Source organism: Nuphar pumila, chromosome 16 (assembly GCF_984573655.1).
Source record: "Nuphar pumila chromosome 16, dmNupPumi1.hap1.1, whole genome shotgun sequence".
NCBI lineage: Eukaryota > Viridiplantae > Streptophyta > Magnoliopsida > Nymphaeales > Nymphaeaceae > Nuphar > Nuphar pumila.
This window is the reverse complement of record NC_143264.1, coordinates 79099097-79243275: the sequence shown is the minus strand read 5'-3', so window position 1 is coordinate 79243275 and position 144179 is coordinate 79099097. Positions and strand designations below refer to the sequence as shown.

The following is a 144179-nucleotide window of genomic DNA, read 5'->3' as shown; positions in this document are numbered from 1 at the left end:
GTTTGGCTTAAACGGGTTCGTGTTGTAAACGGGTTGACCCGCCTAACCCGTTTATTAAACGGGTTGTGTTCTTGTTAGGGGTATGCCAACCCGCCAACCCGTTTGACCCATTTAATAAACGGGTTAGGCGGGCGGGTCAACCCTGTTACACGAACCCATCAACCCGCAACCTATATATATATATATATATATATATATATATATATATATATATATATATATATATATATATATATATATATATATATATATATATATATATATATATATATATATATATATAAACTTATCTAACCCTATCTCCTAAGTTTACACTTTAGTCACCCACCTAACTCCTTCCTACCCAGCCGAGAGCCCGAGACCTCTCCTCTCTACCTCGTTGCCATCACTGCACAAGCGCACACCACCACTCTCTTCTCTCCTCCCTCTTGGTTTGGCACCCAAGCAAAGCAAGCCCAACGTTTCGTCTCTCCGGCTGAAGGCACCTCATTTTTTGATAAATGGGTCATGTTTGTGTCGGGTTACCGTGTTATGTCGGGTTACCCATTTAATAAATGGGTCTTGTTCGTGTTTGCCACATTCGACCCGTTTAATAAACGGGTTGTGTTCGTGTTGAGGTATTATGACCCACCAACCCACCGACCCGACCCGACCCGCCACCCCTACAAATAATATATTTATACTATTGACATTATATATATATATATATAACATACTCCCCAAACTATACACCCCCCATCTGCCATATTAAACAAATACTACCCCTTAAAACGACAACTTCCCTTTATCATAAACAAAACAAGTACCTTATCGCAACACATCGTTATTTACCCTCTCACCGCCGCAGGAAGCACTTGATCAAGGCCCCACACTACCCATGTCACCTCTCCCTGGTTCACTTTTTGGTCGCATATAACAATCTTATGGTAAGGCATCTGCCCTTTACTTCCCATCTGAAGACTACTCTTGATTCTTAACTGCCTTCACAAACCTCCATCAACACCCCCATCTTCTTCCAACCAGTGACCAGTAAAAGGGTATCCTTGTTCTTCAAGGAAAAGCTAATAGCAGGCACCCATTTGTTAGAGAGAGATGTGGTGACTCATCCCAAGTATAGGCACATGAAAAAGATGGATAAAAATATATCTACATTTTTGCTTGCAAATCGTAATCTTGGCAAAGAAGAATAAAGGGTGCAAAAAAGAAAAGAAAAGAAAAGGCGGCTATTTGGATAACTCCATGCCCCTTTTCATCTTGGTATCTTATTTTCTCCTCCTATGTGCATTGAATTGATTTATCATGAATAAAAAAAGGGGAAAAAAAAAAACAAAGTTTGATTGTTCATAGTCTTAATCAACTTGAGGAACAAGCGATACTCTTTTGAGACCTTGAGCCCTTTTGAGACCTTTTTCACAGTAAACCAAGTGTTTACCCAGATAACACCCAAGTGCTTGAAAATCCTCATTGAATATAAATAACACAGAGAGAGAGAGACACACATGTTGTACCATGTGCCAGCCCTTCACTTTACTCCTCTCTTCCACCCCACCCCCTCCCCCCATTCAATAAACACAAGCAAGGTGGGGAAAGCAAGGATGGTGATGATGTTACTCTACCCCCTCTGCATCTTTCTATTTTATGCAGCCCCTGTTTTCTCACTCACCTCATCACCACCCAACCACAATCACCACAATGTGAGCGTCTATGACTCAGAAGCCGTCGTACGTTCTGTGCAAATGTAAGTTCCCGTCTAATCGCTGTTTTTGTTGTTTCAATACTATACCCTTTTCAGGGTTTAGGGTTTTGGTTTTTTTTCTTCTTCGTCTCTTACACCCGTTTTTTGAAAGTGTGGTACAGGAAAGTCGAAGATTTTAGGGTTTAAGGTTTTGTTTTGTTTTTGTTTTTTTTATTCTTCGTCCCTTACACCCGTCTTTGAAAGTGTGGTACAGGAAAGTCGAAGAATCAGTACAGAGGCGGCAAATGCTGAGCTCGACCGGGTCGTGTATGACGGGGAACCCGATCGACGACTGCTGGAGGTGCGACCCGAACTGGGGGAGTAACCGGCAGCGGCTGGCGGACTGCGGGATCGGGTTCGGGAAGGACGCGCTGGGCGGGAAGAACGGGCGGATCTACGTGGTGACGGACCCGTCGGACGACGACCCGGTGAACCCGGCGCCGGGGACGCTCCGGTACGGGGTCATCCAGACGGAGCCGCTATGGATCGTGTTCCAGCGGGACATGGTGATCAAGCTGAGCGAGGAGCTCATCATGAACAGCTTCAAGACGATCGACGGCCGTGGGGCGGCCGTCCACATCGCCGGAGGCCCCTGCATCACGATCCAGTACGTCTCCAACATCATCATCCATGGCGTCCACATCCACCACTGCGTCCCCGGGGGGAACGCCAACGTCCGGTCGACGCCGAACCACTACGGGTGGCGGTCGAGATCGGACGGCGACGGGGTGTCGATCTTCGCCGGAAAACACATCTGGGTCGACCACTGCTCGCTGTCAAACTGTGCCGACGGACTGATCGACGCCATCATGGGTTCGACGGCCATCACCATCTCCAACAACTACTTCTCCCACCACGACGAGGTGATGCTGCTGGGCCACAGCGACGACTACGCCCCTGACTCGTCGATGCAGGTGACCATAGCCTTCAACAGGTTCGGGGAGGCGCTGGTGCAGAGGATGCCCAGGTGCAGGCACGGTTACTTCCACATCGTCAACAACGAGTTCACGGAGTGGCAGATGTACGCCATCGGCGGCAGCGCCAACCCCACCATCAATAGCCAGGGCAACCGTTACATCGCCCCCTCTGACACTAATGCTAGAGAGGTAAGGTATTTACAAGCAGCTTCCTACTTGCTACTACCATTCTATTGATCTGTTCCTTTTTTAATCAATACGTGTGTGTTTGTGTTTGTGTTTGTGTGGTGGACAGTGGACTTCTTTCTTTTTTGTGGAGGTTGTTCCTTCATTATCTTAAAAAAGAGGGTTTTGATTGGTGAGATGATGGTCCGGAGTTTGGGGTTGAATGAATCCATAGATGGGGTGGGGGTGTTCATCTTGTTCGTTTGGAATATTTGATGGGTTTGATCCAACTCGGCTAGTGGGAAGGTTGGGTGATTGATTCAAGTGGGTCAAGTTGGGATTCAAATTTGGTTTTAATGGCTCTTCAGCTTTTTCTTTGAAAACAGTAATGATAAACTTTGAGACCCAATTCAGTTGGGTGATCAAGGCGGGTCAAGTTGTTTTTTTTTTTTTGACAGAGAAAGCTGCGGTTAGGCAGACCCCTACTCAGTTATACAACCATTTCATATCATTGGGATTCGAACTTGCAACATCCCAACACAAGGTGCCGTACACTAAAAAGTGGAGCCCAGTTGGTAGATTAGTGTAGAAAAAAACTTTTTTTATTTGATAAAAATGGTTGTTCACCATTGTGTTGTCCGCCACCGAGGGACGTAGGTTATTTGTGACCGAACATGGGGGCGTGTTTGTTTAGTCGAGCTCCTAGGGATTCAATAGTTTTTTGGGTGTAGGCTACAAACATGGGGTGGACCATCTTGTCCCAAACTTGTGAATAGTCCAAGCCTTGTAGGTAGGTGCTCAGCTTGTGGCTCGTTTGGACGCAGGTGACGAAGCGGGTGGGTACGGACGAGAGCGAGTGGGTGCGGTGGAACTGGAGGACGGAGGGGGACCAGATGGTCAACGGCGCGTTCTTCGTGCCCTCGGGCAACGGCCTCGGCGCCACCTACGAGAAGGCCTCCAGCGTCGAGCCCAAGTCGGCTGTCCTCATCGACCAGCTCACCCTGAACGCCGGCGTCATCGGCTCCACCCCCAGGTTCGGATCTCGAAATCCATACCCGGATACCCGTTTTCTTCTTTTTTTACAAAAAATCTCGATCGTACCCTTTGTCCAGTTGACTAAGTCAACCAACCATAAGAAGATCTCGAGGTCGTCGATGAGCGGTTACAGTCTCGGGATCCGTGATCACCTGCCTCTCTGCACCCTTTTTTCTCGCCCTTGTTCCTTTCCCACTTTCTCACTTGCATTTTTTGAACATATAAAAATTGAGAAATAATGATGACCGTCACGCTCCTTCCCTGTGTCTGATCGTACGGCTCAGAACAAATATTCTTTGGTGCTTGCCAGCACATGTGGGGCCCAGTGACTCTGCACCCAACGGCTACTCTTGCTCTTGCCCCCATACCACCACCCCACCGTTTGAGAAACTCTCAAACAGACGATTTTCCTTAGTTTCGGGCCTAAGAAAAAAAAGTCATGGAAACGTTTTGGTAGAAGAGGAATTCCAAGTCGTTGTGTAACGAATTCGACCTTGATGAAGGGATTCCTTACTTTGTTGCAGGGACAATGGTGTCAGCATGCTCTACCCCGGAGGGAATGGTGGTGATGTTGGTGGTGGTGGTGGGTACAGTGCAGGAGGAGGAGGAGGAGGAGGAGGGTATGAAGGGTACATGGGGATGACTTTCAGGGGCGGTGCCGTTCATTTCGACCCGTTGGATTGTTGGTGGGTGTTGATGGTTCTTATCTGCGTGAATTTATTGATCAATTGTTAAGATGATGAGATGAGAAATCGCGTTGAATGACGTTTTCTTTATACTTACGGGGGGCAAAGAGTCTCTCTCTCTCTCCTCTCTCTCATTAGGGTGAAGGGGGTGGACTGAGGTTGGATGGTTTTGTTGTATACCAAGTTCTTCACACACAAAAATATCTTGTACTGAGATGCAAAAAAATCAAGCTATATTGTTAAGGTGGCAGATTTTAGTTTATCAGATCACATGCTCTACCTGCTATGTTTATTATTCTTAAGATTTCAATATCACCTGATCCCTACTCGAACGAAAGAGGCTCTCTTTCCTAATAAACAGGGTCTTTTTCCTGTAAAAAGTGAAGCAAACGTGTGTACGAGAAATGGATTTCCAGACCCACATAATAAATACAGAAGAGTAGCTTTCCTGTCAAAATGGGTTCTTACCTCTCCTCTTGGGAAAATACTTCCCTCTAAACTGGCCCTTTCAAAGAAAAGAGGCTTCCCTTTAGTGGAATGGAACGCCCTCATTAGGTGGGTCAATATATGTAACTCTCCAACTCGGAACCTGGAGCCTATGACCTGTTGTATCGGCCTAAAAATAATAAAAAATTATTACTTGTTAATCATAACGTGACACGTGTTAAAACCATTAAAAATATTTTAAAATAATATTTAAAACTATTTTTCGTATTTTTTTATTTATTAAAAATTAACCGATTCAGGTTTACAGCGTATCGAATTTCTGCCGATACTACACGCATCGGCCGATACAAGCCTATACTGATAACATTGCCTATTGCTCTAATTAATAAAACATACAGCAACTGTGTTCATTGTTTGTTTAGTCGCTTTGGTAGATGTACTTTTCCTTGCACACAAACAAAAGCTCTAATTTTTGGCCTCCAATCAAACCGCACAAAGCATCAAACTATGGTTAACATTTCCTTTTGTAGGGGATGTCAATTGGCAATATTCACAGACCAGGATTGTCTAATCTAAAAGTTGATCAAATAATGAGAAAAGAGTGTCCCGCGTGTCCTGTTGCAGTAACTGATGAGCTTGGGATATTTTAGACAGGGCTGGAGCCAACATTTGGGCCAAAGGACATGTCAAGTAGGTCAGATCCAATGGTGTAAACTGTTCAGATTTTTTTGGATTCGGGTTGAATTCAGGTAATACCAAATATGATTAATCTGATATTGGCTAAATGGTTTCAGATTCAGATACTGATGGAGAAAAGGACCAATATATATATATATATATATATATATATATATATATATATATATATATATATATATATATATATATATATATATATATATATATATATATATATATATGGGTATGTGAAAAATAATAAGTGTTAAATGAGTTTTTCAAGGTTTTTCGTTCTGTTTTTAAATTTTGACCGTACAGATGTGATTTATGTACTTGATTTTATAGGGATCGGCTTTTGAAGTATTCAATTAGAATACATGGTTGGGTTTTTATAAAGTTTGAAAAATCAACGGTCTAAAATTTTTGTAAATTTTCAAGGCTCCAAATATCATTTTTTGCATCGAGAACACATGATCCTCGTAAACCCACCATGGTATTGGGTCGGAATCGCAAAACAACACTGGAAGGGCAGAAAAACGTATCAATTTCACACCTACCCATTTCTCTTTCTCTCTCTCTCTCTCTCTCTCTATATATATATATATATATATATATATATATATATATATATAGAGAGAGAGAGAGAGAGAGAGAGAAATGGGTAGGTGTGAAATTGATACCTGCTAAATGGGTTTTTTAGGTTTTCTTTTGTTTAATTTTTAAATTCCATCTGTAAATATGTGATCTATGTACTTGATTTTATAGGGATCATCTCTTTAAGTGTTCAATTCGAACACATGAGTGGTTTTTATAAGGTTCAAAAAATCAACGGTCTACAATCTTTGTAAAATTTCAAGGCTTCAAATATTATTTTGTCATAAAAAACACATGATCCATGTGTGGGTTCCTCATAAATCGACCATGCCCAACACATTTATGAGGGTCAGAACTGCGAAAAAACACAGGAAGAGCAGAAAAAACCCATTGAGCATGTATCATTTAGCATATTTCATTTAGCACCGGACCAGTTTTCAATATATTTCACATACCTAGATCCTGCCCTATGCCATTGGACTTAAAGATCCAGTTTGCATTAGATTCCTTTCTTGTTGTTTTAAGTTAGGCCCTCACAGTGCTCCACCCCAAATCCTAGTCACAATCTCATTACTTGGATTTTTTCAGCAGAGGAAAATCTTCTCATAAAAAAAATCTTTTTCTCAAGAAATATCAGTATTATTTAAATTTTAAAAATATATAAAAATTTCATTATATATATATATAACACTAATAATGTGATAACATCATGATTAATACATGATATCTTTCAAATAGGTAATATTTTGAAAATAGCTTATTTTTTCAGGATTATATCTGACTGTGCCCTAAATGTAATGCATTACAAGCAGAAGTCAGACCAGCTCTTCTCGATGCTCATCTTATTATTAAAGTTGGACAATGGGCTGGCATGCCCCAGCCCGGCCTGATTTTGATTAGGCCTCTCTAAATAGTGAGCTGGGACCCAGCATGGTTCAGACCAGTCCAAGGCTCCAACCACTGACCAGGCAGGCTAGGAGACGGAATGCCTCTCTTTGAAGTTTTATGCCACAATGGGAGCACTGCGTACAGTTTAATTTTAATCCTTTGAAGGTCATGCAAGTAATATATATATATATATATATATATATAGGCATGCATGCATGCAAGTAAAATATGGTTCAAGATATTTCATTCAATTTTCATCTTTTGATCCTAATTTTCACATAGTTGAGAAAAAGCTATGTTTGAAGGTTAAAAGGTAACAGGAGATGGATTTGAATGAATGACAGGCAATCTTGTTCATTTATTTGGAATTGTGATTCCCATTTCTTTCAACCTTTCGGTTCCCCTTTATCGTGGACGCTGTTTGCATATGTTTGAAGTTTGTCAACAATGCATGTGCTTTTGCCAAACTGTGGGTCACCAAATCTTTTGTGCCATAGGTTGTCCTCAATTGTCAAATGTATACACAGTTGGTTGCATTATTTCTTGCTATTGAATATCATTGCATTATTGCATGTGTTATTCTCAATGGAATTATCCTTATATTAGATGACCAAACTGCCATTGCCCACGGGCCGCGTGGCCAGCAGGGTGGTTGTGAAGGTGTTGAGTTGAAGACCTCAGATCAAACTCCGCTGGTGCACGGGTGTGTCTATAGCTTTTAGAGATGGGTCACATAAGACAGGGTTGTCGTGGGGCCCCACTCGGGTTTTTCCTTGCTTTAGCGAGGGTTCCTCATCATAAAAAAAAAGAGACCAGTAGGGGTCGAATGAAATAGCTAGATGGTTAGGTCACACTATCATAATCAAGGGGTTTGAAGTAGGGATGCGATTGGGTAGGATCCCTAGTTTGAAGCTTACCGCTTCACCCCTTCACTCCCTTCAAAGGGCTTTCTTGCTAGTGGGCTATCCTCCAGCTCAACTATCAAAAAGAAAAAAAATAATTGAAAAGAGACCAATAAAAAAGTTCTAACCATGCATAATTACCCAAAGTTTCACAATATCTAGAAAGCTCTCTCTTCAAGAGATGCACCTTTGAAAGGTGAAGTAGTATATTTCTCTTCACATTTTCAAAACTTTATGATAAGCTCGTTTGCAGAAATGAAAAGCTTGCTTCTTTTGATATGAAAATGAAAATTGTATATTATATTTATTGAAAATTAACATAAAAATAATATTTTTTTAAATATCAAATTTATGTTAAAAGAGCTGTAGTTTCTTTTCTTAATCTTTGTAAAATCTAAATGCATAATGAATATTTTTATAGAAAATTCTTAAAATATAATTAAAATAAGAACATAGGTTTTAAGTAAATTATTTTGTCATTTAAGACTCATTTCCCTTGTTTCTTTCTCGTTTCTCATTACGCTTCTTAAGCTTTTCAAACTTCACAATTTTGCCCCATAAGAAGAGTTGTAAGTTCAGCTACTTGATTGTGATTGGTCGAGATCAGTGTTATCAGGATACGGTGTGTATCGTCCTGAATCAGCCGATACGTATAGTATCGCCAGGAAATCGATATGATACTGACATGAATCAGTTGTTTTTTAATAAATGTGAAAAATTGCTTAAAATTAATTTTTAATATTTTTTTACTGGCTTTACCATTTGTCACGTTCTGATTGACATGTATTATTTTTTGGCTGATTCAGAACGATTCACCTGAGAATTGGTGTCAGCTGATTAACCTTGAATCGTTATTCAAACGATACGGGTCCGATTAGGATACCGACACCATTGGTCGAGATGTTAAAGTCCATTAGGCCTTTGGAGTAAGTACATCTCATCACCATCCTTTCCTTAATTCATTTTTTTTTGGAAGGAAAAACACTAACATACATTTTATCCAAAATACACAATTGTTTTTTTATAATTATGCATTTAGTAATGCAATCCTCAGGATAAGAATCCTATGAACTGCTATATTAATTGGACTTTTGGATTTTTCTTTTTAATCTTAACATACAGATAGTCTGAGTATTAAATCGTTCTATTACAACATATTTGTAAATCAACTTCTTCGAAATTTGTAAATATTTAAACATAAAAAGTTATAACTTTTTTTTGTAAATTCAATAATAGTGATTTTGTTTTTCGTAATCCTTTGAGGACCCCATAGAGCACCTCTATCTGCTTTATGATGGTCTACACACCTAAGGGTCGGTTGACTAGATCAATCTTGTCTGCCAGTCGGCCCACTAGGGGTGTCAACAGGTCGGGTTTGGTTCGGATTCACGTGAAACCAGACTTAGATCTGATTTTCGGGAATGGTATCGAGTCCGGACCCAGGTATAGTCGGGTCCACTATAAGACAAATCATACCCAGATCCGATAAAAACTACATGAACCAGACCCGGATCATACCTGGTAAAATAATAATTTTTACCATTTTTACATTGAAAATTTGCGGGTCTTAATGGGAACTCGGTTCAGGCCCAGGTACGGTATAAAATCTTACAAACTATACCTGGATCCATGTATTAATCAGACCTTCAGGTACGGACCTGGGTATTCTTATTTATCACCATACCCGGACCTTATAGGGTTTGGACCGGGTAAACCCAACCCGTTGACACCGTTTAGGCCCACAAATCTGCATCCAATTGGATGATGATGTAGAGCCTGGACCCGGACGAATTGTTTAAAGTACAGAGAGTCTAGGTGAGGCAATCACACTTTTCCCCATCCCTAGTATGGCAGCTTGATGATGTATGCAAGTTCCCAGTCATCTAACTTTAGTCCTAAGTCACAAGGACACGGGTTGCGGGCTCCACTCTTGAGTTTAATTTTTTTTAGGGAAATTGGAGACTAGGATATGGAATTTTTTAATAAATAAAAAATTATTTTTTGATATTTTACTATTAAAATAATGTTAAAATATTTACTGTGCATGTCAGTGTCTATATTCACATGTTCAAGCGTGTCACCAGGGACACGTTTGACATAGCTTTGGCCATGTACTGACCACAGTGAAATAAAAAACAGCTGCCTTACATTGTAAAGCAGTTGTGCCAAAGACAACTTATCTCTAAGATGATGGATTAGTGTCAAAAACAGCTGCCTTTCATACTTTTAAGTCAAAAGCAGAACAGCCATCCTCTCTTTTTCTGAAATTGAATCTCCTGTTGGAAGATGTTAAAATTTGGACGTGGAAAGATGATGGATTAGTGTCACCCATGACAGAGAAAGCTGAACATCCACTGTAAAAAGTTGGTCATATATATTTTTTCTCTATTTTTATCATGGTAATTCAACTTTTGAACAGAGAAGCTGTCTCACTAGACATGAAGAGAAAAATACAAAAAGCAAATGTATTAGAATCACAAAAGATGGCACATAACATTCAAAAGAAAGAAAAAAAGATACTCTCCGAAAAAAAAAAAAAAAGAATCACAAAAGATAGCACAAAACATTCATATATGGATGAACCATAACCACTCCCATCTGGCCCCCACTTGGTAGGTAATGGATCCAATCACCACGTCCTCAAATGGTTCTTGTCAGAACTCAAAATTTGTGCTTATATGCAGGGTTAATGTTTGCTACAATCGATTATGCCTACAGCTAACTTAACAAACACCATTTTTCTTTTATGTTAGATAGAACTTTATAGATGTGATTTACATACTTTTTTTAGTAGGAAGCAGCTTTTGAATCACCAAAAACTGACCTGTATACAAGTTTTTCTGGTGATGCTAAAATCAACAGCTGTAAATGCATAAATTTTATTCGACTCGAAAAAGCATATTTTATCATTGAAAATATATGATCCGAGGGTCAATTCCCACTAAATCAACCATGCTGAACACACCTAGGAGGTTAGATTGGGTCAAAGAACTCATGAGATCTATCTATATATATCTTAATTCTCAAACAAACTTCTGTTTGCAAAAGATGATCACATCATTACTAACAGAATTCCTATGCAAGAATTTGGCCACATAACTTGGTCACTTAAACAAGAATAAGCATCATCAACGGGTAACTGATCACTGAAATCAAGCATATGCTTCTAAAGTTTCAACAGGATTCCAATTCCAATACTAACATAAAACCAAAAATATTCAATTCCAACACTAGAACTGTAACATAGAGGACTCCAAAGGCACGTGAACTTGAAGGATTTGGCAGTTCACCACTATTAAACCTAATCGATTGAAAGAAATTTCATTAGAGAGGATTAGGGGTGGGCAACAGATCAGGACACCTATGGGCCAATTTTTTTGACACTGGGCCAACCTGAACGGGTCTAGGCACAAACCCGTGGGCCAGCCAGGCCAACTGGACCCAGGAGACTAAAGAGCGGGCTGCGGGCTGGCCTTTTGAACCTAAGGCTGGCTTGAACCCGGGCCTAGGCACGGTTGTCAAATTGACAGGCAAGGCTTGAATGGGCCCAGCCTGTTGCCCACCTCTAGTTGAGAGGATCTCCTATTCATTGCAGTTGTGAACTGTGTTGATCTGTTTTTGCCTCTGTGAACAAAATTTTTTAAAAGTTCTTTTTTTTATGCTATTTATCCAAAGAAAGCTTCTTTTCTTGAATCAGTATCCAAAGTACACAGCCAATGTGAAGCAACCTTAACAAAAAGTGAAAAGAGAGAATTACAATTCAAGAACTTTTAGTAATAAGAGAGGTAAATGTTGGGTTGATTTTGGGGAAATCATCTTTCTTTACTCCTAGATTTGTTCATGCTAAATCATTGAAAAGATAAAAAATAAATAAAGCATAATGCGGGAGCGTACCCAAAATCATCGTCGCACCGGTAAATCTTGATGGGGTTTGATCTTCCAAAACCTCTATTGATGGCCTTTTCTTATTCTGTAAACCCAACGAGAGAGGGATAGTTTCTTTTTTTATGGGGAGGAAAAAGACAACAACTATATATGGTTTTGGGGATCATAACCTATATGTAACCACCTTATTGTTTTCTTTCCAATTTAGCTCATCATAAAATCAAAAATTGATATATGAAAGCACATAAAGTATCTACACATTATTATAATCATACTTTATAAGATGTCATATGACCCAACCGTATAAGATTACTTCAAATGGGCCTTTACCTTAGATAGTTTATAATCAGTGATTAATTACATATATAGGCCTACGTAAAATATCTAACAATCTCTCACTTGAGCCACATATGTTACCATACAATCATGCATTATACAATAACTTTATGAACTCAATAGCACTATCTTACTAAATGACATCTCTAACAATTTTGTCCATTGATCATGTCAACATAGAACATAAATGATCTTCATTACATTCATCGAAAATAGACTCATCAATGATCACATATATTGGCATAACTAACAACAAGATCAAGCATGGATGTAAAGCATGAAAATTACATCTAATGTGATCACAATAAACGAGTGCCTTATAAATATGCCTATTTTCAATTGGTCATGCCTTATTTTTTAATAAGATCACAATAAACGAGTGCAGAGTGAAACTGAAACCTGAGCCTTATACTTCAGTAATAAAATAAAGCTTTATTTTATTTTAGAATATCTAAATATAAACTCTCACTAAACTAACATATCATTAAATGATATAACACCCATTTGAGCAATATGCTCATGAAAGACCTTGGGTGGTAAACCTTTGGTAAGCGGATCTGCAATCATAGAGTTTGTGCCAATATGTTTAATAGATATTTGATTATTCTGTGCTTTTTCTTTAACAACAAGAAACTTAATGTCTATATATTTTGACTTTGATGAGCTCCTATTATTATTAGAATATAGTACTACCAAATTATTGTCACAAAACAACTTTAATGGTCTTTCAATGTTATCTAAAATCTGCAGCCCAGTGACAAAATTATGCAATCATAATCCATGATTAGATGACTCATAATAGGCTATGAACTCTACCATCATAGTGGAAGATGCAATAAGTCTATGCTTAGCACTCCTCCAAGAAATAGCTCTTTCGGCAAATAGATAAACATAATCTGACATGGATCTATGACTGTCTTGGCACCCGACAATGTCAGAATCAAAATACCCAATGATCTCTAACTGATTTGACTTCCTGTATGTGAGCATGTAAAATTTTATTCTTTGTAAGTACTGTATAACCCGTTTAGCCATTTTCCAATGATTTGTTCATGGGTTACTCAGATATATGCCTAATATATCAACAATGTATGTTATATCCGAACATGTACATACTTGAGAATATATAAGACTTCCTACAGTTGATGCATAGAGAATATCTTCTATATCATTAACTTCAAACTGGTGTTTGGGACACTGAGCGAGTATAAATTTGTTTCTCTTAGCAACAAGGGTATCACTTGGTTTACAATCCTTCATGCCAAATCTGTCAAAAATCCTTTTCATATAGCTCTTTTGTGATAATACAAGAATACCATGAGAACAATCTTGATGTATTTGAATTCCTAATATAAAAGAGGTGTCACAAGGTCCTTTTATTTCAATTTTTGTTGTCAGAAATCTGTTGGTTTCATGCAATAAGCCTATATCATTATTGGCAAGTAGTATGTCATCGACATATAAAACCAAAAAAATATATTTACCCCCATTGAATTTATAGTATGTGAATTCATCAATCACGTTTTTTTCAAAACCAAATGAGAAGACAACTTGATGAAATTTATGATACCATTGACGGAAAGCTTGCTTGAGTCCATAGATGGATTTCTTTAATTTACAAACTATTTTCTTTCTATCGTCTGAGATAAAATATTTTGGTTGCACCATATATATTGTCTCATCAATGCCACCATTAAGAAATGCAGTCTTTATATCAATCTGATGTAGTTCTAAAACAAAATAAGTCATAAGTACCATCATTATTTTGAAAGAGTCTTTCATAAAAACTAGAGAGAAAGTCTATGTATAGTCAATGCCTACCCTTTGAGTAAACTCTTTTGCAACAAGACGTCCCTTATATCCTTCCATATCACATTTCAAATCGTTCTTGGTTTTAAATATCCATTTGCAACCAATGGGTTTCACACCTTCAAGTAATGGGACAAGATCTCATACGTCATTGTCTTTCATGGATTTAAACTCTTCATGCATGGTATCGATCCACTTTTGAGAATTAGAACACTGTATAGTTTGATGAAAGTTGATTGAATCATCTTCCTTTAAATTAGTTTTACTCTCATATTTTTCGAGAAAAACAATATAATCATCTGGAATTGCCCTTCTCCTCTCTCTAGTGGATTTCTTTAATGGCACTTATTCTTGAGTTTCTTGAGGTATATCTTGAGGTATCTCTTGAGGTTGTTGAGTTTGTACTTCAGGAGTAAACTCTTGATTTTAGATAGAGAGATCTTGAACATTACGTTGTTTCAAATTTGTTTGTGCAATATCAAAAATTGAAATCGGATCATTGTTAACAACTCTAGAAAGAGAAACATATTCTTCTTCAAAAGCAATGTCTTTTAGCTTATCACCTCCCACAAACTCAGCATCTTCAAATAAACAAGCATTTTTTGTCTTAAAAAAGAACTTATTCACATGGTCATAAAATTTATAACCCCTAGATCTTTCAGAATATCCAACAAAATATTAGCTAATATCATTCTTAAGTCAAGTTTCCTTTCATGTGGCCTATATGGCCTTACCTCAACTGAACATCCCAAAATATAAAAATATTTCATATTAGGCCTTTTGCCTATCCACATTTCATATGGGGTTTTGGTTACTGTTTTAATTGGTACTCTATTTAGTATATAAGATGCAGTCTTTAGAGCCTCTCACCAGAGGAATTCTAGTAAAGTAGAATGATAAATAATAGTCCTTATCATATTCTTTAAAGTCTTGTTTCATCTCTCAGCAACATCATTCATGCTAGAACTGCCTGACATGATGTACTATGAAACGATACCGCATTCCTCTAGGTATTTAACAAATATCCTTGGACGTTGTTCACCTCATCCATCATATTTATCATAGTATTCACCACCACGGTACGACTTTTATCATTTTGCCAAGTTGAGTTTCAACTTCAACCTTAAATGATTTTAACATATCAAGTGACTGAGACTTTTCATGAATCAAATATAGGTGGTCATAATATAAATAGTTGTCTATGAACATAATAAAATATTGTTGACAATTCCATGAAGTTATAGAGAATGACCCACAAATATCCGTATGAATAAGTTCTAAGATGTTGGTTCTTCTGTCGGCACATATTTTGCTTATGTCAGATCGTTTTCCTTTTATACACTCAAGACAAACCTAAAAATCAATGAAATCAAGGGAATTAAGAATTCCACTTATCACAAGCATTTCTATTCTTTGTTTAGAAATGTGACATAAGCGCTTGTGCCATAAGATAACAAAATTCTCATTGGCTAATTTTTGTTTTGTACCTCATGAACTTGAATGCAAGGTTTCATGATATGAGGCAACAATATCAAGTAAATATAGGTTATCGACCATAGATAAAGAACCAGTTCCAATGAGATTTGTATTAAGAAACAACTTAAATTGATTATTTCTAAATAAACAAGAATAACCAAATTTTGTCTAATACGAAAATAGAAACCAAATTCTGTCTAAATGACGATACAACGTATGTTTCTTTTAAATCTAAATAACAACTAGTTTTTAATAATAACCTAAAAGTCTTTATTGCCTCAACTTGAACTGATTTACCATCGCCTACATAGATGAATTTTTCAGCATCAATCAACTTTCGGCAACTTAAGAAACCCTACATAGACACATTTATGTGAGTGGTAGTATCAGAATTCATTCAAGTGTATTTGGGTATAAAAGTTAAATTAACCTCAGAACAAACCAAAGTAAGGAAGGTACCTTTATTTTCACCCCAAGCATGATATTTGGTATAATCCTTCTTCATGTGACCCTCACTCTTGTAAAAGAAACAACTGAACATTGCATCCTGATGTTTCTTTTGTTTCTTCTGCAATTGAGGGTCTACTGCATCTTCTTTACCCTTTTTATTTTTCTTATATTTTTCTTTAGAGGTAAATGCCAAGTGAAATTTTTTTGTCTTTTCTTGTTTCATCCTTTCCACTTCTTGCACACAATGAGAAATAAGCTCATTTAGAGTTTATTTATCATTTTGGTAGTTATAATTGACTTTAAATTGACTATAGTGTGCAGAAAGTGATATCAAAATTAAATGCACGAGTAAGTCCTTAGACAACTTTAACTTTAGTGCCTTTAGTTTTGAAGCAAGATGAGATATTTTCATGATGTGCTCCCTTATGTTCCATTTACCTTTATACCTCATTGAAATAAGACTTGTAAGGAGAGTGCTTGTCTCAGCCTTTTCGTTTTTAGCAAGACGTTTCTCAATTTTCTCAAGAAACTTCTTGGCATTAACCTCTTCAGACATAGCGCCCTTAAAGATTTTTAAAATTGCATGTTTCATGATTATAAGACTCATGTGATTAGATCGATCTCACTTCTCATGGATCCTTTTATCTTCAGCGAAACTCCTATCTGTGTGAGCAGGTGGTTGATCCTCTTGAAGTACAAGATCCAAATCAATACACCCAAAAACAATTATAACGTTCTCTTTTCAGTTTTTGAAGTTTATGCCATTCAAAACAGGGATTGAATTGATGTTTGTAGATATTATAGAAGTAGAAGAATTTATTGAATCAAGAACAAAATAAACCACAACAAGCACACAATCAATATACATATTCATATGTATTAACATTAATTAACATATTTAAATTATGGTAAATCTCATCGCAAGATACCCAACACAACATTGACATTTAGTCTTTAGACAAAAATGTCAACTTGTAAGTGGTATTCTTATTACAATAATCAAACATGGATAATTAATCCTATCAAACAAGTCTTTCTTTGGACCGACTCATTGTTCACATGAAAAACTTGATAATCATCCCATATTTATTACTGAATGTATATCCGAACTTGGCCAAATAGTAATCTTCCTTTGGGTCGATAACTATTCGCATGAATTTCATATATACAAACATCTTAATATTCCAAACAAGTCAATCTTAACAAGAAAGGTTACTTTGGTAACATGCTATTTCAATCAACTCATTTTAGAATATTAGACTTTTATTAGGAAGAAGAATACCAAAGTTCAAATATTATTTATAATAGCATGCATATATATATATAAAAAATAAATCCATAATCCAAATTAGGTCAAAAATATCTGAAGTTTAAGTTAACCCACTAAAATGACCAAATGGCATACCCAATGGTTTGGATCCCAATTTTTTTTTTCATTAATTTTTTTATGGTCTAAAATGCATGCTAAAGGGTCTTGGGCCGGCGGGTCGGGTCGAACCATATCTGACTAGTGGGTCGGGTCAGACCTGACCTGACCCGAGTCTGTCATCGCACAAAATGACATGGGGGGGGAGGGAGGGACCTCGCCTCGCTCCCTTGTCCGCCGCCATGTCCAAGCCGCTCGACGGTGGCTAAGGCGATCAATCAGCTTCAGTCCATCGTCGTCGGATGCCAACATGACGTTCTTTAAGGGTGACCCGACGAAGGCCTTCCTACCCTCCCTGTCATCAGTAGCAAAGGGGAAGGGTCGATCGACCCTCCTCCTCTCGAGCATTGTCGGACGGCGTGGGGAGGGTCGTTTGACCCTCCTCCACCTATGCATTTCCATACGACGTGGGGAGGGCCATTCGGCCCTCCTTCGCCTATGCACAACCGCCGAACGGAGGAGGGGGCCATTCGCCCCCCTTTTGAATCCTGTGAGAGGTCAGGGAGGACCGCCCGATCCTCCCTCTCTTCTCCTCCATGTGCATAGCTAGACGACGTCTCACAGATTGCCCATATGTCATCCAAAGGGGTATGCCACCCCTTTTCGATTGGTCGTCAGTCCCAGCAGCCCTCCAAAGACTTCGTTGGTGGGGCATGAATTCTTTATTTTTATTTTTTTATTGACAACCCCTAATGCTGGCAGTCAAAGGGAGGAAACTGAATCCGAGTGGGATTCTGGCGAGCAAAAAGAAAATATCAATGAAAAATCAAAGATTTCAACGATTCAATAAGAACAAGTGGCTCTGATACCAATTGTTGGGTTATTTTTTAGGAAAATCATCTTTCTTTACCCTTAGATATGTTCACGCTAAATCATTGAAACAATAAAAAATAAATAAAGCATAATGCAAAAGCATAATTGAATCCATCATTGCACCAGTAGATCTTGATGGGGTTTGATCTTCCAAAATCTCTATTGGTGACCTTTTCTTCTTCTCTAAACCTAATGAGAGGGATAGTTTCTTTCTTAATGGGGAGGAAAAAGAAAACAACCACTATATATGGTTTTAGAGACCATAGCCTATCAGTAACTATCCTATTGTCTTCTTTCCAATTCAACCCATCATAAAATCAGAAATTGACATATGAGGGCACATAAGGTATCTACACATTATTATAAACATATTTTATAAGATGTCATATGACCCAACCATATAAAATCACTTCAAATGGGTCTCTACCTTAGATAGTTTATAATGAGTGATTAATTACATATGTAGGCCCACATAAAATATCTAACAGTATTTTGTGGAAACTTCAATGGCTCTCTAAGAGAGAAAGAGAAAGATTCGTATAATTTATTTTTTTGAATAGTGAAGATAATTACATTAAGGCTCTGTTTGGGAGCCTTGCATTGGATGGAAACACCATTTTCATATGTTGCCAAAATATGGGATTTGACAAAATGTGGTGTTGGGGCTGCCAACTTGCAGTGTTTTGGCAATACCACTGCTCCCAAACAGCAGAAAGCATCGAGAAAGCTGTAACAAACCTTCAATTCAAAGCTTTCAAACAAAGCCTAGAAATGCAAATGAGAACAATCTCAAGCAACTTCTGCTTCTCTTTAGTTGAACATGTCAAACAAGGGAGAAATACTCATATTCACTAGCTGAACAAAGGGTATATTTCACTACCATTACATCATTCCAATGAGTGTTGGAAGTTTTTGACCCTGCAAAACACAAATAAGATGGTTGATTTCAAAGGCAATATGAAGTGTGTCTCTCAAAATTATCTTGGAAGAACTAAAAAATAGTATTGTTGCACAAAAAACAATTTTAGGTTTGTTATTGCAATCTATAATTGTGGGTAAAGTAATGCAACTGCAAAGTTTAGTGTCTGGGCCTTTGGATCTTTGAATGGAAAAGAAATTCATGCAAAAAAGTTTGAAAAGTTGTTTGCAAATTGATGTATGAACCATGTTGATAGTTGGAAAAAAAATTGAATGAGAAATATAAATATCTTAAGAGCCCCTGACTTACATATTAAGTGCAATAGATGCATCCTTTTTCGTGGTGAACCCTTTGAATGCATCTTCAATTGCTTTTACTATAGTTTCTAGAAGACAAGTCAACAACTCAATCTAACTATGCAGCAAAATGTAGATGTATATTAAAATGTTCCTCGGCAGGTTCTTGGTTGATCATGATAACCTAATACCAAACATACAATCTATCGTAAAATACATGCATATTCAATATTGTGTACAATGAATATATAAGCCAGTGAGTTTTTTCCCTAATGAAGTGGCTCGAGCTAAGCTTGAGCTAGCTCCAACTTCATGAACATCATAGTTGAAGTTTAATATGAGCTTGAGCTTGGTATAAGCTGCATTGGGACAAGCTTCAATAGCCTAGTCTCACATTTCAAGTACAACCCTGACGCTTGGTTCCTCTCAGAAGGGCAGTAGGCCCACATATTTTTGAAGGTTTTGAAGTCACAAACATCAATACAAAAGCAAAATACTTTACACTATTGATTTATTATGATAATGTGGAACCATTGAAAAGAATCCTTCTAAGACAAGTAAATGAAAGATGATACAACATCTTAGCTTTTCCAATCCCCAAGGAAGTTAAGGGAGAGTACCAGAAGTGTCTTTCCCTTGCGAACTGAGACACAAGTTTATATGACAGCAATTGGGGTAATTAAAGAAAAGGTTTCAACAATTATTGGGTAGTAGAAGCCTGAAATGACCCTAGGCATTTTGGAGTAGCTGGTGGCATGACTAGGTTCCGAACCAAACCAAATCGTAAACGAAAATGTCTATGTTATCGGGTCGACCCGTTTAATAAACGGGTCATTGTGTCGTGTAATCATGTCTTGTCAGCCCGACCCGTTTATTAAACGGGTTAACCGTGTCGGGTTACCTATTTAATAAATGGGTTGTGTTCGTGTTTGCCACATCCGACCTGTTTAATAAACGGGTTGTGTTTGTGTTGAGATATTCTGACCCACCAACCCACTAACCCGACCCGCCGACCCGACCTGATTGCCACCCCTAGGCATATGGCATCATGGAGCATGATTTAGTTACACAACTTATCCCATAAATGGCCCCAAGGGGGTTGGCCTAGTGGGGTGGGGTCTTGGCCACTAGACGGTCAAGATTTGATACCCATGTGTGTCCTCCCTCTGCACAAGTTGATGCCCAGCACAGGTGCTAGGGGCGGGGTCCTAGCCTTGGAGTTTTATGCCACCAGCACGATGACCGTAAGTATAGTAGGCTTAGCGAGAGCAACCAGGTCTTTGTGCCATGTGTGGTTTTTCTAGGTTATAAATAATTTAAAAAAACTTTTCATGAATGGGTGTGCCCAAGCCTACAAAAGCTTTGCACCTCCGGCTAAGTGGGTCGGCTTAAAACTTTCAGGTTGAAGGAATTTGAGAGCTCTTTACCCAAGCGCGTCCTTTCCCACAAGGCTTAAGCCAAATAGGAAACTATCCTCCATGGGTGAGGGAGTGCTCATAGAGTTTTACACTGCAGGCACACTCAGGTCCACACTCAACGTGACACCTCTCAGCCCCAAATGGGACTGCAAACCATAACAATGGTTTCTTCATGCTAAATTGAAATCCAAAACCAAGGTTCCAAACACCTACTAAAATTGGTACCATGTCTTAACGGTGTCCCAATTAGAGCTCATAAACGAGACAAGTTAGGATACACCAACTAGGGGTGTCAACGGGTCGGGTTTACCTGGACCCAACCCATATCAAATCCTATCGGGTCTGGGTACGGTGATAAATAAGAAGACCTGATTAAGACTCAGGTCCGGACCCAAAGGTCCAATTAATACATGCAGCCAGGTATAGTTTGTGAAATTTTATACCAGACCCGGGCCCGACCCATGTTCTGATTAAGACCTCTAGTTTTTCAATGTAAAAATAATAAAAAATATTATTTTATTGTGTATGGTCAGGGACTGGTTCATGTAGTTCTTATCGAGTCTGGATATGGTTTCACTTATGGTGGATCCGATTAAACCTGGTTCTGGACCCGATACTATATCCGAAAATCGAGGCCAGGTCTTGTTCCACCTAGGTCTGAACCAAACATGACCCGTTGACACCTTTAACACCTATTGAGGATCTTATCTATGGATGGCAGTGGACCAGGGGACAACGAAGCCCCACCTCGCCTCTCCCCGTTTGGACCGGAGATGAAGGGCATGAAACGGGGATGGAGGAGGGGATGAAGGTTAAAATCTATCCTCGTGCGGGGATGGACGTACACTTTCCTCCGCCCTACCCAGTTCCCGTCCCAATCCCTGCCTTGCCCCGCCCTGTCCCCAAACCTTCAGGGGATAACTATAGACTGAGGGGAAACGGGCCCCGCCCCGCCCCGCCTCGCCCCCATTTGGACCAAGCATGGAGGACATGAAATGGGGATGGAGGTCAAAATCCATCCTCATGCGGGGATGGAGGTTCGGATTTTGAGATGGGGCAGGGGTGGAGACCTTGTTCCCCACCCGGGCTCGGTCCACTGCCATCCCTAATCTTATCTCTACACGTAAAATTGTTTTCCTTGCCACTAAAATCACAAGATGGCAGACATAAAGTTCTGACCTTGACCCCTAACAGGATCCCTTGTGCGATGGTTCGCCGGACCTAGATACAATTATGCGCACCCATCTTGTAGAGGGATGGTCTCACCATGGTTGTGGTTATGGGTTGCCACCAAGCTACTAAATCAGGCCCCAATCTCCACCCTTAACAAAAGTCTGCTGGTGATGATGGATGCACCCACTTATCCAGATATGTCAAATAAGTTTGGAACTGCATTGTGCTCCAAAAGGGGCTTACCAATTTATCCCACTTTCTTGGATAAACACCATTTTCACATGTTACCAGAATACTATTTTCCGAAAATGTGCTTGTTTTTCTTTTAAGGCAAGCTGGGGTTAGACAAACCCACCAGTTATTATTCAATGTACCACGGAGGTTTTGAACCTGCAACGTCCCACCGCAGGGGGGACGTGCACTGACAGTTCCTACCAACCACACGGAGCCCCCGAAATTGTGCTTTCTGAGAAAATATGGTCTTGCTAAATGTGGTGTTACAAAAATATGGTATTGCTAAGATATGGTGTTACCAAAATATGGAGTTGGTGATGGAGTTGCCAAAAGCATCCTCTTGCACATGATGTTGAAATGTGGTGTTGGGATTGTAGTTTGTCCCCAACCCAGTGTTCTGTAACACTACTGTTGAAATGTGGTGTTGGGGAGATTGCAACGCAACTGCAATTAGAGGCTCTCAAACATTTTATATATATATATAACTTGGCAGAACCTTTTTTTTGTTCCTTTATATATAAATCTAGCCTCATAGATGTAATCTACATATATCATTTAGTAGGAATCAACTTTTAATAACCAAAATCCACCAGTGTACAGGTTTTTCTGAGGACGCTAAAATCAACAACCATAAATTCACCTGACTTTTTATTAACTCACAAAACATGTTTTTCATCTAGATTGTACGTACAATCTACAACAATAACAACTAGGCCTTCATCCCAAAACAATTGGGGTTGGCGATATGAACCAAAAAAGAAAATCATTCTGGGTCTTCCACATGAATCCTTCTCCTCCAATCATTTCTATCCAATGTCATGTCCTCGGTGAGGTTCAAAGCATTCATATCCTTTCTTATCATCTCCATCCAAGTCTTCTTAGGCCTACCCCGACCTCTTTTAACTAATATATTTTTCCATTTCTCCATCCTTCTAATTGGAGCATCATTAGGCCTTCGCCGAATATGTCCAAACCACCGTAAATGATTCTCTCTCATCTTATTTTCAATGGGTGCAACGCCTACCTTCTTACGTATCCCCTCGTTCCGAATCTTATCTATTGTAACAATATATGTATAATCACTAGAATATGAGAACTAGAAATATGAGCATTTCCAACACTTTTTTTTGCAAATCCAAACATGTGGATGTGCTTGTCATGATGAATTTGCTTGGAATCAACCATTGGACAGTGTATTTTCTATGAAAAAATGTCATTTTTGAATACTTGAATATTTATGAAGATTATGAGCCATTGATTTTAAAGCCTTAAAAAAATCTCTTTTATGCATCAAAATTGGATGATTCAAGAACAGGTTCTTATCAAACCAAGCATGCAGATCACATATAGCTGGATTCAAGAGAAAAGAACAAAAAAATCCATGAAAATCACTGTTCACTCATTAGTTCTCATATTTCCAGTTCTCATATTCTAGTGATTATATATATCCTTCCTAGTGCATGCTAAGAGGTAAGCATGACGTATAAAAGCGTGGGAAGCATTTGAGAAAGGAAACTACTGTAAAAGAGCAAAGAAAGAAACAAGGATTCTTTGTAAAGAAAAGTTGGAACAAAATCTAGGCCTCAAGGGCTTTTCCAAAACAAGCATGCAACCAAGCTTTGGAAAAAACCGTATTGCCACTGTAAAAAGCACAAATTTCTTAATTTTATGGTTGTGGTATGAGAATCATTCTCTCTGTCATAAGAATCGCTTTGTGCCACCTTGAATTTGATAACTTATATTGCCAGAAACAATTATCCATGATGCGTGATCAGCCAAGCGAGGGCAGTCGCTTTTACAAAGAACATAGGCCCATAAGGCCTACTAGGGTCCCCCACTGATCCATATCAAGGTGTCCTCCACTGGTAGCAGGTTTAGGGTTGCCAACGGGTTGGATCTGTATTGTGTGCAAACCCGACCTGAACCCAAATGCCAGCGTATAAAAAATGCCAACCTGAATATTATTCAGGTCAATCAGAATATCAGACTAGAGTAATATTTGGGTCAGGTTTAGGCTACGATTTTTGTCTGATATCTGATCCGACCCGGCTTGACCAGAGTATTTTATATGCATTTTTAATGAATTTAGGCTATTAAAATTCTATCTAGGTTTGGAATTTCATTTTCTTGACCCTGATGGTTTGGATAACCAAACCCATTGACAGCCCTTCAGGGATAATCCTCATCCATTGAGTTTTTCAATCAAACCTTGTTCATTATTCCAAAAGCCAAAAATACCTAAGAACTTGTAAGATGGTACCTCTTGGACGATCCAAAAGCCAATTTTCACTAAACAAAATGTGTAGATCACTGATATTTATTATAAGAAAATAATTTTCACATTCTATCTTGTTTATCTTGTTTTTCCTTTTTCTTTTTTTTCCTTTGGCAGACAAGCAACTACAAACCCTACCCGAAAGGGGTAGCGTCAGGCATTGGCTGTCAGAGAGGCAGTCAGGGTTCGACTTTTGCTGGCGCTACCCCTTCAGTAAGCCAGTGCCCAACATAGGCCCTAGGGGTGAGGATCCTATCCCTGGTGTTTTATGCCGCCAAGGTGTGGCGACCATGTCTCTAGTCAAGGGTGCGGTTTTCCCAGGCAAAATATGGAAAAAAGCAACTACAAACCTTAGTGGTTATTGGAAACTGTCTATTAGGGGTTGAAGACGTTCCCTACATATATGACACTTGTCTGGCAAGGACAGTCAGTGCACGTCACCTTGTGTTGGGACGTCGCAAGTTCGAATCCCAATGGTATAGTTGTATAACTGGTAAGGGTCTGCTTAACCCCAGCTTTCTCTGTCCAAAAAAAATATTTTTCAAAATCCTGATTTGTTTTTCAAATGAGTTCTACTTCTCTAGTAGAAATGACATCCATGGCATTTGGGAAGGGTGAATTAGAGAAGGCCAGAAATTGCTAATAGCTTTGACAAATTGCCAAGAATAAAAGACATCTTCTAGATTTTGAGTGCAAGTTTCCTTTTTCGCCTTTTTAAGTTAATTGCAGGGAAAAAGCTTTGGATAAAAAGTTCAAATGTCCCCACTCTTGATTTTTTCTCTTTAGAATAAGTGCAGAAACTTATCCAAAATGACAAGTTTTCTAGGGGAAACTTTTCCATGCTCGTTACAAAACAAGGAAAATGTGTGAGACCCACAGATTTTGGGATAACACCTCCTTTTCAAACATTTTTCCTTGCAATCAAATGTGGCCTAAATTCTTCTAAGCAGGCTAATTAAGAAAACTCCATATGGAAAAACAAGTATCACTGACCAAGGTTGTTGCAAAATTTCATTAGTGCACAATGACAATAGAAAAGGCATTCTAAAAATGCCAAAGGATACAAAAATCTCAAGTAATTAAAGCTTACATGGATATATTTATGTGAAGTGCATCATTGGGGAGCTTCTTTATCTGATCCAACTAGATATGTTTGATGCAGCATGAGAAATTTCTTCAATTTTTAGTGGCCATAATATAGTGATGATTCTCTTTTGGCATCTTAAGATAATCGTATTCACCATTTGCTCTAAGATATTCTCAACCTTCCAATTTTAGGCATTAACTCCTTTATCCTAACAAAAAAATCTTTTGTTTCCTTTAAAAAAATGATATGTTGATTTACGGTTATATTTATTTTGGATGTAGATGATCAATTAAGGGCTAGAATAAATAGCTGATATGGCTTTGACTGCTTAATTATAAGGGTTAGCAAGTAAATCTTTTGTTTTTTTTGAAAGAGAGAGAGAGTAGTTAGCATGTAAATCTCCTAAAAACAAATAGAAAGTAGTTTTGTCTTTGGTATTTTCTTTACTAAGTTAACAGTCTCAAGATTAACATACAAATTAATTTTTCACCTTATTCAAGAAAATCCAAGTTCTGATCTGAATTATTTGGATTCTGTGCAGGTTTAATTAGCTGTTGCTGCCATAAATGAGAGAATCTTGTTGTATAACTTTACATGGGAAAATCTGAATTGGTTATATGATAGTCACTATGTTCATACATTGGCAAGTTTTCGTTTGGTAAAACCAATGTTGTCAGTAACGGTATTGGCCCTGAATCGTTTGGCCAACTATTCAGGTCTCAAGTGAATCGTTCTGAATCGGCTAAAAAATATTTCATGTCAATCAGGTTAAAAACTATTAAAATAGTATTAAAATAATATTTAAAAATTAATTTTAAGTATTTTTGCATTTATTAAAAATACCCAATTCAGGTTATCAATTTTCTGTAGATACAACCGATTCATGCTGATACTGAAAACATTGGGTAAAACCCTTCAGGTGCCCTCTACCCACCAAGAAGTACACCCATCTTTGACATTGCAGCGAGGGACACCCCTCTAATGAAATTCACATTTGGTTCCTTTATGACTGCTTGTGTCAGATTTGAACTGGATTTGCAATAAAGACACAAAATTTCTATTAAAAATGTGACAATTTATCCGTCATTTGCTTAATAATATCATTGGTTAAAATAATAATTACATGGACTTTCAATTTATTTTCTGTGAGGAACTAGCTACTTGGACTTGTGTTTTTTGAAAAACTAAAATAATGTTCAAAAGAGATTCACAAATCTTCCTAGATCATACTAGAAAGTGAATCTAAGGCAAATCATATTCACTTTCTAAATCTCACTTTTTGGTTATGTGTCAACTCACTTTTTATTAAGTTTGGGTTTTATGCGAAAACAAGTTTTGTGTTTGGTTGCTTTTAAGTACTCTTCAAATGAGGAAGTGAACCACATGTGATCGAACTATGAGGATCTATGATATTATGGTCGCCTTAAGATAAAGATACCTGATATCATTTGTTTTCCCAAAGGAACTCCAAAGTATGAATGCTATAAAATCTTCAAAAGTGCAACATGCATCCCATGAATTGCGTTTGTGGAAGAACTTTTTGGTAGGACCAATGTTATCAGTATCGGTGTGTATCAGTGGCAGAATTTCTACACGCTTCAGGCCTGAATCGGCTATTTTTTAATAAATGTAAAAAATTAATTTTTAAAATTATTTTTAAAATTATTTTTAACACTGGTCACATTAAGATTGACACGTAATAATTTTTTATTATTTTTAAGCCAATACAGAAAGATTCAATTGAGTATCGGTATCGGGCAGATACAGCTGAGGTGACCCAACTATTCATGACCGATACCGATACTGACAACATTGGGTAGGACCCATTTGAGTATCAGCCAAGTAATGTGCGTACAAACCTCAACTGTTAATGCGTCGGTGTTTATATGTGTAGTGATTGGACCCAAGAAAGGTTTATCATTGTCCTTTCTCTCATAACTAAATAATTGTTGTAAAATTGCTTCAAAATAATTCAACGGATATATTTAGAATCTGTATTAAAGATATCTGTGATTTAAGTGAGTTCACCTTTTGCCATTTTGTCTTTAGTGAATTATTTAAATTATGCATCTTTTGTGTAATTAAAATGTGAGTGTTCTGTCAATTGAGTGTGATCTCACCTAGTCATGCCTTTTCGAGTGGATCAAATCATACGGATGGATCTAGCATGGTACAATTAGTTTTCCACCTAATAATTCGAATTTAAAAAAAAAAAAACTTATTTTATATTCATATATTTTTTGGCATAAACAAAACCATTGATGATTCAAAGTACGTTGGGAAGTGAATGAATCATGATAAAATTGTCTAGAGAGTTAGACTTACCTAAAGTTGCTTAAGTAATGACACATTACTCAATGAAACCAAATTTGTGATGTGCACATTGACCCCCAATGACTTATCATTTAAATAAGCGGACTAATTCTCATCATTTTTATGTAAAACCATAGTTTTATGCATCGTCAAACTCTTTAGAATTAGTTAAGTCAAGAATCTTTGTCCTATATGGAAGAATGGAAAAAAATAGCCAACCTAGAGGGCATGACATTTTAGGAGGCTTGTCAAATGCATTTTGTATCTGCCTTTGCTTATGCCCATTGGTCCAGGCTCAAAGGCTTGCCCTTGGCTTTAACCATTCTGCCTTGGTTGAAATCCATTAGGTCTTGTGGGCTAGGTTACATTCCATGAGATGTAAATTTGTATCCTTAGCACTATAAGGTTGATTATAGACCATGTCTTAGACATCGAAGCTAAGGATGGCAGTGGACCGAGGGAAAGCCGGGCCCCGCCGCACCTCGCCCAATTTGGACCGGGGATGTAGGGTATGAAACGGGGATGAAGGCGGGGACAAAGGTTAAAATCCATCCCCGTTCGGGGATGGACTTACACTTTTCCCCACCTCGCCTCATCCCCGCCACGATCCCCGCCTAGCCCCACCCCGCCCCATCCCCAGTCCTTCTGAAGAATGGCAATAGACTACGGGGAAATGGGGCCCCACCCCACCTCATCCCCGTTTGAACCGGGGATGGAGGACATGAGACGGGATTGAAGGCGGGGGTGGAGATTAAAATCCATCCCCATGCGGGGATGGAGGCGGGGATGGAGGTTCTAATCTTGAGACGGGGCGAGGGTGGAGACCCTGTCCCCCGCCACCGCCCCGGTCCATTGTAATTGCTAATCGAAGCTGAATTCGACTAACTAGGATCATGTAATAAAAATAAAACTCTAATATTAAAAATTGGAATACATGAGATTTAATTATGATCATGAGTTGAAAAATGAAAAACCAGTGTTGAAAAATTGAAATACATGATATCTAACAATTAACCAGTATTAAGAATGAAAATCCCTCATTAAAAACCTAAATACATGAGATTTAACCACAGACATGTATTAAAAAAAAAAGTCTACAATTAAAAATCAAAATACATGATCGATTCAACTATGAACATGTATTAAAATTAAAAATTTATCATTAGCTCCTTATTTCACAAACCTAACCCAAAGTAGGTCAAGACTAGTTTAGGTTTTGGTTGGCAGTAGTTAATAAGTTGAGAGAGAGATTCTCATTACAGAATATGCCTAAACAAAATGTAGAAATGTTTTTTTTGTGATGACAAGAAACCCTCACAGAAGTGAGGAAAACCCTGGGTGGAGCCTCACAACCACTCTGCCTTACGTGGCTCACCTCTGAAAGCTATGGAAACACCCATGTGCCAGCCGGATTTGATCGGGTGCCTTCATCTCAGCACACTCACAACTATCCCACTGGCCACGAAAGCGACCAAAGCATGAAACAGATACTTTTGAGTAGTGGTGCAAACAGACCTGATATACTTGGCTATCCGATCTGAATGTGACATGTTATTTGATTCGGATCGTTAAAGTAAGATCAGAATGTGCATTCAGGTCAGATTATTTTCAATATAGGATTCACCCTTTTAGGTCGGATGTAATTGATATTAATCAAAATCTGATCTGATTGCATTTCTTAAAGTAAAGAGTTTTATCTTTTTTTACTGGATACAGTATTTTCACAGATATTCCCAATTCAAATTAATTCATACCTATCTTATTTGATCCAACGTGGATCCTGACTGATATTCGATCTACAGTTTGGATTTTGGGTTCAGATCCATATCTGACATGACTAAAACCGTTTCCAATCCGTTTGCATCCCTTCTTTTGAGAACCGAATCATTGTGGTTGGTGTCCAACTGTCCATCCCTTTTCTTGGAACAGCAATTTATCCAGTCTTGGTAGTGGATCACAATATGGGTGCTCCCATGAGACTCAGGGGAGACAAAACTGACCCTCCATGTTTGTTGCCACTCACCAACATTACAGTACGTGCTTCAACCGCGGGGGGGGGGGGGGGCTCCGCCTTTGTGCTGGGACGTTGTAAGTTCGAATCCCAATGGTATCATTGTATAACTGGTAGGGACCTGCCTAACCCCAGCTTGCCTTTTGAAAAAAAAAACCTAGTGAAAAGGGCATTTTTTGGGTTTCTACTTTATTCTGTACCATGTATTCATATCATACCTTGTGCAAAAAATTGACATCAGAGGATTACAAAGTGGGTGAGTTTGAATTCTTTGTGGCCACCAACCCTAAAGAAAGTAAAAAATCACAATGAAAAAATAGAAATCTTTTATGTCATATGCAAGAATGAAAGTTATTCTTTTGAATAAATCTTGGTCTCAGCTTAAACCCAGTTGGCCATTGAACATCCCAAGTTCAGAGTTAAGTATCGATTCATCCCAAGGGCTTGGTCCTTAAATGCCTTGAACTCAAGATAGCTTGCTTTAATTATATTTCAATAAAAAATGCATTTCTACACATTAAAATATGGAAATTTAGTTTTTATTGGTTGAAAATTAAACTGTTTGCATTCTCATGTCCTATTTTCCCAAAAAAGAAAAAAATTGAACTCACGTGCTGAACTTTTTGGGTGGTACTCGTGTTTTTGTGGCATAGGTTAGGTGTATAATGAGTGAGCTGGTGGAAACATTACAAGTAGGGGTGTCAATGGGTCAGGTTTGGTTCGGACCCAAGTGGAACCAGACTTGGACCAGATTTTCGAGTATGGTATTGGGTCCGGACTCAAGTCTAATAGAGTCTACTATAAGAGAAACCATACCTGGACCCGAAAAAACTACATGAACCAAACCCAGACCATACCTGATAAAATAATATTTTTTTATCATTTTTACATTGAAAATTTGAGGGTCTTAATCGAAACTCATGTCGGGCCCAGGTCTAGTATAAATTTCATAAACCATACCCGGGTCCATGTATTAATCAGACCTTTTGGTCCAAACCCAAGTCTTAATCGGGTCTTCTTAATTGTCACCATACCCTGACCCTATAGGGTTTGAACCGGGCCAGGTTCAAGTAAACCTGACCCATTGACACCTAGGTATAAATTTCAGAAACCATACTTGGGTCCATGTATTAATCGAACCTTTGGGTCGAGACCCAGGTCTTAATCGAGTCTTATTATTTGTCATCATACCCGGACCCTATAGGGTTTGATCCGGGTCGGGTACAGGTAAACCCAACCCGTTGACACCCCTAATTACAAGAACCATCGAGGGATTTTGGTGTTCTTGTTGCTCTTAGAAAAACTGACAAGCTTAGTGTTGAATTGTTTGATAAAGTATTGACTGATGTTTTGCATGTCACCAAAGTGCTATATGGTAATAGGGACAAGTAGACTCTTGCATGAGCATTTTGTTGTTAAGATTACTATATATTGAGAAAGCACCTTGATAGAAAATGATAGCTCAAAAGATTAAAGAACAAAGCACAAATGTGCAAACTCTTTTACAATGAGAAGTGCATAATTTCATGTGGGTATGGAATCCCTTTATGCAGAAAGAAGCCAAACGCATGCCTATTGGAATCTATGGAGCTTATATCCGTTCCTTGAAATAAGCCAGCCCAGAAAATGTTGTGGAGATATTCCTAAACATGGTCCGAGCGATATACCCTGCCTACGGACCTACCAATATCAAGGTCCGACCCCACTCGTATCTGTTTTTCTCGGATGTGCATAACAAATCAGCCTCACCATGAAAAGTGTAGAATCAAGATAAGGAGAAAAGGATCCAATTACGTCCGGATACACATTCAACTTGCATGACCTATTATCATTTGTATGTTAAACGACTTTGCAACATCATTTTTTTTATATTTCTTGGCATTTTCGTCCATACGATCCTGTGGATATGATCTACATGTTTTTAGTGAGAGCCAGCTTTTGAATCACTGAAATCTGATGTGTGTAGGTTTTCCCAGTGAATCAAAATATGATAGTTGTAAAATACACCAAATTTTTTTCATCGAAAAAACATGATGCAAGTCATGATTCCGACTAAATTAACAATGCTGAAAACATCTATGAGCTTAGATTGGGTCAAAACAACTTGCATCATGAGATTTTAACTTAAATTTTACCTCCAATCGACTGCATTATATCTATATATAAAGTTGGTAGCTGCCTACCTGATTTTGAAGGTGTTTTTTCATGTTTCCCTTAAATCTGACCATGCAGATGTGTTCTACATGCTTGATTTTATAAGAATTCACCCTTGGACCATCTGATTTCGACATGCAGATACGTTTTTATAAGGTTTAAAAATCAATGGTTTAAGATTTTCATAACAATTTAAAGCTTAAAAACATGTTTTCTATTGAAAAAACATAATCCAAGTGTGGCTTCCTAACAAATCAACCATGCCGAACACATCTGCATGGTCAGATTTGTGAAAAACAACCTAAAAAGACCTATTCGCTCGTGGTATTCTGTCGGCATGGTTGGCTTTCTAGGAACTCGGCATCGGATCACTAGTTTGCATCTTAGTGACTCAGTTAAGGTTTTTCTTTTAATTTATTAAAAAAATACAAAAAACTCATATATTATGATTTTATACCATAAAAATAAAAAACCACCTAAGGTCCTCAATCAATCATAAATACTAGAGAAAATAAACTATTAAAGATCAAAGACAAACTTATGTTTGTCTTTGATGAGAAACAAGAGGTGCACAACAAAATCAACTTTTGTTTTTTAATGTAAGAGGAACTCTTCACTTCTAGCGCACGTTTGGAAGTAAAAATTACTAAGGAAAAGCGATAAAAATTCAAAGATACAAATTCAAAAATTCATAGGGTTTTTATAAATTAGAAAAAAAATGAGTTTTTTTAAAAAAGTACACTTTTTTGAGAAAGGTGGAGGAATGTTTTCTATCAAGAGAAAATGCTGAGTTAAACTCCCCACCACCCATCTCACCACCACCACCCGCCACCATTACAACCATACATCTCACCACAGCCACCACCACCCACCTCCCCAAAAACCTTTATTGTCAGGATGATTTTTCATCATCCATCACACCACCACCCACCATCTCAAAAAATGCACCCAAGTAGGGATGGCAGTGGGGCGGGGGACAAGGTCTCCACCCCCGCCCCGCCTCAAGATTTTATCCTCCACCCCCGCCTCCATCCCCGGCGGGGAATGGATTTTATCCTCCATCCCGGGTTCAAACGAGGATGAGGCGGGGCGGGGCGGGGATATTGCGGGGAAAAGTGGTTGGGGGCGGGGTTAAGTGCACGTCCATCCCTGCCTCCACCCCCGGACGGGGATGGATTTTAACCTTCGTCCCCGCCTCCATCCCCGTTTCATACCCTTCATCCCCAGTCCAAACGGGCCGGGGCCCCGCTTTCCCCCGGTCCACTGCCATCCCTACATCCAAGAAGCTCTACTAGCATCCACCTCTCGGAAACGGCACCAGTGAAGCACCACCCACCATTACCCACCTCCCGAAAAACCGCAACGAAAAAGCTCCTCTACCACCACCACCCTCCTTCCTCTCTCTCATTTTTTTTAAGATTTTCTATTTTATTTTAGTCATGCTACCCAAGCAAGTGAAAATTTTTCATTTTGAAAAAATTGTCACATCAAAACTTCTCATAGAGAAATTTTTGTTTTCTATGAGAGTTTTTCTTCTTCCAAAAACCTGCCCAAACGAAAGATGCAGAAGAATTAGCATCTAACTTGTGCTGAAATCAAGCAAAGCAAAACCTTCTTCACACATTGAAATGTCTGAGTCAAAAAATAATATAACAGATTATTGATTATTCATTGAAAAGAAAATACTGAAACACAAAAAAAACTGTGAACAAAAAGGACTCGGCCCACCCGCAATTAAACGAAAACTCATGAATTATGGCAATCAGAGTTCCCAATAACTGGTATTCCAATTTCCAATACTCACCCAACAAAATTGCCCAATTAAGTTTCAGTCAGACTGAACCTATTTAAAAAGGTTTTAGTCATTACCAGAAGAAAAATTAAAATCACAATTCACAACCAAGGTGAACAAGCAATAAGGAAAAGACGCACTTGACCATCCAACACATCTTTTCCTCATTGCTAAAAATCACCAAATCTAATAAAGATGAAATAGTTAAACCCCAACATCTATAAAACCCCTTAATTCATACAACATCAATTTTAACATAGTTCATTTCCCATGAAAATTACCAATAATTAGAAACCCATTACACCCGAAATATTTGAAACAATCTCCACTTCCAGCATTTTTACACGAGATGCCCACAATTAAAATGCTAACAGCTAACGATTTTAACAAACGAGAATCGTCAGGAAAAAACCAATAAATGAAAATGAAATTAATCAAGGGAAAACTACAATCAACATTCAACCACACAACGAAAACCCAAATCCAATAAAAGACCTGATGCAATTCAACGAAAACCCAAAACACATCATGGAAAATCTCTCCCGCATGCCAATTTTTGACAAAACAATACCAAGAACAAAAGGGGAAACTGGAGAGAGAGAGCACAGCAGCAGCGGCCAGCTGGCTGAGAGAGAGAGAGAGAGAGAGGATTACCTCCTTCACCGGTGACTGGACGCCGGAAACTCCCAATCTCCCACCGTCGTCGATGCTGGAATGGTGGCAGTGGGGGACAGACCGCAGGACGAAGGTGAGACTTGAGTCGAGACCGAGAGGGGCAGAGCCGCAGAGGGCTAGGGTTTCGATCTTCAGCGGTTCAGCCCTTGTTCCCTTTCGTTTTGGTAAAAAAAATCAAACCGTATCAAATATTCAAAGTATTAAAATCGACATCCTCACTCGACCGATTCGACTCGGTTTAGGGAATCGGCGAGTTTGCTATATTTCGACCAAATACTCCCGGTTCAATGACATATAAAATGAACTAGGCTGAGTGACTCTGACTCGGCCGAGTCACCTAAGTTTTACTGAGTAACTCGTGATTTTCGGCATATACCGAGTGACACTTTTTTTTACTCGGATATGTCCCAATCCGAGTTGATTCCGCCGAGTCTTCAGTCAACTCGGCGAGAAATCCAACCATGGCTGGATATAGGTTAGAAACTTGGTAGGCAGCTACCATTTTTCCACGTGTGTGTGTGTGTGTATATATATATATATATATATATATGATTTTATCCAACTTTAAACTAGTTGCATTAACATTAGCAATGTTCAATTGATTATAATGACCAAAGTATTATCAAAATCATGGGAATTTTTAGCTGTTTTGATACTTTTGTGAGCTTATTTTGTGGAGAAACAAAAATTCAAACCCATTTTACAAGAAGCAACAAGGTGTACTTTAATCTTTTGCATTTAAAAAACAAAAGTTACTTCTTACTTTAGGTGTATTTGAATACGTTGAATCTCTCAAGCGTGTAGTTCTAATTCATAGACCTCGGATTCTCATATTTGTGGATTAAGGATCCCTTGTTTCATTCCTGTTTGAATGAAACATGGGTTTAGTGTCTGCCCCATGTGAAATCCAATCGTAAGATTTGATATTAGCTTCATATTTCAAACTGCCCTTAGTGATAAGCATTTCACTAATCAAATTTAAACAACAATTCTACATTTGGCCCTTTGATATTAGGCCAGTTTTGAAAACGCAGATAAGCTTATAGAGTCAAACTAATGAACCAGGCTAAGTCACACACACACACACACACACACACACACACATATATATATATATATATATATATATATATATATATATATATATATATATAGAGAGAGAGAGAGAGAGAGAGAGAGAGAGAAATGCTCCGGTGCTCCGGAAGTACCTACTCCCACATACTAGAAAACACGGTTGTAGGTTATATCTTCTCAATTAAACCTTATGGATGTATTCAACATAGTTTATTTGATAGGAATCATGCTTTGGATCATGTTTTTTGGACATAAAAGTAGAAAGTCATGAAATTTTGGTACATTGTAAACCTTTGATTTTTAAAGGTCTTAAAAAACAAACAAATATGCCATAATCACATGATTCAAAACTTGTTTTCTACTAAATAATGCTTATAGATCATATCTATAGGGTTTGATCAACTAAAAACGTTCATGAAATTTGACAATCTAAAGCTTCTATTAGGTGGGAGTAGGTACTCCCAGAGCACCCTACCATTATATATATATATATATATATATATATATATATATATATATATATATATATATATATATATATATATATATATATATATATATATATATATTCATTGATTTTGGTACCTTCATAGCCATTGATTTTGGGTATATATATATCCTCAAGTGTAACTGCCCTATGCATATACAGGCCCTTTGCTAGTTGAAGGTGATTGTGTATCTGCAAAGAGCCTATCAAGTCTTTAAACTTCATCATTTTCCTGCAAAAGCAACAAGTCATCATAAAAATATCAAGATAATATTCGCATGGGCTCCTTTGAGCAATGTTGTCAGTATAGAATCGGATCTGTATCATTTGACCAACAATTCAGGTGAATCCGCCGATACCGAATTCTCAAGTGAATTGCTTTGAATCAGTCAAAAAATAATTAAAATTTATTACATGTCAATCAGAACGTGTTAAAGATATTAAAATAATATTAAAATTTTATTTTAAGCTATTTTTATATTTATTTACAAATAGCCTATTGAGGTCAGTATCGTATCAATTTTTTGGCGATACGATACATATCGGCCGATTCAGGCCGCACCGATACTGACAGCACTGCTTTTGAGCTCACCTGCTCAGTCTTAGGTGAGTACTAGGGCTTCTCCACGTTTGGTGGGATTGTCATGCCCTTGATCATGTCACTAAACCTTTAGTCTTTACCCCACAAACCATATATAGGTGCAGGCCCCAATTGGTATGAGCAACATAAGGTCATTTCCCTAATCTAATATAGTGAAAGAATGTTAGCAAAAGGGAGTAAAGAACAATCTTTGTGCTTTGTGCTTTGTTTACTTTACCATGCCATCTTGTAGAGGCCTTTTTAAAAATGATGTGGTCTCGATCCAGCACAGGCAAAATGTCTCTTAATAAAGTAACAAAGGGGATCTGCCACAAACAATCTTAAGAAAGGCCACAAGAATGCAGCTTTTATGTAGAAAGGCCACAAGACAGCTTCTTTCTTGTGTGTGAATGATGGAGTGTCGAAGCTAAAGCCCCCCGCGACGTAGCCAGAACATGGAGAATGGTTCTAGTTAATAAGTATTTTTAACCCTTCCCTAATAAATTGTGCCCGAGAGCTTGCCGAATTGACTCTGACTCAGTCAGAGTCGTTAGGGTTTCAAGATTGTTCGTATCCCAAACATCTACAAATATATATATGGGGATTCGGATTATATATAATGGGATCCGAACAACAGAAATTTGCTAAACCTCCATCTTAGATCACACTCATTTGCATCCCAAAGAGCCGTGCACCAAATGGGTCAACAAACTCATTTTTGGACCTAAACTGGGTTCAAAACCCATGAGACTCAAGAGGTAATCCAAATTTACAGTGGCACTCGGTTTACTTATCCAACTTTGGTTATGTTTCAAAAGTTTTCAGCTGCATGTTTTTCAAAAAGTCATAAAGTAAAGAAAATGGTTGTGTTTCCTACAAACAAAGATATAAATATATATTTTTATGCTATATAGAATAATACAAAAAGTAAATAACTTTTATATATATATAATGAAAACTTCATAAGTATATATGACGCTTTTTTTCTACGTTTAAATCCAAATATAAATGAACCTGATTTCATCGAGTCAATCAAGTTGACTCGCCGAGTCATGAGTTGTAACCTAATTGCCTGAGTTAGTGGGCTAGCCAACTCTGTGTGTGTGTGTGTGCGTGCGTGTTTTAAAGGTATGCATGCAGCACCACAAAAGGACGATTTCCTACAGGTTGCCATCCAGAGATCTGTGGTCAGTGTGTCGTGAACAAGGCAGCGCATGCCCACGTTCAAGGTGGTGCACGTACCACACACCCCTTCCTGTGCAATGGAGCTGCTTGGTGCCAATGTTGTCAGTATCGGTGCTTATCAGCTTCTATCAGTAGAAAATCGATATGCATCACTCGAATCGGCTATTTTTTAATATTATTTTAATGGCTTTAACATGTGTCACGTTCTGAGTAACACATAATAATTTTTAATTGTTTTTTTTGGCCGATTCAGAATCGGTATGGGCGTTTGGCCAAACGATACAGGGCCGATACCGATACTGACAACATTGCTTGGTGCTGATAGCACTTTGCTGCTAGTTGATAGAATTGAGTGGGCATTATCACCCTTGGGCCATAACTCGTGCATGCGTTCATTTATGTAGAGACAGTGCTGCTTTTTCTATTGTTTAGTCTTCAAGTGTTGGGGTCAAGTCACTGTGCCAACCAATCGATAAGAGCTTTTCTGTATTGTCTTTTATAAAAAAACAAACATAATATGCTTAAACCATACCTTGCCTAAGAAAAAAAATGAAGAAAAGCCAAAGGTAAAGTCCAAGTTCATAGGTGAGTATGGGCTCTCAAGACTTAAAAGTTAAAACAGTGTGCATATCTGGCGTTATGTGATCCTGATCTATTTCATTAGTTATATCATTTGTGCTGTTGTCACATTTCACATGTTGAAAGGTTGCCCTTAGTAGAACCTGGTTGCTCATCACGAAATACTTTACAATGACAAACTTGGTGTTCTATTTACTCTGAGTATGAGAGAGAGAGAGAGAGCTCTTGAATCATCTGAATAAGTTTTTATAGAGTTTGAACATCAATTGCCCAAAATTTTCATAAAAAATCATACATCAAAAATTTCATTTCTCATAAAAAAATCATGACCCAAATGTTGATTCATAAACAAAAGACTGCCGAAAACATCAGCATGGCCAAATGCTCAATTCACATAATTGGTATATATATAGAGAGAGAGCACAAACAGAATAATCATTTGTGATAGTTTCGAGAAATGTATTGTCATAGGTACCTATCTTAATTGGTAAATACTTGCTGATTAGTTTATTATAAATAAATGCTAGAATGCGGTGACCTTTCATTTAGGAAAAGAAAAAGGTGCAATGGAGAAAAGCAAAGAGGACCATGAAACAAGGAGGTGAGGAGAGAGAAGGAAAGAGAAGTAAAGCTGAGAATGTGGGAGACAACCAAAAATAACAGTTTGACGACTTATTTTTCACGAACACTGGTGGGTCCCCGAACCACCAACACACTGGAGATAACAGGATCTAGTCATGCCCCCCTTTGTGCAGTATATTAACATCCTTTGCTCCATTGTGCAACTCCATTCTTCTCTCTCTCTCTCTCTCTCTCTCTCTCTCTCTCTCTCTCTCTCTCTCTCTCTCTCCTAGGCAATGGCGGATAACTCAGCCATGGAGAGGAAAACATGTCTAATACCAGAGCGTGCCAAGCTGCACTTGGCCATGCTGGCCTTGCAGTTTGGTTATGCTGGTTTCCATGTTGTCTCTAGGGCAGCCCTTAACATGGGGATAAGCAAAGTTGTCTTCCCAGTGTATAGGAACATCATAGCTCTAATCTTACTTGTTCCCTTTGCCTACTTTTTAGAGAAGTAAGTCTATATATCCCTTCATTTTTGTCATATCTTGTTAATTCCTTGTCTCTTATACACTAATATTTCTTCTGCAGGAAGGATAGGCCAAAGATCACACTATCATTGCTGATCCAGTTCTTCCTCCTAGCTCTCTGCGGGTAATGAAATTGAAAAAAAAAAAAAACTTCTATAGTCTTAAATGGATAGATAGGGTTTGTTCCAAATCATTTTCTGCGAGCCTTCAGGCTAAAGTCATATTTAGTCTTAAATGGATGGATAGAGATTGTTCCAAATCATTTTCTGTAGGCCTGCAGGCTAAAGTTACATAGTTTTTGTTTTTACAAAATGAAATATTTTCTTTTTTGAAAGAAAGAAAACAGTTTTATTTAAAAAGATAATAGAATCATGGTGATGATACTTTATTACTATTTTTTGCTTGTATCATACAAAAACCTTTCATTTTTTGTCCAGGATAACTGCTAACCAAGGATTCTACCTGTTGGGACTGGAGCATACATCCCCAACATTTGCATCCGCCATTCAAAACTCTGTGCCTGCTATAACATTCCTCATGGCAGTTTTATTAAGGTATCAACCTCTCTCTTTCTTTTTTATTTTTCTTATTCTTTTTTAATTTTTTCTTGGAATTAATTTTTTGATATATTTGTAAATAGGTTGGAACAAGTTCACTTGAACAGGAACGATGGGATAGCCAAGGTCTTGGGAACTCTCTTATGTGTTGCTGGTGCATCAATCATAACACTCTACAAGGGGCCAACAATCATAAAACCATATCTGACCGACACAAGCAATGAGCTACTTTTGCTGCTAGGAAGCAGTAAAGGAAAAAACTGGACTCTGGGATGCATCTTTCTAATTGGGCACTGTCTTTCTTGGTCTGGTTGGTTGGTGCTGCAAGCACCTGTCCTAAAGAAATACCCTGCAAGGCTCTCTGTCACCTCCTACACTTGTTTCTTTGGGGTTATACAGTTTCTCATCATTGCAGCATTCATAGAGAGGGACTCCCAAGCTTGGATTATACGTTCAGGGGGGGAATTATTCACTATCTTATATGCGGTGAGAATATATATAACCTCCATATTATCACAATTTTGATACCATAGTTCCTACTTAAGGTGCCGCACTAATTTTAAAGAAAATCCATTATTGGAAAGAAAAAGTGAATACTAGCAATATTCTTAGAAGAAACTCTGTTTGAGCCCATAAAGACTAAGCCTTCCTGGGCAAGGCCGACCATGGTTTTCCACATTACCTGGGACAACCATAAATGTTTTAATAACCAGAGGCTTGTCAATGTGCGGTCAGTGATTAAATGAGGGACTCTCTCTCTCTCTCTCAAGCATAGAAAAACTCTGTTTGGTGGTGTTAACCAAGGAGTTTTGAAGACATTGGCAAGGTGATGGAGTCCAAGACAGCATCCAAACACTAAATGTCTTGTTGGGTGTCCTACTGCCAAGAAAGCGATGACCTAAATAATTAAAGCAAAGTACAACACAAGTAATTTGACCAGTTGTTGCTTGGTGTATTGCCTAAAAAGTGAAAGAGTACATGTTACAAATAGTTTGTTTTGCCAGTATGTGGTGCATTTTTCGTTAATTTACATGTGTATGTGTGTGTGTGCTGGATATGGTATTGAAGGGGTTGGTGGCTTCTGGGATAGCATTTGCTGTTCAGATTTGGTGCATAGACAGGGGTGGGCCCGTCTTCGTTGCAGTCTATCAGCCAGTGCAGACCTTAGTTGTCGCAATCATGGCTTCCCTTGCTTTGGGCGAACAGTTTTACTTGGGAGGGTACACCTCTCTCTCTCTCTCTCTCTCTCTCTCTCTCTCTCTCTCTCTCTCTCTCTCTCTCTCTCTCTCTCTCTCTCTCTCTCTCCACACAATTACTAAAGTGTTTCTTGTGGTTCCATGTAGGTTCAGACCCGGCACTGACCTTCATGTTCCATTTCTCTCGTAACCCAACAAACCACAAAGGAGTCCACACTTAATTGTTTTAATATAGCCTTTTTTCATTTTTTTTTCCCGAAAGTTTTACATAAAATGCAACACCAGGTGCAGATATCTTGGTTGAAAACACCCAAACGGGTGAGCTCCGACTAAGTTTTGGATCCTACCAGACCTGACTCAACAGACCTATCAAATCCACTAGGTCATTCTTGGTCAGAATCTAGGGATCTAACCAAGTTTAGTTTATGCAATCCTAGTTGCCTAGTCTATGTAAACCCTAATATGACCAAAGCCCGAGCTCGGTAGTCAACCAAGTGATTAGGACAACTCATAGAGTGAAGCAAGATCTCTCTCTCTCTGTCTCTCTCTCCACAACTACTAAAGTGTTTCTTGTGGTTCCATATAATGCAGAATCATCGGAGCAGTGCTTATAATAACTGGCTTGTACCTCGTTCTGTGGGGTAAAAACGAGGAAAGAAGAAGGGCGAGAGAAAGCTTGATGATAAGCACTGAGAGGAATGAGGGACAAGGTAACAGAGGGGTGGATTTGGGAGCAAAATGCACAAAGCCAGCTTCCATACGGACCTCACTCACCCAGCCACTGTTACCACCTTCCTCCAACACCGACAACGTTTAAAGCTGTGTGCAGTGGGCTATATATATATATATATATATATATATATATATATATATATATATATATATATATATGGCCACCCACCATCATCTGGAAGATGCATGATGAGTACTAGAAGATGTCAAACATGTAGCATTTATAGGTCATGGTCCTAAGCAGATGGGTTCTACTAATTTTGTTGGTTGGGGTACAAAGAAATGAGCTGCTGCCAAGTCAAGTCTATCTTATGTGACGGTGCGTCTTCATCTGTGTGTATTTTATTTCGAAATGATATTATTATATTATTATAGAAGCTGTGATGATCTTTTGCTTCATGTTTGCATCTCTCTCTCTCTCTCTCTCTCTCTCTCTCTCTCTATATATATATATATATATATATATATATATATATATATATTGGTTCTCAGCCACAATATCATACAATGGTACACGCGTGTTTGTGTGGATCTGGCCACCCAAGGGTAGGTCCATTGGAACGTATTTAACATGGTGTCCCCTTTTTAATTGAGGGCTCCCCTTGGTTTGGGATTGTTCTGCCCCTGAACACTGGATCTGCTTCCTAAAGACCACGGGTAAAACCCTAAGCTTGGAATCATTTATTAGATGTGTTTGAGTTCAGGTCCCGGTGCAGAACCATTCAACCGCAATGATTGAAACTGCACGTACTCGTCTCTCTTAATTAATGAATTCAAAAATGTGTCTGGACATGGACAAAAAAAATGCTGCGATAGATGGAAACTAGGGACTCGACACCTGGAACTATCGTTTTCATAGTTTCTTGAAGCCTCCAATCTGAATAATTACTTAAACTCCATGTCACAGTGATACGCCATTTGGAGGGCGTTTCATGGGTGACACGATAGGTCTGGCATGTATAAACAATATTTTATTATTCTTAATAATATTTTATTATTCTTAATAATATTTAAAAAATTTAGTAATACCTTCAGTAAAATGCATTTTTTATATTAAAAAGATCAAAAACAGTTTTTTATTGATTAAACATAAAAAATATCCCTTGTCATCGTGTCGAGTCAAAAGTCTGGTCGTACTGTATCTTCGTGGTGCAGCTTAAACTCCAAACATCTCCTGGGTTTGAACCCCAAGTTTCTTTGGGCAGTAAAAGGAACACCAAAATTTGTTAAAATGTGAAACTTTTGTGCAGAATTGGTGAAAAGACAATTTGCAATATGATTGCACAAATATTTGTGCATTCACCTCATCACCCTAAAAATAAGAAACACTGATGGTGCACACACCCTCATTGTTGATTTTTAGCTTTAGTGATGGTTGGAACCCTCACTAAAATATAAGAAAAGTGTGTCGCCCCTCGTTCAGTCCAAGAGACCTTACAATCCAACCTGAATCCGACCGTCGCTACAGAGCCCATTCACACAAAAAATAAAATAAAAATAAAAAATCCCATGAGTCCCTTGAAGTCGAGGATGGGTGGGGCAAAATTATTTTGCACTCCCATTTCTCTTTCTCCGCTCTCCCTCCGAAACCCTAATCTCTCTCTCTCTCTCTCTCTCTCTCTCTCTCTCTCTCTCTCTCTCTCTTGACTATGTCAGAGACCAGTTGTCTGGAGCTCGACTCCCATGCACTCATCGTACGCCAACCCATGGTCGATCTCTTACTCGGCGGCCAGCCACTTGGCGAGCTTTGGTGCAACCCTGCCAGCTCTCTGCCATCTAGGGTCATGTCATCGCAGACAAGGTCGTCGATGATGTGAGGTTCTTTCGGTAGTCGTTTCATTCGTCGTCTTCGGTGAAGCATATCAAGGCATCCCTAGCCAAGCGACAGGGGCTGGTGAAGATGGAGCAGAAGGGTCGATCCCAAAGGACGGCTGCGAGGCAAAGCAGTTGTTGGACAAGAGTTTCAACTACAACAAGAGCTTCGCGGTGAAGTAAGAGCTCGAGAAGGAGGTTAGAAGGGGACATTTCGATTACTCCTGCTCTATTAGGGCTCAAAAAGGCGAGATAAAAGGCCAACTCATCGATGTGAAGATCATCTCGAAGGCAAAGGTATGCCTCTAATTCTTGTTGTCTTAACTACGACAAATTCCAAAGAAATTGATTCATCTAATTTTTGGATCTCATTGAAGAGAGAGAGAAGTTTCTTTTATTCATGGTAGCAATCGAGTTGTTGTTGTGGTTGAAATTTTGGCAATCAGGGAGGGATTCAATCTATACGAAATCTTCTTTCGTCGTGGGAGTTTCTTTTTTCCCTAATTTCTTCGGGGTTGTGATTTTTCTCCTCTGGTAAACTTGTACTTTGAATCTTTGATCGATGACATGGTAGGGTTAGGATGGTGTTTCTCAAAATTCTTTCTCTTTTATGTTTTTTTAGGTTTTGTTGGAATATGCATGCGTCTAATATTTGGTTTTATCATTTACTCTCTATATGTGGCTAGTCAGGTCTTCCTGCATGTAACCATGCAAAAGGAGATAGTAAAGAAAACATTTTTTGATGCTATTTTTGGGGCTTACGGGAGGATATGAGTCAATAGAGGGAAAGCAGGTTTGCATCAGTGCCTATGACACAGTGTGTTTGCAAGTGTTTTTTTAGTATTCTTTTCTCTAATATTTATTATTGTTTAGTCTACAATATGGAAGAACTTTTTTTTTGTACCTAAAAAACACTTTTAAAAATTGAATAAGAACCAAAGTTCTCATACCATACTCTCTAAATTCTCAACAGTAATGAAATAGCATAAAGTAAATCAAACATAAGTTTAAGAGGATTCTTCAAACAATACATATTCATAACAACTTACAATTTAAGCCGTTCAAGTAAGCAATTAACAATTTCATGCTAAATTAAACATTTAGGGATACATAAAATCAATGCTAGACCTTTAAGGATGCATGAATCAATGCAACATACATGAATAACTTTTTAAGTAAAATTATTAGAATTGCTTTTGCATGCATGTCCCTATTTAATGTACACAAATTTAATTTTTACTTTCTTATAAAACTGTAAATACTCAAAATGGGCAAAGTTTTTGAGGTTTAAAGAAGTTCTCAATTGTAGCTTAACACACAATTTGTATTTAATTACTGAGTTTTACACTTATTCCTCGATTGATATCAAGAATTCACACCATCAATCAAAATATTAAGAATTCACACTTAATGTCAAGACATCAAGAAAATTCATATCTATTGATGTCACTTTCTTGGTATACCAATAACTATAGTTCAGCCAATAACACCACCCTAACGCAAAATGACTGAAAGTTTCCTATAACTATAACTGAGAACATGAACCACACATCGGGTTCTTAGGGACAATAAATGCACATGGTGTTTAGTATCCTTACGGTCCTCCATGATCGTCATCCAAGGTTTCCAGCCTTTTAGAGGGACATCAGAAAAGAAAATTATTATATTGTTTGGTCTCTTTTACCATCTTAATTAATTCAAAATTCTTCACACAAGAACCATTATGGAAGTCCACATGCAATAACAACTTTAGGCCCTTGCTCTACCACATCGATAGTGTAATTATTTCAAAACCATTTTTTTTTTAATAAAATCTTTGCAATACAAATTACAATTTATATTTCATGAGCAACACATGCTTATGGCCTCAAAAGGTCTATCAGTGATTCAGACATTTCACAATTAGATAGCATTGCAAGATTTTTCAATGAACATGAAACACACGTAAATAATCAAAATTTTATGTTCATAACACAATTCATGATACAATCATGATAATTTAATGAATGCATACTGAACCATGCAAAACAATCTTATCGTATTGTTAGATAAGTCAAAATAGTTAAATATCCATAGATGAATAATTGTTCACGATATATTTCTATTGCGAATTTTATTAAGGTCGTAGACACAAGTATATATATATATATATATATATATGCACTGTCAAAATTACATATAGTTATATATATATTCTCAAAATTCCATATTGATATTCATGCATGCCAGTGCTACGCAGATAACATATATATATTTCAAGAACGTAGACATATACATATTTTATACATGCAGAAAATCACAGACATGTATTGGAACACAGAAAATCAGATTCAAGCATTAAGAACGCTAAAAATACATATTTTTCACATGTAAAAATTCGCAGACATGTACAGAAAAGCATAAAATCATATTCAAGCATCAAGAACATTGAAAATACATGTATACATGCAAAAAACTGCAAACATATTTAGGTATATAGAAAATCAGATTCAAGCATCAAGAACGCTATATATATATATATATATATATATATATATATATATATATATATATATATATATATATATATATATATATATATATATATATATATATATATATATATATATTCAGCTGCATAGATGTTCCAAGAACCTAGAGATATAAATATTTTATACATATTGGATTTGTCTTTATGCAGCTTTCATTGGATTGTTGCTTTTGCAGATCATTGATGTTGTTGGTGTTCTAGCTTGATACAACTGAGTGGCTCTCATATAAGGGTGCTGGATGGAGCTAACTTCAAAGGCGAGTCTCATGTTTTCTTAATTATTTAATATTTTCTATTGATTACTTTCACATGATGATGGGTTGACTTTCTAGGAAAATATAGATATTGTGTAGTCTCTTCATTCCTAATTTTCAATTAAGTTCGATATGAATTTTCATTTTGGTTTCTGATTTTTTATGGATGGCCTATTTCAGATTCATGTCAATTTTGTTGTGAATAATGTTTTCCTGAATAAATGTTTCCAGATTTATATCTTTTAGTGTACTATTTCATGAAATTTGTGTTTGCCTTTTCTTTTAAATCTACTTCCTAGTGTGAGTTTTCTTATAATGGATGAACTTCATGAATTTGGTGCTTTGTTGATAATTTATGTATATTGGCGTTGACAACTATGCTATCTCCTAGGAATTGCTTAATAAATATGTATATATTTGATGTACTAAGTTTTCATTGTCAGCGTTTGAGTATTTAATTACCAAATGATGGTGTTCGCAACCATTTGCATGGTAAATTTTCAATTTGATGTACTAAGTTGCCAAGTAGTTTCCAATTTGAATTTTGTGATGGCAAAATGATGACAGATACATTTTCTTTTCCTCTTTCTGGATTTACCTTTGGGTCACAAAGTTTGATTTGTTAGATGACAGAACATGCTTGCATTATACTGCATATTATGGTCATTCACTCTTATTGTGATGTTTTTTAGCAGGGATATGCACCCATTTGCTTGGGTCTTGAGGACTTCTGCACTTGCAGGCTTTATCTTTGGATTCATGTAACTTCCAGTTTACTGTATGCACTCATCATGCAATTTGAGTGTCAAGCACACAGCTTTGTAAATAGAATTGTTAGATAGCTCACAAGCACGACTGGAATGGCCATGTGCTCTTGTATTTCGGATGATTAATGTGCCTTTCCTGTTTCAGCTGTATTCACTCATCCACGGGTTTTGATTCTTTTTGGCTTATTTTTTCAATAACCTATGACTTATATGGACTTAATTTTCTTAATCGTTTAGCTCTTTACAGGATGATTTGGATAACATTATTCACTTTCTAATACCCGCCCGAGAACCTATAATTCCTAAAACAGATAGACCTTTTAAGGTAAATATGTCTCATTTTATTATCCATCAATCAATATTTTTTTGATTTTCCTAATTATGATGTTTTTTGCTTTTCCATGATAGACAAGAATTGTATTTACTTTGGAAGAAGATCTGGAATGCTTTTTAAAACTTTGGCTGTGTTTGCTTTAAGAGACATTAATTTGACAAAGGTATTGCTTCTTATGTTATTCAGAAGTGTTTTGTTTTCTTTTGGACATTTATGATCAACTCTGAACCTCACTCCATCTATTCAATGTATGCTTACTAGAAAGCAGATCTCAAACAAATGTGGAAGTTAACACATGTTAATCAAATTCATTTTTCAATTTGTCAGTAAAATCTTTTTTGTCATATTCTCCTAATAATACATATATTTGACTTTAATCCATTTGGTTGCAGGAAACAAGTTCAGTGCCTTCGCAAATATCTGGGTATAAGCCTGTTCTGGAGCTTTTTCAAGTGGTTCTTCAGTGGTATTGGAGATTCTTGTGGAGCTTTTTCAAGTGATCTGCAAGCGGTAATTGAACTTTAATTGTCTGAAGATTCATGCTGGACCAATTAGAGTTTAAATGCACAAACTTATTCATATGTTGATCACACATAAACTGATTGACATGGGCAGTACGAATGTCAGAATCGGATCTACCATATTTGGCGCAAGGGAGTACCCCAAGAAACCAGTAAGCAAGTGATGTTTATGAATGTGTTTTTCGAAAAGGTCTCATCTGTACACAGGTAATGTAGCTCAAGTATGACCTTTGCCACTCAAAGAGAGAGACGCCTGATCAATTGAATTGCCAGTCTTTCTCATATATAGTGGAATCTTTGTACCAAATAGTATAGATTTATTTGTTTTTATATCCATCAACAGTAGAGACAGCTATAAATTTCATTGTTTTCTGACTGCAAATGGCAGATGCTTATTATTATTGTTTTTTTTTTTACTTTAGAAATTTTTATCCAAAAGGTAGCCGGGAAGAAGCAGCTGAGGCTTATTATATTGCAGCTATTAAATTCAGAGGTTTGAATGCTGCAACAAACTTTGACATGAGCAGATCAGAGTCATAGTGCATCTAATTTCCTCAACCACTCTGATGTTGAAACCCCTGTGACCATTGACTTCTCCTTAACATCTGGTTTCCAGTAGAACAACAATGGCTACCTCAACAACGGTATCATCTTGCAGAATTCGTCGTCGGTGCATCCAAATATGTAGATCACCACCGACCTGATTGGGGCCACAGCAGCAAGTAACTTGTACATGTATCAACAACCGTCAGGTTTGATTAGGATGAGTTTGTAAGCATTGGAATAATTCTTTTTTTGTGGTGTGCTCGTGTGGACATGGGTTCGTGTGGACATGTGTGTGTCCATGTTTGTAACATTGACTGATCAATTCATTTTCTTTTAAGATGAAAGTCATCATGGGTAAGCGTGTGTGAACATGCACCCTATTTATGCAAATATATTTAACTATCTATTTATGTAAATACAAAAATATAAATATATTTAAACATAATTATAAAATATATAAATAAAATCTATTTTTTGTTTTCTTGCAAAAAAAAAAGACTATTAGTGACGGTTGAAACCATCACTATTGTTTAAGTGTTTTTTTAAAGTAAAGACTTATAGCCACAGCCAAAGCAGTTACTGTAGGTTCCCTCTTGTGACTGAAGTAACCATCACTAGCAATTTTATTTAGTGATGGTTTGACCTATCACTAAAACATTTAGTGACAGGACATTTAGTGATGGCTCTTGGGGTTTTTTAGTGACAAACTTTGGAGCCTTTAGTAAAGCAAAAGTCTATCACTCAAGTTTATTTTGTTGTAGTGAAGGCATGTCAGTTGTGGGGCCCATGGCTTAATGGAGGGCGATCAGGTGCTTAATGCACAAATTTTGTGCCATGTGATTGCACTTGAACCGGGCTCTTAGAATTGAAGGTTGTGCCTCTCAGTCTCTATATCAAATGTCTTGTTCCTCTGCACGTAGAAAGGACGATAGTTTGATAATAAAAAAAAAATTTGAAAATAGTTTTGATGAAAAGATGGATGCACAAGCCCTGAAGGCTTCACGCATCCAGTGGGAGCCATTTGTGAATGTCACCAAGTTGGGGGGACGTCATATTTCTAAACCCACAGATGAATATCCTTTGTTGGGAGGCCAAAGCTGGGGTTACTCTTTGCCTGGCAAGGAAGACTTAGATATAAGTGCATCCTATCAGTCCTCTATTGGTTGTTGATTTTTTTTCCATGAACGATAGAGAAACCACCCTCTGGATGAGAAACCTATTTGCGCTGGCTAAGCCTGCTATACTTACAGTCATTGTCCCGACAGTGTAAACCCATGGTGCACCCCTTGCTGCCACGAACTCTGTCAAGCTTCTGCTGAGCAAAGGCTTATCCATTGCCCCTCATTAACGCAAGGGGATGATGCTCATGGGAATAAAACCCTGACCACCAGCCTAGTGGCCAAGGGCCCCTCCACGACACCAAACCCCTTGGGGTTGATATTTGATTGTTTATGGCCCAACCAAATGTATTTCGGGTGGATAGGCATCATAAAATAACATTCATTTTTATGAACAGATTGGATACAGAAAAACCAATGTCAGATTTAATTGGATCTGGGTCCAAATGCGCATTAGCAGGGAGTGCAGAGTGTGGAAGAAGCTAAACCAGGGCAGTGTGCTGCCACAGGCCTTGCAGCTATAGTGAGCACAGCTGGCTGCCCTCATGGGAAGCGGGTGATAGCTCATCATCTGCTGTTCACCCGGAGTTTCTTAATTAATCTGTACTTATCAGTCATGAACTTTGTAAGATTGATATGATTGTGAATATATAAAACTGAATTGCCTTTCATCTCCAAAAAAAGATAGTGCAACCTAACCATCCAGTTTTATCTCATTGTACCCCAACTATTGACGTAAGAGGAATGTCATGTATGCCAAGCCATAGGGAGTGAGACGCAGGTCTGTTTCCACAATGACCTACAATTGCTTTGGGCATGGGTTGGATTAGTTGTATCGGATAATTAAACATCATCTTGTTCAATGTAATACTTGATTGGGATTTAGGTCTGGATCATATAGTACCCAAAGCTTACAAAAAGAAGCCTATAAGAGATAACCCCTCCTAATATAGACAGGTCCACTGGATGTCGTTCATCCATACGATGGATGGCATCCAACCAACAGACCATACAGTTTTTTCAGAACCGTTCAGGCTCTAGATGAATGAAGAGCATGTCCAAGAAACCTTGGATTGAAAAGTAACTGAGGTTCCTTGGATGCCGTTCATTATGAAGATGAACGACAGTCAGTGACACACCAAACCCTTCAACTATAAACAGATTGGAGCTGCCCATTTTAAAATTGTGGATGTTGTTCATTTAAAAAGTGAAACGCATCCGAAATACCTTGTGGGGCCCTTTCATTTTGAGAGCTTATGAGCATCGTTCATCTTGGACATGAGGAAATCCCGAGGAACGTTGGAATCTTTTCCATCTCAAGGTCCCTTTGGACCTGACCCGCACACCCTGAATGAACAGCGTGTAGAGCATAAAGAATGGACAGTCGACCGGGGTGGTATCCCATGTGGTAAGCGGGGTCCTGTGCCAAGCTGAAGGCCCAGGTTCGACTCCCTCTGCTACATAGGGCTTAAGAGATATCTGGTAGGGGTCTGCCTAACCCCAGCTTGCCTTAAAAAAAAAATTGGACAGTCGAGATCAAATGTTTGAAAAATGGTCGTTGGAAGCCATTCATCACATGGATGGACGACAACCGATGACCTGACCCATGCTCGAACTGCACTTTCCATCAAATGTAAGAAAATGATGAAAAGTGCTTTCCTACCTTTTTTTTTTTGTAAAAATTGTATTGCGGATTCCATATCTCGTGGAATGGTACCACTCGACAAAAATTCCTGTTCCACGATTCCAAAACCAAACAAGAAATTAACTTGCAACCATCCATTAACGTACAATCTTTCTCTCTTTTGAACGTTCACTATTGAATGGTTGAAGTTTGTACTGTAAGTGCTCGTGATAGTTGACAGCAATGATTTTCGCTTTCAAGAAAATAAAAAAATAATAACACTAATAATTAAAAGAAAGAAAAGAACACCCTTCGATATTATACGTACGACCATGTTGGCAGGCCATATTTTCTTAAGAAAAGTACATGAGCAACATGCGATTCATAATAAAGCGTGCCAAGACTAACAGGATAAACTCATTCACATCATTAGATCTCAATGAAATCTTCACATCTTAATTGCAAGGAATTTAATGATATATATACAGAGAGAGAGAAATAAGAATTTCTATTACCTTTGGTTGCCTATTTAGATAACAGCAAAAGCCTGTTGCTCTCATCAAGTTTACTGTCCTTAGTCCGACATGTCCCTGGTCATGCTGTTTTCTTTCGGAAAGCTTGGCTTTGAGTACATGGGAGATTACGAGGAGCAATGTACTGGTTGCATGATGATCAAATCTGCACATTTCGATGCATACTTTTCCAGTTTTTACAGTAAACTTGACCGAGTAGAACGTTGCTTTGACTGCAAGAATCCAAGAAATGAAACCAGAGATAGAGAGAGTGAAAAAAAAATACAATGACAAGGATCTTTTTAATCACTTAAAAATTTTATTTTTAGTATTAAAGCCCTTTCTCCTTCGTGGGAAGGAAACAAATAAACTTTTAGGTAGGGGTGGCAATCGGGTAGGGTTGGTGGGTTGGCGGGTCAGAATACCTCAACACCAACATGACCCGTTTATTAAACGAGTTGACCCGTCCGCCTAACCCGTTTATTAAACGGGTAACCCGACATGACACAGTGACTCATTTACTAAACGGGTTGACCCGATAACATAGACATAGATAAGTTAATATATATATATATATATATATATATATATATATATATATATATATATATATATATATATATAAACGGGTTGCGGGTTGACGGGTTCGTGTAAACGGGTTGACCCGTCCGCCTAACCCGTTTATTAAACGGGTCAAACGGGTTGGCGGGTTGGCATACCCCTAACACGAACACGACCCGTTTAATAAACGGGTTAGGCGGGTTGACCCATTTATGACACGAACCCATTTAAGCTAAACCCTAACCTGGCTAAGAAGTGGGTTGGCGGGTCAGGTCAGATTTTGCCACCCCTACCTTTAGGCCTCATTTGTTTCATGCAACTTTCATAGAAAAGTGATGAACTGGCAATCTTAATGCATAGGGGTGGGGGGGGGGCAAAAGTGGGTTGTAGCCCAGTCAAAAAAAAAATAAAAGCCTAGCCCTGACTGCAACAAATAGTTTGATTTGTTCATATGAAATAGCTTTTTATTAATAATTGTAGCCATTTTTTATTTTTGGGGCGCTGCCCCCAACCTCAGACTATCGCACCAACTTTTTTTTAAAATTGCTACTATAGGGGTGGTATGTGCACTTATTTGTATGAATTTAGCCACCAATTTTAGATCTAGTAATATAAAACACATACAGATCCATAATGCGACCTATTCATTAAAATTTAGAGGATAAATAAAAGTAAAAAACCAAATAAATTGTATCTTATTGCAACAAATGTATAAAATCAAATAAAGACTTTATTAAAGTTGTTCAAAAAATAAAAACTAGTGGATTCTCCGTGCAAAACACTTGATGTGTGAGTACTTCATACCCTGTCTTTTAGCTGGTTTTATTGCAAGACATTTACAAAATAAAGTAAAATTTGTTTTATTACAGAAAATGTAGAAAACTAATTAAAATTTCTTTTGAAATAGAAAATACGAAAAAACAAATAAATATTAACAAATGGTGATTCCTTTTTAAAAGGTAATTTTGTTCTTGCAAACAAGGAAAGTGACAAAGTTGAATATGTTAGTGGACTTGTGAGTTAAATGATCATTCATCATTTATCATAAAAGCAAGATGCTTATTCTTAAACTGATGTATTTAAGGATGTGTGTATATAATTACAACAATTTTAAAAATTAATCATATAATCACAACTCTCAAATGGCACTGATGGGAAAGAGTCGGAAACTCTTGTTGAAATCCAGGTTTGGAAACTATTGATGGAATATACAAAAGATTTTTTTAATTCAACTTTTAGGATTTTTTATGAGGAAAACTTACATATTTTTCTTTATCTTTCAAAAGCAGCTAAGAAAAGACATAAAAGGGTGTTCAAGCTTATCCACTTTCCCTCTTTAAAACACATTATTGCCTTTTGATTGGTAACCTTGGCTTGAGAGTAGAAACCATGATAAGTGATTATTCAAAATTATATGTTAGCAACTTGGTCTTGGATTTTGGAAATTCTTTTAAAAAATAGTGATGTGAGTGTTTGAAAATAGATCTCTCATTTCATTAAGATAAATATCCTAACTTTTTTTCAAAAATTCACTTTTTTAATTCAAATGAATCACTTTTAATCTTATTTTCTAGATTTGATATGGGTTAGGGACTCATTTGGAATCCTTAAAACTTAGTTTACCCACCCAATTCTGGGCTAAGAATAACAAAATGAAATGCCGCAGTTATGCTTTTAACATATTTGGTCGAAACTGGGATTTCATGAATGGAGAATTTTTTATGCCAAAAAATAAAGACAATGCATTATCCGCTTAGGCTCGAAAGTTTATTTTTCCTTTTGTCATTTTCTGATTTCTAACTGATAATAATGTCCCTACTTCATGAAAACAAATGCAAGTGTGATGTTCCTCATTGTTAGGGGTGTTAACGGGTCACGTTTGGTTCAGACCCAAGTAGAACAAACCCAAACCTGATTTGAGATGTTGAATATGGGTCCAGAATCAGCTCCAATTGAATCCACCATAAGAGAAACCATACCCAGATCCTATAAGGATTACATTAACCAGACCTAGACCATACAAACTAAAATAATACTTTTTATCTTTTTTACATTGAAAATTTGGGGATCTTAGTAGGAACTAGAGTCAACCTAGGTCTGGTATGAAATTTCACAAACCATATGCAGCTTCATATATTATTCAGACTTGGAGAAGTATATGTTTGTTGCAGACTTGGAGAGATGATGTAGGGAGTGTAAGGGATTTGTTTTGTTGTAGGTTTGGAGAGGATGTAGTGTGTTTGAAGTTGAATTTTTGAGGATGTATGTTTAAAGTGTATTTGAAGTTTGTGTTGAATGTATATTTAAATTGCTAATTTTAGTATATTTAAAGTTGTTGTTGAAGTGTATTATTTTAAAGTGTAAATGTAAACATAAAAAAAATTAAAACTAATTTTTAATTTACAAGTTTATAGACTACAACAGCAACGTTCATCTATAGTGAAGCAGAAGACCCATGTATGCATGCTACCAATCTTATCAGAAATAAAATTTATAATTTTTGGAAAATACATGTAATATCTAATTATTTTCCTACAATTTTTTAGTTAGAAATTGAATTTGATATTTATATAAATGTATTGTAGTGATTAACATGGTTTTTCTTATTTTTGTCATGAAAAAATATGTGTTTTTGTGTACCTTATTACAAAAATACCGAAACCATTTCTAAGGAAATAGTGTTCGAGGAGACGGGTCCGTTTTCTGGCCTAACAGATGCAAAAATAAAATGTGTCCATGGTAGATTAATTTGAAGTAGTGTAGTGTTGATTTTAAAAATTTTCTTAACATTTTCATGTAAAATATTTCATAAATACGAATTTGGGTGGCCTGTTTTGGCCCACCCGAATGCGTATCCCCGTTATTACTTATTTTTGTCCTAACAATCGACCGGTAATTTATTCATATCTCCTTCATCTGGAGAAGTTTTTATGGATGGTTTATTATGTTGGAAAGATAACAAAATTCATAGCTTCTGTGAAATTTTAAGCTTTGTTCATGGATAGAGCACTGAACTATGACAGTCGAAATAGAAAAGTATAGGTTTACACTAAATCATTTGTATCTCTTTCGTTCGGAGGAATTTTTACAAATGATTTGTGGCATCAAAAAACTGACAAAATTCTTTGTAAACTATGAAAATTTTAGTTGTCTGACAAATGTAAAACTTTATGTAACTTCTAAAACTGTTTGACAGAGTTTGGGTTTTTGCAAGTTTGGAACCGATTGGGGACTTGGCTATCGAATACTTGCGAATTTTATGCATTTTTATGTATGTAACAGCCCAAACGATTTCAAAACAAAAGTACCCAAAAAAATTATAAGGTTGAATCTATTCTTTTTTTTGTGTGTGTTTTCTTTTTCTTTTCTTTCTAAAATATAATAATGCAACAGACCCGTTCCAACAGTACCAAGTACTAGACGGCGTGCAGGAGTGCAAGTGTGAGTGTGTCTTAGCCTCCTAGTACTAGATCTAGTATGGAACCATCCATTAACGAATCTGATTGAACCATTATATAAAAGAATTTATTAATCCAAGTTTTTCATCATTGGCATTGCCTTAATCGAATCAAGCTCTAGGGAGTCAGCCTGCGTATGCACCGGCGTTTAATAGCTCTGTAGAACAAGGTTCGAAGTAAAAGCATCCAACTGATAAAATTCTTATGTTATTATTAGGTGAGTAAACACAACGGAAAATATTAATTTTAAAATCAATTTTATAAACTGGTTTTTTGGTTAAATCTCCGGACATATTACATTTAGAGACTACTATCATCACATATTTGAATAGACATTGACTATGCACAAAGTAACTGAAATACAAAATTAAACTAATAATCAAATGTCCAATTAAATAGTCCTTTAACAATTCAAAAAGTATTAAAATTTTAAATAAAATAAGAAGCCCTTGGGATCATCGAAAACATCAGTGTGCATAACCCCCTCCAGCTTCTTGTACTTACTCTGACCATCACATATCTCTTGAAAAATATTTTATTTTGAAAGAATGAAACTTTAAAAAGTCCAAGTAAAACTCACACAACTAATACAATGTACAACACATAAAGCTTGCATAATATATGTATCTCATAATTTTGCATCAACTATCAACAAGGCAAATATGGAATGACAATCTTAAAAATAATAACACCAAACTCCATATGATAACAAGATATATATCAATAAGCATGAATTCACCAACTTTCAGGAACAAGAATAATTTGTTGTAATATAAAATAAAGTAAAGCAAAGTGCAGTAAAGTAATGTGAGTAAGTAATTTATGTTTTATCTTGATTTCTTGGTCTACCTGAGTATGACATAAACCAACCCGAAATAGGCTGACTAGCTCGGGTGTTTATTATACTATATATTTTATTACGCCCGAGTAGCCCCCTGAGTCGTATCCCTCAAGGACGGAGCCCAAAACCATGAGAGAAAATAGTCACTCTGAGAAAACTCTACTCGAAGGCGTGACACCAACGTCACAACGATGATCATGATCACTCACTTCTGCAGAAGTACTCGGGAACTGCCACTTAGCACGAATTGACAGTCCTGGTCTCCCTAAACTTCCTGGCTGAAGAACCTGACGAGAAAATGCCTCTCACGAGTCAAACTGAAGGGTCTAGAGAATTTCATACCTTCTACCCTCTCTAAGGTAGATCGTTGTCAAGCAACCGGTTAAGCATACATTGACGAAACAAGGCATACCCGAAAGGGCTATCACATGGTATCTTTAACTTAGGCCATATGTAACATGAAACTACCATTTAGGCTAGTGCATTTTTCATCTCATTGTTCCTTCTTATAGAACCGCTATTATTTTAATTTCATCAAGCACACCAAGTGTTCATCAAACCCTGTGTATTATTACACTTCCTGCATGTATTTACAAATACTGCATACTAAAATCATAAAATGCATTTTCAAAGGTCCAGAATCATGTTAACATGTCATATAGAAATCCACTCATGCAGTATCATATTGTTTTTAATATTTCAGGATAAACATGCAACAATATCACATATACATCATTATGTGTCTGCATCTATGGCCAATAGGAAACAACATTAACATGCACTTTATTCATTTTTTTTCATATGCTTTGCAATTACAATCATGCTCAAAATTGATTTATCATAAAAAAATACATAATTAAACTGATATAATTAAACAGGTCCACAAATCTCACTTTAATCATATATAGAAACAATAAATCTTACCATTAACTCCATCATAAATATTTATCTCAGATCAAATATGATTCAAGTACTAAATTTATAAAAAGTTTATAAAAAATATCAAAACATAATCGAACTCATTAACTCAACTTTCTCGATAAGAGCTCCCATAAACCCTTACCAATCAAATCGATATGACTATAATTAATATTTTGAACTTTCAATCCTCAAATCATATTAAACCTAATTAAAATATCTATGATAGCATACACATTAAAGAACTCATTACAATTGGCCCGTAAATAATAAAACACATAAGTCTTTTTCCCCAATCCAGGCCCCCATAAGCCCAAACCAGAAAGACTTATATATTTCTAATTGCGTTCAATTGTAATAATGCTTAAACAAGATAAATACACATTACTTAAACTCAGTTCATGCTATACAAACTACCAACAATTCATATCTCAATCGAATATGCCTTTTAGAATTGATCAGAATAATATATTTGCAAAATAATATAAAAGGAGTCATGTATTACACGTACGATTCATATAAATATCTCAATTAGATCTTCTCACATGGTTAGCTCATTAATATTGATGTAATATGACATAAAATCATTAATAATATTCAATACATGCCAAAAATATATCAAAATCATAACCTTCTAACATGTTGCTAATTAAAAATAAGTATAAGTTGTTGAAATAAATTTGGATCTCTGATAACCCAATTTTGTAAAATCTATCAAGAATAACAGAACATTGATAAAATTAATGTATTTTTACCATAGTTACATGTATCTGTCAAGAATAAAACCCAATAAATCATTCACAAAACAAATAAGTACACATATAATTAAAAAACTTTTATGAAACCCTGTTTTGAGAGAGTTTTGGTTCAAAATTTGTAATCTATAGGATTTTATTCAGATTAAGATATTTCTTAAAATTTTTTTCAGAATGTTTTTGACAAAACCATTTTTACACGGTCTAATATTAGGTATTAAGATTCACTCAAAATTTTTATAAAATATTTAGAGTCATTTTTCATAGGCATTTATAATGTTTATCAAAGATGAGTCAAAACCAATTTGTAAACAGAGCGAAAAAATCAGGGCTTTGTTAAAACAAGCATATCTGCATGAATACAGATTGAAAATGAGCAAAAAAAAGATTTAAATTCAAGATCAAGATGCTTAAATAATTCTAGTGATTTTCTTTTGATTTTTTTGATAGGTATTTATAGAGTTATCAATTTGTTTCCAAAACTAGTTGAGAAAAATTTATCAAACATCATAGCTTTAGGTTTCTCAGAAAACAGTTTTGTAAAAACCCTTTTTAAGATTATAAAACCTTTAGAATCTAATTGTTTTTTGTTTGATCTAACTTAATATAGTTTAATACATGAATAACACTATAAATAATCATACTATAATTAGATCTAATATGAAATAAGAACAAAGTCCTAATTTTGCATGTTTCTCAAAATCATTTTTAGGAAAAAATACAATATTTATATTTTTTGATTCAAGAAATGATTTCTTCCACCAAAAAAATACTTAGAATACATCAAGAACATATTCAAAGATGCTAAAAATTAAAATACTTTAATCATACATGCTCCAAGGATATAAAAATATCAGTTATGTAAATCTTACATGTCTACGATCGATTTTCATGGTTAGAACAAAGAAACGAACAATTCAACTCCTATTTCACCACTACCAAATGACTAAGTGCAGGTCTAATAGCTTCACAAGGGTTTTTTAAAGCTTCCTACATGTTTTGGAGGAGAGAGAAAATAAAAAAAAAAAGAGAAAGAAAGAGCAAGAATTAACCTTATTAATCCTTCTCATGAGGGCCTCTATTTATAGATGGGCTTAGACAAGAGTCTCATATCTAATATAAGAAGTTAATATTTATTAATTTCTTTTATTAATAAAATAAGAAAATAAATTATGAGACCTAATTAATTAAATTTTGAAAGTACTTAAGCTATAAAAGAAAAGTTTGGACTTTTTACTTTGGCTTGGGTTCTAGTGACATAGTAACATTTTGAAAGGCCTACAGACCCAAAGACTCTTCAGAATTAGATGTTTAAATAGTCGATTTGATAGCCCTTAAAATGTAGATCATTATGGTAGTCTTATATTTAATCGTAAGCATACGTATTGATAAGAAAATTTAATTGATGTTGAAAAACATTAATTTTTGGCTTATAATTAGGCATGAACTTCGATCGATGATAAAATGCTCAAATCAATACCAATTTGGAAAAGTAAATAGTTGATTTTGATGTCCTCAAAATGAAGAACATTAAAATCAACTCTGATTTAATAGATAAGCCAATGATTGACCAAAAATTTTGTCAAAACAATAATGATGTTGTTTAGAGCATCCGATGCCATGGGTCCAATACAATAAGATTAGATCCAAATCCAAAATTCATAATCTAATAATATACAAATCATTTACTTTTTTGTTTGATCTACATGTTTTAGCTTTTTCAATTATTCATGAAATAATCTTCATAACTTGAGACAAAGGTTCATAATTAATCAAAATAAAGAAAATCAAGAATTTCAAAAAAATCAAGAATTCACTATTACAGTCATGAATGCACCGATAATTTATCATTTATTCACTTTAATTATCAAGGAAAAATCTTGGGTTTTACAAGGTATGCCTTTGTGAATGAATATCGAACTATCTATGTACTATAAAAAAGTTAATTTGTTATAGGGAATTAAGTACTCATTTATGGGGCATAAACTAAGTAAGATGCTAATGTCAAAAGCATGCCTTCATATCCTTTCACTAATGTATGGACCGAAGTATCTGCTTTGCGAATTTAAATGTGACTATTAGTGACTCAAGTATGCTTATTTTTTTATTATGACTTCCATGTACATGATGATGATGATGATGATGATGGTGATGATGATTATGATCAGATGCATTCAATGTTTAAGAAAATGCATTGCTTTGTTTATACATATACACATAAATTTGAAAAGAAAGAAGCATGAGCATTGTTATCAAACTCAATATTTTAAATTTGCATCCATAGGCTTTGAAGTAGCAAAATCCCTTTAGTGGATTCATATACGGTGTTGCATATAAAGTGATATAATTTAAGAAGTTTAAACATGTAACACTAAAGAACAGTGCTTGCAAGGAGATGGCAAGCGGTACTTTTGGCTTCGTAGAAAATGTTTTGAGCACGGAAAGTTGCTCCTCTCTAACCACGAAGAAAGGAAAAACCTTTGCAATAGACTGCAGCATAAAAGAATGAAACTTATGAGTGAAAATTTGATGTATCAGAATGACAGTGTGGAAGCGCTCTCTCGATAGGCTCATCCCTCGCCCATAGAACTGGTGAAAGGTGTTAGGTCAGGGCAAAGCCTCCCATGTTTAAAAATATTGCTTGTGGCATGACTCTGATCCAGATTTAAGCCTGTATTAGTAGGCATAGGGCTAAGAATTGAAACTTAAATGATTATATATTAAATAGGCATGGCATACATCATATAAGAAAAAAAATTAATTAAAGATAACAATTGGCCCATGCATAAAGTTGACTTCTGTAATGGTAAGTGCATGCATTCTTAATTATTCATGCATCTTTGATTATTCATACTTACATGAATGATTGAGTGACAATAATTTCATGAATGTTTGCTTGAATGACTTGTTAAATGTGCATACATGTGAATTTTAATGTAATTAGTTTTATGTGAATGTATAAAAGATCAAATCAATTCCTGCTTTTTTGTTTTCAATTTATGTGTTCTGAATAGTTCTATCCTACTGAGACATTATTTGTCTAACCCTATTGATTTTAAATGTTTTGAGGTAGCGAGTGAACTCATATGCGATGGCGGGAGGTTACAATAGGGACTGAACCAGACCTTTCCCATCTTTCGAGTATTTTTGGACTGTGCGCATCTTAAAATGCTCAAGTCTCTAATTATTTGATTTAAATTTTTAAATGGACTATTATTATTAAATTTGAAGATGTAATAGACTTTTATTTGATTTGTGCATGTTTAATTTTTTGAATTAAATGCATGTATGTATATGAATGTGATCGAGAAGTAACGTGCTAAGATTTTTTCTTATTTTAATTTTTCGTTGAAATTTTATAAAAGTATTTTAAAAAAATCACAATTTTCGAAATTCAAAATTTGGGGTGTTACAAGCTACACCTGAGAGTGATCTTTTATAATTTTATATTCTTTAATATAAAATTGGGGTAACCCCCAACATTTTTGTTAAAAAAAAATAGTTAGATTTCTTCTTAGATCATGATTTTTTATGTTCTTGCTTGATATTTTCCAATTCTAGATATCTAATTGCTTGCTCTCTTTTGTGTTTTTTTCATTTTTGGGAAACGGTGGTATATCTCATTTTAGGAATTTTGAAGATTTTTCTCAAGGTTTTCCTAAATTTCTTAGAATCTTTGGGGTTTTTCTTAGTTTTTTTTATGTTAAAGTCTTCATTCCATGATTTTTCCAAGTTGACCTATGTTTGCAACTTAGCATTCTTTGGGTTCTAACTTTTTTGGATTTTCGAAGTTCACAGTTTGGTCGTAGTATTTAGATTTTTTCAACACATTTTTTTATTGACGTATATGTATATATTAGGATCTTAGGGTTCTTTAGGCAGCTCTTTCAAGCTCTAAATACTTCGTTTCAAATATCTTCCAAGTTCTTATTTCAAATACTTAGATTTCCTCTTAGATCATGATTGTTTGCGTTCTTGCTTAATATTTTCCAATTCTAGATATCCCATTGCTTGCACTCTTTTGTTTTTTTTCGTTTTTGAGTAATGGTGGTGTATATCACACCATCATGGGCTTAATCCAGATCCAATTGAAGCCCAAGTCTTGTTGGAGTTATCCCTTGTAAGTCGAGGAGGAATGACCTCAGCTTTACATGCGGGATCCCATAATCTTTTAAAACGAAGCCAAATTTTTTAAAATCCTTTTCAAAACCTTTTCAAAAAAAATGGCAAACTATGAAAAGACCTTAGGTCCGGATTCACTGCCACTATTTGAAAAAGTTTGTTGTACGCAATGTTCGATCACTAACTAATATATAAGATGAGTTTTTCATTGTTAAATTGTACACAATATTATTTCATTAACTAGTATGATACCTAGTTATTGAAAGAGATTTGAATCCAATCAAAATTGAAAAAAAAAAAGATATATGATCAAGTAGGGTCAAAATCAGATCTAACTTGATATATTATCTTTTCCACTTGAAAATCATTATTTTACTCATGTTTAGTGGATTAAAAAACACAAAGTCACATTGTAATATATAAAGCTAATACAGATCTATTATGAGATCCACTCTTTAAAAATTGAAATATAAATAAAAGTAAAAAACCAAATAAAATTTATTTTAATGCAACAAATATATAAAATCAACTAAAAACTATTTTATTGCAAAATTATATAAAACAAAAAAATTGTTTATTGCAAAACAATTATAAATTTAAATAAAAACTATTTTAACATAAGAAGTATAAAAACCAAATAAAAATGTTCCTAAAATGTGCTTATGTTCTTACCCACAAGAAAGTGACAAATTGAATATGTTGATGGACTTACAAGTTGGATGGCCCTTGGCCAATCATCTTAGAAGAAAAATGATTGTTTTTTATATAAAATAGGTTTTTGATATGTACAATGATTAGTATAAAATTAATTAAAGTTTTATTTTTTCAACTGGTGTATTTACGAACGCTCTTACATTACTCCTGTTTCATATATCAATGTTATCATGATTGTTAGTTTTCAAGAGACCATTTTTTGGTGAACATCTAAACTTTTGTTTTAAAAGATTCAATGTTGGCATCTGGTCCTCAATGCTTAATATAAGCAGCCTTTATAGACTTGGTGTTTTGGCTTCTTCTTTTTTCATTTGACTGACTCCATTATCTTTTTTTTATGAGTGAATGATTATTTGTTAAATAAAATCAGCAAATGAAAAGTTAAATAAATGAAAGATGCACAATATAGATATATTAACCAACATATATAAGGATAAACAATAGTGTGCAGGACAATCTATAGTTTAATCCAAACTATCTTGGGATAAAAAATCAATATTGAGAATCTGTCAAGGCCTAAGATCCTAGGAACTCTAGCCTGACCCCATGTAGCAGTTCCAAGAGAAAGGGATCTTTTATTTGAAAGAGGTACAAAAATCTGCCCAAGAGGGCTCCACCTTCTGCGTTAAGTTTACTCCCCAGTAGACAGTCAAACTCATGGCCTTTACCAGCCGAAGGCTTGCCAATGGTGATGGGGGAGTTTTTTCCTTGACCTAGCCCCCCACCCAAAAAAAGAAAAAAAGAGTTACAGAAAATTAATTTCTCTAGAAAAAATAATCTCAATGTATAGAATTGTGGCATCTTCTTCATGGAAGGCAAGCCCCATCTCTCCTTACTGCAAAGACCCCATACCAGAAGTGGCTGCATGTGGCCACCTGGGCCCCTGCATTCGATTGCAACAAAAACAAACACATTAGTGCTGATTCGGGGTGTAAACGGGTAGGGTTTACCCGGATCCAACCCAAACCAAACCCTATAGGGTCCGGGTATGGTGATAAATAAGAAGACCCAATTAAGACCCAGTTCTGAACTCGAAGGTCTGATTAATACATAGGACATGTGTATAGTTTGTGAAATTTTATACCAGACCCATGTCCGACCTGAGTTCAGATTCAGACCCGCAATTTTTCAATGTAAAAATAATAAAAAATATTGTTTTATCGGGTATGATTCAGGTATGGTTTCTTTTATGGTAGGTCCAATTAGACTCGGGTCCGGACTCAATACCATACCTGAAAATCGGGGTCAGGTCTGGTTCCACCAGTGTGACAAATATCGCAAGATTTATGAAAATCTCATGATAATATCACAAGAAATTGCCTGAAAATTTAAAACGGCAATTTCTCATGAGATTTACAAAATATCGCAAGATTTATGAAAAAACATAAATACCGCGATTTAAATGTGATATTTACATTTTAAATGGCTATTTATCATGAAAAAATTTGCGTATTTTTATTTTTAAATAATTTTATTAATATTTTCTTATAAAATATATTTTTATATTTTAAAATTAATTTTTTTATTAACGAGATTTTGCTGAAAAAATGCGAGATTTATGGATTTTTTTCAATTTCTCGTGAGTTTTTTGAAAAAACGAGAATTTGCCGATAAAAATGTTTGTCACTATGGGTTCCACCTGGGTCCGAACCAAACCCGACCCATTGACACCCCTAGTGCTGATGGATGCAATGACCCATACGAATGAAGAAGATTCATATTCTTCCTAAACGTGCTATCCATATTGGCTACAACTTAAAGTGTATTATTAGCCTTTAACATCCCCACCTTTGCCCGCTTCTTCGCATCCACCAAGCAGCTGACACAAGACCTGTTGATAGCAGGCTCCCTATCCCTAACAAAGGGTGTGCTATTGGTTGTTTCCTCAATTCTTCCTTAGTGCTTAGCTTCTCATAATTCATGTGGGCCACTGAGGGCACAATCAGCAATCAGTAGTGCAAGCTTGTTGAGTGATGTTGGAAATAGCAGTTGGATGAACACTGCCCTTGTGGAACACAGTTGAGTTTACTGCATGTGAAAAGCAAAATCGATGGTTAAGGGACTGCTTGACTAGCAGTATACTTAATTAATTTTTTGTTGGCTCTGTCCATAATCAATTTGTTCGTTTCCTCACTTTGGAACTGCAGATCGAACTATTAAAGATTAAAAGCATGAATTAGTCAAATTTGAGATGGCTTTGGAATAATGAATTTGCTTTGGCTTTGTTAATTTAAAGTTCTTTGTGATAAACTTAGGGCTGAGAAATTAGACGAGCCACTCATGATTAGGCTTGTGCTGGGCTTGTAAAGAGCTCATTGAAACTTGTAAAATACGCTCGAAAAGAGTACATGCAAAAGGTGTTCACCTCAGTTCAGTTCAGTTCGTATAGACTCACTAATTAGTGATAAATATATTCTAGATGTTTTTTTTATGACGAGGGTCCCTCACCGAGAACCAGGTCACTTAATGGGACCGCCTCCCTACGAGGTAAACCCCGGGCGGGATCACCCATACCCAACCCAAGCTCTTATGGAGCCCACCAGTTAAAGGCACCTGCACACCCAGTGGAAGTTGAAGCTGGAACGAAGGGGTCAGCACCTTCTCCCCAGGCCCACTGCCGCTCGGGCGACCCAGGTGGGTGTATATTCTAGACATTTTATAACATATGTGTTTGGCTTGCAAGCAATAGGTTTAGAGCTCAAATTCCATTAATTTCAACTTCAAGGCAATGCATTTTTTCTGTAATTAAGTCAGCTTGAGCTCTGCTCAATAGATCTAGATAGAGTTCGCATCTTATTAATTCCAACTTTAAAACAATGTATTTTCTTGTAAATTAACCAACCAGCATGAAAATGTAGCTTGTTTAGCTCGAGCTCAGCTCAACTCACCATAAAAATCATCCGAGCTCCGGTCAGGTTCAGTTTGTTCAGCTCATATATCAACCCTAGCTCAACATTGTTTTTTATAACTTTACTTGGAGTGCAATATTTAGCTACTGATCAAGAACCCAATCGTGTTTCAAACTCAATTTTCGATATCTAAGTACGGGGTTGTCCTTTTATGAGAGAGAGAGAGAGAGACATGGCAAACTATAGAAAAAAAAGATGTCTTGAGGTTAATTCTAGCGCACCATGTAATCATACATTGCAATCTTCCTGCCAAAATTAAAGTAACCAATTTCCATTATTTTACATGTCAAATTTCATACTTAAGATTTTTATTGACCTCATTTTTTCGACAAATTATGATTTTTTGAGTTACAACTAACTCTATTTGAAGCATCTATAACATTATTTGAACGGCAATATCACTATTTAAAAATTGTGTTCAGTTTCTGTAAAGTAGAGAGAGAATTATGATTTTAGTGTTTCAAAAGTTTTTTTTTTTTGTTAGGCAAGGGAAAACCTCCTTCACCCACCACACATTGCCAAGCCTCCAGTTGATAAAACCCTTGAGGTCCTCTCTACCCATTTGGGAGTACATCCTGCTTTGACCTTGCAGCAAGTTACGCTCCCATAGGTTTTGAACTCGTGACCTCCTGTCAACTTCCTTGTAGGCTAGTGACAAAAGTTTTGGTACATTATGACTTTTAATTTGTTGAAGCCTTTGAAAACCTTTTTTACACCTTGCAATCATGTGATAGTATATTTTTTATTAAACAAATCATGTAGTTCACATCTGTAAAGCTTTTTGTAACCATTCTATCATTTGGTTAGACAGTCCAAGATGCACACATAATTTTTCTACATGAGAGTGCATATTGTCATGTTTTAGGAAAAGAAAACATAATTATAAATAATCAATTTTGATATTTAAGGAAATAATGTTACAGAGTGAAGAACATTCGTTCCCCTTGTTTTGCTTGAACTAGGAGTGTAAACTGATTGGATTCAGGGTCAGATCTCGCCAGATCCAAATTTGAATCTAAAATGCAAACTGGATGAATCTGAATTCAGATCTATTGAGGTAAGATTGAATCTGAATCCAAAGTAAATGTGACGATACAGGATCCAGAAAAAGTATAACAGAAACAACCTATGTACATGTTAAAATGCAACCGAATCAAATTTTGACTCAGATCTGCACAAGATCCAACTTAAAACACTGATCCAAATCCAATTTGAATCCATGCAACCTGAATGCATTTTTGGATTTTACCTAAAGGGATCAAATCCGAAAATAATATGCAAGACTTGGATCAGATATCTGACCATATCCAATTAGTTTGCAGCACTACTTCAACCCTTAAAAAGAATATCCCTTGCTGACTGCTATTCTAAGAGTCAAGAAGAGTGATCGGCCTATGTATGAGAGAGAGAGATGCAAATGGGTCAAATTGAGGATGGAGGTATGCAAATGGGTGGGATTCAGGATGGAGATTTTGCAAATTTTGGTTATTCTGGATCCAACCAGATCTGACCCCTCGATGTATTTAGCTGTTTGGGTTCGGAATTCAAGGATGCAAACTGGTCCGGTGTTAGATCCTAAAATACATTGGAAAGTTGGATCGGTTCGGATCTGGAGCAGCCAGATTTTGCAAATTTCTCTTCCTGGATTCGACCCATTTGCAACCCTAAGAGAGACCCATCCACCAAACATTCAAGAAATCAAGACCTACATATAAAAAAAATAGAAGTTCCAGAGTTTGACACCTTGAGGATTGAAACACTAAAAAATATTGCAAACTAGTGCGCTACCAAGTTACAGAATTTGCAATTTGTATATACAAAATCTGAAAAGGGTACTGGAAGCCCACCACAAAGTTACAAACATCTGGAAACTGCCGGAACGAGAACTCCTAAAGAATCCCAATTTCAGGAATTTGACCAAAATAAAAAAAATCGGGATTTTCAAAGATCCTAGGTAAGGTGGGCAAATTCGAGATTTTGCATCTTTCGCATGTCGCTTGGGAAGATGAAATATCTCATCTTTCTGCCTTCCCATTCTCCTCTACTAATTTCCCCCATTCGGCTTCAAACCCTAGAATCGTTCAATCGGCAGCCATCTTCTCCGGCGAGATCCGGTTACCTCCGGTGAGGACAACCAAACACGGATCGTCCCCAACGACTGTTCTTCCACCCCATCTCATAGAGAGGTCGGTTTTGCTATCTCGATCTTTCTCTTGATTCCAAGAGGGTGAAAATCCATTGCCCATCTAAGGAATTTCTTCCCAATTGGTTGTTTTCGTTCTTTTTTCCTTTCTTTTTTCCCTATTTTTGTGGTTTTGGTTTCTGCGTCTGTTGATTGTAATGCCGAACTCAGTGTTATGCTAGGTAAAAAGATTTGATTATTGTTCTTGTTTAGTGTTTTTATGCTCTTTATTGTAGATAAATCGTGGATATAACATTTATTAGTGAGAAAAAATATAAGATGGGAAGTTGGTTTGTGCAAGTTATGCATTTCAGAGGACCCAATTTATAAAGCTAAGCCCAGAAGTTTTCTATTATTTATCTTGTATGGAAAGATGAGCATAGAATCTGTTGAAGACTATGATCGAATTAGAGTGTTCTTTCTCTGATGTAAAAGTTCACTCGCTGGGATAACTCTTGGTGCCTGTTGATGACATTGCAAATTCAGCATGTGAATTCAAGTGGATATGGTTTGCATGAGTTGCCCATTCTTCAATTGATGAAATATTTTGACACATAGGAGGTTGGTTGGGGTTCGACTGAAGCCCCAGCATTAGAGAAATAAATCCATGGTTTTTGGGTGATCAAAACCGCAGCATTACAGAAGTAAAACCTTGGTGGGCACCCATTTCTTGTAAACATTCGACTGCCTGCTCTCTAACCTTCCCAAAAGAATTCAAATCTCATTTAACCAATCTGCCCAAATGCTGCCTTTTAACTTTTTTTTAAGTCCCATGTTATTCTCGAGACTAACTCTTGCTTAAATTTAGTCAAGTACATCCATGTTCGCAAATTCCCCTAAAGCAAGGTCCCCACTATCTTTTATCAGATGTGAGAATCATTGACTGGGATAGCTTTATTAACTGATATATGCTTCATGTGAGTTGAAGAAACTTCAAAGGTTGGGTCTGCAATTTGCCAAAATGTCTGCGAGTGAGGGCTAGTTGATCTTCCATCAATAGACTTTGATCATTGGAACTCTCTTGTTCGAAGTTTGTTGATGTGGTTGTACTTTTCTGCTAAATATATGAAAGAGTTGGTCGATTGACCATCAGTTGAAATTTGTGTTGAGGAAGATGGTATTTGGAGTTTGATTTTTGTTGACTATGGAAATAAAGGGACCTTTAATATTTAAATGCTTGGAAATTATGGATGTTTATTAAGTTCTTTCTGTAAATTGTGGTGTTTTTATCAGTGTGGCTAGCTTTCTTATGGGTATGTCACTTGAAACAGAAAAGTTAGCAGTCTTGAAGGATGTTTGAGGTTAATTTATTGAGGAATTATTGTCAATGGGTACTACACTATGATGACATATGAGGAGTAAATGAGTCATTGTTCATTATTGAGCTGTAATCTTACTTATTCTCAAGTGCATGAAGAGAATAATTATCCTAGTTATAACATTATAATAAAGATTAAATTTTGCAGGCACGATCAGTGTCATTTTTCATGCTTACATTTGTATTGTTTGTTGGTTCCTATGTGTGCATATCTAAGCATTCCTTTGCTATATGTGTGGGTTATATGCATAGTTTCATCATTGTATCTTTTTCATGTTACAGTATATTTGTGATTGCACTAGATATTTTGTCTTTCCGTCTGTTGAACTTCTAAGTTCTTGGGGCAGGTAATGCTAGTGGATCATGCATTGCGGGCAGAGGTTGCAAAAATATCTTGGTCAGAGTATAATGTATATTTCTACTCTAATAATGTGGAAAAATATCTATTGCAAAATTAATATTTTTGTGTTGTTAAAAGTGATTGACTATCTTAATCAATATATAAATGTCTTTGTTATCTTATTTCATGTTGCAGATGTAGTATACTATGTCTTGTATTGACACACTTTTCCTATTGTTTTCAATGGATGTTGCAGAAGATGTCTATGTATCCCCGCATATCCCAAGACTCAGATAGGGCTGATTGGACGACTGCGCGTAGCCTATTTCTGGTTGAACAGTTGATTGAACAGTTAATTTATGGAAATAAAAATGATTCTGGGTTTACAAAGGAGGCATGGAAGCTGGTCTGTGCCTCTTATAACAGAAAATTCAATTTGAATTATACCACTACACAATTAAAAAGCCATTTCAAAATATTAAGAAAACAATATGAGCTGGTCAAATTACTTCGGAGTCAAAGCGGATTTGGTTGGGATGATGTATATAAGGTGGTAACTGCTGATGAGGATGTATGGGAGCGTTATATTTCTGTAAGTTTATAGTGTTGCAGGATGTGGTTTCTTCTTTCCAGTAATGATTTATCTTCTGTGTTACACTTGATTTATTTTACAGTTGTCTTACATGTTCTGATATACAGGTCAATTCTGATGCAAAAAATTATAAGAACAAATGTTTTCCCCTCTTTGATCAGTGTGCCACACTCTTTGATGGTAGCTCAGTTGCTCTTTTCTTGGTTTTCTCATTTGATGTTGGCTTGTAAAAAGGCTTGGTAATGTCATAAACATACGTGCAGGTAAAAAAATCGGACACGAAACACTATCTATCATTCGCAATGCAGAAACTGGTACAAGATCCAGCAATATGAGTGAAAACAATGAAGAAGATGAAGCAAGTTATGGGTTTACAGTAGTACCACACATCCCAACACAACAGAAGCGTCGAAGTTCCACATCATCAGGTCGGCGTGAGAAAAGAGTGAAACCAACTGAGCTGAGAATGCCTGCAGCAGTAGAGAACATTGTACCCTTTGATTATTCCTCTGATAGTCGAGCAGCACTGAAGTCGATTGCAGCAGCTGAACCATCTGTGCGGGAGTGTTTGGAAGAGCTTCAGCGTCTGCCTGGACTGGATCGAAAGGATAAAGTGAAGGCAACCAAAATTTTCAGAGACCCTTTTAACCGTGTTGCGTTCATGACCTATGATGAAGATCTTCGTCGCGAGTGGCTGCTTAATGAACTTGAAAATATGAATTAACATCTTTATCTAGGCTTAATGAATTACTAAAATACCTATCTTGCTGTACTTATTATTCAATTACTTATCCTGCATCTTTTATTAGATTACCATCTACTTGTGATTCTCATATTGGAACAGTGACATCCCTTTTTGATTGCCCATGATAAGCTTGGTTATAATCATGATTGTGATTCTTATCAGCATCATGTATGTGTCAGTCTGTTGTTATAATTCATATTTATGACTGCAAGAATGTAAGGGTTTCAATTTTCAATCTTGTTAATAATGTGTTATTATGAGCTTGGGTTAAATATTACTATTAAGTTGCATGAAAAGGTTATAAGATGGAAACTTCATTTGTTCTTTGTGGGGCGGTTGTGTTTAAGTATGGCAGTTTATTTCCTTACTAACATGTTTATAATTTGCTTGAATATGTTGTGTGTGAATCATGACAACACCCTCAAATCATTTTATGAATCTTTTTATTAAATTTATTTTTCATGAACGTGAGCATGCGCATGAGTGCAGGTGTGAGTGGGCCGTCCCATTTTCGGATAAGATTGACTCAGCCATGTCACACGAATCTAGGCCTGAGCTACACCATGATCTGCAAAGGGAGAATAATTTTAGGGATGTAAACAGGTTGGATTCTGTTTGGGTATAAGCATTCTGAATCGCACATAATCGTGTATGACCTAATATGATTCAGGGTGTTCAGATGAAGAAAGCTATTGCCGAGCTATGACCAAATCTGGATCATATAGCTTTAATATCTAAAATTGGATATGTTCTTTACATGTAATTTTTTGGGGAAATTTTTAAATAACCCCCAAACTTTTCAGTCTAATTCATATGCACACCAAAAGTTTGTTAGTTTGCAATTTCCCACCAAAGGTTTCATTTTCGTTAGTCAAATGAAACCTAGTTTAGTTACCGTCAATAAATTCTGTTATTTATTTATTTAAATAGCCATCCTAGCCAAGTAGGGGTGGGCATCGGGCCGTGGCAGGCCTGGGCCCGTTTAGAGCTTGGCCCGCCGGGCTTTAAGTGTGGCCCGGCCCAGCCGCCTGGGCCCGTTTAGAGCTTGGCCGGCCGGGCTTTAAGTGTGGCCCGGCCCAGCCCATTTACTAATGGGCCGGGTTTTGGCCCTGTTCTTAATGGGTTCAGGTTTGAAGAGCAGCCCATGGCCCAGCCCAATGGGCCAATGTGAAGCGGGTTTGATCCGATTCAGGGTGACCCAAATCCATTTATAAATAGTAATAATTAACAAGTTCTCAACTTTTCATGCACCTAATTAATTATCTTTCTAGTTTTCATAAAATTAATGTAATTAATTAGGTAAATAGTAGTAGTTACCAAGTTATTATGCAATAGTTAATTTTTTTTATATTATAAAAAATTAATAAATAACTCAGGCCCAGCCCACGCATATAACAGGTCAGGTTTCAGCCCGGTATCTAACAAGCCCAGGCCTAAAACCTTGGCCCATCGGGGCACCCAGCCCATTTCCCACCCCTATACCCAAGTACCTTTCCCAAATGAGGGCTTAGTTTTTAGGTAGTTTTACTTGCAGTTGCCCACCCCTATACCCAAGTCTCTCTCTCTCATCTTGGTCAAATAAAATCCAAAACTTTTTATGACATATATGAGTTGGATTTGAATCCAAATCCAAACTCATTTTCAATAACAACAATGATAGTCAACAGGTCGACCCTTATCCACTCAATTAAACAATAACGGGTTCCGGTTCTCAAAGTTATCGAGGCTGAAAATAGATCCCATACCGCAATTTCATTTTTCCATTCTCAAACCCATCATTATCATTATCAAATGGATTAGAGCAGAGGCGGGTTGGGTAAGGCTAAATTTCATTTAACTGATATACATAAATTATTTCCTGATCACAACAAACATCAAGTCTCTATTAGCCTAGTGGTTGTACATTCAGCCTTTCAAAACAAAGAGTAGGGTTTGAGTCTCACTATTGTCATTTTTTAATGTAACTTATACACAAATATTAAAAACAAATGCTTTACACAGCCGTGATGAGAAAAGATTCTACATGCACATCCCCTGTTACAGGGGTAACATGGTAACTTTATAACATGATTCAGTATTAACCCAGTTCAACGACAATTTATGACTGCAAAATTGACTAAACAATAATAAAACTTTGGTGGAAAATTACACTCCCAAACTTTTGGTATGCACATGAATTAACCTCAGATTTGAAAAATTTCCCCTTTTTTCAGATGTTAGTGAGATTAGGGTTGGAGCTTAAAACTTTAAACTGAATATGTTTCATTGTAATGTTTGATTTATTGAATCTAATTATATGAATTAGGATTCGGTCAGGTACCAGCCCAAATCTGAACTGTTAACATCCCTACAGATGGGTATTGGCATCAATTCTACACATTTTATATCCTTCCACCGCAACTGTTGCCATATGCAGGATCAAATGGAATAACTGGATGATTAGGTTGCACTATCATAATGGCAGGATCTCAGGTTTGAATGACACAAGTTGGGGTTTGGGTTCTGTTCTGGGTCAGTGCATCATTACCGTGTTCAATTAAGAGAAGAATCCACCCCAACTGAGACAATGAACAGGTGGGTTTGAACAAAATCCAACACAACAGTACGCAAACAGCTCTGGATTTGCTTTGAATTACATTGGGCCTCACATACTCCATCAGAAAGAAAAAATACATTGGGCCTCACATACTCCATCAGAAAGAAACAATACATTGGGCCTCATATAGGGATGCAAATTGTTAGAATATGAAACGATTATACCCACATTGTCAGATCTAGAACAAGTTTGGCCACATCCTTGAGATTTGGGTAGAATCAGATAAACAAATGTGATAAGCTTGGGTCGACCGACATGTTTATAGAAGCTGAGCTCAGGTTTCATTTTGTAATGGTAATCACTAGAACCACCAACCCGTTTTCATTTTGTCTAACATGAGTCCAAACTTGATCGCAATGGTAAGCATACTAGAAGCTGAGCTCAGGTTTGTCGAGGCTATGTTAGATCAAACGCTCAATGGTCCAAACCGCACCTGTGCCATATTAAATCAAATATGAGATAGTAAAATAGCTTATTGATCTTTTTGTCATGCTTTGGTGTTCTAATTTTTTTCTCATACGTTCCCAAGTATTATGAATTAGGTCATGTCTGGCACGGGTACATGACATAAATCGCACTCAAATCCAATCCCAATCATATATACAAATAGTTTGGGTTCGAAATATAAATCTGATGAAACATTTTGTGCATTTGGGAAAATGGTAGCTGCCAAATCCACTCTTTAGTTCAAATAGTGTGAAGACAGTCTCACTTCATCTTTTAAACGAATAAACTCTCAACCCAGCTACCATTTTCCAAACACCCATCATCAAGCTAGTTTGACCATGGACCTACCAAATGCAATAACTCCTATCCCAGCTGCCAGTTTCCACACAGAGCCTAAAAGTCACAACCTAGCCACTTGAGTTCACTTGCCCAGATCAAGTTTTAATTTTTCTGAATGAACAAGTTTGAGCCTTAATCATTAGAAATTTTAAATAAAATTGTGTGATCGCTACAATTGTATAAAGGAGTGTTGTTTACTTGGTTGAAACTGAAAAAAGCATCATTTACTGGCAATCCCACAGTGATTTTTCAGGGATCAAGATTACCATCAGAAAAAAAGGATGAGGTGCAGTTCCAAGCATGCTTTGGCTGAAAGTTTCAAAAGCCTGCAAAGTGGGGAAGGCCCTTCAACAACTTGAAAATGTAGGTGCCCAATTTACCATGCCTGCAAAAGGCAACATCCATCAGCAAAACAAATATATTCACCATAAATAGGGATGGCAGTGGACCGGGGCAGGGGCAGGGGCAGGCACATGGGACAAGGTTTCCACCCCCGCCCCATCTCAAAATCCTACCCTCCATCCCCGTTTTATATCCTCCATCCCCAGTCCAAATGGGGCAAGGCGGGGATCGAGGATGGGGACGGGGACGGGGACGGGGGGAGCATAAGTCCATCCCCGCACGGATCTTGATTCATGTACTCCATCCCCGTTTCATGTCCTCCATCCCCTGTCCAAACGGGGCGGGGCTCCATTTCCCCCCGTCCGCTGCTATCCCTAACCATAAATGCTCGGTTGAGCCAGTGTTGGGAGCAGAGATGAGAAAGGTGATCGGCCATCCCCCAAGTCCACACTCCCAAACAGCAGCAGGTAGGGGATTCAGAAAACCCCCATATCCGTCTCAAATCCACCCCCCAAAACAGAGCCTAAATGGAAACAGAAACGAGTGGAAGTGAACCTACTAATAGCCCAATCTCTTCGATTACAAAAAGGATCCCAAGAATTTCCTCCTACAGCATCACGGTTGCAGCATCTGCTAGGTCAATGAACATACTCCGAGTAACGTGCGCACACACACAAAGATGAAACACGAAGCTGTTTGTTGCGAATGAAATTAGGAGAATAGAAGAAGATACCAATGAGTGTTTTATCAGAAAGGAGATCAAACGCACCTCACCATCTGACTGTAACTGCATAATCTGAAATATCAAATATAAATAAATTATTTCCTCCCTGCAACAATAACATGATAACATCATTCTACAGGAGTGTTGCTTTCGGAGTACATCTTGATTCAAAATAAAGCATACAAAAAATCAAGCTCAATCAGTGCATCTTGAAGACAACAGGTGCAAGTCGTAGCTTGAAGTACAAATTTACTATTATACATGATTTTATTTCACTTACCCCAACCACAACTTGTCCAAGCAATGATCAACAGTAAGCACTGCAAAGGTTGGAAAGGAATAATTATGATAGTTATAAAAAATTATGTGCTGTTTACTTAAGTCATTATCATAAGGAAACAAAGCGGATAAGCTACAATCAGTTACAGTCAATCATAGATATTCATGAGATGCCTTCAAACAAGCACCAAGGTGTGATAGAGAGTGGTACATGTTTGTGACAACATGAATCATAACCAAAGGTAGAAAAAGCACGAATACATTTGCCAGGTATAAAATAAATGATTTGCTTCAAATTTGTAGTTTAGTTGGACACATATTTGAACTATGAAAAACTAAACACCTCTGAGAAAGCATATGATGAAGATATGCAAACATGTCATTTGGACAAAGCTAAAAGGACATGGGGCACGTCCCTTTTGTGTAATTTTCCATTCGAAATAGTACATAGGCCTTGCCATAGAAGTAAATTGGAGCGTCCTCAAGACATAAATGCAAATCAATATTGGTGAACAACCTTTGAACAAATAGATACGTATTCAGATTGGTTAGTTGCATTTCTATTGTGTTCACAATAAGTTGGAAGAAATATCCTGGTCATGCAAAAGAACCGTAGAAGCTGTACTTTATCATTTCAGTTTTTTTTTAAAAGCAGCCCAAGCATCAGATATCTTTTAAATCATCTATGAAGCAGATCAGAAGTTCTACAAAACCGACAAAGTGGAAGGTGGTCTTCATAAAAAACTGATTTCTCTGCTTCCTTCGCACTAAGGTGGTTAGTGATGGTTGGCATGGGGAGTCAATTAATCACCAGACTGAAACTTGACTTACATTTCCACTGCATCGCTGAAGGAGGAGGTTTGGTTTTGTTACTGTCTGTAAGGTTCTTTGATCAGGCTCAGGTTCCATTCTATTCGCCCTACTCCTCTCCTTTGTGTAGTTGCTATATCAATACTTGGAAGCCCACCTACCTAGTAGGTCTTGTGCTACTGGTCGTTGATTTATCACAAACGTCAGACCAACTCGCTTGGATGGCTTTCCTTATAAGGGTAGAACTTGACTAACAGCCCAAACCAACTGGCTGTCTTCCCTCGATTCTGGTAGACATACCACAATGATGCAAACCTTTTGGCTGCAAGTGCCTCATCCAGAGAAAATTCCATTTTAAACCATCGGACAAGTGTAAGGTGAGAAAGGGGAAAAGGTAAACAGAAGGTTTTGATACCTTGGATCCTGTAGCGAGGATCACTTCCATAGGGCTGTTAATTGCCTTGGCTGCTATCCTGAGATAAGACCGAGCACCTATATGACTGATTGTAGACCGATTGCAAGGGACAGATTCCACCAGGGCCTCAGGGCTTAAGAGGCCCCTGGAGTAAAGGCTTGAATGAGGTCCTCAAAAGATTGATGCAAATAAACTGATCTTTTTTCTGTGAGCGTGTATGCCCTGGATTATTGACAAGAGCAGGACGAAACATATGCCCAGACAGTACTAATCTATGTCACGGGTGACAGGAGCAGACACCGACAGGTATGGTGAATATTTTAATAATATTTTAATATTTTTAATGGTCTACGGTTTTATTTCAATAAAATACATTTCCAATGTTAGAAATACCAAAAAAACAGTTTTTTATTGATTAAGAAATAAAATAAAAAAATTGTCCTCATGTCCTATTTTCCAAAAAAAGAAAGAACTTTTGAGTCGAATCCGCGCCACATGTCCTCATGCCTATGTGTCTTTATGACATAAGTACTAATGCAAGCTAGTGTCACCTGGGTACGGGTACAGATGCGACACGACAATTTTAAAAAATGTACGGGACACGGCTATATATATACAGGGAGAGAGAGAGAGGGAGGAAAGAGTTTGGGTCAGGATCAGAATCAGGTTTGACAACGAAACAGGGAGCAACACAATCCTCTCTCTCTCTCTCTCTCTCTCTCTCTCTCTCTCTCTCTCTCTCTCTCTCTCTCTCTATATATATATATATATATATATATATATATATATATATATATAAACTCAGTCTTGAGTTTGACTCATGTCTGACTTAGACCTGGATCAAAACAGATCCAAGTCTAGTCCAAATATGGGTTGCTTTGACCTAAGTTTGAATCAGTCCTGGGTCTAAACAGATTCAGGTCATTTATACTGTCAGATTTCACAAGGATCTGTCACACGTGAAAAGAGAGATAAAAGAGAAAGGAGGAGTTGCGGCTGTCATGATTTCCAATGCTGAAATCGTGACCTAAAACATGTATATATATATATATATATATATATATCTTTTGTTTACAGTATGGGTCGGGTCTGATATATTATCCAGACCCGAAATACAAAATAACAAATATAAGTAAAAGAATACATAGACAAATAGACTTTTTCACCCCCTCAAGTTGATCATGGTTTTGAACCATGAACAACTTGCCTTTAAGTGTCCAAAAACGATCTTTGGTCAAGCCTTTTGTGAATATGTTTGTAACTTGTCTTTCAGTGTTAACAAATTCGGGCTCGATCTCCTTTTCTTCAACCTTTTGTCTCAAAAAATGTTTATTTATCTCAATGTGCATGGCACGACTGTAATGAACCGAATAAAATGACATGTTGAGATCACTTTGATTGTCGCACAGCAAGACAGACCGAGATATCACTTCAACCACTTCAGTTAGCAAATGCCTGACCCATGTGACTTCAGCAGTAGCGGCAGCCATGGATCTGTATTCAGCCTCAGTACTTGATCTAGCAATGGCCTTTTGTTTTCTACTGCTCCAGGATACTAAGTTTCTTTCAATGAAGATACAATATCCTGATGTAGACCTTCATCCATCTGGATCCTCTGCCCAGTCTGCATCACAATATACAGTAATCTCGCGATGTGCTTGCCAGATGGTTTTGGAGAATATATCAATCCATCCACAATTGTTCCTTTCAGATATCTGAGTATTCTTTTATCAGTGTCCATATGCCCAGTACGCGATTCATGCATAAATTGACTGAATAAACAATATCAGGTCGAGTGAATGTGAGATACTGTAACATCCCTATTAGGCTGCGGTACCTGGTGGGATCCTCACACAAGTCTCCATCATGAGGATTCATTTTTTGGTGAAGAATACTTTGAGTGCCTACAAGTCTTCATTCCTTCATGCATGCTTTGGTTAGAACGTCCATCGTATACTTGTGTTGGGTGGGAGTCAACCCATCAACTCGACTATCAACTTAAACTCCAAAAAAATAACGCAGGGCAAAAAGGTTTTTCATTTTAAATCTCTGACTCAGTAGTTTCTTTACTTCTTTGATATAATCCTCAGAGTTTCCTATGATGACAATATCATCATCATAAATTAGCAATAAGGTGATCATATTTTGCCCTCTAAAGATGAATGAGTGACCCAGTAGGGAGTGAGCAAAGTCATGCTTCTGAATCTCAAGAGAGAAGCTATCAAACCAAGAGTGAGATGCTTGCTTTAGGCCATAGATAGCCCTTTTTAGTCTGCATACATTTGTCTTACAATCTTCCTCATAGTATCCATGTGGTTGTTCCATGTAAACTTCCTCCTTCAAATCTCCATGCAAAAATGCATTCTTAACATCAAGCTAACTCGATGTCCATCTATGTCTAAGGAAAAAATGATTTGAATTGTTCTCATTCTCACCACTGGACTAAAAGTCTCATCATAGTCTTGTCCTGCCTATTGTGTGAAACCCTTAGCCACGAGTCTTGCCTTGTATCGTTCAATGGTCCCATCTGGTTTATATTTTATTTTGTAGACCCATTTGCATCCTACCACATTTCTGTCAGGCGGTCTGTGAACAATTTCCCAAGTTCCACATTCATGCAAGGCATGCATCTTATCATTCATGGCTTCTACCCATTTCTTAAAAGTGACTGCCTGGAAGTACATAATAGGTTTATCTTCCTTGTTGAGAGCAGTCAAAAAGAGTTGAAAATCTATGCAGAAATTGTTGTAGCTGACCCACCTATCAATAGGATGCCGCATGCAATTGGATCTCCTGACGTCAAGGGTGTGTAAGGAGGTAGGTGCAGCCTCTTGAGCCCGATTTAGGAGTCCTAAAGCAGTCGTTCTCTGTCTAGTGTAGGAAATGCCCTTATACCTTCCTGATTCCAACGGTGGTGTTGCTTCACAATTTTGTGATTCCGATGTACCAACGATCTTGGGACTCTCTTCTTCGTGTTGCACATAGTCTAAATGACATTCTCCATTCGAACTATCAAAGAGCTCTGAATTCAGCCAAGGGTAATAAACTTCAACTGAAGTAGAGGACATGTCACCTGTGCCAATTTTATGATCGAAGTTCAGCTCGTCAAAAACAACATTTCTCGAGATTTTGATGTGTCTGCTAATGGGATCATAACATCTCTATCCTTTGTAGTCATCCGCATATCCCACAAATCTACACTTTTGAGCCTTATCCTGAAACTTGTTTCTCAAGGACTGATCAATATGCACATAACAAACACATCCAAAAACACGTAAGTCATGATAATCATGATGAATTCCAAAAAAACAATGATAAGGAGACTTGTTTTCTAAAACAACCATGGGCAGTCTATTTATCACATATACAGCAGAATGAAAGGCTTTTGTCCACAGATTAATGGGAAGATTACTGTCATGAATAGAGTTACCGGAAACGCCTATAGAATAGGGGAAGCGCGCTTCCCCGGGACGCGTTTCGGAAGCGCGAAACGCAGCGCTTCCGAAACGCGAGGGGAAGCGCAGGTTCAATTGAGGAAGCGTGTCCCCCTTTAAAGGGAAGCGCGTCCCCCTTTAAAGGGAAGCGCGTACCTCTTTAAAGGGGTACGCGTACGCGTACCCCTTTAAAGGGGGACGCGTACCCCTTTAAAGGGGGACGTGTACCCCTTTAAAGGGGGACGCTATTATGGAAAGGTCGAGTTTGCCCTTAAATTTTTTTTTTACACATGAATATATTTTTTACCGAGGTTAAAATGGGTATTTTATAAAACCCGTGAAAAAATAAAATCAAAAGGGGCTTAGGGTTTTGTTTTTTCACGCTCTCTCTCTCTCTCTCTCTCTCTCTCTCTCTCTCTCTCTCTCTCTCTCTCTCTCTCTCTCTCTCTCTCGAGTTTTCGGCGAGCTCCGAGTTCCGGCGACCTCAAAAAATTCCGGTGGCCTCCACCGACTTCCGAAGATGAAGATGTTCACCTTCAGGTACGCTATCCCCCTCTCTCACGCTCTGTCACTCTCTCTATCTCTCTGTCGTGCGAGCTCCCCTCCAGTCAGCAACACCAGTGGGATCCAATAGGGTAGTTTTGGGGAAAGTGATCAAGGGTTTTTTCTTTCTCGGTGTAGATCTATCGCAGGGTTTTTTTTTTCAGGGTGTATATCAAGGGTTTTTTTGTTCCTGTAGATCAAGGGTTTGTTTGTAGTTTTTTTAGTTTCTGATTCATTATCGCAGCCGTTTTTTTTATTCATTCTGCATGAAGCAGTGGGTTGTTTTTTATTGTCTCCATGATACTAGTCTATTGATAGCGTAAGCAATGTAATATTAACTTCTTATCTAAACAGATGGTATGCATTCGTCATAAAACTTTTCTGATATAGCTGGATTGTTAATTTGCATTGGCCATTATGTGTTGTAGCTTCTTATTTAACTCTTCAGTTGTTTATGATATGATGGTGATAGTGTATGTGGAAGTTCATTTTATACTTCATCAGTTGGCAAAGAAAATCAGTGCACCGGATGGGGTGGAAGTATCATTAGAGATAACATGATATTGTTCATGGTTTTAATGATCTTAACTATTCTACACTGATGAATAATTTTTTTGCTAATTGGTGTATAACGGGTATAATATGCAATATTATTGTTTTATTGGAGAGCATTTGAGTGTGCTGTTCCCACATTTTAAAAGCTATTTCTTCAATCCGATGTACAGTGAGAGGCTGAGAGCTGCTGGAGGATGTGAGCTGGTACAAATAGTAAATGAACATTATCATGAAGAAGATAACCGTAATGATTTAGAACCTCAGTTCTAAGTCTATTGTCTCAGAGATCAATGTTTGCCAAGGCTGGTAGCACTTTAATGTTCTCCATTTGTGCAAAATTAAGTTGATGGGTACTTGGAGAATTTCCCAATGAGTCGGGTATTGAACTTTAGTGGAGTCCTGAAAGAAAACTGGATTTATATGTTCTTGATCTGATTTAGCAGTTCAATCAAACTATTCTCTCTCTCTATATTCTCAGTTATTTATGTTGCTTGTTTCTTATTAGAACTTGAAGTGCCTGTTTGAGTATTTAGTTCAGTGATAGTCAGATTGCACGTAATTCCCCCCCCTTTTTTAGCTTAGTCTTTTGTTTACATCCCATGCTTTGTGTTCTTCACTCTCCATTATTTATTGTTAATAATAGCTTTTTTTAAGTGTTTTAGGTTGATTCTGATACTTTTATGATGCAGATATATTTGCATGTTCTTTGCTTCATTAATGACCATCTCAAGCTATGATCACGATAATTCTGATGACGATGACGATTCTTTGTACAATTTGGAGCATGAATCATCTAGTGGTGTTGGGAAGGGCAAGAAGAGGTCTTCTACTTGTCCATATCAGTTTGAGGACCGAAACGAAAATTGTTTTGATGAGGAAGATGAAGAAGAATATGACTTGGATGACTACTATTCTGAAGATGACCAAGATGATGAACCACCTAGCATGCATAAAACAACAGTGCTATGGCGCCATGTATTGAAACAAAAGAAGAGTGGGCAAGGAAAGCAAGGTGGAACCCAAGTTTTTATGTGCAGGCACTGCAAAAATATTTATCATGGGTCATATACTCGAGTTTTTGCACATCTCATGGGATCTACAAAGGGACAAAGTGTTGGGATTGCCTTTTGCCCTGAAGTTGCAAAAAATGCAGAATTGGCAAAAAAAATTAAGAGGCAAGTTCGTCGAGTGGAGGTTTCATCAAGTGCATTTAAGTTGAGGAGATCAAGAATTGATACTCCGAAGAAGCCTATTAGTATGACTACATCATCTAGTGGAAGCCGAAAAACAGTGGATATTCGTGATACCTTTAAAAAGGTAGAAAGAGATGATGTAGATCACAAAATTATCAGATTTTTGTGTGTAAATGGCATACCTTTCAATGTGCTTCGATCACCATATTGGGAAGAGATGATATCTGCAGTTAATAAAGTGCCCGGATATAAACCCCCATCATATGAAAAAGCGCGAACAACGTTGCTTGACAGTGAGAAAGAGTGTGTTCACAGGGAGTTAAATGAATTTCGAGAAAAGTTTGAGGAGTTTGGAGTTTCCATTGTCTCAGACGGTTGAACAAATATCAAGAACAAACACTTGATAAATATACTTGCCTCAAACTGTTTTGGCTCGATGTTCTTATATGCAAGCGATTTTTCTAATGTGCAACAGTCAGCTGCAAACATTGCCGAGTTTTTGAAGACGGGATTTAAACTTGTGGGGCCTTCTAATGTAGTGCAAGTGATTACAGACAATGCAGCAAATTGCAAGTTAGCAGGTGAAGAATTAAAACAAACGTACAAGTATATTTTTTGGTCACCTTGTGTTGTGCACACACTTAATTTGATCTTCAAGGATTTGGCACATGAGTTTCATTGGTTGGGAGAAACATATTTGCAGAGTAAAGAAATTGTGAAGTATATCACAAATCATTCAAAAGCACTAGCAATCTTTAGAAGCAATGAAAAATTAGAATTAATAAATATTGCAAAAACAAGGTTTGTTTCACATTATACTACTTTGAAACGCTTGCTTGATGTGAGGGAGAGCTTAAGGCTCACAGTAATTTCAGATAGATGGAGTGATTGGAAGCAATCATGCACGGATGAAATTATGAAAAAAAGAGCTGTTACAACAGAAACAACTGTTCTTGATGAAGAATATTGGGATTTTGTACGTTTAGCATTATTGATTACAAAACCCATCTATAAGATGATTAAATTTTGTGATCAGGAAGGCCCTATAATTGATGAAGTGTATGAAGGCATGGACAACATGTTGGGGGAAATCAAAGACAATCTAAAAGGACAACCAGATTTATATGAAAAGATTCATAAGATTGTCTCAAATAGATGGGACAGAATGAATGTGTCTCTCCATAGTCTAGCTCACATGCTTACTCCAAAATATTACGAGTCGGAGTATCTCAAAATCCCAGCAGCAGGAGGGGTCAAACGAGTTTCTCCTGGTAAAAATTTTATTCTATCTATTTAATAAAGTTTAAAGTTAAATGATTTAATTATTTTATTATTTCATTTGCATTTCTCTTGTTATAGTTACTAAACATTTTTTTTGCAGAAAAGGATAATGATATCTTAGACGGTGCAATGCTTGCGCTTGAAGTCATATCTTCTGGAAATAAAGAGTTATCTACACTTTATAGGTCACAACTTGTGGCTTTTGCATCAAGAAGTGGAAGATTTAGCCGAAATGCAACACGAATAGATGCACTGAATCCTACAATGTCAGTGCTTAATTGGTGGCGTTTTTATGGTGGTGATACACCGGAGTTGAGAGCATTAGCCATTAAGGTTTTATCTCAACCTATTAGCACATCTTCTGCAGAAAGAGTGTGGAGCACCTATAGTTACATTCACAATGTTAAAAGAAATAGGCTCAATGAAGATCGTGCTGATACCTTAGTGTATATTCATTCCAATCTTCGATTGATTGACAGGTATAATTAAATTGTGTTGTACTTTTGTTTTGGTATTTTTTTTCTCTTTTTTTATCATTGATTGTTTATTAGCATTCATATTTTATATTCTTGTTATAAAAGGTGCAACAATCGCTATAAAGAATGGCCTAGTCGAAAATGGGATATCAATCCAGAACTTCCTATTGTAGAAGAAAATACGTTGAGATTAGAGGATATGCGATGGAGAGATTTGGATGATAGTGCACAACAATCAAGCACTATTTCCAAATCCAAACATAAAGATGCACAACCAAGAGCTCCATTACCTCCAATAATTATACGTACAAATGAAGTTCAAGAGGATATAAATCAATCCATCAGAGCTAGTAGAACTGCAGATATACAAGAGCGACCATCAGTTCCTCATGGTCGGATTGATCGTTTCTTTAGCCGGAGACCTAGGCAAGGTATGTTGATATTGTGTTTTTTATATTTTAAATTATGGTTTTTGAACATTTTAACTTTTTAACGTATTCATTATAGGAAATGAAGGAAGGAGCAGAAGACATGGTCGTGGAGGACAAGATGCGCGTGATGATGCAGAAAGTTCGCGATCTATTGTTGACTTGAAGGGGAAGAGAAAGATGACAGATTAATGAACTCTTGAATTATTAATTGTTTTTTTTTATGATGTAGTTGGAGTTGCCCAACTTAAAAACTTTTATGTTACTTTTTTGTCATGGTCTTATAATATTTTTTTGGTATACTTTTATTTTGAATCTTGCATGATGAAGTGAAGTAGTGGATTATGTTAATTTTAAGGTTAGACTTAGAGTTTAGAACATTGTAGCTTATAATTTACAATTTAGAAATTTATAGCTTCTTAGGTCGCTTCCGGTTCGCTTCCTATGTCGCTTCTGATACGCTTCCTATGTCGCTTCCGAGACGCTTTCCGGTTCGCTCCTAAGTGGTCCCACGCTTCCCGCTTCCTAAATTTTTGAAAGTGCCTCGCTTCCCGCTTCCGCTTCCGCTTCCCGTATCGCTTCCCGCTCCCGCTTCCTCGACTGGCAACTCTGGTCATGAAGCATACATATCGCACTTTCAACAATATGCCTATGTTTGCGCTAAGCAATCCCATTCTGTTGTGGTGTGTGTGGGCAGGACACTGTTCTTCCTATCCCATTATTTTGAAGAAAAGAAATGAAGTCACTGAATGTGAACTCCCCTCCTCCATCACATTGGAAAAATTGAATGGACTCGGAGAATTGATTTTTTACTAAGGACAGGAAGTTCTGAAACAAAAAGAAAGCTTCAGACTTATTTTTCATAAAGTATATCCAAGTGTATCGAGAGTAGTTGTCAACAAAAATTAGATAGTAATTGCTTCCAGATCCAGAGATGACTAGAGCAGGCCCCAATACATCATAACATATTATCTCAAAAGGCTTTGAAGCTCTCTTATTAATGGAACGAAAAGGTAATACATGAGTCTTGCATAAAAGACAACTGAAACACTTTCGACTTCTCTCTTTCACATTGAGACTTTCTTTTGGAATGATTATTATAAACAAGTTTATCAATAAAATGATCCCACAATGTCGTAAATGACTGTCATAGAAAAGGCTTATTACATTCAGAAATACTAAGAACATTTTCAGAAAGTCATAACTCTAATGGAGACTTCAAATCCGAGTGAGCAAGACAGGCCGAATGACATGGATCTTCTTGAAAGACATACATATTGCCTTGTCTCTTTCCTTCAGCGAAAGTTTCCCTCGTGCGAAAGTCCTTGACCTGCACAGAGAAGGGAGTAAATTCGACTGAAGCCTGATTATCATTAACAAGTTTAGAAACAGAGATGATATTTTTCTTGATATTGGGAGCATGAAGGACATTGGAGAGTTCAAGAATAGAATGTGACATGGGGATGATAGACTTTCCAATGTGAGTAACAGGGTGGTAAGATCCATCTCCACCGACAATTTTACTTCTTCCAAAATAGGAAATAGGTTTGAAAAGTTTACCTGCCTCACCGGTCACGTGAGTTGTTGCCCCAGAGTCAACGAACCAAGTTCCTTGTTCATTCTACTTTAGATTCAATCCCGACAAGGCAGATATTAACAACTCTTTAATCTCTCCACTGTCTTTGGTGTTGCTAAACTTCCTTTTGGATGTTGTCTGATGGGACTTTCCTTTATTTTCAGGATTATGCCAGCAATTCGCCTTGATATGCCCCTTTTTGTTGCAAAAGAAGCATGTGGGAATGGGTCTTGATCCCTGAGTAACGGTGGGAGTGAGAAGTAATTCACGTCCCCCGTGTCCATTTTGCCCTTGTCCTCCTCACCCTTGTCCTCGACCATAAGTCATTCCTGTGGCAAAGACCTCTTGGGTATTCGTATGAGTGTGATTATCCTCAGAAAAGCCTTCTAGAGTCATTTCATACTGAATTAATTTAGCCCGAAGCTCATCAAAGGTAGGAAGAGCAGACAAACATAATAATAAAGTAACAATCATGTTATATTCTGATCCCAATCCACTCAAGGTTTGTTGCACCATATCATTGTCGCTCAATGCACATCCTATAACCGCAAGTTGATCCGTGATAATTTTCATCTTGTTTAGATACTTCATGATAGTCATGGAGTCTTTTTTCAGTAGCTGAAATTCTCTCTTAAGAAAAACCAATATTGCATGAGAAACTTGTGAATATGTTTGAACCAGTCTCTACCCAAGTTGCATGGTTGTGCAATTGTCAGGAATTGCAATACGTACCTCTTGAGAGAGTGTAGAGGTAATGTACGCAACCACTGACTGATCTTTTTTTTCCCAATTGAGATATTCTGCATTTTTGACATACACAATTGAGATTGCCCCTTTATCATCCTTCTCTTCTTGCGCAACAAATTCCAGTGGAGTTGAAACGGTTTCATCTAGATGACCTAAGAGACCTTGACTCCTTATAAAAGGAATCATTTATCTTTTCCAAATCAAGAAGTTTGAGGTAGTCAATTTTTCAGAAACAAGCTGATTGAGAAAACTCGAAGAAAGACCAGATTGGGAAGAATTGAAGGAGTCCATAGCTTAAAAGTTAAGGTATTCACGAGATGCACAGTCCACTGCTTGAGAAACTTTGTGGTTGTCCCTTCTTACCTTTGTCCTTTTATTTGCTGTGATAAATGCAGAAAAGAGAGCAGAACAGCTCACCCTGAACAGACTTTAATAAATCGCAGATGGGAACTATGTTGGTTCAAGAACTAAATCGCAGATGGGAACTATGTTGGTTCAAGAACAAAGGGTTTCTTGAATATAAAATTTGACAACAGGTGTATTTCATGCACAACGATTTGCAGGTTGTAAGTACCCCAAATTTTTCAAAATCTTAAAAATTTCCCTTTTTGCCCCTAGCACCCACCTTCTGAGCAATTGGGTCAATTTCTAATCATTTCTCGGATTCACTTTCTGGTTGAAGGTTCGAAGTCCAATCTCATTTTCTATATTTGACCTAATCTCGGATCCAGATTAGATATCCAAATCCAATTCTAAGCCCAATTCTCATGTTTTCAATTCAAAATCTAAAAATCCAAAAATTAATTCTCTGTATTGATTCAGATATTTTATTCGGATACAATCTCTATTTGGATCCATTCCTTTCATTTTCTCAGTTCGAGATCTAAACTCAATTTTTACTCAAAAGCTCAGATCCATATTTGTTTTTAAAATCCAAATTTAAAAATTTGTTCTTTTATTTCAAAATCTCTCTTTTGCAATTCAATATTTTGTAAAATCTTTCAAAATTCCATCTGGATCTTATTTCTTAAAGCATTTGCATTTTATATTTCTTTTTCTAAAAAGAAAAGAAAAAAAAAACTAAAATAAAAGCAAAATGAAATGACTTTAGAAAGAGGTTTTAAGAAAATCTTTTGCAACAAAACACCTTTTTAAAATTTTTGAAAACTTAAAAAAGGCATTTTCGAAATTTTCTAAAACCACCCTCTCCTTTATAAGGAGAAGGAGAGGGAAGGCACGAATGGAAAGGGGCGATCATTTTGGAGAAAGAGGGGAAAATCGGATTCTCCCTTTTTTCCTCTTCTTCCCTTCCCCTTTCCCTCCTCTTCCTCTAATTTTTCCCTCTCTTTTCCTTCTTCTTTCCCTCTCATTCTCCCTCCTTCTCCTTCACCTTCTTCTCTTCCTGGGATTCCCTTCCTCACCGGTGGAGAAGATCAATCCGAGAGGTAGATCTGATCATCTCGATCAGAATTGAAGCAATCGGAGTCCAGATCAGGTGAAACGGCTGTTGATCGGCCGATTGTGTTGTTGCTGCCGGCAATAGGAGCCATCTGCATACTTCAAAGGTGAAGATTCGGCTGGAGTTTCCCTATTGAACCTACGGTAAAGAAATTCGATCGATTTATTTTCTCAATCAATTCCACCGGATCTCCAACTAACCGGTAAGTTTTCCCATTCTTTTTTCATTTGTTCCTCTTCTCCTCTTCATTCTGTAGTGTAGGATAGTTGCATTATTTTAAAAAGAAAAATGAAAAAAAGAATTGGATTGAGTTTCGATCATTTAGCAATTTTTGTTTGCTGCAAAGTCTTAGATCTGGTGTTTTGTTTGTTAATCGTAATTTGTTCGTTTGTTTTTCATCTATCATGTTTTCATTAGCCGAGTTTGCATCATAGTCATCTTCTTTGCATCATAGATTATATTTAGTTAGTTTTGAACCAACTTCTACGTCGTCCAGCATCGGATCTGAGCAAATCTGAGCAATTCCATAAGCTCAGCATCTGCCATTAATACCTGCATCGGTAGAACATCTGCAAACATTTAAGCATTAGTAGTGAATCGTATCTCAGCCGATGCATCCTCATCGTGATTCTTGAATTGCTTCTTTGCATCATCTGTTATTTTGCATTAGCATTTCTTCATGCTTCATTGTGTTTTCCCATAAATAGCTGCATCACAATGTGCTTACCATCTCCTATGTTCTTGCTTTTATGTTTTCATCCTCTGATTTGCAGTTTTGTTTAGTCTCTTTGTGTTACAGCATCATTGCATCCTGTTTGCATAGCATATTCATTGCATCATGTTGTTTTGGTCTGATCGTCATCTTTGCATAGGCTGCCGTGTGTTGATCTGTTGCATTGCATAACATTTGCTTATTTTTCTCCGTTTGTTGTGGTCATGTGTGTTGCATAGCATTGCTGTGTGTTGTGTTGTAGTCATATTTGTCGTGTGTTCATTGCATCCTGTTTTTTGTGATTTCTGCATAGTCGTATCATTCCCTATTTAGTGCATTCTAAATATAGAGTTTATCGGTTTTGAATTGCTTTGATTTCATTACTTTGATTTGCTGCAGGTTCCTTACACCGATTTGTGTTGTCTATGTGAAATCGGTTTGCTAAATAGGTTCACGTTGATTTCAATTAATTTTGGCAATCGATTTGATGAAACTGATGTGCTGTGTGCAACCGATTTGATGAAATCGGTTTTGTTTTACAGTATGAAATCTGCTGTGTGAAATCAATTCACAGAAATCGAATTTGCTGATTGCTTAAGTTGCAGAAACCGATTCGCATTTGCAGAAATCCGTTTGCTACTGAATTCGATTTGCACTTACAGAAATCAATTCACAGAAATCATTTCATTGCCGATGGAAGCAATTTGTTGAATGCTTAAGTTTCAGAAACTAATTTGCATTTGCAATGTGTAATTGATTTGATAATTCAATGTACTGTATCAATCGGTTGTCTGTAGTCGATGTGTAATTGCAAGTGCATTAATTGAAAAAGGGTTGATGCACATATCAGATCAGATCAATCTGCTGAGATCGTTTTAAAACCGTGAGAGTTGTTGTGTTTCGATTTATGCAAATGTCGGGTCTTACTTGCATGCATTCAGTTTTATGTTTAGCATGTGTTGTTTAGTCAAATATTATTTGTGTTTAGCATTTAGCTGTGTAGTGTGTGGTGTCTTGCATTCAAAGAATGTGTCTTTAGCATTTAACTATACAGTTAGCATTGTACTTGTGTGTTTAATTTGTTAACTTTGCATTTGTTTGCATTAGCATTTAGCTTTCATTTAGTGAAATTGCATTCATAATTGTAATTGCATTCCTTTAGTATCACTATTTCTTGCTTCAATTTAGTTTTTAGCATTCACTCAGTGCATTTCGCATAGTATAGTTCTAGTCCTTCTCTTGTGCTGCTTGTGTATTTTGTATTTTGCAGGGAAGCGTGGAAAACCATGGTTTCGCTCCCGGATTAGAAGAATTTTAATGTACATTTTAAATTTGAAGATTGTAATAATTTCATTTAACGAAAATTTTTATTTTCTGTCTAGATTAGAATGTATAAGCATGTAGTTACATTTTAAATTCTCGTAATTGCTCGTGTCATTTCATTTTATTTTTCAAAAAGCACTATGAGAAAACATGAATGGCACGTGCACCATTCTAATAAGAGGTAAATAACCCTAAGTAAATGATTCATAATTATGGTCAGTCAAAATCTGAACAATACTTAGGAGTTTTATCTTTTATGGAATAAAGTTTGACCTCCACTTCGGGTTCCTTTTGAAAATCATCATATTTTTCTAAAATAAATTTCTCTTTCTTCCTCTATCAGAATTTAAGATATAAATTAATTTGAAATATATTGGTGGTCATCGTCATGAATATATTGAAAATTAATTTTGTTTTAAATCCTATAAAGGCACAAAAATTTATTTTATTCTTTGTTAGAATTCAAACAAAGATTATATTAAAATATTTTTGTGACTATAGTCATGAATATATTACAATTTAATCTTATTTTAAATTCTATTAAAGAATGAAATTCCCTTTTAAATTTCAAATTCAAATAAAATCTTTTGTATAGAATTACATCATTAATTTCCATCTTTTTTCAAGTTATTTCAAAATTATTTCCAGAAATTTCAAGTGATTTTCGAAATAAACTTCCAAAAATAAAAATAATATTCACTTGTAAATTCAAAAGTCATTTTCGATTTCCATTTATAAATCCAGATTTTTCTTCATTTTCTTTTATTTCATCTTCAATTTCCTTCAAATTTAAACCTTGTTTCAAATTCCAATTTTGATTCTTATTCCTAAAACTTCCTGTTTTTTAATTTCTTACTTTTAACTTAGAATTCCATTTCAATTTCAAATATTAAGTTCAAAATTCTTTATTCCCTTTCAAAATTCCCAATTTCGAAATCTATTTTCACTTCAAGTTCAATTTCAAAACTTTATTTCAATTTTCCATTTAATTCTAAACCAAATTCTGAAATTCATTCCAAATTCCCAATTCAATTTCTAAATTCAACTCTAATTTCAAATATCAAATCAAATTTCAGAATTACTTCAAAGTCACAATTTCAAAATCCTGAATTTCAATCTCAAATTCTAATTTCAATTCAATTTCAATTTCAATTTCAATTTCAATTTCAATTTCAATTTCAATTTCAATTTCAATTTCAATTTCAATTTCAATTTCAATTTCAATTTCAATTTCAATTTCAATTTCCAACTCTGATTTCAAATTTCAATTTCGAAATCCAATTTGAGAGTTTACTTTTAAATTCCAAGATTTCAATTTCTAAATTCATTTTTAAATTCCAATTTTAGCTTCAATTTTAAATTCTAAATTTCAATTTCAAAATTCAATTTCCAAATTCACCTAATTTTAAACTTAAATTTCAATTTCAAAATCTAAACTCAAATTTCAAATTTCAAACTTCAAATTCAAAATTCAAATCTCAATTTCAATGTCAATATCAATTTCAAAGCCAATTCTTATTTCAATTTTCATTTTCCATCTCAAATTTCAGATTTCAATTTCCATTTCAAATTTTATTTCAAATAAATTTCTAAAGTCATTTCAAAACACTTTTCAAAGTGTATTTTCAAATCCAATTTCAAAATTCATTTGGAATTATACTTTTGAAGTATTTTCTAAATATTTTCAAAATCAAAGTGATTTTAAAAGCATGCATCATATTTTAAACCATCATTTTTTTCAAAGATCGTACCATAAGCATGATTCAATATATATTTAAGATTCTGAAATAATTTTTCAGTCAAATTTAGGCAAAGCAAAAGGCATTGCTTCGATCCTTGGTTCGATTACCCCTGGTAAAGGAGCCAGGAACGGTTGAACCTCGTACCGACGAGCGAGTCCCTATTTCCCATCTTTTTCAAAAACGAAGGCGAGTTAATTTTCAATTTCCAAAATTAAAGAAAAATGTTTGAAATGCGAAAGGATCCTGCTCAAAGGGAAAATTTTGCAGGGATAACAGAAGTGGCGACCGTGATGGGACTTGTCTTTTAGTTGATCGAACTAATGTCATTGCCTTGTCTAAATTTGACTGAGTTGTTATTCCTTAAATGTCAGCTTCATTTTCATGCAGCCTTAGAAACCAAGAATTGAACCCAACTGACATTAATGCATATAGGATTAAGTATGGTTTGGTAGGACCATATTGAGGAGATTTATGCATGCTCACTTAGACTTATGTCTGAAATACAACCCTCCTCAATCTAGGGATTGAATGAAACAATGTATTCAAGTTTGTGCTTCTTTATGATTTTCAAAATGCTATCTCTTTAGGACTTTGCAAGACATCTGGTTTTATTGCATGTTGAATCATATTTTCTGTTGAGAATAGGTGGTTTAAGTTTAAATCTTCTTAGTTTGAAGGTTATTTGAAATTTTTATTTAATAAGGGACTTAGATGTGATTTATTCTTTTGGCCTCTCTCTATTTAACATAGAGAGCAGCCCTAATGTGAATTAACGAGTTTCTCTTCCTATGCAGTCGTCTCTCTCTCTCTCTCTCTCTCTCTCTCTCTCTCTCTCTCTCTCTCTCTCTCTATATATATATATATATATATATATATATATATATAGGGTTTGGTGCATCTCTCTACATGGTATCAGAGCATCGATCGTGGGAGCGTAATCGATCGTGATCAAACCACGATTAATCTACACCAACGAAATTTTTTTCCAGGTCAGCTGTTTATTTTTCTGTGTAAGATCTGATAACAGATCTGAGATTTGACCAAGGTCATGGCCCGGATCTGTCATCAGATCTAAGGGAACAGGATGCGTGTTGTTGGTCGTGGATGCGTGCTCCTCGTTTTCTGTTTTTTGTTGCCGTGATTCCCTGTTGTCGTGATATTCCTGTTGTCGTGATTCCCTGTTGCCATGATATCCCTGCCGTGATTCTCTGGTGCCGAGTTTGTGGCTTTCATTCCCTGTTGTCGAGCTTTATTGTCGTGATTTCCTGGATTTCCTGCCGTGATGTTTTGTTGCCAAGTTTTATTATCATGATATCCTGATGTTTGGGCACAGCAACAATCTTCTTGTCGTGATTTTTTTTGTTTTCGTGATTTCCTGTCGTGACTTCCTGTTATTTGGGAGAAACCGCAATCACACTTGTTGTGCTGTTGCTGGTGATTGAGATATGACTGTCGAGCTATATATGTCTGGAAGCAGCCTCTATGATTCAGTTTTTGCATATGCATAGTTATGTTGGTTGTGATTCCCTGTTGTGCTGAAAAAAAAATTAGAACTATTATTCATGTTTGTGGGTTGTTGTTCACTACTGTCGTGGAAACTGCAGGCTTGATTCCCTGCTGTGCTGGGAAAATACGCTTGTTGTGGGTTGTTGTCTCTTACTGTCGTGGTTTTTGTGTGTGTGAACAGCTGCTGGTTGTCGTATCGGTTGATGTGTGAGAGTAACACACGCTATTCCCTGTGTTGATTGAAGCCTGTCCAGATTTTTATCTCTGCTGAAACAGAAGTATATCTTCAGTATGGCTGAAACTTCGAAATGTGATTCCAAATTGGAACATATTGGAGAATATAAGGCATTTGCCAATCCCTTTTCGTACGGCTCTTCTGTAAGGTTGAATGAAACTAACTATGCGAGGTGGTCCAGAACATTCATGATGTCGGTATCTGGACATCGTAGAAAACATGTCTTGTTGGAAGACAAACCCACTGAAAAAGTGGGAAAATATGTTACCTGGGATGAAGATAATGACATAGTTATGTCATGGATCATGAATAGTTTCGAAACCCATATTGCAGATGGTTTAATTTACTATAATAAAGCCAAACAGATGTGGGACAATTTTAGAGATACGTATTCACAAGAGACTAATGTGAGTCGTATCCTGCAAGTCGAACAGGAGATATATAATTTACAGCAGGGAGATTAGACCTTGGCCCAGTATTATGCATCAGTAAAAGCTGCGTTTGAAAAACTCAATGCTCGCAGGCCTCTTTGTTGTTCGAAGCAGAAGGATCATCAAGAACAGACTATGGTTGCTCGGTTTCTTACAGGTTTATCTTCAAAATTCTCTTTTGCAAAAGCCCAAATGTTAACTGGATCAAAAGTACCTATTCTTGCTAATGCATACAATCGCCTGAGTAGACTTGCGATATTTCTTCCACAATCACAGCCTGTGACCCAGTCATCTGCTCTAGTTGTGTCCTCTGGTTATGGGCGTGGAAATATTCAGAATATCAGAGGTCGTGGACGAGGTATGGGAGGCAGAGGAAAGCTTCAATGTACATTCTGTGGAAATATTGGACATTTAGAAGATCGGCGTTGGGATAAACATGGTCGGCCAACCTCTTCTTCATCAAATTCATATGCTCCTAAAGCAAATGTTACTACTCTCGATGAAATGAAGGTACAGGAAAATATCTATGCAAGTGACAGTAAGTAGTATCACCCTCAGTCATGCTGAATATGATGAGCTGATAGCTCTTCGTCCTGTGAGTTCCACCCCTCCTGTAGCTGGTGTTGCCTATTCAACCAGAAATCATCTTCATCCGACAGACAGTAAGTGGATTATTGACTCTGGTGCATCCAGACATTTGTGTGAAAATTCTCTTATTTTTTCAGATCTAAAGGATATTAATGCTCATCGAGGAGTCTCATTAGCCGATGGGAGTTCCTCCTCGGTTGTTGGTCAGGGAAATATTTCTATATCCTCCTCATTACAGTTGCAAAATGTTCTTCATGCTCCAAACTTTCCTCAAAGTTTACTCTGTTAGTTGCCTTATAAAAGAACAAAACTGTAGAGTAATATTTGATCTGATGGGTTGTCATTTTCAGGATTTGCTGACGGGGAAGAAGATTGGTGGAGGCTATGAAGAAAATGGAGTTTACTACCTACATCATCCAATGGGTAATGTTCATGCTGTCGTGGAACATTCATTCAGTCCTGTTCAGTGGCATCGTCGTCTTGATCACCCTTCATTGTCAAAGCTTCGTTCGGACTTTCCTCAAATTCCTTCCACTACATCTTTTCAGTTTGAAGCATGTCAGCTGGGCAAGCATCATCGAAGTTCGTTCCCTTCGAGTCAGAGTCAGTCTAGTAATAAAGTGTTTGAACTTCTTCATGAAGATGTATGGGGTCCTAGTAAGATTCCTAGTAGAACTAAGTGTCGATACTATCTAGTTATTGTTGATGACTTCTCTAAGTTGTCATGGGTGTTTCTAATAAAAGAACGATCTGAAGTTTCAAGTATTATCAGATCCTTAATTCTTGAAATAAAAACTCAGTTTGAATCTATTGTCAAGATTGTTAGCACTGATAATGCTCTCGAGTTTAAATCAAAAGTTCTGTTACAATTTTACCAAGATCATGGCATCCAACCCCAAACTTCTTGTGCCTATTCATCTCAACAAAATGGGGTGGCTGAGCGAAAACATCGGCACCTCCTTGATGTTGCCAGGACCATTATGATTCAATCCAATGTTCTTGCGTTATACTGGAGTGATGCGATTACCACTGCTTGCTATCTGATCAACTGCATGCCTTCGTCTTCTGTGGGTGATCAAATTCCATTACATATCCTAAAACCTAATGCCCCACTTTTTTCTTTCTCACCAAAAATATTTGGATGTATTTGTTTTGTACACAAACTTGGCCCTGACCGTGATAAATTAGCCGCTCAAGCTACAAAATGCATATTTATCGATTATCCTAAAAATCAAAAGGGTTATCGATGTTATGATTCTATTTCTCGCTGAGAGTATGTCAGTGTGGATGTATCTTTCCTGGAATCCTCTCCATATTACTCTAGTTCCGGTTCCCCGCTGCAGGTTGATCCAGCCGAGTCTTTTCCATTACCTATACCTCCTTTTCCTTTGGAATTTGTGTCCTCATTACCGAACCAAACTTCATCCTCTTCCAGATTTAATAATCCTCCATTGGTATATGTGCGTAGAGCTCCACTTCCGCAAGAGCCTTCATCTTCTTCTTCTCCTGAGGTAAGTTCTACTGACAATCGTGATCTTCATGATGATGGTAACAGGCCTATTGCTCTACAAAAGGGGACACAACAATGTACCTTATATCCCATATCTCATTTTGTCTCTGATGCCAGAATTGGAAATCAGATGAAGTCTTTTATTTCAGCCTTATCTGCTGAAACTATTCCTCTGAACTATCAGCAGGCAGAGCTTGATAATCGTTGGAAGCTGGCTATGCAAGAAGAAATGGATGCTTTAGTATCTCAGCATACATGGGATCTAGTTGATTCCCCAGCAGATGCTGACATTGTTGGATGTAAATGGGTATATTCAATAAAGTACAAATCTGATGGTTCTATTGAAAGGTACAAGGCCATATTAGTAGCAAAAGGGTATACTCAGACATATGGTATTGATTTCTTTGAAATTTTTTCGCATGTTGCACGGATGGGTACCATTCGTCTTTTTCTCTCAGTAGTTGTTCAGCATGGTTGAAGCTTGTACCAATTAGATGTAAAAAATGCATTTCTATATGGGGATCTATCTGAGACCGTTTACATGCAACAACCTCTAGTATTTGAGGTTGAGGGGGAGTGTCAGAAGGTGTGTAGATTGAGAAAGGTGATTTATTGCTTGAAACAAAGTCCCCGTGCATGGTTTCAAAAGTTATTTGAAGTGATGTCACGCTTTGGCTTTAATAGGTCAGCAGCTGATCATACACTATTTATCAAGAAAACTAGCTCTGGTATAGTTGTTATGGTGGTATATGTGGATGGCATCATTCTTACAGGAGATGATGTGAAAGCTATTGAAGCCACAAAGGCTCATCTTCAAAAACACTTTGTTACAAAAGACCTTGGTTCACTCAGGTATTTTCTTGGTATAGAAGTTGCTAGAAGCCGTGAAGGGATGGTTTTGTCTCAACGGAAGTATGTTCTTGACTTATTAAAGGAAACGGGCATGTTGGGAGCTAAACCAGCAAATATTCCCATGGACCATAAAGTTCAGTTGTTTGAAGAAGGGTCAAAACCAGTTGATAGCAAAAGCTATCGCTCCCTAGTAGGGAAGTTATTATATGTAATTGTGACCAGGCCGGATATTGCTTTAGCAGAAAGCAAAGTTAGCCAGTTTATGGACAAACCAACTGAGGTACACTGGAATGCAGCCATAATGATTCTCAGATATCTAAAATCCTCTCCTGGAAATGGGTTATTGTTCAGGAAAGGTGGAACTCTGGAGATAGTAGCCTATTTTGATGCTGATTATGCTGGATCTGTAGTAGATAGAAAGTCTACCACAGGATTCTGTGTGTTTTTGGGAGACAACTTGATTTCATGGAGAAGTAAGAAACAAAATGTGGTTTTCAGGTCGAGTGTAGAATCAGAATATCGGACTATGGCCCAAACAGATGCTGAATTGATGTGGGTTCGTACTGTTCTTCATGATCTTCAGGTGAAGGTTTCCTCTCCTATGACCATGATGTGTGATAACAAGGCATATATAGCGAACAATCCTGTCTTTAATGAGAGAACAAAGCACATTGAGGTAAGAGATATGGTTCAAGCTGGACATATCACTACCAAATATCTAAAGTCGGAAGATCAAGTTGCAGATATGTTTACAAAACCCCTTGCTAGGCCAAATTTCTCAAAATGTTGTGACAAGCTGAGCATGATTGATATCTATGCTCCAGCTTGAGGGGGAGTGTTGAGAATAGGTGGTTTAAGTTTAAATCTTATTAGTTTGAAGGTTATTTGAAATTTTTATTTAATAAGGGACTTAGATGTAATTTATTCTTTTGGCCTCGCTCTATTTAACATAGAGAGCAGCCCTAATGTGAATTAACGAGTTTCTCTTCCTATGAAGACGTCTCTCTCTCTCTCTCTCTCTCTCTCTCTCTCTCTCTCTCTCTCTCTCTCTCTCTCTCTCTAGAGTTCGGTGCATCTCTCTACATTTTCAAAACATTCTCACCTATATTGTTTCGGTCTTCACGTTGCTGGGTTGTCTCATTGAAACATAGTTCGGGAAAGAGCCCCATAAGACCACTTATTTAGGCTAAAAAAAAACCTGCCACGTACTGAGGGCCATACTATAAAGTATATCGACATGTGCTCAAGAATGTTGGGAAACCATTACCTTAGAACCGGAGAGAATTTTTATGCCATACTTTGAGCTTTGGCTTGAGTATATTGATGTATCTTAATTGGATTCAGATAACCCAAACCTTAGAGTTAGGATTAAGGTCATACAAGCTTTTCAAATATTGCATTTAGAGTTAGCTTCTAGGGAGTGTTGTTCTGCACATCATTTCTTGTATAATTTTGCATGTTAAGGTGGATGTTACCTTGTAACTCTCGTTTATTTCTGGTATTTCTTTATATTTTCAAAACCCTGGGTATTTCTTTCAAAATTTTCTCTCTATTTTCAAGACCCAGGAATATATTTCCTTTTTCCTCATTTCTTCAGATCAATTTTCTAAAAACCCTGGAAATCCTTTTCTAAAAATTCTCCTCTATTTTTCAAAAACTCCAGGTGATTTTATTTCTTTTCTTCAAGATCTCGAATTTTCAATCTTATTTTGATCCTGCCTCTATTTTCTCATTTCTTTTCTCCTGGATTTTTTTCGTATATTTCAGTCCTGTCTTCAATTTTCAAATCTCCTCACCTTACTTTTTCTCAATAAAACTATCACTAACTTGTTAACATTTCAGTAATAAAGCATCAAGTTTCTTTATATCTCTAATATCCACTATTTCTTTTATTTTGTTATGCTGGGGCATTTTTTTATTTTTTATTTTGAAATTCTATATTCACTTCCAACTTGTATACAGATAAGACTTGATAAAATCTTTTCATCATCAATTTCTATTAATTTTCATCAATTTCTTATTATTTTCCCCTTCAGGATAAGGGATAATCCTGACATCATTCACGAGAACGATAAAATTACCCATAGGGGTTTGTCCAAAATCGTGAAATTTTGAAAATTTGTGCAAAATCCTCATTATGATCACCGAGATCTTTTCAAAGCAGCAGTCTTTTTCAAAATCTTGGGTTGAGTCTTTTCGTCAAAACCAATTCTTACTAATCTCGTCTTAAAATTCAACTTTCAGGCTGTCTTTTCACTAAAAATTGATTTTCTTCAAAATCAACCCTCGTGTTGATCTTCTTTCTTCATAATTGGTTTTGAACTGATCAATTTTCAAAATCAAACCTCGTGTTGATCATTCTTTAAAATCAACCCTCGTGTTGATCAATTTTCAAAAAGAACCCTCGTTTTGATCAATTTTCAAAATCAACCCTCGTGTTGATCATTTTTTAAAATCAACCTTCGTGTTGATCGTTTTTCAAAATCGACCCTCGTGTTGATTATTCTTCAAAATCAACCCTCGTGTTGATCAATTTTCAAAGTCAACCCTCATGTTGATCATTTTTCAAAATCAACCCTCGTGTTAATCATTTTTCAAATCAACCTTCGTGTTGATTATTCTTCAAAATCAACCCACGTGTTGATCAATTTTAAAAATCAACTCTCGTGTTGATCATTTTTAAAAATCAACCCTCGTGTTGATCATTTTTCAAAATCAACCCTCGCGTTGATCACCTTTTTAAAATCAACCATTGTGTTGATCATTTTTCAAAATCAACCCTCGCGTTGATCACTTTTTTAAAATCAACCCTCGTGTTGATCGTTTTTCAAAATCAACCCTCGTGTTGATCATTTTCAAAACAACTCTTGTGTTGATCATCCTCTCAAAATCAACCCCTGGGTTGATCCTTTCTGTCAAAAGAATTATATTTTAATGGTCTCTTTCAAAATCAACCTTTGGGTTGATCTTTTTCTCAACAATGAATTTTTACTAGTTTTCCCGAACATCTTACTTCAAAATTCGATATACAGGCAGGATCAAACAAACTCTTTCATCATCAATTTTTATCAACTTTCATCAAATTTTCATCAATCTTTATCAGTTTTCACCAATTTTTATCAAATTTTCATCAATTTTTATCAATTTTCATCAATTCTCTTGTCACTTCCCATTCAGGATAAAGGATAATCATGAGACCATCATGAACAATTCAAAACATAAACTATCTTAGATCAAGAGTTTTTCATAAATTTCTCACCTTAATCCTCAAAAAAATTGTAATCTTCAGGTTCAATTCATAATCTTTGTTGATTCTTCTCAAATTCAAGTTAGGATCGAATCACTTTTGAAAACCAGTCTCTAAACTGGCAATCTTCACAATTTTCAATCTTCGAATTAAATACTTCCCTCTCAAATCCAACTTCCAGGTTGGAATAATTTTCCTTCGAAGATCTGGGTTCTGACTCGAATTTTCTTTCAAAACAACCTATTTTTTTTACTTCGAAGATATGGGTTCTGAATTGGGTTTTCTTTCAGAACAATCTATTTTTTCTTTGAAGAACTGGGTTCTGATTCAGGTTTGCTTTCAAGTTAATTTAATGTTTCTTGAAGATCCTAGTTCCGACTCTGGTTTTCTCTAAAAAACAATCTAATTTTCCTTCAAAACTGAGTTTTGACGCAAACTTTTCTTTCAAAACCGAGTTTCAACTCGGACTTTCTCTCAAAACCGAGTTTCGACTCGGATTTTCTCTCAAAACTGAGTTCTGACTCGAACTTTCTTTCAAAACCGAGTTCCGACTCGGGCTTTCCTTCAAAACCGAGTTCCGACTCGGACTCTCTTTCAAAACCGAGTTTCGACTCGGACTTTCTTTCAAAACCGAGTTTTGACTCAGGCTTTCCTCCAAAACCGAGTTCCGACTAGGACTTTCTTTCAAAACCAAGTTCTGACTCGGACCTTAACCCCCTTTTTTACTAATTCTTTTCGAGAGATTTGAACTGTAGGTTGAACCGCTCATGATCCAATTTTCTCGACGGTTCTTAGGTTGAATCCCTCTTGAACCAATCTCGTTTTCAAAAATTCGCACTGTAGGTTGAATCCATTCTGATCCAGTTTTCTTGGCGGTTCTTAGGTTGAATCCCTCTTGAACCAATCTTATATTCAAAAATTCGAGTTGTAGGTTGAATCCCTCCTGATCCAGTTTTCTTTATTGTTCTTAGGTTGAATCCCTCTTGAACCAATCTTATTTTCAAAAATTCGATATGTAGGTTAAATCCCTCTTGATCCATTTTTCTTTACGGTTCTTAGGTTGAATCCCTTTTGAACCAATCTTGTTTTAAAAAATTTGATCTTTAGGTTGAATTCCTCTTGAACCGATCTCGTTTTCAAAATTTCGATTTGTAAGTTGAATCCCTTTCGAACCAATCTTCTTGTTTTTTTCTTTTTTCTTCCAAAAAAGATGCGGCCTGTAGGTTGAACACTTCCTGATCCGGTCTTTCTTTTATCAAACACATTTTTTGCCAAATACCAATCTTTTTCAAAGATCCAACCTTCGAATTACAATTTTATCAATTTCAATCATTTTACAACCTTCGGGTTGCAATTTTATCAAATCTCAATCATTTTCAAACCTTCAGATTAAGCCTTTCAATCAAAATCCTGCTTTCGAGCTGGTCGGTCAAATCAAATTCTGCTTTCGAGTTGTTCGGTAAATCAAAATCCTGCTTTCGAGCTGGTCGGTCAAATCAAAATCTTGCTTTAGAGTTGGTCGGTCAAATCAAAATCATGCTTTCGAGCTGGTCGGTCAAAACAAAATCCTGCTTTCGAGTTAGTCGGTTAATCAAATTCTGCTTTCGAGCTGGTCGGTCAAATCAAATTCTGCTTTCGAGCTGTTCGGTCAAAACAAAATCCTGCTTTCAATATTTTACTACACAAAAGAATCACCTTAGATTATCTCTAGTATTCTTTCCTAAAAGGTGAAACTTGCTGCGAAAAAGAGCAAAATTCAAACATTTTCCCTGTTGATCAACCAAAAGGATAAAAGAAATATCCTTGATATGATTAATAAAGAAATGTCCAATGATTTTGAAAAGCCAGAAGCAAATTGATATTGATTATAGCTATGGTGCATTTTAAAAGATGATTCTTCTAGCAAGAAGCAGAGGAAATATTCTGAGCAATAAATAATACATTCAAAATTCTCAATAATGCAAGTATAATTGATTATCTGCAAAAGGTCTCTCTTAATTATCGTCAAGTTGAAGACTGATATGCGAGTTAGACCCCTGGGGATAAAGAAGGTTTGGATCATCTCCAAGTTGAAGGAGTATGTGACGTATCCGTCCAGGGAAAAGTTCAGATCATTGCCAAGTTGAAGGTCAATGTGATGAACCTCCCGACCAACCCTGAAAGATATTTGATTCATACTATCAACAGATTTCAATCGAAAGAAACATTTTCATCGATTTCTGGGCAGAAGGAAGACCCTGATTATCTCCAAGTTGAAGGAGTATGAAGTGTTCTTCTAGGGAAAATCAGAGCATCTCCAAGTTGAAGGTTGATGCGTTGAAATTCTCCCCAAACCCCAACAAAAGAATTCATTTTTTATGTCTCAGAAAGTGCAAAAGGTATATCTCAAATATCAAATTGCCAAAATTGCAAAGAATCATCTTTTCTCATGCAAAATTTTTTCATTAATATCTTTTCACTACTTGCTTTTATGAAATTGAGATTATTGTTTTTTTTCATATCAGGGAAATGGATAGTTTCCTTGAAAAAAATCATCAGCGTTAAAATTTGAATTTGACTCTTAAATCCATGGAGTTAACCTCGTTGGAGGAAATACTCTAGGTAAAAGAGGGAATATCTTTTGCACATACATTCAAACATTTAAATGAACCACAATTTCATCTTATTGGCAAAATTTTCTGGCTATTCAAAAATGAAATAAATACTCCATGTCTATCTTGATGCAACCTGACATGGTTTACATCTTCAAAAAGAGTTGCCTCATTCTTATGAGGTATTTCTTCCAGTCCCATCATGGTTTCCCCATCCCGACGGAGAATCCTTATTTTTCATATCCATTCAGGTAAGGATTGCACCTGGGCCTCGTCTCACGAGGTATTTTTCAGAAATGTCCCATCATGGTTTCCCCATCCTGACTAAGAATCCATATTTTTCATATTCATTCAAGAAAGGATTGCACTTGAGCCTCGTCTCACGAGATATTTTTCAGAAATGTTTCATCATGGTTTTCCCATCCTGACAAGGAATCCATATATTTTATTTCCCATTCAGGTAAGGGTTAAAACCTGAGCCTCATTCTAATGAGGTATTTTCATTTCTCATTCAGGTAAGGGTTAAAAGTTGAGCCTCATTCCGATGAGGTATTTTCATTTCCCATTCAGGTAAGGGTTAAAACCTGAGTCTCATTCCGATGAGGTATTTTCATATGTCATCCAGGTAAGGGTTAAAACATGGGTCTCATTCCGATGAGGTATTTTCATTTCCCATTCAAGTAAGGGTTAAAACCTGAGCCTCATTCCGATGAGGTATTTTTATTTTCCATTCAAGGGTTAAAACCTGAGCCTCATTCCGATGAGGTATTTTCATTTCCCGTTCAGGTAAGGGTTAAACCTGAACTTCATTTTAAGATATTTTTGTCTCATCCAGGTTAGGGATGGCAATGGGGCGGGGCGGGGCGGGGCAGGGCGGGGGACAAGGTCTCCACCCCCGCCCCGCCTCAAAATTTTATCCTCCACCCCCGCCTCCATCCCCGACGGGGAATGGATTTTATCCTCCATCCCCGCCTTCATCCCCGTTTCATGTCCTCCATCCCCGGTTCAAACGAGGATGAGGCAGGGCGGGGCGGGGATATTGCGGGGAAAAGTGGTCAGGCCGGGGATGAGGCAGGGACGGGGCGGGGAAAAGTGCACGTCCATCCCCGCCTCCACCCCCGAACGGGGATGGATTTTAACCTTCGTCCCCGCCTCCATCCCTGTTTCATACCCTTCATCCCCGGTCCAAACGGGGTGAGGCGGGGTGGGGCCCCGCTTTCCCCCGGTCCACTGCCATCCCTAATCCAGGTCGAGGGCTAAACCTGAGATTTCTTAAATAGCTTATTTTGTCTTAGCCAAGAGCCTTCTTCAAAATCTTCCTTTGTCACAATTTTTTGGATCTTCATCCAAAAAAGTCCCATCATGATTTCTGCATTTCCTTTTATCCAATTATTTCATTTTCGAGGATTTCGTCTTTTACCCAACCGATCAGTATATGGTGCTAAATTTGAGAATCATTTGCATAAAACAATTTTTTCACACTCAGTTCAAATTTTCTGACGGGGGCAATTTAAAATTTGGCGTGTTTTCTTTGATACTAAGCTCAGCTTTCAACCGCTTAGCAGCAAAGAGGGGTATCTGTAAACAACCCAAATTTTTAAAATCTTAAAAAATTCCCTTTTTGCCTCTAGCAAACACCTTCTGAGTAATTGGGTCAAATTCTAATCATTTCTGCTTGAAGGTCAGAAGCCCAATCTCATTTTCTATATTTGACCTAATCTCGGATCCAGATCAGATATCCAAATCCAATTCTAAGCCTGATTCTCCTGTTTTCAATTCAAAATCTAAAAATCCAAAAATTAATTCTCTTTATTGGTTCAAATATTTTATTCGGATCCAATCACTATTTGGATTCATTCCTTTCATTTTCTCAGTTCGAGATCTAAACTCAATTTTAACTCAAAAGCTCAGATCCAGATCTGTTTTTAAAATCCAAATTTAAAAATTTGTTCTTTCATTTCAAAAACTCTCTTTTGCAATTCAATATTCTGTAAAATCTTTCAAAATTCCATCTGGATCATATTTCTTAAAGCATTTGCATTTTATATTTCTTTTTCTAAAAAAAAGAAAAGAAAATAAAAGCAAAATGAAATGACTTTAGAAAGAGGTTTTCAGAAAATCTTTTGCAACAAAACACCTTTTTAAAAATTTTAAAAACTTAAAAAAGGCATTTTCAAAATTTTCTAAAACAATGGAAAGGGGCGATCACTTTGGAGAAAGAGGGGAAAATCGGATTTTCCCCTTTTTCCTCTTCTTCCCTTCCCCTTTCCCTCTTTTTCCTCTAATTTTTCCCTCCTCCATTTCCTTCTTCTTTCCCTCTCTTTCTCCCTCCTTCTTCTCCTTCACCTACCTATCTTCCTGGGATTCCCTTCCTCACCGGTGGAGAAGATCAATCCGAGAGGTAGATCTGATCATCTCGATCAGAATTGAAGCAATGGGAGTCCAGATCGGGTGAAACAGTTGTTGATCGGCCGATTGTGTTGTTGTTGCTGGCAATATGAGCCATCTGCCTACTTCAAAGGTGAAGATTCGGCTGGAGTTTCCCTATTGAACCTACGGTGAAGAATTTGGATGGATTTATTTTCTCAATCAATTCCACCGGATCACCAACTAATCGATAAGTTTTCCCATTCTTTTCTCATTCGTTCCTCTTCTCCTCTTCATTCTGTAGTGTAGGATAGTTGCATTATTTTAAAAAGAAAAATGAAAAAAAGAATTGGATTGAGTTTCGGTCATTTAGCAATTTTTGTTTGCTGCAAAGTCTTAGATCTGGTGTTTTGTTTGTTAATCGTAATTTGTTCGTTTGTTTTTCATCTATCATGTTTTCATTAGCCGAGTTTGCATCATAGTCATCTTCTTTGCATCATAGATTATATTTAGTTAGTTTTGAACAAACTTTTGTGTCGTCCAGCATCGGATCTGAGCAATTCCATAAGCTCAGCATCTGCCATTAATACCTGCATCAGTAGAAAATCTGCAAACATTTAAGCATTAGTAGTGAATCGTATCTCAGCCGATGCATCCTCATCGCGATTCTTGAATTGCTTCTTTGCATCATCTGTTATTTTGCATTAGCATTTCTTCATGATTCATTGTGTTTTCCCTTAAATAGTTGCATCACAATGTGCTTACCATCTCCTATGTTCTTGCTTTTATGTTTTCATCCCTCTGATTTGCAGTTTTGTTTAGTCTCTTTGTGTTACAGCATCATCACATCCTGTTTGCATAGCATATTCATTGCATCATGTTGTTTTGGTCTGATCGTCATCTTTGCATAGGCTGCCGTGTGTTGATCTGTTGCATTGCATAACATTTGCTTATTTTTCTCCGTTTGTTGTGGTCATGTGTGTTGCATAGCATTGTTGTGTGTTGTGTTGTAGTCATATTTGTCGTGTGTTCATTGCATCCTGTTTTTTGTGATTTTTGATTTCTGCATAGCCGTATCATTCCCTGTTTAGTGCATTCTAAATATAGAGTTTATCGGTTTTGAATTGCTTTGATTTCATTACTTTGATTTGCTGCAGGTTCCTTACACCGATTTGTGTTGTCTATGTGAATTTGGTTTGCTAAATAGGTTCACGTTGATTTCAATTAATTTTGGCAATCAATTTGATGAAACTGATGTGATGTGTGCAACCGATTTAATGAAATCGGTTTTGTTTTACAGTATGAAATCTGTTGTGTGAAATCAATTCACAGAAATTGAATTTGCTGATTGCTTAAGTTGCAGAAACCGATTCGCATTTGCAGAAATCGGTTTGCTACTGAATTCGATTTGCACTTACAGAAATCAATTCACAGAAATCATTTCATTGCCGATGAAAACAATTTGTTGAATGCTTAAGTTGCAAAAACTAATTTGCATTTGCAATGTGTAATCGATTTGATAATTCAATGTATTGTATCAATCGGTTGTCTGTAGTCGATGTATAATTGCAAGTGCATTAATTGAAAAAGAGTTGATGCACATATCAGATCAGATCAATCTGCTGAGATCGTTTTAAAACCGTGAGAGTTGTTGTGTTGCGATTTATGCAAATGTCGGGTCTTACTTGCATGCGTTCAGTCTTTTCTCATGCTGCTGGTGTTTTCTGATTTTCTTCTCTATCGGTTCTAAACATCACGTTACTGCTGGTCTGAAAACTACCTTGTCACGTCTGCTCTATTCTCATTTATTTTAACCTCTTATCTTACACTCTTTTGTCAGTCTTTCATCTCAGTTTCAGTCACTAGTGTCTTTCCGTTATCAACAAGCTACCAATGGATACTTAAGGCAATTCGGGTCTTTCTTCCAACTTCCTGGGACAATTACTTTCAAAAAAGTTAATTACCAACAAATATCTGACTTGGAAAAGGCAAATTGCTCCTTTTATTCGATGTCAAGCCCTTTCAGGCCACTTGGATGGCTCCACTCCAATGCCTCCAGAATTTATCACAATCGAAGCCAAAGAGGATAGAGGATTGCCTAATATTATTCGCAATCCTGCATTTGTTTCTTGGATGAAGCGCGATCAGGCTCTTGTCGCGTACATCACTTCCACATTATCACAAGAAGTATTGATTTCCATTCCTGATGATAGCACATCCAAAGTTTTGTGGGAGAATTTAGCTCAGACATATTCTTAGATATCAGAGGCTAAAGTGTTGTTTCTCAAACGTGAATTTCAGATGTTAAGAAATGGGGCAATGAGCATCATTGAATTCTTAAATCAAGTCAAAAGTATCACAGATCAGTTAGCCATGATTGGATATACAGTGTCAGATAAAGAAAAGGTGCAGCAGACACTGAATGCCCTAGGATCAGAATATCATGTTTTTGTGACCTCTTTATTGTGCTTGCCTACGTTACTCAGTTTTGAGGAATTACATGCCAAACTCTTTCAGTACGAGATGACTCTCAAGAGCATGTCTGATACTTCAGCTGGACAATCATCTATGCATGAGGTTCTTGCCACAAGGATAATAATTGATCGTGCACGAGGAGGACGTGGCAGAGGCAGAGGAACTGTCATCCAGGGTGGACGTGGGTTACTACCTATACCAAATTCCACAGTCAGTTTTTCGAGGAATATCCTCACATGCTATCAGTGTAATAAACGAGGTCACATCAAAGTCAATTGTTGGTTCAACCCACAAAATCGAAATAGAGCGCAAAACAATAGAAATGTTGCTATATCAGGAACTGCAGGTACATTTCGGGTCAATGATGATACTAAGGATCTTCTCTTATCTGCGATGGCCAACTTAAACCTGAAACAGAATGATGATGGAATATGGTATGTTGACTTTGCGACAGCGACTCATGTCACTGGCAATGCAGGTAAATTCTCTACTTTGGTTCCCTATTTTGGTAAATCTAATATTGTAACTGGAGATGGGAATCACCACCCTATTTCAAACATAGGAAACGTCATTATTCCTTTGTCTGAATCATCTATTTCTTTATCTAATGTTGTTCATGCACCAAATATAAAGAAAAATATTGTCTCTGTATCTAACCTTTTTAATCTACCAATTCATTTGTGGAATTTACTCCTACTTCTGTCTTTGTCAAGGATCTTCAAACGAAGGAGATGTTCGCTAAAGGAGAGCGACGTAGAAAAATGTATGTCTTCAATGAAGATCCAGCCTCCAGTGTCTTGAAGCCCAAGTCTGATTATGTCTCTAAAAACGTCCAAAGTATATCCAAATGTAATAAGCCAGATCTCTGGCATTCTCGTCTTGGTGATTGTAGTCGAGTCTTTATTGAAAAGTTAGTGTCTAATGGTTTTCTTTCAGAGTCTGTTTCACCTTCATTGAAAGATAAAATGTGTCACAGTTGTCAAGTTTGCAAGAGTCATGTACTTCCTTTTCATCAAATAAATAAAAGAGCTTCTATTCCTTTTGAGATAATATGTTCTGATGTTTGGGGTTCAGCTCCGAATCCTTCCTCTTCTGGAAGTAAATATTATGTATCTTTTATTGCCAGTTTCTCTCGTTTTACCTGGATATTCGTCATGAAACACAAATCAGAGGTCTTTCTTATTTTCCGTCACTTTCATGCCTATGTTAAAAATCAATTCTCCCAAAATATTCAAATTCTCCAATGTGATGGAGGTGGTGAGTATTCCTCCAAAGAATTTTTAGATTTCCTCCAAGATAATGGGATACATCGTAGAGTTTCTTGCCCGTATACTCCACAACAAAATGGAATTGTTGAACGTAAATACAGACATATTGTGGAAAGTGCAATGAGTATGATGCATAGTTGTAACTTGCCCATCAGTCTTTGGATAGAAGCCTTTCACACTGTCAATGGTGTGATAAATCGCCTTCCTATGCCTATCCTTGAAAATCAATCTCCCTATTATGTTCTCTTTGGTATATACCCTGATTATGATGAGTTACGAGTTTTTGGATGCACATGTTATGTACATATTGACAAATCCATGAGAACTAAATTTTAAGACAAAGCCTCTATATGCCAATTTATAGGTTATGCAGATGAACACAAGGGATACAGGTGCTATGACCCCGCCAATAAGAAGATCAAAATTTCCAGAAATGTTTTTGATGAAAATAACTTTCTGGAAAATAAAGCCAACTATGATCGTGAACATGGCGATATAGTTGATAATTGGTATGATCCATGGCTCAGTGTTGAACTTATCTCACATGCTGCTGAACGTACCACTTTGGCTCCTGAAAGCATACATGATGAGACGGCTTCAGATTAGGTATCGGAAACAGAATGTCTGAGATACAAAGAGAATGTCTACACCAGAAGACCCAGAGAGCAAACAGATGCACCTGTTGAAGAACACATGTCATTACCCAGTAACAAAGACACCAAGAAGATCAAGCAGGATAAGGCATCCTATTGAAAAATGGGTAAGTTATGATAATTTCTCTATGGATTTTCAGATCTTTCTATCCAAGATTGAAAAACATGAGGAACCACTTGGGTTTTGTCAAGTTGTTCAATCTAACAAATGGATTGAGGCAATGAATGAGGAGATAGAGGCACTTCATGAGTGTCGAACATGAGAGATAGTTGGTCGTCCCCCAGATAAAAATGTTGTTGGCTCGAAATGAGTGTATAAGATTAAAGATTAAGTATAAACTGGATGGGAGCATTAAACGATACAAGGCATGTCTTGTTGCCAAAGGTTTCACCCAAAAACATGGTCAAGATTATGATGAGACCTTCAGTCCAGTGGTGAAAATGGGAACTATTCGTATTATCCTTGGCCTGGCTATTGAACATGGGTGGAGCCTTAGTCAGCTTGATGTTAAAAATGCATTTCTTCATGGGAATTTAAAAGAAGAGGTCTACATGGAACAGCCTCAAGGTTATGCAGAGGGAGATCCAAAAGAATATGTATGTAAATTAACCAGAGCATTGTATGGTTTAAATTTTAAAGCAAGCCTCCAGGTCATGGTTTGAAAGCTTCTCCTTAGAGATTCAGAACCACGGTTTTATTCGTTCCCAACTAGATCATTCTTTATTCATATACAGGGAAGGAACCGCTATGGTTTTCTTACTTATATATGTTGATGATATAGTGATCACTGGTAATGCTCCAGAGCATATTCAACAAATTAAAGTTTTACTAAGTATGTGATTCAAGATGAAAGATCTTGGAGAACTAAGATATTTTCTTGGTGTAGAGGTGGACAGACAGGATGGAAAAATGTCATTAACTCAACACAAATCCACTCTTGATATTCTGGCCAAAACAGGAATGAAAGATTGCAAACTTGTGCCTACACCCAGTGTTGTCATTCAAAAACTCAGCATTTGTGATGGCGAGTTGTATCCTGATGCAAGCAAGTATCGTAGTTTAGTGGGCATGTTACAGTATCTTACCTTTACTAGACCAGGCATTGTATATTTTGTAAATCAAGTATCTCAGTTCATGCATGAACCAAAGACTGGTCACATGGATGTCGTCAAACGTATTCTCCGCTATCTAAAAGGCACGGTGGGTGATGGACTCATACATGCTCAATCTTTATGGGTAACACCGAAACATGACATATTGGCCTATACAGATGCAGACTGGGCAGGGGACCCAGATGAAAGGAGGTCTGTTTCAGGTAACTGGGTTTTCATTTGAAGCAATCTTATCTCATGGAGTAGCAGAAAACAGAAAATTATGGCAAGATCTAGCACGGAGGCAAAATATATATCTATGGCAGCTACCACAACAGAAGTAACCTGGATTAGGCATCTCCTTACAGAAATGGGAGAAAGTATCTCAAGTTCAACCCTTATGTGTGATAATAAAAGTGTTATACAAATTGCGTTTAATCATGTTCATCACAGTCGGACCAAACATATTGAGATTGACCAACATTTCATCAAACAAAAAGTAGCAGACAAAGAGATTGAACTGGTTTATGCGTCTTCAGAAGACCAAGCTGCTGATATGTTCACAAAAGATCTCACAAGTAACCGCTTTTGGTATCTGAAGAACAAGTTACACATGGTTCAATCCCATGCACAACTTGAGGGAGGGTATTAGAATACAGATCGGATATGGATCCATTAGAGGATCCATATAGATCACGTGTATGTTATATTGTAATGTAATATACATTACTAACTAAGGGTAGTCTTGTCATTGTAAAAAATTTGTAAAACCTATTTCACCTTAATGAAGTTTAGTGCAACTATAGGAAATCTATGTGGCTGCCGATTCCAAGAAAAGAATGTGCTCTCTCCTCTCTCTCTCCTCCCTTCTACCACTTCTTCTCGGTTTTCAAGACAAAGTCTGCCAACCCAAGGCAGTTTTAACAGTATGTTATGGGTATTCATATGTCAAAATTTCTGGGTGACCCACCCATACACACCGGCCGGACAGTTTCCAAGAAACCAGATTTTTTTTTGTTTAACAGGGAACAACAGTAGGTAACATTTCAGTGTTTGATGACCATTGACAGGGTTGATCAAAACAAGACTTTCCAAAGCCTCTCAAAAAAGAACTTTGAAGATAAGAATAACACAATCCCTCTCTGGCTGTCACATAACACTGTAGCTAAAATGAACATTTTCAGAAATTAGTAATATGGAAAAATTTACATTTCATGACACCCGACTCTCGCACGCATTACTCAAATCAAAGTACCAACATAACCGACTGAACAAAGGCATCGTGTGTCAATTTTTATCAGAAACAAAAACCCACCGAATAGGGGTTTCCACGTATAAATCAAGGCCAAATCCTCATCTGAATATTTAACCTGTTACAAATTGTTTTCAAGATTGGCCCTCCATATTTGATAGTATTTCAAGTATTGCTAACAGATTCTATCAACAATGAAAACCACACTATAAGAGTCTCAACCTATTATTCAACATACAAACATACACTGAGTTTTGAACCTGCAATATCCCAATACAAAAGACGTGCACTGGCAACTACTACCAGCAATCTTTACATATTTTTTTTCTAACGAGAACTACAAAGAAATAATTGCAGATTTTTCTTTGCTATAATGAAGTTAACATGGCATCATGATATTGAGGGGATTGTGCAACCCCTTTCCAGACACAAACAGCAATAGACGTTGATGATGAATCTTACATGAACGGTAAAAGAATGAAACAGCACTTCTGTACTAACAATAAACTCAGCACCCCTTTTTTCTCTTGATTTGGGGCTCACGGCAAGCCCACACACCACGCTCGACCCACAGATCACCCTAAAGAAAAAAAACAGTAAAACCTACCTTAGTCGCAGCTTTTCCCCCTATTGCTGAGTTCCCCTGCTGTCGTGCGCTCTTCCTCAAGTTGTGCGACAGAGAGAGGAGGAAGGTAATGAGTGAGAGAGGAGGAACAAGAGAGTGGGGAATTTAAAGACGTGAAGGAGCAAGAGTTGGAGGAGAAGGGGGAAACCGAGGAAATCGTGGGGGAGAGAGAGAAGGGGTCGGTTACCCATTTTCTCCAGCGGCTGCGTGAAAACACGCAGCCCCTTTCTTATTTAACTCATGGGCAAACCCTTTTTAGGGTTTGCATAATCCTCTCTTTTAACCTTACATTTTTTTTAACTTAACTTATTGTTTTTAACGGACGTTATTATCCCTTCCTCATTGCATTTTTAACGCACACACTTGTGCGGGTTTGGGTCAACCAAACTCGTGATCCACGACCCACCAACAGTTGGATCCACCTTTGGCCTATTTGGATCCATCTGCGGATCTGGTTCTTTTTAGATTTTTAAGGTAAAAATGTTTTTCTTAAATATAAACCCAACTAAATTACTTTTGGATTCAAATTCATTATCATGGATCTCCACTAAACTACTATAGCTCCAGGATCCGTTGTTTTCATACAACTCTTAAAAAAATTCAGATCTAAGGATCCAAAGTTTTCTTTTCACCATGATTTGGAATTATGGATCCAAATTAATATTTATGGATCCAAGCCAAATATTTTGGATTTCCAAGCAACATATCCCAGATCCAATTAGAATTTTTAATTGGACCCTGACCATATTTAAATCACTGAAGTCCAGGATCCAAATGAGGTAGTGTGAATCCAAACATCGCATAGGCTCCTACGGATCCTAATCAAGTGTTATAGTTCCAAAAATAGAAATTTTCTTATTAACATTTAATTTAAACTTGGCGAATCCACTAAATTCGACCTGGATCCAATATCCCATATGACCATGATATTGAGGATCCAATATTAGAGATCTGATCCAATGGCCTAAAATCCCTTATTTGTTATTAAATTAAAATGTGCGTGATCCGCTATCTAAGATCCGAATGGAAAATCGAAGTTCTGAACAGGGTATTAAGGATCCAACATTGAAGATCCAAATAGGATATCTGAGATCCAATTACAAATAAACAATTAAAACAATAAAAATAACCTCATACCAGCTTAATGACCTAAATTTCAAGTTTATTTATCTGATAAAATTCACGGGTATTACATGCAGTCTGTCAAAAGGCAGAAATAAACTGAAATGTATGATTTTTAATTCTCTATTGGTAAGGATTTTGGTTCTGATTTTTTTTAGCTTGTGACACACCAAGCTAACTACACTAAAACTTCATTTTGTAAAAGTGTAGGCTGAAGTTTCTTTGAAAAATCTAAACCGAGCAAGAATTTTTGTGAATGGTTCCTGAATTTTTATTTTATGATCCGGAATGAGTTTAGGTCAAGGTTTCTTCTAATAGATAGCTAACATGCATATGTATCTACAGTAAAAATTCTAAAATTTATTTCATTTGATACGATGCATGACAGAATTTACACGGACAAACATAAATTATGTTATTACAATTTTGCATGTACTGTTTTGACTTAATTGCATATGATGTGTTGAATTTCATGCATATGATATGAGGGTTCTAAGTGTAGACAAGATCTTGGTTATGCAACATGATAGTAATGTATAGCATAATGTGATATGTGCTTATGATGATCATATGTAGCATGTGGTTATGATATGTGGCATGACGTGAAATGCTATATGCATGAAACGGTTCAAGTAAAAACCAGATTTTTATTATGGCTTATGGTTAAGCTACATGTGAGCCTAAGTGAGGCTATATGCTAGTGCATTACATTTAGATGCATTTTTTATGTTGTGTTATAATGCATATGATTAATTGCACTTGTTGAAACACGATAGCACATTGTTGTGACCGAGCGGGGATTGCCCAATCGAATGATGCATGGTGATGTGCATGTCTGAGCCGTTATGGAGCTCATGTAGCATGAGTACATGCTATAAATATTGTGGATCCAGATGTGTTCTAGGTGACGAGAACAGTGAATATTTAAGAGGTAAAAGACGCCTAATCAGTGTACTTAATTTCTCCTTATTTCCCTACGTGTGTCATGGGATCCTTGAAAGGTTGTTGTCGTGGGGGACAATGTGGTACTAAACTTTGTGGTATTGTTTTCCTCAAGAACCCGATATTGAGGTTTGTGTTCCCAACCATAGTAATAGTGGATGTTTCCACTGTTTTGACACGGGGACAGTGAGGGTTTGCTTCAGTTGTTAGCATATTGGTATACGAAGAAAAATGGTGTCAGAGGGTGTGGATGCCCTTGTCGTCCCAACAACTGGGTGTGGATGCCCCAATGTTTCGCCTAGGGTGAGGATGTCTGACGTCGGTCAAGGTACATGTGTGGGACCCAGTTAATAAAATACAAGTGTGTGTGGTTAAGATACCTTGGGAACATCCTTGGACTTTGGGTTTTTGCTGGTGACATTACCCACCGAGGGGTCAAGAGGAAACTTAGATTAAATGCAAGTGTGATGTGCAAGCGTTTAAAAGCAAGTGTCAATAATGAGATAAAAGTTACTCATGTAATTTACATTGGTTCATGCATCGTATATGCAATGGTATATGTATCGTATATGCATTGATTCTTGTATCATGTGATAATATAAGTAATGTTGGAATTCGTTTAGGTGAAACCATATCAGAATTGTTACGTATGCATAAATGTTATGGATGAATAGATGTTTTCTAAACTTGATGTTTGGTTGACAAGCTTTATCTTTTACTGTTGGGTAAAGTGAGATTTCGCACTAGAACGATTGGCTCTCACGCATTATATTTAACATTCTTCAGATGATAAGGCTCAAGCTTAGTCGAGCGGCGTGATGGTGGAACTGGCTCGCTAGGAGTGATGATATTTATGAATTGGTGGCTGGATTCTAAAAGTTTTGTGAACTTAAAGTTAGAGTTTGTTAAGTTTAATTGTGATTTGAAACTGTTATATTTTAAATTATGGTTGGAAATGAATGGTTGATGTGGTGGATGTTAATTTGTGATGGACCTCTGATTCGTGGGATGTTTTTTGCTTTATTTAAAAAGTTGTATTTTTGTTTTTGAAAAAGGATTCTTGTCTTTGGTATATCTTTCGTGAACTTAGTTTTAGTTGGTTAATATATGTTCATGCTTAAGCTCAAGCGGACCCCTTAGCGCTTGGTCCGATTAGAGAAGGACCATAAATTAGTCCTCGTGTCATTCACTTCCTTTTAAAAAAAAGTGTATTTTCAAGGGAGATTTTTGGGTTGTTACACTCTGTCTCCCTCTTTCTTTCTCACTCCCTCTGTCTCCCGAGAGAGAGAGAGAGATGAGAGCCCAGGGAAAGAGAGAGAGAGAGAGGGAAACAAAGAGGAGGAAGACAAGAACCAAAGAGGGGGAAAGAGCGAGATCAGAGAGAGACTACCACTTCCTCCTCTTCTTGTTCTCCTTCTTCTCGTTGCAATAAATAGATAGAGCGCGAAAAGGGAAACTGGAGAGAGAGAGAGAGGAGGGAAGGACGTGGCCCTTCCCCCTATTTATAACTTCAAGTTGGTTTCGTTGACTAGGTTTGGACAAATCCAAACTTGGTCAATGAAGCTAAAAAAACCTTTAAAAACCAAACTCTCTCTCTCTCTCTCTCTCTCTCTCTCTCTCTCTCTCTCTCTCTCTCTCTATATATATATATATATATATATATATATATATATATATAGTCGTGTCGCCGTATCCACAAATTTTTAAATTGTTGTGTCGTACTCTCCGTATCCGCACCCGTACCCATGTGACATAGTTAAGCATGTACATTAGATAAGAAACTAATAATGTAAGAGCATCTTCTTGAATGGGCTAAAACAATGGTGTCTGTATCGTAGAGTATCGATGCAAGGGCACGATACGATACGCACTTGTATCTCGATACGGATGTACATTGTATATATCATACGTATCGTATTGCATCGTACGATATATCATATATCGTACGATGCGGTACCGACGAACTTTAGAAAGGGCAAAACCAAGGTTTTAAGTTTTTGGGTTTTAAAGGGATTTTAAGGGCCGAAACCTTCGTTCGTATAGAACATACTAGAGAGCTTCTCACACACCCTAGGAGTCATGAGGCCATTTTGATGGTCGATCTTTGCGTCAGAGAGAGAGAGTTTCGTGATTTCGTCAAGAGTCTATATTATCTTTTTAGGCAAATGAAAAAGTTGTCATCGAGGCACAACGAACAGTTTAAACTTTGATCCCATCAGTTTAGAGAACTTCAATGTACTGTATGAATGGGTTTAAGAAAAGCATAACTCCTGAATCAAGAGGGCATTCAATGGATAAACGTAGAGGGAGCTCAGGACATAGATGACGAAGACCCCACGTATATTGGAGATGATTTGAATGTCGAGGAAGAAGGAGAAAAAGGTGAAGAACAAGAAGAAGAAGATGATGATGATGATGATGATGATTGATGGTATCATTCCTAAAAACTTGGTTGTGTTGTAATTTGCAACTTTTTAAGTATTCATAAACTTTTTTTTTGGCTTTTTGATGAATCTTATGACGCTCTTAATTGAAGATATTACTATCTAGCATTGTTCTTGTGAGATTTGATAACTGATTATGTGTTATGTAGCTCATAGAGACATAAAGGGTTCACATGTGATTTTATGGTTGCATTTTGTGCATTTCATCGTCCTTTTGTGTATTATGACTTTTTAGAATTTTTGCAAAAATTTCTGAATTTTTTCGATTTTTTTAGAATTTTTAAATTTTTTTTCAAAATTTATATTTTTTTATGATGCAATACGATATGATACTTATCTTATTTTGGGCCTGACAGATACATACAACCTTGGGCTAAACTTAAGTCAAAAAACTGGAGAGCATGGTTTAGGTAAATAAAGATTCTATGCCTTTCAAGATAAACTTTTCCCGCCCTATGTTTCTCAATTCAAACTTGTGAACTAAATGATATTGAGTATTAAACATATCTGCATAAAAGGAATAACCATTAATCATATAGGCAGTTACACTTCCCACACAGGAATTACTTCACTAATTATGCATACCATATATGCTCTATTTCACATATGATCAAACAGTACAAATAACTTAACAATTAAGGAGCAAGAATGTTCTAGTCCAAGAATAATAACAAAGTGTAATTTCAGCATATAGGATTAGGTTAGCATCCAATGGAACTGTCATGGTACAAATATTTATAAAATGGGATAATGTTCATGAAGATGAGAACCTGCTCACAAGACAGTTTCTAAACAACACTCAAGTTTCTTGAACCGAGCGAGGACGCGTCAAAGCAACAAATCTTAAATCAGTTAGAGTAAATCAGCCAAAAAGGCCAGACCAGTATCTATTTAGTGACCAAGCAAAAAAATTTAAATACCTTCTAGTTGGCACATATACCATGCAAATACAAATGAGAAGTTAAGAATCAACGAGAATAAATGCAACAACCGGATAACAGAAAAGAACAGTTGCATGATGAATCAGAGCAGATATTGAAAACTGTGAAGTAGCACTCACCTGTGATATAAAACCTCAGGCAATAATTGACAGAACCTGCTTAAGTAGACTAATAAACCACAATCACTGATCACCAAGGCAGGGACTTGAAATAAAGGATAACAACCATAACCACATAAGTTGATGCTAGAAATCGGTCTGGTATCCTGGTGGGGTACAACTTTCCGGCTCAACAGCATGGTATTCCAAACACCCTGCAAAGACAGTTTTTAATAATTAGTGAATCGATATTAGCTTAACATAATAGTCTAACAATGGTCAATACTTTGAACTACTGCGTTAACCTATCCCATTAGCATAAGAGCAATAAAAGTCAAAAGAAAAAAAGACTTAAAAAAAGATAAAATAATTTACTCCAACAACATTATGTTTTAGTCAACAAGTTATAGGTCACAACCAAATATAGAAGGATAGCAGAAGATACCTAGCATTGTCTTATCAAGAGAAAGGTTGGTTGGATGTGAACTCATTGCCTCACCAATTGTTGACCATATTTGCAAAACCAAAATATCAATTGCAAATAAATGTTTTCTCCCTTGCAATATATGATACTGTGAACAATTGTATCTCTGTACAAGAATGCTGCTTTCAGATTCCATCTGATTCAAAAGGAAAGCATTCAAAAGATCATGCTAAGACTTGCTTCTTGAAGAGGAAAATGGATCTAGCAGAGGGACAACTAGCTGTGCCAAGAACTGCTACAACTCTTATAAATGCAAGTTGGGTAGACTTGGATTTACACCACTCCACCTACTTTTCAACATGTTATCCACTGCGTCCATGACAACCATCGAATGACTTTCAAGATAATCGTACGTCTCCCGACTTTCTGAAGCCCTTGCTGCAATTTTAACCAAAGCATGGCTTATGAGGTTGTAGCGTGTTGTCATAATAGACTTCTCATCACATTGAATGCCATCTAGAGCTTGTTGCATTATTCCACATTTAGCTTCTTTTGTCCACCTTTTCAAAATGTATTGCTGAGGAAGGCCCTTAATCTTCAAGCGATCAAGTACTTTCAAAGCATGACAACATAGAAGGCCAATGAACTCAAACTTTTTGCAACTACAAGAAACTATTTTACTTGTGCCCTCAAAGTTAACAAAATATTCTCTAACACCTTCTACCATGCTGACCTTATACTTGGAAATTGGCCCATCCTCACCTAAATAATCAACATCACAATCAGAAATCATCAATACCTCCTCTCTAAACTTTTCAAAAATACTGGGAGTGTAAACTCTTGCAGCTTCTCTTAACAAAAGTGAAAATAACATGGTTGGAGTTGATTGGTTTGCCTTAATATCTTGTTGAAGTTCAGCATATCTTCGATCTTCCACAAGCCTATCATAGTGTTCAAAAAAACTCAACAGATTTAACTCTGTGTTCAAATGTTTCTTTAAAACACTGTACACGCTTTCACTCCTTTGGATAGTTAAAATATCAGCAGAAAACTTGTCCCTTACATAAGGTAAAGCCCATTTTTCTTTAACAACAAACAACTTTATCAACCATTCATTGCCCACGAGATCATGTTTCACTAGCATATCTTGCCATGCCAACAAAAAACTATTTTCATCATCACAATCAAGCACACATTTGATAAAGTCACCTTTAAAACCATTTTTTCCATATACACAGCTGAGGTACTTGGAGGCATTTTGGTAAATATGCCATACACATAGTATATGATATGTATCAGGCCAAACATTAGCTAGTGCACTTGCCATTGCTGAATCTTGATCTGTCAAAATTACTTTAGGTCTTTTTCCTTTCATGGCTGTATCAAAGGTCTGAAACAGCCACTCAAAGGTTTCAACTGTTTGATCGTATATCATCGCTGCACCATAAATTATCATTTGCTTATGAAGATTGACACCAACAAATAATGCAAATGGTCTTTTACAATTGTTTATAAAAAATGTTGTATCAAAACATACAATATCTCCAAAACACTGGTAATCTACCCTCGACCTTGCATCTGCCCAAAAAATGTTTGTTATAATGTCATCTGTATCAAGTTGCATGGAACTAAAAAAATATGGATCATTAGCTGATTTACTTGCTAGATATTGCATCAAAGCACCAGCATCTCCATTTGATGGCGGACATGTACACCTTGTCCTCAAATAATTCTTGCAATCCATTGACAAAAATGCCAAGTTCTTATGGCTTTCAATTTCATGTGAAGCCTTGCGTGCAGCCAAATCAGTCATTGAATCAGCATTTGGCATTTTCCGGTGTGACCTTAGCAAATGGATATTACTTGGATCAACAAATCGATGGTTGTGACTAGGCTCAAACTCAGTTACAGATAATTTGTCATTCAATCCCCTCTTTATAGCAAATTTTGCATTACAACCGCATCTCCTGTTTGGCGTCACCTTAACTTTTCCACCTTCCTTTTCTGACTTAGGATAACCTTGTCTGTAACATACATAATCTTTTCGCATCAACACACCTTTCTTGTTCTTCTTCCAATTTTGTATTCGAACACTGAATCCTAGTTTTTCAGCATACGAATTGTAAAATCGGTATGCACTATCTTCATCCTCAAACTCCATACCAAGTTTTGGGACACCACTACTACCCTCGGAGTTAGGAACGTTTCCAACAGGGTCTCCAATAGGGCAGCATTCTTTACCATTTTCAGCAGTCTTTCCTTCCACAGAAAGCTCATCAACTTTTATCTCTTCCACATGACAAGATTGTTTACCATTTTCGCCAGTCTTTCCTTCCACGGAAAGGGCATCAACTTCTGTGCCTTCCATAGGACAAGATTGTTTATCATTTTCACCAATCTTTCCTTCAACAAAAAGGGGATCAACTTCTACACCTTCCATAGAGCAAGATTGTTTATCATTTTCACCAGCCTTTCCTTCAATTGAAAGGGCATCAACTTCTACACCTTTCATAGACTGTTTACCATTTTCACCAGTCTTTCCCTTCACAGAAAGAGGATCAACTTCTACGTCTTCCATAGGGAAAGATTGTTTACCATTTTCACCAGTCTTTCCTTTCATATAAAGGGCATCAACTTCTACACCTTCCATAGGGGAAGATTGTTTACCATTTTCACCAATTTTTAGTTCCATATAAAGGGCATCAACTTCTACACCTTCCATAGGGGAAGATTGTTTACCATTTTCACCAATTTTTAGTTCCATATAAAGGGCATCAACTTCTACACCTTCCATATGGAAAGATTGTTTACCATTTTCGCCTTTCTTTCCTCTTATAGAAAGTGCATCAACATCTATGCCCTTCACAGGGAAAGATTGTTTATCATTTGCACTAATCTTTCCTTCCATAGAAAGGGCATCAACTTCTATATGAGGATCACTGGATCAACCATTCCTGTTAAAAAAAAAACATATATTATATATAGCATGAATTCAACAACTTTTTACAATTAATTGCCATACAAAAATTGCAATCACCTTTACACTAACAAGAGACATCAGAAATTAAATTGAAGCAACTCTGACACTACAATGTCAACATAAAGGAGAATAAAAACCTTCTTCCAGGAGATAATGGTGGCAATTTAGCATAGCCATGTCGATTTGAAACAAAACTAGCAACAAGTATTTGCCATGTAAAACTGCTCAAAGCAAATGCAACATGCCTTAATAATGCTAGATCATGGAGGTGCTTCATCCACACTTATTAAGAGAATCATTTCCAGAAAGATTCTTCAGCTTGTCAATATGATATATGCCCAAAGACAAAAATTAATGCATCATATAATGATTCACTTGATGATATAGGTCTTGCTGGTGCTGTACTTTTGTTTGAGTTGGGACTGAAATTTGGTAGCAGTTGCACTTCCATCTAGAACAAAGGCTTTAGTTATTTTCGATATCACCAGCCAACTAATTCTCCCATTGGCCCAGCATAACAACCAATGCTACTGCTGATGGACCAATGGTTAGAAAAAAAGTAAAGCAGCCTAAATAAAGGCTAGAAGTAACTCAAGCTCTGTGTTTGTGCATGTGTGTGTGCCAGTTGCCCAAGTGCTAGAAGTCATTGTTGTATTATCCAACCAGACGCTATTGACAGATCTCCACGGATCCATATTACGTTTCACTTCTTCAATTAGGAAGGAAAATTTAGCTTATATGCAGTTCATCTATGTAAAGGAAATTGACTAGTGTGAAATGTAAGAACTACCCTTTTGTATCCAATAAATAAAATTTTTTTATATGTCCATGAATGGATACAGTTAAGGCATTTTGAGGCATTTATATAGGCGTCAAAACCATTTAGTGCAAAATGCAACCACCCAGACTTTTTTCGATGAAAGTAGGCCAAAGACAGTTTTATTGTGTAAATATATTACTACTATTTAACAAAGACAGTTTCATCATGTAAACGTATTTCTACCGTTTAATATTGTCTTCAATCAGATATTCCAATTTCTCTATGACATGGGTTCACATTTCTTTTTGTTTTTTTGCCAGGTCTTCTATCAAATAGTTAATAGTTAGATTTAACGCACTATTATAATGGTGGATGTACATTGTACTATTGAATTTTTCAACAAAATACTGACCCACAATTTTAACATCAACTTGCCTATTCTCATTGCTTGTTTCTCAAAGTATTCCTTCTTTTCACACATTTAAAATGCATGGCATTACACCACGAAAACTGCATAGGGTTGTATATAATACAGTCTTTATAATAGCTAGAAGCAATATCATCAACGACACATACAGGATATGTTGAGATACAATTGTTTTCATCCTCTCATCAGTGAACCAATAGCTATTTGGTCCTCAAAGTTAACTTTTCGTTTATAATAATACTGGGTGAAGAGAGCTCGGGATTAGCTCGTTTCATCCAGGGAGCTGAACCATGCAAGCTCGAGCACAGTTTCAACTTTCAACAATGCAAGCCGGGTTCAGACGAGCCAAGGCCATGCTTGGTTCAAGCTTGAGAACAAGCCCTCTTCCACATCACGGGTGCAAAGCTTTCTACTTGCTCATTCAGACCAAATCATTTGTGTCCATATCCTTGAAAACTTGGATTAGGCACGTAAAGGACACAAAATAGAAAACTTTAGGACAAAATAGTTCAAGTTCTAATAGAAACTTTAGGACGTGCTTCTTTCATGGGATAAACACTGCACGGACAGGACGTGCGGCATTTGTCCCGGGCACGCCACGCCATTCACACCCGCATCCCATCTGCACCGTTGAAAATACGAAGGGGCGTAACAAAGCGGCCCCATGCTGGGGCCGCTTTGTCACCGCGAGGAATTTGTCTCGCGTATTATAGTCTATAGTTTGACCATAAAAAACGGCACTTCTTGATGTCTTCGACAAATTTTGCCTTGCCCAATTCAAGTTATGTTGCATATTACTCACAGGAATGCTGATGACTACAATCCCTTAAATCATTTCTTAGCTTTCCTTATCACTGAACATAGAACCAGAAACCATTGCCGGTTCCGTCGCATAATTACATGTTCGTTCTATATTTCATAATTTTCAAACTTGAAGCTGTATATTTGCTTTCTATAACTCGAGATAACAGAGGTTTTTCACTTCTCTTATATCAGCATTCGACCTTGCCATCTGAGGCAACATTATCAAACATTTTCATACACAAACGCTCCATTAGGAAAAAAACATTTGCAATGAACAAGGCGATGATCTTAAATCATTCTACAACCCAAACCCTTGATGAAAAAACACGGAAATCTAATTTTCCTCTTATCGTTTTCCCTCCATAATTCTGCTTCACGACAGAAATAACGAAAATAATCACACACAATACGCACACCTACCTCTGAGTAGAGCGCTCTGGAGAGTGAGAGCGAGATAGACGCCGGATCGGAGAAGCAGGGTTTGCCGGAAACGGAGACCCGCCGGATCTGAGGAGAAGTACGGTTTTCCGGCAAGGGAAAGCCGCAGAGACGCAGGGAAGGATAGGGTTTTCCGGCAAGAGAGAGAGAGAGAGAGAGAGAGAGAGACCCGGAACAGATTAGGGATTTCCGGGAGGGAATGGAGAGATGGGGCCTGGATTTGGAGCCGATACTTTTTTGCTTTTAAGATGCTTTTGGCGTCTAGAGAGATGGTGATAAGCATTATCACCATTTACCGCTGACGGGCCATATGCACCGTCCATCACTGTCATCCTCACCGTCCATCGTAGCGGATTCAAAAGAGGCTCGTCGTACGGTGATAATGCACCCACGCGGTTCGTAAACGGTTCAGTATGGCCATTGACATCACCTGAGCCCTGTGGCAGTGAGTTGCAGTGGATTGACGCAATGGATGGTGAGGATGAGAGCGATGGGCGGTAAGTGAAGCCTTACGAGCAGGTACATCTGATAATACTTATCACTTTGGTGATCACGCACATCGCCTTTTTGTCAGTGCACAGTGGGCGTGACAGGAATGACAACGACCTTTTGCTACTGCTGATTAATCATTGTTTCCCTCCTTTATGTGGGAAAATGCACATATTTTCGTATGAAAAATTGTGTTTCCTATGAAAACCCTTTCTTATGTACCCCTCCCTAGAAAAGCAATTTCCCATGCCCTGAGGTAACTTTCCTGCATAGGGTACTTCTCCTCCCACCATCTGTACAAGCCCAAATAGTTTGAGCTCTAGGGTCAAGTTTAAATCTCAAGCAACTTGATGGTGGAGGCATTGAGATGGAAACGCCATGGGGATGTGGTTGTGTTTTTTAAATGTGAAAAGATATTCATTTTGAAAAACTCTGATGAGACCTCATGTTCTCATCTTTGCTTTTATGTTGTGAATTTGACTTGTGTAAATCTTTGTCAAGTAAGTCATGTCAAAGCTTTTTTAGTTGGGGTTTAGCAGACCCTTACCAGAACAGCCGCCCCCATGTGGCAGAGGGATTCGATCCGGATACCACCTGGGTGGTATGTTTGTGAAAGTTTTATATATCCTTAGATTTGTACAAAACTTTCACAAGTTTTAAGGCTTCAACATTGACATATGAGAACCACATTCACCGGTTACACGTAGGGGTGGCAATCGGGTCGGGTTGGGGGGTCGTGTTGGCGGGTCAGCGTACCTCAACACGAACCTGACCCGTTTATTAAATGGGTCGGCTGTGGCAAACACGAGCACGACCCATTTATTAAACGAGTAACCTGACACAACACGGTTAACCCGTTTAATAAATGGGTTGGATCGGGTAAACAGGTTGCCGGGTTAGCGGGTGGGTTGGTAGGCGGGTTAGCGGGTGGGTTGGTGGGCGGGGCGGGGTCGGGTAAACGGATTGGTGGGTTGGCGGGTCGGGTTCGGGTAAATGGGTTGAGCTGCCCGCCTAACCCGTTTATTAAACAAGTCAGCCGGGTTGGCATACCCCTAACACGAACCCGACCCGTTTAATAAACGGGTTAGGCGGGTCGACTTGTTTACGGCACGAACCCGTTTAAGCCAAACCCGAACCCGCCTCGTGTCAGATTTTGCCACCCCTAGTTATATGTTTGCAATGTCCCTGTGAAAGTTCTAAAATGTGATTCAAAATCACAAGAAAGCTGTGAAAAAGTTACAAAATCAAAAGCGCTGCAAACATGTTTGTAATTTACATTCATAAAAGCCTTTGACATAATCTAAGAATCACTGGACATTGCAAACATGTTAACCAATGTATTACATGCAAAGTTGCCTCACTGGATCTTCGCCAAATTAGGTTAACTATCATTGAATTTGTATATGAAGACCCATGTCAATCCAATTTGATTCCGGTCAGAATCGTAAATGGTCAATTCCCCCAAATCGTTTTGAAAATCGATTCAACATTGATTTAAACTTCCATACCGTCATCATGATATAACATCGACAGAATAATTGCGAAAATGCAAAAAAAAAAACTAACAAAGTGTACTAAGGGAGTGTTTGAGTGTTTATCCAAGTACAGACAGAACAGTAGTCTTGTCCAGGACACACTGTCCAGTCTGTCCTGAACACCTTTTTTAGTTAACTTTAACTTTTAAAAAGTGTTCTGTCCCCACCGTTTGGGGGGAGGGGAGAGAGGTTACAAACGCACTTCCGCTGTTTTACAAGGACAGTGGCCTGCGCATCCACAGCATTCTGTGTGACAGGCGGGATGCTCGCAAGCCGTAATGTGGTGATTCCCCGAGAGGGAGGAGTAAGCCCTTGGAGTTTTAGGTTGCCAAGACAGCAACCTTAAGTAGCAGGCAGAGCCAGCGTGACTAGGGGTGGTTTCTCCGAGTAAAAAAAAAGCCCAGAAATTATCCTTGTATCTTATTTTCAGTGGTAGACATACATCTCATTACGAAGGAAAAATATTAGCAGCCAATGCCTCTTGAGAAAATTTTAAAAGCTACATTTCTCACGTTTTCAGTAAACGTCAGATAATAACAATTGAGTAAAATATTAACAGTAAGAAGGTAGGCATTGCACCCATTGAAAATAAGATGAGATAGAATCATTTACGGTGGCTTGGACATATTCGGCAAAGGCCTAATGATGCTCCAGTTAGAAGGACGGAAAAATGAAAAAATATATTAGTTAAAAAAGGTCGGGGTAGGCTTAGATGGAGATGATATGAAGGCTTTGAACCTCACCAAGGACATGGCATTGGATATAAATGATTGAAGGAGAAGGATTCACGTGGAAGACCCAGAATGATTTTCTTTGTTGGTTCATATCGCCAACCCCAATTGTTTTGGGATGAAGGCGTAGTACTAGTAGTAGTTGTTTTCAATACATAGACTACAACAACAAATTTTGCTGCAAATATCGTGATATGTGTCAGTGTGTTACCCACTAGTATTGCGTGCTCTAGAGTCTCTAATAGAGACCATCCAATTTTCAACCCATTTTCTTTTATTTGTTTTTTTAGATCAAACCCATGTGTTTTGTTTAGTAAAAAATATGCCTTGAATCATCCAGACAAGTTATAAAAGTAGGTTTTTTAACCGCTTCAAATTTTAATTGTCCACAATGTACTGAAATTTCACCATAAAAAAATCATGTTTTAGCGTCCAAATCGCACGACCTAAAGCTGAAACCTCTTGATAAGCAAGCCATGCTGAACACTCATAGGGTTTAGACTTTAGATTGATCAAACAAAATTCACAGGCAGGGTGTAACCTTTTGCTAGAGAGTACGATACAGTCAATGTAACAAATATAATTCCCACAATGCATACGTTCCACAAGCACCTGGAAAAACATTCTCAAGGCCTGCGTAACATCTCGAGATTCAGAAAAAAGGCACAGTTTTCATATACAACTAAGATGCAGATACATAGAAACAAGCTTCATTACTCACTACAGATGGTTCCAACCCCAAACAGGGCACATTCACCAGTTTGTTCTTGTAAGCTTTTCTACATTTATATGTACACAAAGGCTTGGCAAGAAGGCAGAAGGGATCAGCGGGGAAGGGTCTCCAACACCTTGAAAATGTCAGTGCGAGTAACCATACCTGTGGAGGCCACACCCATCAATAAATAAAATGACCCGCCATAAATGGAAGCAGAAACATGTGGCCTTGAACTTACCAATAACCTGACCTCTCTCATTCACAATCGGTATCCTGTAAATTTTCTCCTTCAGCATCAACGTCGCAGCATCTGTCAAGCGAATGCTGAGTTTAATGGTGCATACACACACTAATGCAGAGAACTTGAAATCATTTGTTCTAAATGAATAGAAGAGGGAAGAAACAATACCAAGGACCGTTTGATCAGGAGAGAGAGTGATCACAGGCGTGCTCATCACCTCACCAACTGTTGACTGCAACTGCATCATCAAAATAACAATGGCAAACAAGTGAACAACCTTTGAACGACAGTTGGTTGAACTCTTAATTATGCTCACAAAAAGTTGGATATATTTTCCAAAGTTCATACAAACGCTACAAGAAATTTCTAATCGATCTGTATAAATTTTGAAAGCTGCTCACATTACATCAGATATTTCCTGAAAATGAACATATAGGCAGAATGCAAATTCTGGAAAATAGACAAAGTAGAATAGGTTGTGTTGACAAAAACTGAGTTTTCTTGCTATGACATGAGTGCATCTAAACGTGGTTGAATGAGAGCACAAACCCTCAAATTTCAAAGTTAAAATGGCAATAAGGCCACAACACCCATCTTTAGAATACACCCATGATTGCTAATGGATTAACAAGGGCCTGCATGGTGCTTCCATCAGTGTCTCAGGGCCTAAGTGACTCTTGGCCATTGACAAAATGTGAGCGTACAAGTCCTTGGCCTTGGTAGGAGAAGACCAGACATATGCCTGGACGGTACTAATGCAAGATATCCTGCAAACAAACATGCTGATACATGACAATACAATGGTCATTTGCAGGTGCTAACACAACATGCCAAATGACACCAATCAAAGGCTTGTGTAGCTCGATAATTTGGCAGTTGGTGGAGGTTGAGTGATGGCATGGCCTCAAGATGTGGCAGTAGCCAATGTTCATGTGCACATGTGGTAGATGACATGGTAATCACCCGTAGATGTGGCTCGATGAAGCAATGAGCCAGAAATGAGGTATTCATATTGTGAGTCGTGAAGCCATTGGTACTATTTGGGCTGTTCTAGTGGCAGCTAGAAGGAGGTTGAGGATTAGTCTAGGTGTTAAAGTGGCAGCTAATAGCAGGTTGAGCCAAGGGCAGAGCCAGGAATCTGAACTAGGGTGGGCATAAATTCTAAGGCTGGGAAATGACATGAATAGCTTGCCATTTGGCTGGCTTGACTCAGAAATTGAGCATGGCACTAAGTTCTTAGCTAGCTCATTTAGGTAAATGAGTCGAGCACGAACATGGCAAGCTCGATTGGCTCGACTCGTATAGGTCATTTTACATATTATATATTTATATATACTTTTATACTATATATTTATACATATATTATATATTACATATATAAAATGCATATTATATATGTTTTGTACATGGATTAAACATATATTTATATGTATTATACATATATTTTATATATTATCAAGCTTTAAAAAATGCTTACAAAATATTTTTTGTAGAAGACGAGTCAGCTTGTGATTGGCTCGCAAATATCGGGGGTGTAGCCCTAGCGAGCTAAACTCAGCTCGTTTGCCAGCCTAGCAAACCCCTCCATTGGCATGATTTTTGGGTTGAGAGAGATATAAGAGGCAGGTGGGGGAGGGGGTACATAAAAGATCAGGGTGAGCACTGCCACCCTGGTCCTTATTTCATGGGATCAGGGGTGGGCACTGAACCCCCTTATTAAGGTGTTTTTGGGTCAGGGTGGGCACGTGCCCACCCTGACCTCAATGTTGCTCCGCCACTGGGTTGAGCATTAGTGAAGCAATTGGTAATGGACGAACTTCTGATAGATTGGGCATCTAATGTCTGGGATGATGACATAACAACCAAATATGGATAGAATGCCAACATGGAATATAGCTGATGGCTGAGTGCTGATATGGCCGGCATTGAGGTCCAGCTAAGGATTAGACTAGTTCATTGAGCCTGCTCAAACTAGTGGGAATGAACCATTTAGTTGACCTGCACAAGATTATGGCTGAAGTTCATTGAGCTACTTACGTACACTTCAGCCATAATCTTGGGCAGGTCAATTAAATGGTTCATCCCCACTAGTTTGAGCAGGCACTGCAAACATTCTGTATAAGTCGGACCAGCCTTTCTGAAACTAGTGTATACACTTAAAGCAGACAAAAACTACACTTTCTAGTTTGATTCAAGATTGTCAAGGAAGCAACCATCCCCAGACTGATATAGAAAGCAACTCATTTGAGGCACATGATCTGGGTTATTCAGTCATATAAAGTGTATAAAATACATTAAAAACTTCAATAAATAAAAAGACTAAATGAATCCCATGGAATCAAATAAAGAAACAGTTAGACATAGTCAAAGAATAATTTACGAATACATAAGTGAATAGAAATGATATACAGTTTATGCCAGCATTATGAAACATAGAAACAATACCTAACTTCCAAGCTGCAAGTATCAGCTCTATGGCAAAACTTGTTATTTTTACATTGACGTTTTTAGATGTATCAAAAGTACAAGCTGCACTAATATGCATCAACATTAACATTAACCTTTGTGTCAGTAAGTTTTTGCAACTTTAATAATTTGAAAAATATATTGCACATCAATTTTGTGTAACAGCTTGGATGTCTAACAGAAACTCAAAGTATCTTGCCTGTCCTCTTTGAATACATAATTATCCGCCAATGTTCAAAGATTTATTTTTCCCAAGATGAATCGCACATTAGTATCAGCATCAACTCCACATATATCAGAAGAGATAGAGGAAGTTTGCATCATAGTTGGCAAACACGGCGAGTCAACTCGGGAATAGAAAGAGTCGACTCGGATCGGACCCCAAATGGGTCACCGATTCAGGTTACTGATCCTAATGCCTATTATAAACTTTTTATCATGCATTTTATGATTTTAATGCACAATTCTTATACAAAGGAACTTGTTATGAAGAATCTAATATTGTTCAATGAAAAATGTTAATGATCATGTATAATCATATGTTTTTGTAGCTTAACTGTTGACATAATGTGCATATTTTAGTTATTTTACTGTTTGATGTTTGGTTATTTCCATGTCTTGTTCATGTGCTTACACTATAAAATATGGAGTCCTAACTCATCCGAGTCACTGAGTCAACCTGCTGACTCGCGAGTCAAGGGTTGGGTGATTTGAGTCCGAGTCACGAGTTTGCCAACTATGGTTTGCATTTTTTTAGACTAAGCACGTACATTGCATTAAAAGAAAAAAAGAGAAAAACAATGTAAGAATGCATTCTTGAATGCGTTAAATTTAACTTGAGAAACTGTAGTGTATGGTTTAGGTGATTAGTGAGTATATTTTTTATTCTCTGGTTTTTTTCAATTTGAATTTGTAAACCAAGTGAATCTGAATATGAAAGACATCCACGTAAAACAAGATCTAATATGTAAACCATACAGATCATTCTGCATAAAAGCATGCTTCTCACACAATAATACTTCATTAACCATTGGCAGTCAGCATATGTGTTATTTCATATAAAAACATGAAAATTATCTTTCCATTCAAAATATAAGAACGAGAACAGGGGACATCTTAATAAAATAGATCTTATTAACCAGTTATTAAGGTAAACCAGTCAAAAGGCCATGCCAGTATCTATTCAGTGACTGAGAGACAAATGCCATGAATCCCGTGCATTATACTACTCAATACTTGTATGATCGTATCATGCAACAGAGTGGGGGTGGGAGGAATAACCAGAGCTAAGAATTAATCAAAAATGCATGCAACATTGGATGACATAAATGAACAATTTTACGCTGAATCAGAGTAGATTGAAAAACAGTGAATTAGCACTGACCCATGAAACAAAACATTAAGCAATAACGTGAAGATCATGCTTAAGTTGGTTAGTAACTCTTATCACTAAAAATAATGACTTAACCAATTGAAAACGTACTACACATCTAGAAATACTTTTCGCTTGCTGATATATATCAATCCCAAATCCTGGGGAAGAATAACTTTCAGCTGAAGGCATGGTCTTCTGAGCACCCCACAAACATAATTTTTCATAACCAATGAGTTCATAACTTGATATTGGCTATAACATCCGTACCAACTCTTAATCCTTTGAAGCATTGTCTTTCACCACTGTACCACTAGAGCAGAAGTAATGAAAGTCGAAAGAGAACCCCAAAGAATTATCAAACAATCTACTCGACCAACAACTTAAATTTCAGTCAAGGATCTAAAACTAACAACTTTTTCCACACTAATTGCCAACGAGACATACATATAGCCAAAAGCTCACTCCCGACACTCATAATCCAACTGAAGCAATCATCACATACTGTTATGGCCATGATCATCTGATCAAATCCTATGATCGCATCTCAACAAATACTTTAAGACCCAAAATCGCCATAGAGATCCATATTTTAAACGGACCGAAAAAGGGTGCACTGCAAAGAATAAGCAAAAGAGAACATTTTCTCTGATTCAACCAAAAAAACGAAGCAAAACATGTGACCACAGTAACAAAACCTGATAATACGAAAAACATAACAGGATCGAAAACAAACCAAACACCAGTCACCCATATTTTCTTCATCGCTTCAAACAAATTGAGAGGAGAGAGACCCACCCCATTAGTAGCTCTAGCCTTGTCCTTCTTCGACAAGATCCCGATGCATCTGAGCTCTTCGTCGACAACCGGCAGCCCCGAAACGAACTCGAAATGGTGGTCGATCTCTTCCAGCTTCTCGTCGGCAATCGCCGTCCGAATCACCGTCGACATCACCTCCCCCAACTGAGCAGAGGGTCGAATCTGTACCACCAAAAAAATTTATTCCCGCCCCCACCCCCCAAAAAAAAAAACTTCGGGAACTCGAAATCAGGGTAAATAGCAAATGGGTATCGAAGAATTCACCTTCTCCTTGAAGATTTCCGGCTCCAGATAGGCCCGCAGGTCCTCGTAGCTAAGGAGGGAGAAGTTTTCCGGCCACTCGCCGGAAATAATCCCTTCTGGATTGTCATCGAGGCCGACCCTCTCGATTGATGCCGAGACGACGAACCTCTTGCTGATCGATACAGTTTGTGAGAGAGAGGTTCTGGAGAGGATAATGGGGGCGTGGAGTTTGCTCCTCGATGGTGATACAAACGGTGGGGGGTTCCAGAACTTCAGTCCCTGTACTATTCCATACGCCATTCTTTCTTTCTTTCTTTCTTTCTTTCTTCTTCCTCTTCCTCTTCTTATATTGGGGTTTTGAAGTGCAGAATGTCGCCTTGTCATAAAGGAAAGATGGTAAAACTACAGACAGCCAAGTGTACGACTCGGAAACTGCTTTCGACTCGGAGACATAAACGTATCGGATATATCCGAATCTCGAAACGGCCCTCTCTACTCACGACCCAGTAGGTGCACAGTTTCGTGTTAGAAATTTGACACATTGGTATTCATGATTTTCGTGAACTTAGGCTTAGAAAATGCTGAAGTTCATGAACTTGTTCATTCTTGGTGATGCCCCGGAGACAAATCAAAGGCATGCTGCGTCACTAGGTCAAATGAGGCTTTCAGATACACTTGACTCTTAAACCATGTTGCAAACTCCGTTTAGTCAATTCAATTTGGCCTTAAGAGTCTCATGAAGTGCGCTCTCTTTGACCCCCAATTGGTTTGGCTCGAGTCCGTTGACGCGACTATATAGATCATGCAGACTGTTGCATGAGTATTTTACCGATCAGTCTGGACTTGGTCCAAGGTGGGTGACCTGAATACTTGTTGAGGCGTTTAGCTGCGCAACAAGGTGCGTCTTGGTCTCGATACAAGGTCCGCGTCAAGGTTAATAAACTTGACTAGTGCCTAGGGAGTCCTTGGGCTTGGGGTATATCCGACTTGGCGAGTCCTTAGGTTCATCCGACCCGGTTTCTCGGATCACTTCGATAATTGATGATCCGAAACGGACAAAAAACATTAGCCTCACGTCCTTTTTCACTGCGATGCCTAAGGAGTCGCGTCGGGCCCCACTTACAAGATTAGGATGACCGGCACACTGGTATGTATCCATCCCACCTTGTCTGTCATGAGACCCACCTAATATGTCCCACAAGGCTTACTTGAATCTTTGAACCTCTATCCAGGTGCAGTGTTCGATGAACTTTCAACATGGGTGGGCGGAGTCACGTGTTATCAGGAGGGTGTGCACGTGCCAACTCTGACCCACAAAACCCTCAACTCACATAATATTGTCGATAGCATGACCCAAAAAGACCAATCCCAAAATCAAATCCCTAACCTCTCCCTCTCCCGGCGACCCCACAGCAGCCTCCCGCGGCTCCGCCCCTGCTGGCCGCAACCCCACAACATATAGCAGTCGGGGTGGGCATTGGGCCTGGCCCGTTTAGAGTTTGGCCCATCGGGTTTTAATTGTGGTTCGACTCATTTACTAATGAGACAAGTTTTGGCCCGGTTTTTTAAAGAACTCGGGTTTAAAGTGCAGTCCATGGCCTGGCATTGAGCCAATGTGAAGCAAGTCGGATTCAACCTGGCCCGACCGGAATCTATTTATAAAATAGTAATAATTAACAAATTCTCAACTTATTATGTACACAACTAATTAGTTTTCTAATTTTCATAAAATTAATACAACCAATTAGGTAAATAGCAATAGTTACCAAGTTATTATGCACTTAATTTTAAACAAATTATATTATTAAAAAATTAATAAATAACTCAGGCTCATCGAGTTAGCCTAGGTTCGGCCCACGTATAGGGTTTTAGCTTGGTACCTAATGGACTGAGCTTAAAATCATAGTCCAAACTTGACCCATGTTGGGTTGGGTCAGCTTGGCCATGGGGCCACCCAACCTTTGCTCACCCCAATATGGCAGTTATGTTTTCTTTCATTTGCATGTGATAGCATATTAGAGACTCTTGTTGTTCCATAACTCAAATTGGTATGATTGTTTTTTGGAATAAAACAATTCATTAAACCAAATAGGATGGCAGTAGATTGGGGTGGAGACGTGGGACGAGGTCTCTGAAAGAATTGCAAGAAGATTTTGAAGCTTGACTTTCTTTGTCTCTTTCCAGAGAATTGAGTGATATATTTATATGTTTTTTAATATGCAAAATTACAAGAACTAAATATACAAAAATACAGAGAATATAAACATGAATTATCATTTTGATGGAATACGATAATCTCGAATTATCATTTTTGGTGGAATACCAGAAAACAATAATCTCGAATTATCATTTTCTGATAGATCTTAAATCAAAACCGATAATAGCAGCCGTATGATGGACTCTTGAGTGTTCCTGTGTATTATGGATATTGGAAGCCACATTTGGTTTATCTAGAGGTAAACCACAATTCCTTGAGAGTCCACAATTTCTAGAAACCACATTTGGGTTATTTGAAGTCGGATTCTTATCATGCCCCTGCAAGCTCAACGTGGGATCAACCACGTTGAGCTTGTCTCTAAGAAAAGCAAACCACGAAAATGAAAGCGTTTCAGTCAAGCCGTCAGTCAACTGATCAAAGAAGTGGATGAACCAAACTTGAAGATGTCATTTTTGCACATGATCTCAGACAAAGTGAAAATTGATTTCAACATGTTTAGTATGGCATGAAAATTTGGATTGGCAGCGAGATATAAGGTTCCAAGGTTGTCACACCACAGAATAAGTGGCGAAGTTGGCCCATAACCGAGTTCGTAGAGAAGAGAGTTGAGCCAAAGAAGATCTGATGCAGCACAGACGAGAGACTTGTATTCAACTTCATTGCTGGAATGGGCGACAATCCGCTGCTTGTGAGAAGATCAAGAGACTAAGTTGGTCTCCAGAAACATGGCAAAACCACTCGTAGACTTGCGATCATGAAGACTGTCCGCCCAATTAACATCAGAGAAGGCATTAAGTTGGTGAGAAGAGGATCGTGAGAGGAATAGGGCATGATGAATCGTTGCTTTGAGGTAGCGTAGAATACATTTAACAACAGACCAATGAGCAATCGTGAGCTAGTGCATAAACTGGCAAACTTTATTAACTGTGAAAGCAATGTCAGGTCGCGTAATGATGAGGTACTGAAGGTCGCCCACAATGCTACGATAGAAGGTAAAATAATGGAACAGTGGAGTGTCATCCTTGGATAATCGAGTTGTGGCATTGAGAGGAGTAGAGACTGGCTTGGCACCAATTATAGCGTCACGACGAAGTAAATTTAGTGCATAAGCACGCTGAGAGATAAGAAGGCCTGGCGAACCATAAAGAACTTTAATGCCAAGAAAATAATTGAGACGACCGAGGTTTTTGATAGAAAAGGCAAGACTAAGTTGTTGAATGAGTTGTTGAATAGCAACAATAGAGTTGCCACTAATTATAACATCATCAATATAAACCAATATATATAGAGTCAATCCACGATCTTGAAGAATAAACAATGAGGCATCAGAGAGAGAAATGTTAAACCAGTGGGACTGAAGGTAAGAGCTGAGTTGTTGATACCAAGCACGAGAGCTTGCCTGAGACCACACAAGGTTCGATCGAGCTTACACACATGGCGAGGAAAAGCAGGATCTTCAAAACTAGATGGTTGTGCCATATAGACTTTTTCATAAAGAAGACCATTCAAAAAATATTATTAAAATCCAATTGATGGATAGGCTAGCCTGATAAAACCGCGAGAGCAAGAACAACACGAATGGTTGTGGGCTTGACAACGGGACTGGATGTCTCAAAAAAGTCCACACCTTCCTCTTGATGAAAGCCCTTAGCAACGAGACGTGCCTTGTATCGAGCCACAAAACCATCAACATGTTGTTTGATGTGAAAAAACCAATTGAATCCTACAATATTATAATGAGGGCGAGAAGGAACAAGGTGTCAAGTGTGGTTAAGACAAAGGGCATAAAACTCCTCTTCCATAGTCATGTGCTAGTTAGGGTCAAGGTTAGCTTATTTGAATGTAGTAGGTTTGGGGGTAAGAAGAACAAAGCTGAAGCAAGAGAAGGATAAAGGGTAGCGGGTAGTGGTTAAGGTACGAGGTTTAAGAGAGTTGGTCATAGAATGGGTGATCATAGGGTGGATGTGATCAGGTGGGCGAATGACAAAGGATTCAGAGATAGGGGAGGAAGAAGATGTGAGTGGGTCAGGGATAGGGTTCACAGGTGAAGAAGGAGCAGATGTAAGATGAGAATGGTCAATAGGGACATTCAGTGGTGAGGAGGGTTGGGAGGTGGTAGTATTACAAGAGGGGGAAAACCCATGCAGGAGGGGTGAAGGAAGAATAATAGGAAGAGGAAGAGGGAAGTCCAATGATGTACTCATCAAAGTAAACGTGATGAGAAATATAAAGATAGGACTGAGTAGGATCAAAACAAAGATAACCTTTATGACGAGAGGCATAGCCAAGGAAAATACAGGGGATAGTCTTAGGCTGAAATTTGTTAGTACGATATGGAGTTAGTAGAGGATAACAACGATCTCCAAAGACACGAAGATGACTATAGTCGGGGGATTTATGAAAAAAGAAGCTCATACGAGTTGTTGTTGTTAAGGACAAGAGTCGAGAGATGGTTAATAAGATAGACTGCAGTTTGAAAGGCATCAACCCAGAAAGACTCAGACAGTGAGAAAGTGTGTAACATGCTCAGGCTGGTTTCAACATGTCTATCTTTGCGCTTAGCAAGGCCATTTTGTTCTAGGGTGTGAGGACACGAATAACGATAAAGAATATCATTGTCCCTCAAAAATGTTTCAAAGTCACGACTGATGAACTCTCCTTCATTATTCGATTGAAAAGTATGAATAGAGAGTTGAAGTTGCTTTTCAGTAATATGCTTAAAAATCTTAAAGCATTCAAAAACTTGAGACTTAGTTTGTAACAAAAATAGTCATGTAAAATGAGAAAAATAATCTACTATAAAAAGATAAAAACAAAAACCTTCTTGTGAAGATACTGAAGCTAGCCCCCAGACATCAGTGTGTAGAAGTTCCAGAGGAGACGAGGTAGAGGAGCAAGATTTTCCAAATTGGAGTTTGTGAGCTTTGCTAATAAGATAGCTCTCACACTCTTTTATTTTGCCATGCTTATTAACAAAAATATAGTGTTTAGAATTTAAATAAGAAACAATCTTTTTATTTGCATGATCGAAGCATTGGTGCCATATATCAAAGGATGTTGCTTTACTCGCATATGTCGCCACCTGTACTTAGCCATCAACTTTGATTGGATATAATCCTGCATTGGATTTTGGTCTCCGTAGACAGATCTTGCTTGTTTGTCGGTCCTTAATACGAAATTCAAATAAAGTGAATTTAAAAATACAATTATTATCTTCAATAAACTGGCCCAAAGATAATAAGTTATTTGTAAGAGCATGAACATGAAGAACATTATTTAGATCAAATGAAGAACCATGGGCGTTTAGAGTAAGATTACCAACATGTGAGATATGAAGCATCTTACCATTACCAATCATGATATGCTCACTCCCTTGATATTGTGACTTTTGAGAGAATTGATAATCATCCATGGTGAGATGATTGATAACACTAGTGTCAGTATACCAAAAATCATCAATATTTTGCTGAAGAGACATGGCTGAAAAGGATTAAGGGATATCCTAACATGTTTTGGCCACATTTTCTATAGTATTGGCAAATAACAACTCTGCGGCCACCCTGCATTTGGGGCGCAGTGTTGTTGATGGACATGTTTGGAGAAAGTTTTCTTCATTGTCCTCTACCATGACCACGATAGTAACTACGGCCCTGTCCTCTGCCCCTGAACGTAGAAAAGGCAGTTTGTTGTTGTTCTTGAGTTTCAGAAGGCTTGGCGCAAGTGAGAAGCACACAATGTTCTTGATTGATGAGCAAATCATACAGATCTGTGAATGTATACATGGCAGAATTGGTGGTAATAGAGGTTAAAAAACTTTCATATTCAAGGGGAAAGGTTGTTTAAGGTTATTTGTACTAGCTCTTTGTCTCCTACAGGATGACAGACAACAATAAAAGAGTTGGCTAAAAATTTAATATGGTCCAGATAGGACGATATGTCCACGCTCTTTCTTTTAATAAAGGTGAGGTCTTTCTTCAAAAGCATGAGTCTCAAAGAAGATTGAGACCTATATGCTTTTTTCAAAAGAAGCCAGGCTTTTCAAGCCGTTTTGGTTCTTATGATTTGCTCAAGAACCACTTCAGAGATAGTAGCTTTAATTCAACTAAGGGTCAACTAATCAAAACAAATCCAAATAGGGTAATTCGGATTTTCGATCTTACCTCTGTATTCGAAAGTAAAGAGAACTGGTTATAGACAAGATCCATCAACAAACTTAAGGAGATCATGCCTAATTATAACAAATTCAAGTTGTGTTCTTCACTGCAGGTAATTGTCTTGATTTAATTTTATCGAAACTAGGTTGGCGATGGCATTCCATTGTGTCATGCAGGACGATGAAGCGGTCATGGATAACTCATTGGAGATGGATGGCTCTGATACCATGAAAGAATTGCAAGAAGATTTTGAAGCTAGATTTTCTCTGTGTCTTTGTCCAGAGAATTGAGTGATATATTTATATATTTTTTAATATCCAAAATTACAAAAACTAAATACACAAAATTACAGAGAATATAAACATGGATTATCGTTTTGATGGAATACAATAATCTCAAATTATTGTTTTGGTGGAATACCAAAATTAAACGATAATCTTAGATTATCGTTTTCTAACAAAACTTATCAAAACTGATAATAGCAGCTGTATGATGGACTCTTCAATGTTCCGGTGTATTTTGGATACTGGAAGCCACATTTGGTTTATCTGGATATAAACCGCAATTCCTTGATAGTCCAGAGTTTCTCTAAACCACGTTTGGGTTTTCTGAAGCCGGATTCTTATCAGTCTCCCCTACCATGTCTCAAAATTTTGCCCTTTATCCCCACCTTCATCCCTCACGGGTTTTGATTTTAACCTCCATCCTCGTTTCATGTCCTCCATCTCGGTTCAAATGGGGCAAGGCGGGGCGAGGCTTCATAATTTCTCCCTGCCACACAGGTTTTGATTTTAAGTTTCATCCTTGCCTCCATCCCCGTTTCATGTCCTTCATCCCTCGTACGAATTTGGTCAGGCGGGGCAGAGCCTGGTTTTCCCCGATCCACTGTCATTCTTAAAACCAAATAAAGAAGTTCCTTGTCATTTTCCTCTTTATCTGAAAAGAAATGGTAACAGACTTTTGTACGGGGTGCCTCTGCATTACTTAATTTTTCCACTTTTTTATAATGATTTTACATCAATGTTCATGACTGTCTGGCTTAATGCTCATAGTGAAGGTCTTGTTTGGTTGGCTAAGCATGGTAGTAGTGAACCTGAACTCTCTTGATGGTAACATATAAGGAATTTGGGCACCCTGTGATTCATCGAAACAAGACAGCTAGTGCAACAGAGAACCTTGATTCAACATTATAGATTGCAAGCTACCGCCTAAACTAGTATGGTATCATAAACTTGTTTAATAAGCATGCCGCATTCTAGCAGACTTCCGATGGTTGAGAAACTCCTTTCATGTCGTTTTCTTTTTAGCTTAATTTAGATGATTATACACTTAGGAATTAGAGGCAACTTTTGATTGATTGTGAGAAATTGGTTCTTTTTTTTTCTTATTGTTGGTTTTAGGTTATTGATCTACAACAACGAGGAACTAGCTCTGTACTGGTTTTCTTGTCCGGAGTTCCATAGCCCATTTTAGCAAACACCAATAGATAGGAATTGTGTTGCTATTTTTTTGGGACAGCAGATTGGTTGTTGAATGCCACTTCTGATCTCATGGTTTAACTCACTGGCATTTTGCACATAGATGCTCCTGTTATTGAAATATCACAGTATGTGTGATTGATTGATTGGAGTTAAATACACTTTTAAGCTTGATCCTTGAGTTGCTTAACAGGTTGTGTCAGATTCACACTATCTATTTAGTCATAAACCTGATGGTACAGAACTCTCTCTCTCTCTGGGCCAAGCCCCCAGTCTCTCGATTCCCTTCCGTCATCCCCCGACCTCACTTTTCTCTCTCCACTTTCCGTGTGGCCTCTCTCTCTCTCTCTCTCTCTCTCTCTCTCTCTCTCTCTCTCTCTCGACGGCCTGACCCAACAGAGATATAGGCGCGCAACCACAAGACACAACACATGCTCATCACCATCGGCCACCTTATGAAGGCAGCCTCCGGCCAATTGGCGCACCGTGCACACTGCTGCTGCAACGCCCACAAGACGAGGTCCAGTCTCTCTTTTTCTTGTGTTTATGAATATTTAATTAGGTTTTAGAGATTTTTATGTTTTTTAAAATAAATTATAGATTTGTAGTTTGTTTTTAAATAAGATAAATATTTAATTTAATAATTTTTATATTTTTAATTAATATTAAACATGATTCTACATGCTTGAATAACATAAATGCGTAATTGATGATGTAAAAATTAAGGTTTCGATTTTGCATTTGTTTAAATGACATGAATTTTAGATCATAATTTAAGGCTGAAATGTATTTTTCCTTTTTAATACTTGACTTTGCATAGAATTTAAAATCTTAAAGTTTTTTGTTTGTTTTAATTAGCATAAATGAGAATTTTAGGTTTGTATTTGTTTCAATTAGCATGTATTTATTTTACTTTGTTCCAATTGGCATCTATTTTTTTTTCAATTAATTCAGTTCTTATTCACTTAAATACTTGTTACTTGTTAGTGATCATTAGTATTCAATTATTTAAGAATTATTTAAAAAAACTTAAGTTGGTTAATTAGTGATTAGATTAAAAAAATAATTAAATAGGTTCTGTTTAACTATGTTAATATAAAAAACATATATTAAAGTTTTTTTATCAAAATTATTTTTTCTTTTTACTGGCATCTGTGCCCACCCTAGCTTAAATTTCTGGCTCCACACCTGCTTGTTGAACCATTTAGCTGTGCAACAAGGCACCTTGGTCTCGACACAAGGTCGGGTCAAGGTTAAACTTGACCACTCGATGACTCGGCGAGTCCTTGGGATTTATCCGATTCGGTTTCTCTGATCACTTCGATTATTGATGACCCGAAATGGACAAAGTACATTATCCTCACGTCCCTTTCACTGCGATGAATCTGGTGCCTAGGGAGTCTCTTCGGGCCGCACTTACAAGATTAGGATGACGGCACACTGGTATGGATCCATCCCACCTTGGCTGTCATGGGACCCATAAGACCTAACCTGGACCCACCTAATATGTCCAGTACCAGTACCAGTACCAGTAGGCCTACTTGAATCTTTGAACCTATCCAGGTGCAGTGTTTGATGAACTTTCAACCTGGGGGTGGACATTGGGTCGGGTACGCGATGGATAGAAGGTATCCGACAAGTTTCATGGCTGACCCGGGCAGATTAATAAATGGATCGGGTCTAATAGAGATAAAATGAAATGTCAGTGGAGCCTGACACAACTCTGCCCATTCAGATTCAATTCTTGAGTTTTAAAGGGCTGAACCCGATCCATCTACAGCTCGATCCAGGCTCACCCAAACCCGACAAAAGATTTTTGTATGCTTTATGTGTTCTATATTTTTTTTATTGATGTTTTATGAAAGATTTTGCAGAGAACTTGTGGAAGGCTGCTAGATCTCGATTTTTCACACACACACACACACACACACACACACACACATATATATATATATATATATATATATATATATATATATATATATATATATAATGTATCTCTTTAGTAAAAGATTTTTCCATAATCACCATGAATGGTTGCTCCTTGGGTGGCCAAATAGAGTTTAGCTGATGATATTATTAAGAAAGAGTCAACATGAACTATTATAACTTGACCAGATTTTATGCGTGTTCCGTGTTTGGATAGACGTACATTTTCATAAATAAACTGTCTAAGGCTAATTATTGTGGTTGTGGTTGTGGTTGTCCCCTCACAATAACTTTCAAAATGCACCACATTTTTTCATCAAAGAGATTTTTGCAATAGTGAGAATTGTAACATTGATTTAAACCTTGAATTATTGGTTAGTCATTGTTAGGTCCCACTAAGAGATTCAGAAAGGTCTCAACTCCCAAACTTTTGGCTTTGTTTTGGAGATGGCAGCTGGGATGGGAGTTGAAGACTTTTTATTTAAGTTTGGACAGAATACTGTGGTGGTGGTTATTTGCAGTTAATAAAGGAGTTGAGATCATTTCTCATTTTTTCGGTTCTGTTTGGAAACTAGTAGTTCAAGAGAGTTTATGTATTTGAAAAAGTGACCAAATCCACTCTTTAATGTAAATATTGCCATGTTTGGATGACAGGAGGGCAAAACCAGGTTTTTTGCAAGCTTAGTTTGCTAAGAATGTAGATTATAAGGTGTTTCGTAAATTAAAAAAAAAACTGTTTTTTTTTTTGTTTTTGTT

General features: G+C 37.3%; 5 protein-coding genes across 14 annotated transcripts; 3 read left to right on the top strand and 2 right to left on the bottom strand.

Annotated features, from left to right (window-relative positions):
- Positions 1-1684: 1684 nt before the first annotated feature.
- Positions 1685-4817, top strand: LOC149813759 (putative pectate lyase 18). Its single transcript, XM_089991373.1, has 3 exons — positions 1685-2841; positions 3642-3850; positions 4377-4817. Exons 1-3 carry the CDS (start codon positions 1981-1983, stop codon positions 4585-4587), a joined length of 1281 nt encoding a protein of 426 aa, XP_089847499.1. The 5' UTR covers positions 1685-1980; the 3' UTR covers positions 4588-4817.
- A 34534-nt stretch (positions 4818-39351) lies between these two features.
- On the top strand, positions 39352-42152 carry LOC149813758 (protein WALLS ARE THIN 1-like). The gene is made up of 6 exons (XM_089990734.1): positions 39352-39566; positions 39644-39706; positions 40020-40136; positions 40223-40625; positions 41208-41359; positions 41927-42152. The coding sequence occupies exons 1-6, from the start codon at positions 39352-39354 to the stop codon at positions 42150-42152; spliced, it is 1176 nt and encodes a 391-aa protein (XP_089846860.1).
- Positions 42153-68405: 26253 nt separating this feature from the next.
- LOC149813757 (uncharacterized) lies at positions 68406-71772 on the top strand. 2 transcript variants are annotated; one of them, XM_089991563.1, is made up of 5 exons: positions 68406-68549; positions 70211-70273; positions 70460-70795; positions 70903-70975; positions 71059-71772. In XM_089991563.1, exons 2-5 carry the CDS (start codon positions 70214-70216, stop codon positions 71517-71519), a joined length of 930 nt encoding a protein of 309 aa, XP_089847689.1. In that variant the 5' UTR covers positions 68406-68549; positions 70211-70213; the 3' UTR covers positions 71520-71772. The 2 variants fall into 2 exon arrangements, with proteins under 2 accessions (XP_089847689.1, XP_089847690.1); XM_089991564.1 differs by lacking the exon at positions 70211-70273.
- A 2370-nt stretch (positions 71773-74142) lies between these two features.
- On the bottom strand, positions 74143-125246 carry LOC149813756 (protein FAR1-RELATED SEQUENCE 5-like). 9 transcript variants are annotated; one of them, XM_089990732.1, is made up of 8 exons: positions 125016-125246; positions 119646-122578; positions 119222-119415; positions 76269-76308; positions 75998-76060; positions 75824-75894; positions 75189-75307; positions 74143-74569 (listed from the first exon to the last, which is right to left on the bottom strand). In XM_089990732.1, exon 2 carries the CDS (start codon positions 122530-122532, stop codon positions 119929-119931), a length of 2604 nt encoding a protein of 867 aa, XP_089846858.1. In that variant the 5' UTR covers positions 122533-122578; positions 125016-125246; the 3' UTR covers positions 74143-74569; positions 75189-75307; positions 75824-75894; positions 75998-76060; positions 76269-76308; positions 119222-119415; positions 119646-119928. The 9 variants fall into 9 exon arrangements, with proteins under 9 accessions (XP_089846858.1, XP_089846854.1, XP_089846856.1 ...); XM_089990728.1 differs by lacking the exon at positions 74143-74569 and having other exon boundaries at positions 75029-75307; positions 75824-75956; positions 76034-76094; XM_089990730.1 differs by lacking the exon at positions 74143-74569 and having other exon boundaries at positions 75029-75307; positions 75820-75894.
- A 3193-nt stretch (positions 125247-128439) lies between these two features.
- Positions 128440-134012, bottom strand: LOC149813755 (uncharacterized). The gene is made up of 5 exons (XM_089990723.1): positions 133666-134012; positions 133381-133563; positions 128913-128982; positions 128742-128813; positions 128440-128665 (listed from the first exon to the last, which is right to left on the bottom strand). Exons 1-5 carry the CDS (start codon positions 133942-133944, stop codon positions 128613-128615), a joined length of 657 nt encoding a protein of 218 aa, XP_089846849.1. The 5' UTR covers positions 133945-134012; the 3' UTR covers positions 128440-128612.
- Between the last annotated feature and the right edge of the window lie 10167 nt (positions 134013-144179).

What these genes read in the sequence shown, in the direction of transcription:
- LOC149813757 (XM_089991563.1), top strand. Translation starts at nt 70,214, where the DNA reads ATGCTAGTGGATCATGCATTGCGGGCAGAGGTTGCAAAAATATCTTGG. An exon ending in TATCTTGGTCAGAGTATAAT is followed by an intron (nt 70,274 to 70,459) that starts GTATATTTCTAC and finishes TGGATGTTGCAG; the next exon opens with AAGATGTCTATGTATCCCCG. An exon ending in TATGGGAGCGTTATATTTCT is followed by an intron (nt 70,796 to 70,902) that starts GTAAGTTTATAG and finishes TCTGATATACAG; the next exon opens with GTCAATTCTGATGCAAAAAA.
- LOC149813756 (XM_089990732.1), bottom strand. Translation starts at nt 122,532, where the DNA reads ATGGAAGGAAAGATTAGTGCAAATGATAAACAATCTTTCCCTGTGAAG.
- LOC149813755 (XM_089990723.1), bottom strand. Translation starts at nt 133,944, where the DNA reads ATGGCGTATGGAATAGTACAGGGACTGAAGTTCTGGAACCCCCCACCG. An exon ending in CGGAAATCTTCAAGGAGAAG is followed by an intron (nt 133,564 to 133,665) that starts GTGAATTCTTCG and finishes TTGGTGGTACAG; the next exon opens with ATTCGACCCTCTGCTCAGTT. An exon ending in AGGCTAGAGCTACTAATGGG is followed by an intron (nt 128,983 to 133,380) that starts GTGGGTCTCTCT and finishes TTGATGATGCAG; the next exon opens with TTGCAGTCAACAGTTGGTGA.
- LOC149813758 (XM_089990734.1), top strand. Translation starts at nt 39,352, where the DNA reads ATGGCGGATAACTCAGCCATGGAGAGGAAAACATGTCTAATACCAGAG. An exon ending in TTCCTCCTAGCTCTCTGCGG is followed by an intron (nt 39,707 to 40,019) that starts GTAATGAAATTG and finishes TTTTTTGTCCAG; the next exon opens with GATAACTGCTAACCAAGGAT. An exon ending in GAACAGTTTTACTTGGGAGG is followed by an intron (nt 41,360 to 41,926) that starts GTACACCTCTCT and finishes CATATAATGCAG; the next exon opens with AATCATCGGAGCAGTGCTTA.
- LOC149813759 (XM_089991373.1), top strand. Translation starts at nt 1,981, where the DNA reads ATGCTGAGCTCGACCGGGTCGTGTATGACGGGGAACCCGATCGACGAC. An exon ending in CTGACACTAATGCTAGAGAG is followed by an intron (nt 2,842 to 3,641) that starts GTAAGGTATTTA and finishes GTTTGGACGCAG; the next exon opens with GTGACGAAGCGGGTGGGTAC. An exon ending in GTCATCGGCTCCACCCCCAG is followed by an intron (nt 3,851 to 4,376) that starts GTTCGGATCTCG and finishes ACTTTGTTGCAG; the next exon opens with GGACAATGGTGTCAGCATGC.